The sequence below is a fragment of the Phascolarctos cinereus genome, unplaced genomic scaffold (assembly GCF_003287225.1).
Source record: "Phascolarctos cinereus isolate Bilbo 61053 unplaced genomic scaffold, phaCin_HiC Scaffold_5;HRSCAF=322, whole genome shotgun sequence".
Lineage (NCBI taxonomy): Eukaryota > Metazoa > Chordata > Mammalia > Diprotodontia > Phascolarctidae > Phascolarctos > Phascolarctos cinereus.
In genome coordinates this window covers 219923897-220068075 of record NW_027555958.1, presented here as the reverse complement: position 1 = coordinate 220068075, position 144179 = coordinate 219923897, and the positions used below count along the sequence as shown (strand labels likewise).

General features: G+C 37.9%; 1 protein-coding gene across 1 annotated transcript; it reads left to right on the top strand.

Annotated features, from left to right (window-relative positions):
* Positions 1 to 55869: 55869 nt before the first annotated feature.
* Positions 55870 to 137211, top strand: TFAP2D (transcription factor AP-2 delta). The gene is made up of 7 exons (XM_020993947.2): positions 55870 to 56418; positions 59817 to 59877; positions 72075 to 72240; positions 72434 to 72552; positions 97918 to 98059; positions 108162 to 108275; positions 136159 to 137211. The coding sequence occupies exons 1-7, from the start codon at positions 55870 to 55872 to the stop codon at positions 136376 to 136378; spliced, it is 1371 nt and encodes a 456-aa protein (XP_020849606.2). The 3' UTR covers positions 136379 to 137211.
* Positions 137212 to 144179: the final 6968 nt, after the last annotated feature.

Below are 144179 nucleotides of genomic sequence, written 5' to 3'. Positions count from 1 at the left end.
AAGAAGCTGCATAAATACAATCAGTCTGATCTCTTTTCTTAGGAGCTTCATCCCCTCCCTTGCAGATTCACTCTTTTTGACTGGCTGTAAGGAGAACTGGGGTGTATGGAATGTTCATGGAGGACCAGCACCTTTGATATGAGGGCTTGCTGAGCTCATCCACGTTTGGCGTCCTTCTTCACCCAACTCTCACCTGTAGCTCCCAGAAGCTATCGTGTGAACATTGGCCACACCTCAGTAAAACTGACTGAACAATTGGGCTAACCCAGGTTGAAGGAAACCCGCAGGCCTCAAACCCATAAGTGAGTTAGGGGAATGTTTACCCAAAGCATGTGAAGACTTCTACTTATGGAATGGGCAGATGAGAACAATTTGCCATGAAGGTGGCTGAAGCAGACACTGTGGAGGGCTTAGAACTTGGTCAGGCACTGAAGACACCAAGGTCATGCCCTGCATCCTGGGCCATCACCAGTGGTCCTGACTTTTGCCTTATCACTGGACTTTGGTGACTCTGAAAAAAAGAGTGAGGCTAACTGGGAAGGGAAAATCAAGACTTGGCTCTAAAACCAGTACCCTCTTAACTCAGGCCCAACACTGGGACAAAATGAGGCACTTGCGAGGCATCGAACATTTAACAAAAGAGATTTTACTTTTCCCAAATGCAGCAAGGATGTAACTGGCACTTTATTTCAGCTTTGGTAGGAAGAACTTGGAAGGCCCTTTGATAGTTTGATATAATGATTCAGTATTCTCCAGCACCTACCCTGTCTGAGAGGCTTTTATTGAACCTAGGCCAGGAAGCTGCATCCCAGAAGCTGGGGCCAATCAGGTTTTGTGGGAGGATGGGTGGTGCAGTGGATAGAGTACTGGGCTTGGTATCAGGAAGACTCAGTTTCCTCATCAGTAAAACTAAAGGAGGACATTGTAAACCACTCCAATATCTTCGCCAAGAAAACTTCAAATGGGGAGACAAAGGGTCAAATATGACTGAAATGGCTCAACAATAAAGGAAGCTGAACCAGAGAGGCTGTGACCATGGGGTGGTGGAAGGAGAGCAAACTATGTGGAAAGCCAGGCTATTCAGAGGAAGAAATCATTGGTCCTATCACCTACCCATTTACCCACATTTTCAAATACTGTTTGCTAGCTCCTGGTTGTTATCTAGGTCTCTAGCATCCTGTTTTATCATATCTTGATCCATGTTGAATCCTCTTCCATCTACTCAGATAGTTTTCCTCACATTCCTATTTCTATCACTGGTTTTCCCACATGCCCATGCCTCATTCCTCACATTCACTCAGTTGCCAAGATTTGTCAATTTTTTTTTTGGGCAATATCTCACATCCATTCACTTATTGACACATTGCCAACACCCAGCTTGTACCCTCATTATTTTTACCTGGAAGGTACAGCAGAAAAAAAAAGTCCTGAATTTAAAGACAGACTTTCTTAGGTTCAAATTCTGCCTTTGTTACTTATCATGTATGGCAAGTCACTTAAACTTCCTGGTCTTCAGTTCCCACATCTATAAAATGAGGGGTTTGGACTAGAGGGCCTTTGAGATCCCTTCCCCAAAGTTGGGATCCCATGACCATTTCAATAACCTTCTTCCTAATCTGTGTGCTCTTAGTTTCTCCCTACTCCAGTCAATACTTAAACACTCCTATAAGATTATTCTTTGTAAATCACAATTCTGATCCTGTAACTTCTCTATTCCATGCTGAATTAATCTCCTTAGTTTATCATTCAAGGCCATTCATAATCTTACCCTGCCTTTCCAGTCTTATATCTCCTATGCACACTTGTAATCCAACAAAACTGGACCATTCTCCATTGTCTAAACATAGCCATTCATTTGTGTACCTCTAGGCCTTTATTCATACTGTCTTCTTGCCTAGAATGCATCCCCTTCTTAACCCTTACCTGGATAAAACTCTGCTTTCAAGATCCAGCTTACTTATGATCTCTTCCTCCTTTGAGATTGAATAAAATTTGTATCTTTCCTAGGCCATGTTATGGTTTGCTTGTCAATGAAATTAAATTCAACAAACCTTGTATTAAATATTTAGTATATACAGGGCAGCGAGGTGACATAGTGGATAGAGCACCAGTCCTGGAGTCAGTTAAGACTCATCTTCCTGAGTTCAAATCTGGCCTCAGATACTTAAGAACTGTGTGACCCTGAGTAAGTCATTTAATCCTGTTTGTCTCACTTTCCTCATCTGTAAAATAAGCTAGAGAAGAAAATGTCAAACTGATCTAGTATCTTTGCCACAAAAACCTCAAAAAGAGTTGGGCACTACTAAAATGACTAAACAGTGTTTGCAGGATACTGTGCTATCACTGCAGAAAATACAAAGATAAATGGCCCCTAACATCTTTTCGGTCTAATAAGGCAAAACTTAACTATAAAACATGTAGCTATAAATCTATAATAAGTATATAAATAAATATAACTATAAAATATACCATAAAAATGCATCAACAAAATGCAGAGAGAACTTAGGCAGGAAAAAGCATTCTTAGGAGACGGATGAAGGAAGGCTTCATGAAGGAGGTGGTATTTCAACTAGGACTTAAAGGTTTGGAAGGATTTCTAAAGGTGATGGTATTGAAAGGGGAGAAAGAGACCATTCAAGGTATTTATAAAGCTGTGAGTAAAGGCATGAAGGCAGTAAAGCCCAGGGTTTGTATAGCAAGTGAAAGCTGAATAACCCAGTTTGGATGGAATAGAAAGTATATAGTGGTACATAGTGTGAGAAAAGACAAGAAACTTGGGGTGCCACTAGATAGTGGAAGGCCTTGATATATACTCCAAGGAACTTGAACCTGAACTTAGTTGTTGATAGGGAAGAGTAGAAGGATTTTGAGCTAGGGAGAGATATAATGAGATCTTTTCATAGAGAAGATTCTTCTGACAATGGTAATGCAAAATAGATTGAAAGTATGTAAAACCAGAGGTAGGAAGACCTATTAAAATCTATTACCAGGGCAGTGAGGTGGCCCAGTGGATGGAGCACTGGCCCAAAAGTCAGAGGACCTGAATTCAAATGTGACCTCAGACACATAACAATGACTAGCTGTGTGACTCAGGGCAAGTCACTTAACCCCAATTGCCTCACAGAAGGGGGGGAAGAAAAGCTATTACCGTAGTCCAATTAGGAGCCTGATGGAAAAGAAATGGGCAAGAGGCAGAATTTTGAAAGTAAAAGTGATGGGACCAACCAAACAGTTGTATGCAGGAGATAAGAAAAGGACAAGAATCATTTTCCCAAGTAGTTTATAAGATCCTTGAGAGAGGGGATCATATCTAATTTATCTTTGCATGCCTTTGACCACCCCCCCACATTACCTAAAAGAGTGCTGTGCATGTAATAGGTAATCAATAAAGATTTGCTGAATGGATTTTTGTTTCACATTTCTCCTCTTTCTCATCCATGTGATCAAACTATCAAAAAATAGCAATTATTTATTAAAAATGTTACTCAAATACCCTCCCCCTTCTAAGGCAAAAAAAAGTCTGTTCAAGTGTCATGCTTATCTCCTGGGCTCAGGAAGACCTGAGTTCAAATCTAGTCTCAAATACTTACTAACTGTGAAACCCTGAGCAAGCCACTTAACCTCTGTCTGCCTTAGTTTCCTAATCTGCAAAATGAGGTTAATAATAGCACATATATCACAGGGTTGTTGTGAGGATAAAATGAGGTATTTGTAAAGCTTGTTGCAAAACTTAAAGCACTATGTAAATGCTAATGTTATTCGTATTATTATTATTATTATTATTAGGATGAGATCTTTAGGGGGAAAAAAAAAGAACCAATCCTACTGTAAAGTCTATGAAATTCAATTGTTCATTCTTATGAGAGAGGTGAGGAGATCTGTAAATTTCCCAAAACCCAACTTTTCTTTGTGGAAAGCTGTCAAAGCAGAATCAGTGACTTTTAAGTGTCTTCAAGCTATTTCTGCCGTGTTTCTCCCTTTTCAGAAACATTCCATACAGACATAGTCATTTGGCTTCTGACAAGGAGCAGAAGAGACAATAGAAGGAAAGGTTTGTGATGTAATCAATTTTTTTTAAAAAAGAAGAATATGTTTTTAAGTAGTAGTCACAGAAATTCATCATGCTTGAGGGTGGGGGGTGGGGGTGGGAGGATAGTATGTGTCATCAGCTTAGTGGTTCCAAATAAGAAAACTCATGCATTAAACATTGCAAAAGAAAGTAATACAGCTTGAGTTCAATCTGTAATTTGTGAGCTATCACAGAGACTGTGGCTTGGCACTACTCAGAAATGTTCACTGGATGTCATTGTAAAAGGTCTGTGAGGACTCTCCAAGGACCAATTAAAGGAGTGGAGAACTCAGGAAGATTGTTCACCAGTAAGAAAAAGCAAGAAGAGTGTGAAAGATGAGTACTGCTTTCTAGTTTTCCTATTTGCCTCATGATCAGGAGACATCACTCCCTACCCCCTCAAAAAAAAAAAAAGAGAAAAAAGAAAAAGAAAAAATATCCCATTAGTGCAAATACTTTCAGTCATACCACTTACAAAAAAAATCCAGACTGTCCTGACTCAGAGACCATTCATTGCTCTCCTCTTCATTCCTACTCTTCCCTGGTTTGTTGCTCAGTCATTTTAGTTGTGTCTGACTCTTTGTGACTCCTTTTTGGGGTTTTCTTAGCAATGATACTGGGGTGGTTTGCCATTTCCTTCTCCAGCTTATTTTACAGATGAGGAAACTGAGGCAAAGAGGGTTAAGTGACTTGCCCAGGGGTACACAACTAGTAAGTGTCTGAAGCTGGATTTGAACTCAAGTCTTCCTAATTTCAGTCCTGGCACTTGGTCCACTGGGCCACCTAGTTGCCCACTGTTTCCTGATACTTTTTCATAAAGATATTGAGTATTTTTTAATGTTCCAAAAATACTCATACTTCTCTCCTTGCAGAGTTGTTGTAAGGAAAGTGCTTTGTAAAGCTTAAAGTCTGGTCCATACCATTCTTGAGCAGCATATGCCTCATTAATAATGAAATAAGGGTCAGAGGATAATAGATTTTGGATCAGGAAAGGACCTTAAATAACTGTTTAAGTTCCACAATTTGTCAGGTTTTATAGAAAAAATATTGAATGCTAACTTAACCAGACTGTTATTCGGTCATTTTAGTCATGTCCAACTCTTTGTGACCCCATTTGGGATTGGGTTTTTTTGCTTTGTTTGTTTTGGGTTTTGGGTTTTATTTTATTTGTTGTTGTTGTTTTGTTGGTGGTGGTTTTTTGGTGTCGTTTTTTGGGTTTTTTGCAAAGATACTGGAATTGTTTTCCATTTCCTTCTCCAGATCATTTTACAGATGAAGAAAGTGAGGCAAACAGGGTTAAGTGACTAACCTAGGCTCACACAACTAGTAAGTGTCTAAGGTCAGATTAGAACTCAGGAAGATGAGTCTTTCTGACTCCAGGCCTGGTACTCTATCTACAATGCCTCCTAGCTGCTCCAGCCCCATAGTGTACTGGTTTGTAATTTGTGTAGGATAAAGACTAGAGCTGAGATTTCATGGATATGCAAGGGTGGTGAACCTGCGGCCTCAAGGCCACATGTGGCCTTGGGTGCTGCCTTTCCACTGAGTCCAAATTTTACAGAACAAATCCTTTTATTAAGGGGATTTGGAAGTTTGGATTCAGTCAAAAGGCCACACTTGAGGACCTAGAGGGCCACATGTGGCTCCAAGGTTGCAGATTCCCCACTCCTGGAAGGAAATTCCAAGTGAGGAAACTTCATCTACTAATATAAGTTAGCATTGTATCTGCACTTTATAGTCAGATATTTGTCTAGAGAAGTTAAGTGATTTGCTCAGAGTCACATAGCTACAATGTGCCAGAAGGAGTTAAACCCACATCATCTTGGCTTTAAGGCTGGCTTTCCAGCCAGTATACCATGTTGCCTCACACAATTTGTGTATCCACACAAACATACATATGCACACATACAAAAGCATACATGTATACATACATATGTACACACACATACATATATATATGCTTTGATACTCTGATGTACCTATGATCTCATTGACATAAACGTTTACTCAATTAATGTTAATTATAGCCCATAGGTCAAAGCTCATGAGACAGAGATGGAAGGATTTCAGAAATCATCTCATTCAACTATCACACATTGCAGGTGAGGAAACTGAGTCTCAGAGAAGGAACTCAATTTTTCCAAGGTCACACAACATAGTTGTTGTTTTTTTATTTGCCTCAAAAATGGACACTTATTCAAAGTCATAAAAAAGGAAAAAATGACAAAGATCCCATCCTTTGTTCTCCTTTCACTTCAAGTTCCCCCTCTCCCCATCCTAGAGAATAGGGCCCTAAGAGCTAGGCTTAGAATTGGCCAGGTCCTCTCTCTCTAAATCCAGCACTTTCTTTTTTTTTTCTTTTTCTTGTTTCTTTCTTTCTTTCTTTCTTTCTTTCTTTCTTTCTTTCTTTCTTTCTTTCTCTTTCTTTCTTTCTTTTTTTTTTTTGGCTAGTCAATGGGGTTAAGTGATTTGCCCAGGGTCACACAGTTAGTGTTATGTGTCTGAGGTCGGATTTGAACTCAGGTCCTCCTGAATCCAGGGCCAGTGCTCTATTCAATGTGCCACCTAGCTACCCCCCCCCTTTTTTTTTAGGCAATTGGGGTTAAGTGACTTGCCCAGGGTCACACAGTTAGTAAGTGTCAAGTGTTTGGTCTGAGGCCAGATTTGAACTCAGGTCCTCCTGACTTCCTAGCACTTTCTTATACTGCCTCTCACACCTTCTCAACTTGTTTTCTCATTTTTATCCATATCTCTATATAAATCCTTCCTGGAAAATCTACCCCAGATTCTAGAGACTTTGTTCTGGTTCTATTTGGTGGATAACAGTGTAACATGCAAGGCAGCTGGCCATTATCCCTCATTCATACTCTACAACCAACCTACCTCCTTTTCTGGTTATCTATACCCTGGAAGTTTTTTATACCACATTTATTAACTCAAAAATAGCATGGTACCTGCCATACAGTAGGCGCTTAATGCTTGTTTACTTGACTTGGCATTATCATCCCCAAACATCTCTTCTAGTTCTCATCATGACATGGAGGTGAACCTAGGTCCTTGAAGGTTATTCCAAAGAAGCATAAGCTCTGATCAGCCCTATCAAACTGGAAGATGTTTATGGTCTTAATGAAAAACTGTGTATTATATCTATGACGCTGACTAGGTAAGTAGAAAGAGGCTCATCAATAGCAGATTAGACACCAAGTGATAAATGTTTTGTCCATGTTACTATGTTAATGCCTGAGAGGTAAACCGGTAGTATAGTGGGTAAGGGTGAATTTCAATTCAGGAAGACCTAGGTTCAAATCCTACCTCAAATAATTACTACCTGTGTGGTTCTCAGCAAATAATGTAACCTCTCTCAGCCTCAGTGCCGTCATTTGTAAAATGGGGATAATAATAGCACTTATCTCACAGAGCTATTGTCAGGATCAAATGAAAAATATACAGCCCTTTGCAAACCTTAAAGCACTACCTAAATGTTACAATGATGATGATGGGGGGGTGACCCATTTGGAGATGCCTGGAAGTCATTTATACCCTCCAGTCATTTACATTATTATGTACTCCATAACTATTTATGGGAACTTGTTAAGGCAAAATTCCTGTATAGAGAATATTATGATGTGTATATTAAATAAAAATATGTATATAAGTAAATATACAGCATTGTATAAATTCGCATTCTAAACAACAGCAAAGCAGTTCATAGGGACTCTGTAAATAATTCAACTCTGTCCATTTCTACTTATTGAAAAATTTTCTTGCTTTCAAGGGAGGCTCGCCTCCAGGAAGCCATCTTAATCCCCTCAGATGATATCAGTCTCTGCCTCTTGGTATTTCTTTTAGTACTTTGCCTCTGGTAAATATCTCCTTTGTCTTTATACCATTCTACCTGGGGGCCAGTGTGATATCATGGAAAGAGCATTACATCTGGAATCAGAAGACATGGATTTGATCCCCAGGTCTTCCACTCAGTAACAATGTGACAGTGGATAAGTCAGCTCAGCTAAACTCTTAGGGTGCAGATGGAAGGTTTCTTTTATTTCAACACTTAGCACACAAAATAAGTACTCAATATATGCTTGTTGATTGTAAAGTAGAAGTAATGATATTTATACTGCCCACATCACAGTTCTTTTAAGGAAAGAGTTTCTTATGCCTTAAAGAACTCTATGAGAGGCAGTATCATATATGGACAAGGAACCAACTTTAGGATCAAGAAGACTTCAATTCATGTCTTGCCTCTGACACATATTGGCCATGTGACCCTGAGCAAGTCACTTAACTTGACTGTGCCTTTGACAGCTCTCTAAGTTGCACAACCAAACACATAGATTTATTTTGGACAGCTAGGGCACAATGGATAGAGTGCTGGGCCTAGAGTCAGGAAGACAAATGTGACCTGAGACACTTACGAGCTGGGTGACCTTGGACAAGTCACTTAACCCTGTTTGGCTCAGTTTCCTTATCTGCAAAATGAACTGGGAAAAAAATGGCAAACCACTCCAGTATTTGCCAAGAAAACCCTAAAATGAGGTCACAAAGAATCAGACATGATTGCAAGCCCTTAATAACATAATTTTAGAGAGATGACTGAAGATCAAAGAGGTTAAGTGACATGTCTATGGTCACGCAGCTAGTAACTGTCAGAAGTGAGATGTGATTCAAGCTCCTTCTGACTCCAGTTCCAATATTCTATTCATTGTGCTTTCATGGGGCTTGGCAAGTGTTCAATAAATGCTTTTCATTCATTCACTATGGTCAACTTTCAATCAAAATGCATTCAATAAGTACCTGTTACATGCCAGCTACTGTGTTAGGCATTAGGGAAACAAAGAACGGGAAAAAAAATTTTCTTCTTAAGGAGATTGTGAATTCCAATGGGGGAGGCAATTACTCCCATAAGTATACACAAGTTAAATATAAAAAGAATAAATTCAAAGAAGTCAAACGCTAAGCTTGACTCCAAAGTAGAGATTTAGAAATAAGCCTCCCTCCTTTCTTTTCAGATGTGGGGAACTATAGCTGTGGAACACTTCATGTAACGTTCATCCTGATTGATATGTAGGTTGGTTTTGCTGAAGTCTTTTTTTTTTCTTTATTTTATATTTATTGTTACAGGGTATAGCTCTCTTGGGAAAGGTAAGTGATATATAAACAAAATATATCAGTAACATTTTTGAAACTAAATAATGAAATACCTAGATGACAAGGGTTGATAGCTTTCAGAGATATGGAAAAGGCATAAATTCCTAACAAGCAATCACTTACTGGAAATTATATAAATCCCAAAATAATCTGTGATTTTTTATTTAGTATTTTATTTTTCCCCAATTGTATGTAAAAACAATTTTTAACATTCGTTTTTAAAACTTTGAGTTCTAGATCCTCTCTCTTCCTCCTCCCCAACCCCCCTCATTGAGAAGGCAAGAAATTCAATACAGGTTATACGTGTGCGGTCATACAAAACATTTTCATAATTGTCTTGTTGTGAAAGAAAACATAGTCCCCCCAAAAAAAAACTTCAAGAAAAATAAAGCTTAAAAAAGTATACTTCAATCTACATTCAGATGCCATTCAGTTCTTTCTCTAGGGATGGGTAGCGTTTTTCATCATAAGTCCTTCAGAGTTGCTTTGGATCATTGTATTGCTGAGAATAGCTAGTCAATCACAGCTGATCATCTCATAAAAACAATATTGTTTTCACTTTGTATACAGTACATTTCTTTTTGCATCAGCTCATGTAATTCTTCCAGGTTTTTCTGAGATCATCCTGCTCAACATTTCCAAAGCACAATAGTATTCCATCACAATCACATACCACAATTTGTTCAGCCATTTACCAATTGAAGGGCATCCCCTCACTTTCTAATTTTTTGCCACCAGAAAAGAGCAGCTGTAAATATTTTTGTACATATAGGTCTTTTTCCCTTTTGCTTTGTATTTCTTTTATGATATGGACCTAGTAGTGGTATTGCAAGGGTATAGACCTTTGGGTATAGATCCAAATTGCTTTACAGAATGTTTGAATCAGTTCACAACTCCACCAACAGTGCATTAATGTCTCATTTTTCCCACATCTCCTCAACCATTTGTCATTTTCCTTTTCTGTCCTATTAGCCAATCTAATAGATATTAGCTAGCAGTTCAAAATTATTTTAATTTTCATTTCTCCAATCAATGGTGAGTTAGAGCATTTTTTTTCATATGGCTGTAGATAGCTTTGATTACTTCATTTGAAAATTGTTCATATCATCTGATCATTCATCAATTGGGGAATGGTTCTTATTTTTATAAATTTGACTCAGTTCTCTATGTGTTTGAGAAATAAGACCTTTATCAGAGAAACTTGCTTCAGTTACTATTACTAACTATATTTCCCTCCATCCTATCCCCCATCCCCTCTGTTCATTCTATTTTCTATCTCTCTCCTTTCACCCAGTCCCTCTTCAAAAGTGTTTTGCTTCTGACTACCCCTCCCCCAATCTGCCCTTCCTTCTATCACCCCCACCCTTCTCTTATCCCCTTCCCCTCCGATTTTCCTGTAGGGTAAGAAAGATATCTATACCCAAGTGAGTGTTTATGTTATTCCCTTTTTGAGCCAATTCTGATGAGAATAAGGCTCATTCATTCTTCCTCACCTTCCCCCTCTTCCCCTCCACTATAAAAGCTTTTTCTTGACTCTTTTATGTGAGATAATTTACCCCATTCTATATCTCCCTTTCCCTTTCTCTTAGTACACTCCTCTCTCACCCCTTAATTTCATTTTTTTTAGACATCACCCCTTCATAATCAACTCACATCTGTGCCCTCTGTCTATATATACTCCTATCACCTTAATAATGAGAAAGTTCTTATGAGTTAAAAGTATCATCTTCTCATGTAGGAATGTGAACAGTTTAACTTTATTAAATCCCCTAGGATTTCCCTTTCCTATTTACCTTTTTATGCTTCTCTTGAGTCTTTTTTTTCTATTCAAATTTTCTATTCAGTTCTGGTCTTTTCATCAAAAATGCTTGAAAGTCCTGTATTTCATTGAATGTCTATTTTTTTCCCTGAAGGATTATATTCAGTTTTACTGGGTAGGTGATTCTTGGTTGTAATCCTAGCACTTTTGCCCTCTAGAATATCATATTCCAAACCCTCCTGTCATTTAATGTCTAAGATGCTAAATCTTGTGTCATCCTTACCATGGCTCCACAATATTTTAATTGTTTCTTTCTGGCTGCTTGCAATATTTTCTCCTTGACCTAGGAGATCTGGAATTTGGCTTAATATTCATTTCATTTTGTGATCTCTTTCAGGAGATGATTGGTGGATTCTTTCAATTTCTATTTTACCTTCTGGTTCTAGAATATGAGGCAGTTTTCCTTAATAATTTCTTGAAAGATGATGTCTAGGCTCCTTTTTTATCATGGCTCTCAAGTAATCCAATAATTTTAAATCCTCTCTCCTGGATCTATTTTCCAGGTCAGTTGTTTCCCCAGTGAGATTTTTCACACTGTCTTCTATTTTTTTTCATTCTTTTGGTTTTGTTTTATTTGTTGTTTTCTCATAAAGTCATTTGCTTCAATTTACTCAATTATAATTTTTAAGGAATTATTTTCTTCAGTGACTTTTGGACCTCCTTTTCCATTTGGCCTATTCTACTTTTTCAGGATTTTTTTTTTCTTCAGTGAATTTTTGTGCCTCTTTTTCCATTTGGCCAATTCTGCTTGTATTTGGCCTAGTCTGCTTTCTAAGGAGGGCTAACAAATTGAGGGGGAAAAAAATTTTCATTAAGTGTTTATGGGGTAGGGGAGGAACTATTGTTCACAAGTTATAAGAAACTGAAACAAATATTTGAGAGTAAGAGATTATCTAAGAGGTCAAAACATATAAATTGGTCATTCTCAAAAGAAAAATAAAGTTCAGTGATCATGAAAAAATGTTCAAAAAACTCTAATTAGAGAAATGTGAATTTTTAAAACTGAAATTCCACTTGACATCTATCAAAAGAGACATGTGATTACACTGTTTGGGGAGTTAAGAATGGATCAAATTTTTTAGAGATGAAATATGAAAATCTACAGTGAGACTTAGAAAAATGTGCATACTCTTTGATCCACTTGCCCCATTCCTAGAACTATACCCCAACGAAGTTATTTATAGGAAAACAAAAACATATCTATACAAAAATATTTCTAGCAGCACTCTTTGTTATACATGCTCACATATACATGTGTGTATGTAAATATGTATATGTGTAGATATATACCCATGTGTATATATACATATATCTACATCTATATATGTCTATGGACTTATATGTATATAGATATAGATAGCTATATACTGAAACAAAGTTTCCTTTGCCCAGGTAATGGTTAGACAAATTATGATAGTTTAAGATACTAAAAGTATTAGCGGGCAATTAAAAACAATAAATCTTAATAATTCATAGAAACATGGAAAAACATTATGACCCAATAAGTGACTATTAAGTCAGCTTTAAGTTCCAGTAATAAGCTTGTAATGTTATGTATAAAAGAGCATGCTCCTCTATGGTATATTTTAAGGAAAAATTTAAAAAAAGGTGTTTATATGCACACATATGTGGATATCTATGTGATTTTTTTGTTTGTTGAATGTTGAATAACAGATATACTTCACAGATATACCCATATGTATATGAAAACATATAACACACCCACACATACACTTACCTGTTGTATCTCTGAACTTTGTGAGTCTTCATTCAGATAACAGCTACTTGTGAAGCTGCATAATATAGGCCCCATATGTTTTCAGTGTATAATAGCCTTGTATCCAATAAGCTATGGGAAGAACGAATCCTGCTTTTTCTCTTTTGACCAATTGTAATATCCACAGGCATACTTCTAGAAGAAAGACAAAAGATAGAATTTCATTTTCTCACCAATCAAAGCATGTCAAAAACAGAGACTCAGAAGTGAAGAAAAAAACATAATACCCCAATAAGTAGTTTCCCAAGGTATAAAAGCATGGAAATCATCTTGCATGTTATACTTCCTATAAGTATGTCGTACTTTGTGCAGTAGAAGATACAGAGCAGAAAATGTGCACTTGGGAGATTGGATGTAAACATGAATTGGGGAAAAGGGTCAGGAACAGCCACTTTTCAGAACTTGTGAGCATATGTTGCTGAAATAAAGTAAACAAAGAATACTTAAGTGTGTGACATTTTCATTTCCACACTGACAGAGAATACATTTTTCACTGAGCTAAGAATCTGTAGGAGAAAGATACTGATTGACTCCACTCACCTTGACCAAGGCAGAGCAGAAAGCATGCTCAAATGTGTTCTTACAGACTCTTGCCACTAATACACATGTGAAGTTATATCAAATGAAGAAAGAGGACCAAAAGTATGATGCACATACTGACCATCACTCTATAATTAAGGACACCAATAACAGCAATAAATTTATGCAATATACAAGGAAATGAACAAAGCAGATCATGAAAATATGAATATGTAGGTGATACTCGATTTAAGTTAATATATGAGTTGTCCAGTGGAGTTTTAAGCTTTAATAATGTCAGAAGTATAAATGCCACAAACATACAAAATTATTTTTAAAAAATAAACTGCTTATATATTTTTATTAAATTTAACATAACCGTCATCTTGTGGCACATAGTGCTTTACTCAATTTTCAAACTCTGTAAATCTTCCATCAGTTACTATTAAGTAACTGAAAGAATTGCTCTTATAATTCTAACCTTAAGCTCATCCAAAGGATTAGGTTTTGATACATACAAGACAGCTTTGACATAAGCCCAGAAGATCAAGTCTACTGAATATAGATCAGGTGATTGAAGTGGCCAAGTAAGAAGACCTCTTCTATATATCTAGTGGTCTGAGAAAGTATAATCCAGAAATTGTCACACACAAAATACATAATGACAGTGTGCCAACTCTTCTTAAAATTAAAATTAAGGTTCAAGACTTGGAAAAGATAAATAAGTATAAAAGAAATTTTAAAAATTAAAATTTCCAATGATGCTCTTTTTAAGTTTGTCACACTAATACTTTGAAGTTATTAAAGGTTAAAACTTAGCTAAGACTTTGAAGTTGGAATTAATAATCAGTAGACAATGGAAGTGAACTGCTTGCATAATCATTTTACCTTTTAGATGATGTTTTGTTGTTGCTTCATCCTGCACATTTATTTTTCTTATTCTCTTTTCTAATGCTTGTTTTATATGTATACTTATACATTTAAATGGAAGTCAAAATAAAATTTGTGTATGAAAAGAAAACAGCTTTTGCATCATATATAACAGTATCCATAACTTCAATTGTTATATATTGATGAATAGTAAGAACTTCTCTCTATGAATGTTAATATATAATCTTATGCTTGGGAGACACATTAGATTTCATCTAACTAAACTGCCTAGTCAGTGCATGAATCCCTTCTATAAGATCTCTAGTAGGTGGCCATTCAGTCTGCACCCGAATACTTCTAGTTTCGGGAAACTCACTACCTCATTAGGGAGCCCATGTCATTATAGGAGGTGTCTTCCTATTAAGAAGTTCTTCTGGGGAAGGTAGGTGGTGCAGTGGATAGAGCACCAGCCCTGGATTCAGGAGGACCTGAGTTCAAATCCAGCCTCAGACACATAACACTTACAAGCTGTGTGACCCTGGGCAAGTCACTTACCCCTATTACCTCACAAAAAGAAGAAGAAGAAGAAGAAGAAGAAGAAGAAGAAGAAGAAGAAGAAGAAGAAGAAGTTCTTCCTAGAGATGAATTTTAAATTCACAACCTAAAATGACTGTTCAAAGAACTGAAGATAATACCTACTTAAAGCAAAAGAATTATAAACTACTAACAAACATATGAAAGACAGCTCCAAATTACTAATAAAAGATCAATGCAAATCAAGAAAACTCTGAGACTTCAGCTTATGCATAGCAAAATGCCAGTATGATAAATGATGAGAGTAGTCAATGATGGAGGGGTCACAGATACACAGGCACAGAAATAAACTGTTGATGGAGCTCTGAATTTGTCCAACCATTCTGGAAAAAAAATTCGCATTATGCAAAAAATAATTACTAGCATGTCCATACTATTAGATCCAGATGTCTCACTGCTAGGAATATACCCCAAGGAGATCAAAAACAAAGAAAGATCTCATATACACAAAAATATTCATAAGAGGTTTTTTTAAGTAACAAGGAACTAGGAACAAATATAATCTCATCAACTGGAAGAATGGCAAAACAATTTGAGGTGCATAAATGCAATGAAATATTACTATGCAAATAAGAACCAATGAATTTTAATAACATAAAGAATCATGGGAAGACTTATCTGAACCAGAACCAGGAAAATAATAAGCAAAATTTCTACAACAATGTAAATGTGTAAAAAACCCCAACTCAATAAAGTGTTATTATAATGACCAAGAAGCTTGCCCCAAAAGAAGAGTGAACAAAATATATTCTCCTTCCTTCTTTTCAGAGATGGGGACTTACATAGCAAGGAAAATTACCTACACTGTGAAACTCCATGATGTGTTGATTGGTTTTGCTGAACTGTGTTTTTTTTTTCCTCTTTTCTTTCTAGGGGTGGCTTCAGAATGTAAGAGGTAAATATTCAGAAATGGAAGTGATATAAAAATAAAATATGAATAAAATGTGTAAAAGAAAAAGGAAAAAGTTTCATATTTAGGGTTTTTAGGTAATCATGTCACATCATAGATTCATTTTGGACTTACAGTCAATTAAAATCTTCATATGTTTTCCATATTAACTGCTATCTAACCAATTCTCACCAGCCATAGACACACATTTGATTTTTTGAGCTCCAAGGCAAGACTTAACACTGATAATTCTCTGGATTAGATTTAATCTATCTTTCCTTTTAACCCATCCAGATTTTTTGATCCATAATTCTTATATCCATTGTATTATCTGTCCTATCCAACTGCAGTCATCCACAAATTTGCTCAGTATGCAATATGGGCAGGCATATGGACCAAACCTTTAATTTTACTGGTACAGGGAATTACCACGTAAGGGGACTCCCTCTACTAAATGCACCTGCACCTGCTCTGCAATTTACAGCCTTAAAGAGTTGCCTAGAGCACTTAAAGGTTAAGCTATTTGCACAGGACCACACAGCCAGTATGTGTTGGAGGGGGACATAAATGAAGGTCTTCTTAGCTTTAAGACCAGCTCTCTATCCACTATACCATGCTTCCTCTCATACCATATGTCTCATATAAAAGTATTGAAAAGAATAAGCTTGAGAACCAAATCATGTGGAATGCTGCTAGAGACCTCTCTCCAGGTTACCCATAATGACCATTTTTTAGATCACTGGATCGCAAATTTAGGGAAAGGCCCTCTGAGGTCATCTAATTCAATCCTCTCATTTTACAGATGATGAAACTGAGGCCCAAAGAAATTAAATGGCTTACCCCAAGTTACACAGGTAGTAAGGGACAAAGCCATTATTCAAACCATATCTTCAAACTCCAAATCTAACACTCTCTCCAAAATGCCACACTGCCTTTCCAATAGTAAAATAATTATATCAGTTATGAATCCTTATAATTATATATCAAGAGACTTGTCCAGTCATAAATCTGGTCCTTATATTATAATATTAAAATTGCATAACAGCCAAGGAATTTAAAGGAAGAATGATTCCTTTATAATGTGTGTATGAAATATATTATTTCATTTGCTATCTTGAACTTCGAGTGAGGAAAATATTTCCATCAATTTAAAATGACAGCTTTTCTGCCTTCATAGTCTTAGGTTGTTGACTGATCATTGAGAAATTAAATGACTTACCTGAGATCTCAAAGCCAGAATATGCAGTGATAGGTCTTGAATCCAGCTCTTAACTCTGAGACCAATTTTCAATAGGGCCATGCTGTCTGTCAAAAATATTGTGACTTTAAGTATTTAATGCATTTTGTAATTATAATAATTATATTATAGTATGTTTCTTCAATAATTCAAAGGTCTATATTTTCATCCTTGTCAGTACTTGGTGATCATTCTCAGCATTCTCACTGAGGTCATGACTCTCTCTACTCCTGAGTAGATAATTAAATAAATTTCCTGGTTACCTAGCTTTATGAATAAACTTGGAGTACCTAACATACTGCTTGGTATACAATAGGTGCTTATCAAACATTTTTTGATTTTTTTTAATGAGTTACTAGATGGATATAATCAGGACAAGGACAAAAATTTACACAATAACAGCATTACAAGGACAAACAACTTTGAAAGACAAGAATTCTAATCAATGTAATGACCAACCAAGATTACAGAGGACTGATGATAAGGCATACTGCCTGTCACCCAAAAAAGAGGTGATAGACTCAGGGTGCAGAATGAAAGATATATTTTTTGTACATGGCCAATGAAAGACTTTATTATGCTTGGCTATGCATATTTGTTATAAAGATTTTCCTTTGTCTTTATTTTTTCCCATGAGGTTAGGGGAGAGGTTAGAGAAAAAAGAAAAAAGAGATTTTTGTTAATTAAGAAAAAATAATTTTTTAAAAATATAAGTAAAATGAGCTACTGGATGGGCTGAAGATGGGAAGTCCATCATTTGGTGGCTAACTTTCTTTTGATAAGCCTAATGGAACTTAGCTTGAATGGTTCTCAGAAATGTTTTTTTTTAATGAAATGATCCAACTCCTTTATTCTCCAATGCCTAGGTTGTAGTTAATAATGTGTAAATTGTTATAGGGAAGACAATTGAGATCAGGAATGTACTTGAAGCCTTCCTAGCTTATTAAGAACTGCTAGAGTTTGTATGTGACTGTCATAGACTCTGAAAACCCAGGATGACCTTCATCCACACCACAGAAGAATTTTAGCACAAATTAAATCTATGTATGACTATAACATAATTGCATTTTTCAACCGGGTACAAACTAACCTTTACTCACTCTTTACTGAGTGAAGGAGGACTTACCACACCAGGGCTGATTTCTTTCCTCATTTCCTGAGATTGCTGTTACACATATACATTATATGTATGTATTACATACATCCTGACATTATTATTACACACATATTACATACATTATACAAAGAGAATATACTGTTTTAATTGTACATTGAGAAGCCTGGAGATCACAGCCAAAGCAATGAGGAAAAAATAAATTCAAAATTTTAACTATACCCCAGATTTTAAAGCATGAGAGAAAGGAACCATCTCATTATTTAACATAAGTAAACTCAAAACTAAGGAAAATGCAATCATTATTTTTTCGAAGGGGGAAAAAAGTTTGGTCACCTTCTGATGATTTCTTAGCCTGAAGGGAAGCTTCTGAATATAAGCTTCTGGAGAGACAGCAGAGAATTGAAGTTCAGCAGAGCCAGGAGGGACTCTGCAATATAAAGAGAGTGAATATAAAAAGACCTGTGAAATTAGCTCATAATGCAGGGGGCCAAATGCTCATGTCTTCAGGTGAGATGTTACATTAGGGCTGCTAAAGCAAAAGACTCTGGTGCTCTGTTTATATTGTGAGGTGCTCATTGAGATTTTCCAAAAACGGGAACCTGTCTTGGTAACTACTCATTTGCTATTTGCATTATTCTAATCCTACTATTTACTGATGCCATGTTGATGTTTACTGTTAAGTAAATCTGGAAAGAAGACAGACTAGAGACACAGAGTTAAAGGGTCTGGATTTTAGTGTTGGTACTGCCATTGTCACTTTGGACAAATCATTTTGCATCTCCGGAGTCAGTCAATAGGCACTTATTAAGCTATGTACCAGGCACTGTGTACTGTTTCCTTGTGCCTGGTCAGACTGGCTTGTAAAAGTCAATTGTTAATTTTTCACTGTGAGCATTTATACCTTTTTTGTTGTTGTTCGGTCATTTCAGTCACGTGTGACTCTTCGTAACCCCATTTGGGGTTTTCTTGGCAGAGGTACCAGAGTGATTTTCCATTTCCATTTCCAACCCATTTTACAGATGAGGAAAGTGAAGCAAACAGGATTAAGTGACTTGCCCAGGGTCAAACAGCTAGTAAGTATCTGAGGCCAGATTTGAACCCAGGCCCTTCTGACTCCAGAGCCAGGGCTCTATTCACTGCATCACCTAGTTGCCCCTAGATTTTCCAATTATATGTCTAGTCTTTTCCCAACATGCCCCAGGGCCCCTTCTAAATATAAGAAAGTTGAACTTAATGATTTCTAAAAGACCCTCTCAACTCCAATAGTCTAAACACTATTTCTGTATTATTCCCTCAGCCCCATGATGTGATGAGAATAAAAGTTCTTCAGATCCATCTACCCTGACATCTAATTCAATCTTCTCATTTTATAAATGAGGATATAGAGGCCCAAGGTTAATTGAGGTGAGGTGAGGTGAATTACCTAAGGTCACATAGGTCATAAGCATCAAAGATATGGCACCTTTAATGAAAGGAGAACAAAATAGAGAAAGAGAGAGAAGAGAGAGAGAGAGAGAGGGAGAGAGAGAGAATATCTGCATTTTTCATTCCTTTCCTTCTTAGCATCATTCACTTACTTGTGTTTAAAGGGAAATTGTGGTGCAGTGAAGAGAGTATTGAACTTACAGTCAGGAAGACAAGAGTTTAAATCCTTCCTCAGACACTTGCCAGCTATGTGACCCTGGGAAAGTCACTTAAAACTCTCTATGTGTTTCCAAATCTGCAAAACAGAGATAATCATGGCACCTACCTCACAGTATTGCTGTGAGGATCAGATAAGATAACATATGTAAAGTGTTTTGAAAATCTTAAGGTATACATGGTAACTGTTATTATTATCTCCTCTGGTTACATGAATGTATACTAGAATTTCAATGTCAGCTCTATCCCCTTACTACTGCTGAAATGGAACCATGGTCTAGGAGAAGAGGCGATTCACAATGTCATTCTCCTCTTCAAAAAAATGTTCTTTATTGCCCACCAAATTATGCCCAAACTACTCAGCCTGGCACTCAAAACCTTTCCCAGTATGGCCACAAAACGACTTTCTTGTATGTGACTGGCATAGACTCTGAAAGAGCATTCTTCTATGTTATCTTGTCTCTGTGCTTTTATTAATGTTTTTTTTTCCCTTCTGCCTCAAATGACATCTTGCCACCTGAGAAAATCTTCCTCATTTTCAAGGCCCAAATCAAAGCCCGTGTCCTTCATGAGGCTTTCCCTGATCATCCCCAACTAGATGGGATTGTTCTCCTTCATAGCAATACACTATCACTACTCTTGTGACATCGTATCTTGTTTGTACTCTCAATAATTGTGTATCCCTTTAATACTAAATCTTAAGCTCAAGGACAATAGTCTGTGCCATTCACCTCTACATCTTTCCCACTCACTCACCTCCTTAAGACCCAGCATGTGATCCTGCTCTTATCACCTGCTTCAAAGATTTCTGATTTCAGCGATCAGGTAATTCCTTCCCAGACCCAGAGCTCAATCCCTGGACACTGAGTTTCTGGTGCTGGAAAATTCCATCTACAGACAACCTGATGATGAGTCTCTCTAAACTTATCTGAGTTAGCCCTTGACAACACTCATGCAGACTATCATATTTGAAACCCATCCAGCTTGGTAGAAAGTGCCAGGGTTTGCACTCTACTAGCAAAATCTTGTGGAACCAAGACTTATCACTACACCATAATGAGACATCAGAGGAAAATTTGGTACAAGATGTTGTTTTTGCAATAAATATTTGCTGAATTGAATTGTTTGTTGCAATATGTGTGGATCCCAAAAGTTTCTCTTTGAAACAAATATCCATATTCTTAATATCAATATTTGGGAGGGGATATTGTATGACTGTAAGTAAGGAATACTATCATCTCTGCAGAACTATAGGTTATTCAAAGAGAATGAAGAGACCCATGGTTAATAGCACTTTTACAGTAGAAGAAATCTGGAAAGGAAGAAGGTGTCCACTGATTATGGAATGAACAGTTTATGACATTAGCATGTAATAGGTTATTCTAGAACCATAAGAAATGACAAACAATTCAGAGAAACTTGAAAAGGTGTGTGTTAACTAATACAGAGAGAATTAGATAGAACTAACAGAACAATAGCCATGATTTTCATAAAGGAAAACACAGTAAATATCTGGTCTCAGATCAATGCAGTGACTAACATTGACTCCAGAGGACAGGGGATAAAATAAACCTGCCTCTGAGTTTAGACAGGTAGGAAATTTCAGCTATAGAGGAATAAAAGGTATGAGTAAGACCACGGGAGGTAGCACCCGTATTGATGAGATCACAGATCCATTGAAGAGCTGATATACTTTCAACTCTTTGTGTAACTATTACATGGCTATAACAATATAATTTACCTCTAAATTCTGTGCATGTACATGCATATGTATATGTATGTGTGTATGTGTATGTATACATATACAGAATACAAAATGTATGTATATGTATAGACAAACAATAACTTCCAGATAGTTTATATCCTCTTTCCACTTTCTGTTTCCATTATACCATGCTGTCTCTTCATAATATCTTTAAGAGGATTTGACTTGGGAAAAAAATAACCTTCTCAAATGTGACCCATGACAGCCAAAAAATTCATTACTGTATTTATTTATTTATAACAGAGGCCACACAAAAGAGTGGAAAGAGCATCAGATGTATAGTCAGATCTGAAAGACTACAGAGATGCCACCCTGAATGTGCCCAGTCTCATTTAATCTCAGAAGCTAAGCAAGACCAAACTTTTTAATATTTAGATAGGAGATTGTCTGGGAATACTGGGTGCTGTAACCTTTTTTGTGGGGAGAGAGGGTAGCTAAGTGCCATTTACTTAGAATGGTAGCCTTAGAGTCAGGAAGGATTGATTTTGAATTCTGCCTAAGACTCTGTGACTCTAGGAAAGTCTTTTAACTTCTCCATACCTCAGCTTCCGCATCTATAAAATGAGTGAGTTGAACTCTATGGTTTCTAAGGCCCCTTCCAATTCTGTGAGCTGTGATCTTGTGCAGACTTGGGTTTGAATCTTACTCCAGACATTTACTATCTCTATGACACTGAGCAATTCACTTGACCTCTCAAAACCTCAGTATCTCCATCTGTAAAATAGGGATAATAATAGCACACATTGTTGTGAGAAGAAAATAACTTGATGTACATAAGGTGCCTTGCAAGCCTTAAAGCTTAAATGCTTAAAAAAATTCTTACACAATATCTTCTCAATGAATTTTAGCCATCAGAGAACATAGAAGTCAGCAGAATACTAAAGGAAATATAATAAAGAAGGGTCTTCAGAAGTATCTTACTGAAGGGAGGAGAACAAGAAATGATATCCCAGATCATTTTCTACCTTAGTCTTTATGACAAAGGCCAGAACCCTCATGACAACATCAGCCTCTTCTGAAGGTGAATAGTGGGCACCATAATCTGCAGAAACCAAAGTAAGGATTGTCTCTTCTCCCTCCAATACATTTTGCTGAATCTTTATCCCTCCCTTTCCCCTCCCCCCTCAAAGAAAGTGTTGTCCTTTCCCTACAATGAATGGCACACAACAATCTGCTTGCTTCTATGGAATGGTAATTCTTTGACAAACTCTCACTGAAGTTAGGAATCATGGTGCTCAGTTAAGGCAAACAAGCACCACAGCACTCCTTGGTTGTCATATTGGCTTCGACAGTGTAAAAGAGTTTTCTAGACATGGTATAAACCTCAGCCATCTCCTCTCCTCCTCCTCCTCCTCCTCCTCCTCCTCCTCCTCCTCCTCCTCCTCCTCCTCCTCCTCCTCCTCCTCCTCCTCCTCCTCCTCCTCCTCCTTCTTCTTCTTCTTCTTCTTCTTCTTCTCTTCTTCTTCTTCTTCTTCTTCTTCTTCTTCTTCTTCTTCTTCTCCTTCTTCTTCTTCTTCTTCTTCATTTCTAATCTCAGAAACAATAACGTGTTCCTGCAAACAGTGAAGGAGATTAAAAGCTGTTGGGATCATATTTACAATATTAAAAGCACAATGAGTACCCCTGTCAATGACATGTAAATTACCAAGCCATAATTCAACTTCAGTCAGCTTTGCAGATGAATTGCAGGACCTTAATTCTGTTATCACTTAGAAATCTGATCATCCAGCAGCTTGTAAGAAATCAGCTTTAATCCTCTTTTAAATGTCATTCAACAGGTTCTCTGCTGCACAGGAGATGCAAATGAAGTTTCCTTACTACATCCTTTCTGATTCATTTTCCTTCCACCGGACATCCTTAGAAATAATTTAAGCTTGGACTCTGAAAAATTGTAGCAATTCTGAATAACACATGTTTAAAGCATATTGTTTCTGCAGTTAGCAAATCACTTCTGAGTCTCTATTCAAAAGCAGGGATCATTGTTAGACATAAGTAAAAATGAACCAAGAAATGATTCTGACAATATTATGCCTCCACATCAGCTCATGCATGGATATTTCATTATCAATTCAAGATGGGGAAAAAACTATAACCATGGCTTGCTTTATTCACACAGAGCCAGATTTTCTCATAATCATATGGTCATGACAGGAGATACACTATTTGGATGCCATATAGGTAGACCAATGTTCTTTCATTGGAGAGAAGAAAAAAAAACACTGATGCTCTGGTTACAAGACAGTTAAGAGATAGACAATTTGGAATATGCTAGTCCAAAAGGGTATAGGAAGCGTATCTATCAAATCTGTAGAAGATACTAAGCTAGGAAGCATAACTAACACGTTGCAGGCTAGAATCATAATCAAAGATAACTACCAAAGCTGGTGGGATAATGGCTCAAATCTAACAAGGTGAAATTTAACAGGGATAAATGAAAAATCCTATACTTAAGCTCAATGTGCTGCAGTGGAAAGAACCTTCGATTTAGAATCAGAGGTCTTGGGTTTGAATCCATCCTCTGCCACCTTGCCTATGAGACCTTAAATCATTTCACTTTTAAGGACTGCAGTTTCCACATGTATAACTTGGAGGTCGATGACTTCTAAGGTACCTTCTAAGTCTATGATCCAGTCTTCCTATGATCCTCAGCTGCATAAGGGGAGATAAGGGTTTTAATTAACTACAATATCAACATTGTTAGCGGTATATTGTAGCTATCCCAAAGGTTAAAGCAGTCTTCCAATTAATAGAAGGGCACTGTCCAGATCAAGGGGGAATAATTAATACTAATCATAACTAGTATTTACATAGCATTTTAAAGATCATAAAGTTCTTTTCACCTATTACCTCATTTGATCCTCACAATAACCCAGTGATGTAGATGCTATTATTATCTTTATTTTACAAATGGGGAAAGTAAGACAGAGAGTTAAGTAACTTGCCCAGGGTCACACAGCTAACAAGTTATCTGAGGAAAGATTCAAATCTAGAGCCACCTGGTTCCAAGTCCAACACTCAATTAAGTTATACTGTCTTCCTCTAAATCAGTCTATAGCATTTTATTTTGTTCTGGGGGATCAAGTAAAGGGTACTGAAGAAGATATCTAGGGATACATAAAAACATTGTGCCTTATAAATGAAAGGGACCATAAAAAGGAATATAATATGGTGGAGAAAGCATTGGATTTAAGATGCAGGAGTTCCTAATCATTTTGTTTGTTCTGGACCCCGTTCATCATCTGGTAAAGCCTATGAATCTTTTCTCAAAATAGTGTTTGCAAATATATAAAATAAAATTGATAAGGTTACACAGGATATAAATTATACTGGAATACAGTCATCAGTTATATTTAACAACAAATTCATAAACCACAGGTTAAGAACACATGTTTTACAGACAGAATACCTGGATTGAGGAGGGATAAGAGAGCTAAATTTCTTTCTTTTTTTAAAATTTTTTTAAATTTCTTTTGCTTTTTTTTTTTGCCTAGGCAGTGGGGTTAAGTGACTTGCCCAGGGTCACACAGCTAGTAAGTGTTGTGTATCTGAGGCTGTATTTGAACTCAGGTCCTCCTGAATCCAGGGCCAGTGCTTTATCCACTGCACCACCTAGCTGCCCCAAGAAAGCTAAATTTCTCACTAGAAATGTAATCTTGGTCAAGTCACTTCACATCTCTTAGTCTCAATTAATTGATTTAGAGGGAGAAGAAAATAAATTTATTTTTAAAGGTTCAATCCAATTGCTTCATTTTAAAGATAAGGAAACAAAGGCAGACAGAGATTCAGTGACATGCCCAATGTCACACTGTGAATTACTGACAGAACCTGTACCAAAACCCATGTTCCCTTGACTCCTGACCAAATTTCCTTTACACTATAACACATTGACCTCATAGGATAAGGGTAGTGTCAAAATATCATATGAGAATCAATTCAAGGAACTGGAGCTAGATGACCAGGCTGAAAAAAAAGGAGACTCAGTTGGGACATGATAGTTGCCTTTCCATATTCAGAAGACTGTCGTGGGCAAAAAGGATGATATTCCTTTTGTGTAATCCTAAGATTATGATCCTATAGTTGGTAATTGCAAGAGCATATTTTGACTCATCATAAATGAAAATTTTCCAATAATTGAAACCATCCAAAAGGAAATGAGCTATCTTGGGAAAATGAGATCCTCATCCCTAGAGTATTCAAGCAAAGTTGTCTGAGCATACTTGAGGGATGCTTAAGAGGACAGTTTTGCATGTGTTATTAGAGACTGGACTCAATAGACCATAAGGCACTTTCCAACCATTTTGATTCTAGGTGCCAATGTGCTATACTGCTTTTTTCTATGAAATAGAAAAAAAAACTTATATGAAACCAAGCAAAATCTATGTCTTTTAAATTATTAAGAAACACACATCTTGAAAAGAAGGCAAATGGAATCATATTTGAACTTATTCATATCATTAAACTTCACAAATTAGACACTTTCAAAGGAGAGAAAAATGCAACAAGTCATATTTTTGAAAGCCACTGTATAGTCTTTTGAGAAGGCAGTTAGGTGGCACAGAGGATAGAATGCTGGGACTGAAATCAGGAGACCCTGAATTCAAATCTGGCCCCAGACACTTACTAGCTATGCAACCCTGGGCAAGGCATTTAACCTTGTTTGACTCAGTTTACTCATCTGTAAAATGAGCTGGAGAAGGAACTAGAAAACCACTCCAGTATCTTCACCAAGAAAACCCCAAAAGGGGACAAGAACAGTCGGATGCAACTGAAAAAGACTAAACAACAACAACCACAAAGGTAAAATATTCACAGACCTATGGTATGTGTATGTGGCTGAAGTTAAAAATAAAGGAAGTATAAATGAAGCGTTACGTTAGTTCAATGAAGAAAATAGAACCTCATGAATGGAATAGCAGTTGATCTGTGCCTTGATAGATTGGACTACTGGGCTTAAGGACTAGGACAGATGAAATTAGGGAATTCTAGGTAGATGATATGAATGAAAACATGTATAGTATAGTGGGAGGGTCATGGGATTTTAGAGCTGTAAGGGACTTAAGTGGCCTATTAGTCTAGCCTCCCCATTTTACTGATGGGGAAACTGCCACCCTGAGAAGGGAAGTAACTCCCACCAGCTGAAAAGTGACAGGATTTGATTTTGAACTTAGTCATTTGATGAAAAATAATGCTGTTTCCAGGCCTCATCTTAGATACAGGAAACCCAGATTCAAGCTCCAGCTCTTAAACTCATTGTGAAGTTCTGGTCCTCCAAGTATTTTACCTCTCAGAACCTTGGTTTTGTCTTTTGTAAAACAGAGATGATAGTACTTTGAGTTTCTACATAATTGAATGTGTGTGTGTGTGTGTGTGTGTGTGTGTCAAAAGAGCCTTACATGATTATATCTTCTGATATTCAATATTACTCCACTGTATCCTTAATCTGTTCCCTCCCTTATGCCATTAATAGCACTTCCATCTGCTCCCATCCCTTGCTTGGTTGTCATGAATAAATAGATCAGGAAGTATTTTCTAGTACAGAAAAATGATCACTGAGAGCTAAATATTACAAATAACTCCTCTGAATCACTGGGCATCTTTATGGTTTGTATTACCCTGCCCAATCACCATCCCTTTCTCAGTATGACTTTAATAGCTTGTATCCTAATCTTGAGTGGGAAAAAAAGTGGGTAAGGAAATATTGATGATATTTATCTCTTACCTTCTACAAAGAAATTTTTGTGGGGGAAGGGTTATGTAAACAATTATATGACTCTTTAATCATGGATGAATCAGTAAACCATTTAGTATTCTGAACAATTCTCTAAAGTTGCAAGGTACAGAGAAGTTGCATTTGGTAGAGGGAGTTTCCTTTACCTGGGAATTCCCCATATCAATGAAAACACAGATTCACTCATCATCATCATCATCATCACCATCTCATGAAAGAAAAAAAGAGCACTTTTGGGCAATGTAGTAGAATGATTGAAGTAAAGGGGAGAAATATTTTTAGGGATTTCTTCCAAAATAGTACTTAGATGGGGCAGCTAGGTGGCATAGTAGATAGAGTGCTGGCCCTGAAGTCAGGAGGACCTGGGTTCAAATCCGGCCTCAGACCAAACACTTGACACTTACTAGCTGTGTGACTCTGGGCAAGTCACTTAACCCCAATTGCCTTAAAAAAAAAGGCACTAACCAAAATAGTATTTAGTCCAAATGATATGCTACTAATTGAACTATTTAATACAACAAGCACTTCCTAGTCACTTGCTATGTAAAAAAAATATTATAAAGATTAAATACTGTGGTCAGGCTGTATACATACCAGGAATCCATATGTGGTTTAAAATTAGGAAAATTGTAAACTTTATTAACCATTTTAATAACAAAACCAACAAAAATACTACAATTATATCAATGGATTCTGAAAACACTTTTGACAAAATACAATACCTATTTCTATTTAAGAAAAAAACTACAAAAAGGAATAAATGCACTTTTCTTTATAATGTTAAATAGTATATATCTAAAACCAAGAGCTATATAATATGTAATGGAGGTAAACTAGAACCCTTTTGGGGGTGAAAAAAGATGTCCATCCATAGTCATAGTCTGTTGACTATACAATAGTACTAGAAACTCAGGTTTTAGCAATAAAACAAGAAAAAATAAATCAGGAAATAAGCATAGGTGAAGAAGAAGCAAAATTATCAGTTTTTGCAGATAATGTGATAGTATACTAAAAGAGTCTTAAAGAGTCAACTAAAAATTAATGGAAACTAACTTTTGGGGATATAAAATAAATTCACACAAATCATCAGCATTCCCATAAATATGAATAAAACAACAGGAAGAAGTAGAAATACCTATGAGATCTATGGATAGAAGAAAGGTTCATGACCCAACAAGGACTAAGTAAAATCATAAAAGATAAAATGGATAATTTTGGTTACACAAAATTAACTTGTTGCACAAATTCAATAATTCTAAGATTAAAGGGATAATAATTAACTGAGAAAATTTTTGCAGTAAGTTTCTCTGATAATGATCTCATTTCCAAGGAGTTGACTCAACTATATAAGAATAAGAACTATTTCCCAATTAATAAATCATCTAAAGATAAAAGGCAGCTGTCAAGTGAAGAAATCAAAGTTATTTATAGCCATGTGAACAAATGCTTCAAATCATTACTAATCAGAAAAAATATAAATTAACAGAGTTCTGAGATTCTACCTCAAACTCATCAATTTGGGGGAAATGACAAAAAATAAATAAAATGATACACGATAGAGGGACTGTGGGAAAACAGGCACATTGATGACCTTTTAGGGGACCCGTGAGTGAGTATAACCATCCTGGAAAGACTTTTGGAATTATACCTCCAAAAAAGTCACTAAGCAGTGCATACCCTTTGACTCAGCTATGCCACCACTAGGCATGAGATCAAAAAAGGAAATGTCATTTATGTACAAAATTATTTGTAGCAGCTCTTTTTGTGGCTACAAAAAAAAATAGAAACTAAAAGGATGTCTCTATCAACTGAGAAGTGTAAGAAATGAGGAAACAGATTATTTCAAAGGGACATAGTCTAGGAACTGTTACAGAGCAAAGGGAGCAGAACCAGAAGAACAATTTATACTTTACAATATAATACAATACATTACAATACAGTTTATTAAGCACTTATTATATGTCAGGTACTCTGCTAAGCACTTGGTACAGAAATAAGAGAAAGGCAGAGGAAGATCCCTCAAGGAGCTTACAGTACAATGGGGGAAGACAGCATAGAAAAAGAATATGGGAAGAGGAGAGAGTGAGGGCTGCCAGGCATTACCTGGCACAGAGGGACATCTTGTTATGTATAGTTGAAATCAAGTAGAGCTGCAGATGGGAAGAGGAGTGAGCTGCAAAGTCCAGGTTCTGCCCTTATAAAGTAAAGCTTTGGATGGAGTTGAATATTTTACCTTCCAGCCCTCCAATCAGAGGGGAGAGGTGGTGTTGGAAGTAAGACAGTGTTGAATATTCAAGATTGAGTTAGCAGCGTGTGATGAGATATGAAGTAGCCAGCTTATCCTAGGACATGAATCTTGTTCTGTGGAGTTGAAATAAAGCAGAGCTGCATATGGAAAGTAAGAGAGTGACATCATAAACACAGTTTTGAAGATTTTAATAAGCTGATGAGAATGAAATTAGCAGAAACAGAACAGTTTATACAATAACAGCAACACCATAAAGACAAATAACTTTGAATAAGTAAGAGCTATGATCAATACAATAAATACTCGTGATTCCAGAAAACTGTTGAAGAAACATACTGTCAACTTTTGACAGTTCTGATAAATTTAGGGTACAGAATGAGGCATATACATACACACGTATATGCACATATAAGGGTTACCATATACATAATAAAGCCAATGAGGGAATTTGTCTTGCTTAACTATGAATATTTGTATAGATTTTGTTTTTCTTTTATTTTTATCAATGTGATGTGGGTTGGGAGGGAGATAAAATAGATTTCTGTTTATTAAAAAAATAAATAATAGAGAGGTGGAGTGCTACATACATGAAATGTTGCATGCATTTTGAGATGAGGTCATCGCATTATTACTTTTACTTAATTGCTTTACTTTGTTACAGGAGACTTCTCACAGAGAGTAATCTGGAAATATTTCACTCTGAAAAGAAAACATGTCAATAAAACATTTTTTTGATCACCTACTATGCAGCAATATTGTAATAATATGAAATTTATAGCAAAAATGACATTTTAAAGGTTTTATGGTTTTCTGGCAAAAGCAAATTAATTTGTATAGTTTTGGCTTAGAAGAGTCTTTAAAAATTCTCAATGCCAATTAGCTCAGTTAAAACATAGGGCTAATGAGACCTAAGTCGCAAGCTTGATGTCCTTAAGAACCAGTTTATTTCTCACTTAGAAAGTATTTTACAAACCATATAGTGCCCCATTTGAGTTATCCATTTCATAAAAGCTGGATTTGATCACAAAGGGAACTGTGCAAAAGAAAGCAAATAATTCAGGGCAAAACCATCATTGATACTAGAAAAACAAATACCAAGTTCATATCCTACTGCTGGAGGTCAGAAGTACCAATGGAAAAGAGCACTGGAAAGGATGAAGAAGAGTAGAGTTAAAATCCAAGTTGAGTTGGGCCACTTACAACTTATGTAACCTTGTGAATGGCACTTAACCTATCTAAGACTGTTTCCTCTTCTGTAAAAACGAGGAGTTTGATTAGATAACTTCTAATGTTCCTCCTAGCTCTAAGACTATATGTATATGTGACATGTTTATTAATCACAGAATGTTACAGCTGGAAAGAACCTTAGAGATAGAGTCTAAACCCCTCAAATATAGTAAACTGCTAAAAATAAATTTACAGTAAGTTTTTTTTTTCTGATAAAGGCTTTGTTTTTCCAATATATAGGAAATTGAGCCAAATTTATAAAAATAAGAGCCATTTCCCAATCAACATATGGTCAAAAGATATGAATAGGCAATTTTCAGAAGAAGAAATTACAGCTATCAATACAGAAAAAATACCCTAAATCATTATTGATTCAAGAAATGCAAATTAAAACAACTTTGAGGTACCACCTCATATCTATGAGATTGACTAATACTGATTGACAGAGAAGGAAAATGACAAATACTGGAGGGGATGTGGAAAAATACACTTTTGGTGGAGTTGTGAACTGGTCCAATCATTTTGGAGAGCTATTTGGAATTATACCCAAAGGGTATATTCTAAATTTTCTTGCTGTGTTTTGTTGGTAATATGTAGAAATGCTGATTATTTATGTAGGTCTACTTTATACCCTACAATTTTGCTAAAATTATTAACTGTTTCAACTATTTTTAGTCAATTCCTTAGAGTTTTTCTAAGTAAACCATTATATGGTCTGCAAAGAATGATAGTTTTGTTTCCTCATTGCTTATTTTTATGCCTTTGATTTATTTTTCTTGTCCTATTGCTATAGCTAGAATTTCTACTATAATAGTGAATAATAATGGTGACAATGGACATTCTTGCTTCACCCTGATCTTATTGAGAAAGCTTCTGGTTTATTTGCAATTATAGAAAATGCTTGCTCTTGGTTTTAGATAGATATGACTTATCATTTTAAGAAAGACTCAATTTTTCTTATCCTTTCTACTGTATTCTTTTAAAGATGAATTGTCAAAGTTTTTTCTGCTTTTATTCATGGAACCATATAATTTTTGTGTTTTTTTTTTATTGATGTAGATAATTTTATGCATACTTCTCCAAATATTAAACCATGCTGCCTTCCTAGTATAAATCCCACCTGGTTATAGTGTATGATCTTTGTGTTAAATTGCTGCAACCTTCTTGCTAGTATTCTATTTAAAATTTTTGCATTGATATTTATTAAGGAAATTGACCTCTAATTTTCTTTTTCTGTTTTTGCTCTCCTTGGTTTAAGTATCAAAACCATATTTGTGTTGTAAAAGGAATTTTATAGAACTACTTTACATGTTTTTCCCAAATAGTTTATATAGTATTAGGATTAATTGTTCCTTAAATATTTAGTATTATAAATCCATCTGCCTGATTTTTTTTTCCTTAGGGAGCCCATTTCTGGCTTGTTCAATTTCTTTGTCTAAGATAAGGTATTTAAGTATTCTATTTGTTCTTTTGTTAATCTGGGAACTCACTTTAATTACAAAAGAATCCTAACAGTCACAATCATACAACTACTTTAGCCATCATCTCATTATATATTAACTAATTAAGATATTTTTATCATCTTTAAGATGAATCATTTTTCATGAAGATAATTCAGCCTCTCCATGGGGAAGTAATTTTCTGCATTCTCTCTGTCTCTATCTTTATCTGTCCCTCTATGCACACAAATATGTGTATTATATATTTTATGATATTTTTGAGCAAGAGCAACATTAAATGTAAGTAATTTTGTCTAGCAGCTAAAGTTAATCTTAATATGTTATGCCAATAGTGCACCACCTCTTTTCAGAACCAGTTCTATGTGTAAACATTGATTTTTAGGGGCATCAAAAGGCCACTATTGTCCAGAAATATCTCTTATAAAGGCCTGTCATTATTCTTGAAATTCCTATATTAGACACTTCTTTGGACTTTCAATAAAGCCTATATTAAATACCTAATATATGCCAGGGACTTTGTTGGGCAATGGGGACATAAAAAGAAAATCAAAAGTTTATGTCCATAAGAAACTTACATTCTAATAATAGTATATTGTAAAAATTCTATAAAGCAGATACAAGGTAAATGTGGTGGGGGCGGGGGGCATTAACAGCTCTAAGGGCCAAGAAAGTGTGTTAAGGCTCATTTAAAAAAATATTTTATCTGGCCTGGTAATTGACTATATATGTTTGTTATTCAAGGATAGGCCTAGCCAAATTGAGAGAAATTTATTACCAGGTTAACTTCAGAGATCTGGTAGTTTTTTAAGCAAAGTAACTGCCAAAATAAAAAAAAACCTAAGTAATTAGAAGGGATGCAGTCTATATAGGTGGAGGGTATACCCATATTCTCAAAAGTGCAGATCCAGGAAGCATATCAAAGTATGTTATGCTCTAATGGTCCTCCAACAATGTAAATTGCAACCCATCCATGCCTGCCCATCTGTGTGACCATTTTTCATTTCCTCTCTTAGCCATAGAGAGTCCATCTAATGCATGGGAAGCCTTCCTTACTTTTAACATCACAAGAATACCAGTGTAACACTTTGGCTGTCCAAAAGTCATCCCTCATTTTTGCCACATCTTCTCTTCCAATTATAAAATTCCTTGATGGTGTGTTTTAATTGTTTTCTTCACTTCCTCATCAGTCGTATGTTGTAGCCTACAATCAGGCTACAACACAAACCATATGCAACTCTATTGTCCCCTATGTAACAGTCATTTTTAATTTTTTGGAGACAGTTGTGTCACATAACTTATTACCATATAACAGTGAAAGTAGAATGTTGGTTTAAAAAAATAGACCTTTGCTTTTCTGGGAAACTTCAGTGTCAGTAAAGGAGTGTTTAAATTTCCCAAAGGAAATCTAGACCTCTCTCTTCCTCCTGTTCAATTTTGGGTGCAATTCATTGTTCATTTGTAGTTTCTGATCCATAGACAACTAGGTAGCTCAGTGGATAGAATGCCAGGCTGGGGATGAGGAAGACCTGAGTTCAGGTCTGGCCTCAGACACTTATTAGCTGTGTGACCCTGGGCAAGCCACTGTTTACCTCAGTTCCCTTGTCTATAAAATGAGCTGGAGAAGAAAATGGCAAACCACTCTAGTATCTTTGCCAAGAAAACCCCAAATTGGGTTACAAAGAGTCAGACATGATTGAAATGACTGAACAACAAAAAGTCTCCGTTCCAGATATACAAACTAATGCTCAAACTCTATCTGTTCTCCATCCAATGAATATCAAAATTTTGGCAATACATATTATCATCCTTTTGACCCTCCAAACGTTGGTAAATACCAAAGAGACCAAATGCTTTTGACTGATTTCAGATATCTTTTCATTGGTTCTACAATCTTCTGGGGCTTGATACAGTCAGCCCATCATCATCTACAAACAAGAACATATGGAGAATCTCACTATCCACTAAAAATCTCACTTTGACATGGATTCTACACTGGATCTTCTTCATTAAACTTAATCAAACAGTTTTGGTGAGCCATACCACTGTTTTGGGCCTCTTGTATCAGGCAGTCATTGAACAATGTGATTTCTGTTATTGCATATTTTAAAGGATTTTGAATGATTTTCATGTACAGATGGAAGTTACCTTGTTGTTAAAAAAAATGCTTATAAGATGACATTTTACTCTACCAAATCAAAGATTTTCATGATCAACAAACAATAAGCACAATAAGACCTTATATTCTCTACATCTTCCAGTTGATTTTTAAATCACAAAGTGTGATTCATTGTTGGATATGAATTGTTAAAACCTACTTCTCCCCTACAAACAAGGTTATGTTGGTAAATATTTAACAACTAGTTCTCCTCTCCCCTTAAAAAATGTATGTAAAACATACTTTCAAGTTGAATTGCATCATTACCATCTTCTCCATCACTTTCTTATCTCTAGAAAGTCAACAAAACAATAAATCAAGTCCTGATTTGTAGTGTTTGCCAATTACCAAGGTAAAAATGCTCACATTGAAAATTTAATGATCAGCTCTTAAGAGTCATTATGAGCTAGTGCTAGCACAACCCTGCCTTCAAAGTATCTTCATCAAGCATGTCCTCAATTAGTGAAGACATGACTCATAAAAAATTTGTATAGTGGAAAGAGAAGACATATAAGTCAATAGTTACATTCTTTCAATCACCTTTTTTGATATTGTTAAGTGTAACCAGGGAATCAAAGCCCACTTGCATGAGATTCTCCTCATTAGTTAATTACTTGAATTTGCATGAGGAACAAAGTTGGAGAGAATTTGGAAAAAAAAATATCCTGATCTTCTGGCTTCTAGCTTCAAGAAATCAGACGTATGATTCCTGATTCTGTTCAAGGCAAGGTCTCTGAAGGGACAGAGAATTTTAGGAAGAAATTAGTAGGTAGAGGGGCCAGCCTCCAATCACATCCCTTTCCCATATTCTCATAATCTTCTGTCATTCATCTTAATAGCTTTTATAAATGAGTTTACATTCAAATTCAATGTTGCTTTTCACAATCATATCTCCCCATTTGGTAAAGGTAAGACTTTTTTCCAACTGAAGAACTATCTGAGAACTTTTGGTCTCCTGTGGGCAATTACTTTATATTAGCTAAATTTCTAGAGTTATTTCTAAATCAGCTGTCTGTATACAGAAGAAGGAAAAGAAGAAGAGGAAGAAGAAGAAAGAAGAAGAAAAGAAAAAGAAGACAATGAAGACAAGGAGGAGAAAAGGAGGGGTAGAGAGAAGGATAACAAGAAAATGATTAGACAAGTTAATTGACATGGAATTAAAACAACTTTAAAAGGAAAAAAAAGAGAAGTGGGCAAAAGAAGTGACACTGACAATCACTATAATAATTTTGTCTGGAAGTACAACAATTATAATATCTAACATGTATATAGAGTTTCAAGGTTTGCAAAGTGTTTTATATATAGGTAGATACTAAAAAAGTATACTAGGCATGTGCATAGGAAAACTATGATTGTAAAATAAATAAATTATACTTGAATATCTTATAATTCTACATATTTTATCTTATGAAATCAGAACATAATTCTGAGAAGGGTTACATAAGTTTTACCAGACTATCAAACAGATCCATGACACAAAAAGTTTAAATGTTCTGTTCTAGAAATAATTATGTGAGAGTACAATAATGAGAAACCTTAGGGCATTTGGGGGCAACATAAAGCTATGAGGCACCTGAGGGAGATTGTTGAAGAAAAAAAAAACAACCGGAGAATAAAATATGTCGAGGAGAGCTTGAGAAGCAACAAGTAACTCTCACTATTTCAAAATTGTATCTACAAATATCCAGTTTTCTTTTATTTAATGCTTTCTCCAACTGTTATATGATTAAGAATAGTATTGTCCTGGACCGAGAAGAATACCTGGCCAATTCCTTTGATTTTAAAATCAATGAGACCCTGAAAGCAGAATAGTCCTTGGGGCTTGGTGTCTGTTATAGCTAAATAGCAATGTATGTTTTACTCAGACTCTAAGACTTTATCTATGTCTCTTCTTTGTTAGTGGTTCTGAGTACCTTGCATGCTGATGAAAAGCTGAAAAAATCATCCGGGATACTATATGGCACATGCTATATATCTGTTTTATACAGTAATGGCATTCTTTGCCCTAAATTCTGTTTTCAGAGTTTGCAAATATGTTTCAAATGTAACAGACAGAATATATTAGCAAAAAGTATTTAGCATATCAGGAACTTTCTCAAAATAATTGTTAAAAATACAAATGAGATGTAAATGTAGTATATTTTTATATACAGCAGATGATATTAAACAGCCTTGTAGATAACTTCCCCCAAAATGTCTCTGGCCACATTTGCCAACGTTTTAGGAGTAACACACCTGAGGCAAGAAACAGCCTTAGCCTAAAACTCCAATTGAATATGTGTTATAGGTTATATTTTTATCTTTTCCCCCTTTATTGGTCGCCCAAAGATTAATTTATTTTAGCAAAGTCTATTTTTTCTAATTTCTGAGACTATAGACATCTATGATCATCCCTTTATAAGGATTATAAAAGATGGTAACTACAAGGTGAAATGAAAATCTTCCTTATTTAGGAGGTTCCTAAATTGTCAGGGTAACTTGAAAATGATCGGGTACAAACAATATTCACCAAACTTGACTTTGGCCTTGTGCTTGTGGTTTGATATACTATGACCTGAATTTCTGCCCTAATGTAACTCTCTTATCTAGTTATCGTCCAAGCAGTCCCAGGGGCAGTTCAGTTTTTGCTTCGAATGTGAGAACCATTTCCTTCTTTAGAACAAAAAAAAAAAGCACAAGATTTCCTGGAAAGAAAAAGGCTCTGTGTAAAGGGCAAGGTGATAACCATGTGTTCTCATACAAAAATAAAAGAAGAAAGGCAGGAAACAATCATTTAATAAGCACTTACTATGTGTCAGGCACTGTGAAAAGCACTTAACAAATACTATCTCTTCCAAAACTGACAACAACCCTTAAATGTAGGTGCTCTTATTGTCCCCATTTTATAGTTGATGAAACTGAGACAAAGTTAAGTAGCTTGTCCAGGTCAGGAAGCTACTAAGTTCCTGAGGCCAGATTTCAACTCAAGTCTTTTATGCCTCTGGTCTCAGTGCTCTATCCAATACACCACCAAGTTGCCTAAAATATAAGCGCGATTAAATAAATATGTAAAAGGAAAGATGGATCAATGGAGAATTGATTGCACATTATTTTCTTTAGCACTGATCAAAGGTTATCCTGCTTCAAAGCCTAGCAAAAGTCCCACCCCTATCATTGAATTCAACTCAACAAACTTATTAAGTACCTATTATTATGTGCAAAGCACCAGGGACAGAAAGAAGAATAAGACAGGATCTATGCTCTTGAAGTGGTTGTAGTCTAGTAGGAGATAAAAGACACATATATAAATGACAACAAGACAATATAAAACATGCTAAGTGTATAGAAGAAGCCCAAAGAAAACCATGTAAGCCCTGAAGAGAGAGGCCATATTAAATTAAGAGGAACAGGAAAAGCTTCATGAAGGAGGTGACAATAAGCCTGGGCTGTGAATTATGAGCAAAAGAAAGAGCAAGAAGAGGGAAATGAATGCATGAATGTTGCCCCAACTCTTTCCATTGACTTACCAGGAGAGCTCTTTATTTTGACTTACCAATAGGGCTTTTTGTTTTCACCATGAGTTTTAGCATTTGATTCACAAATTATTTTCTGTGGGTCATTCTTGACTACCTGACTAGATTGCAAGTTACTCAGAGACCAAGAAACACATCTTAAACAACTTTCCCACATTTCACATTACTTAGTACAGTGTTGGACACAAAATAGGGACTCCAAAATTGAAGAAAACTCAAATGAATTCATAAGACTGAAAAGACTAAACCTTAGTATAAATGGGGCCTAATACTAGAACATGAAATAGTAGGACCTATCATTTTGTTTTTTAGTAATTAATCTCTTCAATCTTTCAGATATCTACTAAGAACTCAATTTAGTGGTATAAGCCAGATACAGTGGTATTTAATGCTGCTGCGTAGTCCAATACACAATCCATGTGTGGGTTAGGGAAATTGTATTTTACTGAACAAGTCTAGCTACTGCTTCAAAAATTTAAGTGTCTGTGATTTCCCCCTCATAATTCCCTTATGACTTAGTTGATGGTCTTCAGGAGTCACTATTGCTGAAAAGTGAATTATATCATTGTGGTGGGAAATTGTTTGGCACATCTGTGACTTCATCTTGTCAATATTTTTGGTGGCCATGTGCAGGTGTGCATTTCATATCTGTGGTGCTGGGACCCTCCTGTCAGCCCTATTGGAATTTTTTCCTCCTCCCTCTGGCCTACTTGTTCTCCTCTCAACAATAATCCCCTCCCCTCAATTTTACATATCAGAATGGACTTGTGAAATGAGGAGGAACTGACTCAGGGCTGGTCCTTTAAAGGAAGCTATTTGAATGTTTCGAGATATAAAATATCCAGATGAGTGAAAAGAAGAGTTAGAAATTTCACCCCAATTCTTGCATCCCTTGGGAGAATGCTGAGCTGGTTTAAGAGGAGGAGGAGGGAGAGGAAGAAGCAGGAAGGAAGAAGAAAAAGAAGTGGAGGAGGAGTGGACTAGTGTTTTATTGTCACTTTGTACCCTTTTAAATTGATTGTGTTAATCTCTTATTAAGTAAAGTTGGTTTTGATTGAATTTTATAATCAATGAATGCCTACTTATATTTTAACCCTCAAGCCTGAAATTGCTAGATTAACCTAGAATTTTTTTTACCAACCTGGCGATGAGTTTCTCTGAACTTAGCCAGGTTAATCAGTTTCCCTAAATTCACATATCTAAGTATCTAAGGCAGAATTTGAAATACATCTTCCTGACTTCAAGTCTAGTGCTCTATCCACTATGCTACCTAGTTGTCTGTAATACAGTGATATGGTTCAGTTCCTCCAGTATTATGTCTACTCATTGGTCACTGGATAACAATATCACAATTAAAATTCTAACAACTTAATTATAAACTAAGTTAATAATTGACATTTAAACTGTGTGATTCTTAGCACTTCTGGCCTCCTTTTCCACCACTCTGCCACCATCACTGCAGAAATGGAAAGGAATCATACAGAACCAGAGATCATTTTGTATTTTTCTTGGGTTTCATGGATTGTGATGGCCAAATAAAACAAAACCAAGTGTCCACCCTACAGGGTGATGAACATCTCTATACCTAAAAGAAGACCCAGTCTATTGCTATGACCAGACTTGAAATTTCTCCACCATTATAAAACCTTCAATAGCTTGAGTTCTACTGCCCTAACTTTCAAGAACCACACAATAGTAGGACTTTATGAAATCCTGCTTTTGAAATTGACAGTCTTAGATAGCAACTTCTTGGCTTCACGATAAAATATTCCTCATAGATTCCCTTAGTCAATTCCATTGAAAGGACTGACAAAAATAAAAAGCAAAACATCACTTTCAAATTCCCACACACATTTTTAAAACAAATACATTGAATTCCATCTTGTTCATGAGTATCACAAATTATGGTAAGAATTGTCCCAATTGAAGAAATTTTATTTGTTTGTTTGTCTCTCAAATGTTTATTGGATTCATCAAACTAACCCCCTCAGAAAGAAACTTCTTGCAATGTTCAGTATGTCTTGAGTTTTTATTATGCACAAAGCAATATTCTAGAAATGATGGAGGATACAGTCAAGATCCCTGCCCTCCAGAAGTTTGCTATCTAGTTAGGTGTGATTCTGAAGATCACCTGACAGGATAAGATAGCAGACACTGAGGTTTCTTGAACTAAACTGCCAAACATTCAAACTCTACTGCAGAGAGTGCAGCTCTGATGGATCGGTGTTGTTGGTCAAATGCCAAACATGTGCTTGCCTCAAAGACTGTTTTATGGAGAACATACATGGAGCAAGTGCTCACATGGTGGTCAGTAAAAGTGATACAAAGATACTCTCAAGGTCTCTCTTAAGAACTTTGAAATTGTTGCATGATGTGGGAGACATTGGCACAGGACCATCCAGCATGGCATGCCCTCAGCAGAGAAGATGCTGTGCTCTATGAGCAAAGCAGAATTGAAGAAGATCAAAGAAACTTGAGATACACAAATTTAGAGAATCCACCTCAAATGTTCATATGGACTATTTGTGCCCGACCTGTGGCAGAGCATTCTGAGCTCATATTGGTCCAATCAGCCACAGTCAGACACACTGTAACTTGACTCTAACATAGTGATGTCATTTTGGTCCTCTTCAAGAATGAAGGACAACCATACATACATATCTAGTTAGGTGTGGATTAAATTATCTCTAAAAAGCTCTTCCAATTTTAGCTCTTTATGACATGTGCATAAACAATTACAGTACAGAATAAAAGATGATAAATACCATAGGAATATGTCAGACAATAAGTGTTCAGAAGAGGGAGTAATGCTCAAGGGTCATGTAACTAGATGCTGGTGCTACAAAAGAAGAGTATCAAAAGGAAATAAGAATGATACTGCAATTAAATCCTTTGAAAAAATGCATCATAGGCCTTCATATAGACTGTCTTTGACTGAACTATTTGGAAGAGCATATCCTAGTGAAGTAGAAAACAAAACAAAACCAACCCTTTATTTAAAAAAAAGCACTTTCTTTAATACTCAAGGATCAAAAAACCCAAAAATAATAAAAATGCAGGCAGAAGTAGGGAAATCTAGATTTCCATTCATTCTTTCTTTATTTTTACCCTAAAAAATTCTTTGATATTTTTATACCTGCAGCCATCATCCAGTGTGTGTGTGTGTGTGTGTTAACCTCCCTCTGGACACTTGGGATATTAATATTACTCCCTGTAACAATCAGCAGAAGAAATAAGGCATTTACATAAATACTACAAATTAGATTAAACTGCAGTTCTGATGTAACCCTGTGACATACAGTTTCAAGTGAATTAAATGAAATGTACAAGTATTTAATGACTAATCCTTTTAGGTATTTTAATGCCCAAATGAAGATTTATTGAGGAGAAGAGAAAAGCATATGCAGTTTTTCGTTAGAGCCTGCCTGCAGGCAGAGGATTGAGCAGATTGGCTTTTTTTAATTAATATTTCAGTTCTTTGTGTTTTGGCGGGCCAGTTACACGTGGCTACTTGGTACTGAATGGACAGCTCCTTTTAGCTCAGACTGTTCGCTAGGTGAGAGCAGGCTGCAGAGGGCAAAATCAGACCAAGAAGGAAGGGGACAAGGGTGAGGGGTAAGAAAGGAAAAATGAGGCACGAGTGTCCACTCCCTAGATCCCACACAGCCATTAGCTTTCCTCCTTCAGAAATTAACCTACTGATCTTTATTGAGGGAATCAGTCAAACTAGCAGTCTGCTCAATTCAGTCACAGAAGAGGAGGAAAAGGCTTGTCAGATTCTCCCTCTCTCCCTTGGGCTTTCTACAAAAAACTTTCCTAATGCTGGGGGGGAGACCTTTGAAGATGAGAAAGGCATGTAAGCCTACATTTTAGGAATCCCTCCTGCAGATCAGTGGGTCCTAAACTAATGAAACCTTAAGGACCACTCTGTTTTTAATGTTATGAATCTTTTTCATTCTATGGTTACACAAACACTATAGATATGTGTATATGTATGTATGAATACACATGCAAGGATGTGTACACATGCATGTGCATGCACACACATATTTTGCTTGATCACACAGCCAAAAGTATCAGTGGACTTCTAAAAAGCTTCATTTCTACTTAATGCAACTACATAGGGCCTTCCAGCATTTGTAACTTAGTTGCAAAGTTAGTTTTGATCTAAGAAGTAGGCATAAGGGATAACTGGACACCTGGCCCTAAAATATTCTATTTAGAGTGGTTGCAAATGCTAAGTAGTTATTTTAGGGATCTGAAAATGTCAATTTCACTGGGGCATTTTCTACACTGCTCTTGAGTCCTAAATACTGACTGCTTCAGTATATTTTTCAGGGGAAAGTTCTAGGCATATATTAAATGATATACATGTGTATTCCCCCCCCCCCAGTATTTGAATTTAGATATTGTCCCCTCAGTGAAGAAAAACTCAAGCTACAGATGGTCTGAACTGCCATTTATTGTCCTTACTCACGACATTGCAGAAGGTCTGAAACTGATAATAGTTAAATGACTAGTTTCTCACCCTGGACAAGGAAAAAAATTAGCAAGTCAGAAATCTTGATAATGGTGATAAAAAACAGGTGTTCCTTTTCTCCCTCATCTCTTCACTGCAACTTGAATCAATGATTTCCTAGCACAACTCCACTTGTGTAAGGATTGGAAGTTTTAGATGTTTCATCAACGATCATAAAGATTATGGCATCAGAGGACATGGTTGAAACCCTGCAGTGAGTCATTCTATTTATATATTAACTTCTCCTCTTCTCTCTCTCTCTCTCTCTCTCTCTCTCTCTCTCTCTCTCTCTCACCTAATCTACTAAACATTTCTCTTTAGGCCCTGGTCCTGAGAAATGTCTAACCTACCTATAGAGAGTTAGACTTTGTGATTCCATCAGAAATCCAATTATTTAAAAGTACTCCAATTATTGCTCCACCTAGCCCTCTCCCAGATCATTGAAATAGTTTGAAACAAAATTAACATCTTTGTATCCTAAAAATGAAACATGATATTCAACCTATTTTAGTGTGAGAGACTCTATATGCCATGATTTTAATGAATTCTTCCTTTTGAACCTTACTAGATAATAGTTTTATTTCTTTGTAAGGGTTATATAAGAGATTTGATTCCACATCGTCTAAGAATTGGCAATGAACTTCATTCTGTCAGTCAGAAGAAAGAAGGAAGAGAAAATATGACCCCACCAAGTATATAGAAATCGCAAGTCATTTTTAGAACCTTGGGTGATTGAGCATCTCATACTCATGGACAGTCATGAAGCAAGTATTTCCCCAAAGCTGTAGGATTTAGAGCTGAAGGGATCTTTAGAATTCACCTATTCTAGCCTCCTCATTTTACAGAAAACTGAATTACAAAGGGGAAAGACATCTTACCCATACAAGTAATAAGTAACACATATTTTTTCAAAATTGTCAGATCTGCTGACTCCCAATCTAGTGTTCTTCCAATTATACCATGCTGCCTCTCTTGCATTTCATTCCTGCCTTTCTATTTGCTACTTATATATGTTCCTTTACCGGAGGTGCTACTGGCCTTGTCAATGCAAAGAATTTTTAAAACAATAACTTCCCCTATTCCACCCATCAGGTCCCCAGATAAATCAAGTAAAGGTTATCCTTCACCCTCTCCGCCCTTGACCAGCAACAAAAATTGGGGGAAAAAACTTGAATGTATTGGGCAGGATACCTCCATCTGAGTTGTGTTCAGGGCTCCATGTCTTTCTAAATTGTAAATCAATTCTTTTCAGTAAGAGATCCAATCTTAATGCTGTTTCAAGGTGGGCCTCCTATATTTAACTAGAGAAAGAATCTGCTCATTCTAACTACTGATGCATAAATATATGAAAAGTAGATTGTGTTCAATCATGCTGTATTATTTATTGGAATGTCTGCATTTATTAAAGATAATTCTAATATAAGGTACATCTTTAATACATCACAGCCTACAGATGTTTCCAGTTTTCTGTGCCAGAGAGGCCCCAGCACTAGACACTGTCTCAAATCCAAAGGAGACAGGGAAAGTCTTTTTTTTCATATCTAAGAAATATCTGGGAGGGAGATACACTGCCACACCTCTCTTCTTAAAACAATGACCCTGTATGGTCCATTCTCTGACCTCCATATGTTTCTAAGATACAACCAATTTGAAAACAGTCTAAAAGGCAAGTGGAAGTTCTTTTGAGGGTGCCTGCTTTATTTCTCCAGCTCCATCTCTCAGCTGAAGTGCTTCTTTAGGAGTAGATAGAGATTTGTTCCATGGAGTTGGAAAGCAGAGAAGAAATTCATAGAAGTAATAATCATAACAAAACCAACTAGTATTTAAGATTTGCAAAGCACTTTACAAACATTATTTCATTTAATCCAAGCAACCACCCTGGGAGGTAAGTGTTATTATTATCCTCATTAGGTAGATAGAGATTAAGTGGCTTTCAAAGGGTCGTATAGGCAGCAGGTTTGAGGAAGACTTTGAACTCAGGTCTTTCTCTGATTCTAGGTCCAGCTGTATTAACTGAGCCACCTAGCTGACTCTGAAGGGTAATGGACTGTGGAATGGTGGGAAGGCATTGGGTGATGGAGCTGTTTCTGGAATTCTATCCCCTTTGGCATACTCTGGAGAGGAAAAAAATGGGGGGGGGGATGTCAGACACTCACCAAGTCTGAGTGACACCAAAATGAAATAGTGGACACATAAAATGAGAGAAAGAACCAGCCTAAGTTAAAGAGGAAAGCAGTGGGTTTGAAGGTCCTTGACATGGGGATCTGCAAAAATACATGTGGCAAAGGAAAGAAAGAGAGAGCAAGCTAGCAATAGAAAGCTGCCATAAGGTGATACTTGTGCTGTGGAGCACTTTTCTTAATGGTTCTTAAGACTGATGATGATTAAATTCCCATTGTCTATTCAATCTCTTAGACATTCCAATCTCTGGGAATTCTCACCCAGACCCTTTTCCCAGACCATTTTCCCAGACCTATCCCTGGTCACCCAAAGTATATAAGATCTACCTTGGCCCTCATTCAGGGCTAAGAATCTCAGGCCCACAAGGCTGAGAACCTCTCATGCCCGCTCATCTTTATGGGCGTCACCCAGCTGAGAATCTCAGGCCCAACAGGCTGAGATCTTCTCATGCCCACATCACCTGGCTTGTGTGTTTTATCACTGATAAACTTTTCCTCTGGCTGAAGAAAAAAAAAGACTGATGATGATTAGAGGGAGCCTACTAGCTCTGGAATAAACCTCGTAATAACAATGATGATGACAACAACAATAATAACAACAAAAATAAATAGTGATATTCATCTGGAGATGAGCTTGTTGTCCCCAGTGGCTACAACTGGAACCAAATTGTTGGCCTGCTGAAAGGGCCTTCACTATCAGATGATATGTAAACGAGGGACAAAGTAGAACAGGCAACTACACTGTGACTCCGGATAACTAGTTTCTGGTCCTGAATCTGCCACTAATTGACTCCATGATCCTGATCAAGTCATTTCACTTGAGTCTTAGTTTTTTTTCATAAGCCAAACAAGATTGGATTAGATGACGTCTAAGACCTCTTCCATTTCTAGCATTGTATAATTCTATGGGGGGGAGGGGCAAGTAGGGAATATTTTGGCAGAGGAGAAGGGGAAATAAATGAGGTGTGAGATATGATGGGGTATTAGGTAAACCAGAAAAAAAAAGGAATGGTTCAAAAAGATCTAGTGTATTCAGAGGCATTCTAGACAGAGTAGGTGAGACCTGAAAAAAAAGGTTAAAATGGATGGGCCAAAAAATTTCAAAACACAGTTATTCAAGGGTAAGAAAGACAGATGTAAGGTCTAAATGGCATTCACAGAGAGTGAAGATTGGACAAGATTACATAATGAAGTCAAGAGAGTGTAAAAGAAAATACCAGCACATCCAAGTTGAAGAATGAAAGGGTGATTGCACCAGAGATTAAGATAAATAAAATAATAGGATATCATACCAATACACAAGGAAGAAGAGGTCAATGAAAAAAATAAAGGGAGCCTCTGAGAGGCTACTGAGATAATTGACTGGAGAGTCAAGAAAATAAATTTAAATATCTATATCTATTTATATAGATATGTATTTGAAACATTGGTTGACCCCTCCCCCAGGTCTCCGAAGAAAGAACAAAAGAGATTTAGAGACAGGACAAGTCTTGAAGACTACATCAAGACCCTAATCATAGTGGCAAGCTGTTCTAGGAGTGAACTAAAGAGAAAAGTTTCTAAAGACTGACAAAATTCACACATGCACCCTCCATGGTCACCTGAGAAGCTTCCAGGTGTCCTGGAGAAGAAAAAAAAAGATGAAGGGAATATGGGAGGAAATAATTTGGTCCATATGATCTAAAGCTCAGTTCAAGATAAGGAAGGAACTCCATTACCAGAGGGCAAGGACAGTCACAAAGGAAACCAGCTATATACCTGGGGCAGGCTGAGGAACACAGGATGGAGTAAGGGAAGGGGGGAAGGGGGTGTGTGTATGTGAATGTGTGTGTGTGTGTGTGTGTGTGTGTGTGTGTGTGTGTGTGTGTGTAAAGTATGGGATGGGGGCTTGGAAACATCAGTCTAAAGTAGTTAAATACACTCAAAATAATAAAACAGATCTCTATTAACTAAAGCGGGGGGGGGGGGAGGGGAGAATGCTTATCAACCTTATCACTTTCCAAAAAGAAGGCAATTACAACCCCAGACATGTGAAGCAAGTGGCTTTCAATAGTTCTGTCAAATTAACCATGTGCTTCAAACACCAAGATCACAAGTTTGATCCCTAGAAGGACCAGTGAGTTTCTTTCTGGACCTTCAGCTACAGACTTTACCCTTAACTCCACCAACTTTCATATACACACACATGTATGTATATACACAGTCTTAATTCAATCCATTGCCTTGGCTGGGGTGAATTCAAAGCTCACCTCTTGGTGAAGGGGACCTTAGATTAGAAATCAACTACATCCAACCTTTCCCTTTTACAGATAACGAAACAGAAGAGTAGAGGAGTATGTGAGGCAGCATAAACACTGTATTTCCAGTCAGGGCTGAAGTTGAAATCCTGTCTCAGGCATCTACTAGCTGTTTGACCTTGGGCAAGTGAAGTTCCTTCACTTGCAAATGGGAGAGGGAGGAGAAAAGAATGGACTAGATGGACTCTGAGATCCTTTCCAGTTCTAAGTCTACATATGATCCTAAGATCTATGACCCTATGATGAATGACTTTCTCAAAAATCCTAAGGAGAAAAGCTAGAATTCGATCCCAAGGTCTGCACCACCACCACCACCACCACCCCTTAGTATTCCAAAGAATTCCACATTCTGGTTTTCTCTAATATAAAAGCAGGGGTGGGGGATGTTGTCTTAGTCACCTATGTGTCCCTCAGTGTCTACCATTGTGCTTTGCACATAGTAGGTTTTTAATAAATCTCTATCCTGTTTAATCCCCTTCCCAACCCCCCACTGAACATCCAGGAGGTGCAAAAAAAAGATTTCTTTAGAACTAGGGCAATTAAAACCCAACTGACTAAAGCCTGCATCAAATACAAGTTTCACCATTAAAGAAAGAGGGTCATAGGGATAAGGCTCTGAAGCTACTCACTTTCCTCTTTATAGTCATGCTCTGGAAGCAAGAAGGGAGATGAGGCCTGGACCCAGGAGGCTGGATTTGTATAAATATTAAGGGAAAGGACCATGAGAGTCCAGATGGCTCTTAGAGCAAGGCTTGGGAGAAAGAGACTGGTCCTGAGGTGTAAATCACCAAAAAGAGAAGGAGGCCTTTTAAATTTTTTTTTTTGGGGTGAGGGGAGAAAGAGAGAGAGAAGAAGAGAGAGAGGGAGAGAGAGAAAAAGAGAGAGAGGGAGAGGGAGGAGAGAGAGAGAGGTCAGCTAGAGGGCAAAAAGAGGCGGAGAAAGAACTCGTTTGTTCAGAGTTTTCTAGAGACCAGAGAATGAACTAGCTGACCTCCCTATGCCCAAGGATCTTCCAGGAGGGCATATTACTTAAAGAAGGCATAGGGGAAGAAGGAGGAGAAAGAGAATCATGAGGGCAAAGTGTTTATTTGCAGACAGATACTGACATAATTGTCCCATGGAGAAACAACACCCAAGAACCAGGATAGCCCAATGGGTTTGGATTTCTGGAAACTGGTTACAGGGCCTCACAGTCTGCATCTTTCTTTTAGCCCACATCTTCCCATCTCCCCGGGTAAGCCAAGCATAAGGAGTGCACATGCTAGCTGGAAGGGGAAGGAGGTTGGCCACCATCCCTCTGGGTCTTCGAACACACACACAGGCCTGCCACAGAGCCAGGCCCTCTTCTGAGGTAGGCCTGCGGGCCCCTTTAGTTCCAACCAATTTTGCTCTGGCACTGAAAGCTTAGAATGGACCTGGGCGCCTAAAATTTCTACAGTTATCAAAGAAATTATTTCAGACACGAGTCTGCCGCCCCCATTTAATTTTCTACTAATATATTCGTAGCTCTTTTTAATTGGTTGCAAATGCATTTTCTTTGGACCATTACCGAACCCGTGTTGCCTCCCGGCTGCAGCGCTAACGCGGAATACAGATCTAAGTTAGGCTTCTGACAGCCAGGCTGAAAGCAGCATTGGACAGAGCAGGCATGCTTTTTGGAGGGGGAGGCGGTGGAAAAAGAAAGAAGAGAGGAATTTTTAAAAAATCAATGACAACTCTTAAACAGAAATGACTGGAAAGTCTGTCATAAATGTTAATTAGCGCTAAATACCCTAAAGCTCTTATTAAAAAAAAAAAGCCGTCTACGTTCTTCCATTAGCAATAGGTGATGCTCTGTTACCTCGCAAACTTCCTCGTCTGCTGCAGAAGAATTAGGATGGGGACGACGGGGAGAGTCATTACCAATGGGAGATGGATCGTTAACATCCCTTCCACCAGGTGAGCATCTTCGAAAGGGACGTCATCAGCCTTTGCTCAAAGTTCCCAGTCTGTTAGAAGAGCTCCGCGTCGTTCCCTAGGCCAGGCCGTACACACTGAGCATATAAACGTCCACACTTCCTCCTACTCCAAAAGCCCTGGCCCAGGTAACCCCGTTAACTTGTAGATCTCTCTCTAGCCCAAGTTTACAGACAGATTTCTCCAGCCTACAGCAAAATTCCAGTTTTAGGTAAGATTCAGGTATTAGTGTATTCGATTCTGGAAACTATCCTGAATTGAATAGGAGGTTTATCTGCAAGCAAAAGGGTTCGGCCTGAGATTGGGGTGGGGGTGAGTAGGGGTTGGAGGAAAAGATGCTGCATGCCTACCTAGTTTCCTTAAGGTTGATTTAGAAAAGTGGGGACAATGGGTTCCCACTCTTGGAAGGATGCCGAGAGCTGTTTGGGGACTTTGGGGAACTCACATTAAGCCTAGTTGAGGGAGTGGAGGAAGACAGCGCTCCCTTGGAATCATCAAAGGTAGAGTTTCATGATTCTTGGATATTATGGTAACCATAAAAGTGGGAGTGAAAACACTTCTCTCATTGTGGCCCCAGAAATAAACTGCTTCTTCACTATCATTTCTTCCTAAGTATTTAACAACTGGTGGTTATTTCTCTACCCTAATCTCCTGTTTTGTTTGCATATCGCCTGCTGGACTCTGGACTTTCAGCCTGACTTTGTATTTATCTGGGCAATTGATTTAACTCTCTTGACTAACCATAAACTCCTTGAGGACAAGGAGTGTGGATTACTCGCCTCAGGAGCTGCTTCAGCACCTACCACAGTGTCCTAGCACATATTAGATGCTCGATAAATTTTGGAATTAGCATAGCCTTTTCTGTATAACTGCTTTAGTATAAATAGTTCCTTCAGTGTTTTGTTAGTTTTGTATACCTGTATTTACTTTACAATACCTGAATGGATTGTGAGACTCGTTGCAGGGTATACACATGTAGATGATATTAGAGATCTACTGAAATACATACTTATTTACATAATGTGAAGAGAAGAAAAAAGGTGCTGGAGAAATGTGTTTAGGATCCTATTTGATATTCCTGTTCTTCATTTGATCATGTGAATATGAAACATCTATGGCTAATATCCTGAAGCTTATATTTTTAAGGTCTCACTGGTCTCCTAAAGATGTTTTTTTTTCTCTCTCTCTTATTGCTTAAACTCATGTGTTTAAGACTGCCTAGGTGACCACACATTAACCCAAATACATTAAATTTTCACAAATGACATAGACTCCTGTAAAGTGAAGGCACACATGAAAATCATCCAAGAGTTTCAAAAGGAATTCTGAGAAATATTTTATTCTTTTCTTAGAAATTTCAGAGGAGGGTGTAAAGATTGGTATGGAGAAGTGGGGGGTTGTTTATTTTTCCTGTACTGTCCAAATAATTACCTCAATTCTCTACTTCATCTTACATTCTGGATGAAACATGTGGGTTTAAACCAAGATGGAAAATATTTGGAGAAGGAAAAGTGTCTCCAGTAACTAGGAAGGGAAAAATAAAAAAGCTTGCCTAATGGAAGTGACTTGAAAGAAGCAAAATGTATCAGTTTGGACAGTACAACTACCCCTGAATAGGGGTGGCAGACATTTTTCTAATAAGAAAGATATGAGTATCTTTAAGACAGCATTATGTCCATCTAAAATGGTTTAGCTATGATCCTTCCCGGAAGGAAGTGTGCAAATGGGCAAAGCCTTCCAGCTTTCTCCAAGGTACCTTCTAGCATCAAATCCTATGATTCCTCAAGTGATCAAAATCAGTCGCCTACCAGCTCCATTGACTATGAGATCTGAAAGTTCTTCCAATAACCTAAGCAACCTCAGCTCTTAGGGGAGCTATGCACCCTAGGGAGGTGCTGGTAACAGATCATCTCAGGCTAGGAGGATCTCCAGCCCAGCTCTTACCGGCCCTTCAAAAAGCCACCAGCCACAGCACAGGAGCCATTGCTTCTGAATTAGCCAGAGGTTAGCCAAGAAGAGGAGAATGTCTGGAGGGATTATTATCCTTGGGGCAGGAAGGCTATCAAATGATTTACCTAGTGAATTCAATTACTCCACGTGTTCCCTCCCATCTGTGTGGCCAATCTCTCACTGGGAGTGGGGAAGAGAAATAGGAATTAACTGCTGAAAAGACAGGCCTTTGGATTAATTAATAAGTGCAACCCAGATTGACTCAGGCTATTAAGTGGAGAGGGGGGCGCTGAAAGACATACACACAACTGTCTAGATGCTTTTCGGGGGGGGGGAGAGACCTAAACAAATATAATGACAGATGGAAAGGAGAACTGACCAGTATGTGCATATGGCATGGCTGATTTCCTCAACTTTGCTTCAGACAGAAACAGCTTTTTTTTTTTTTGGTCTGTGTGGAATGGGGAGGGAGGAGTTGTTGGTGATTAGATCCTGTTTCCTCTCAGTTTCGACGTCCTTTCTATCCTTCTGGAGCTGGCCAGGAAGACGGGGGCAGGTGAGGGAAGTGATGTGTAACAGTGCAAATGAATTGTGGGTGACCTAGCAAAAAGAAGTCCTTATATAACTATGTCCCCGATTTTTGTTTTAGCTTCAAGATCTCCGGGTCCTTCAAGCCTTCCTCCCTGCTTCCCCTTCCCAAAGAATGAATCCAAGTCATTGTTTGTATTCATTTACCTTTAGGTACTCCCAGGACCCCAGGTTATTCTCCACCTCTTTTGTAAACCAAAGGGCTCCTGGCTCAGAGCCAAAAGAGAAAGAAGGTCTTAAGGAAAAAGTCAAAAGCTAGTGAAGACTGTTTGCCTGCTTATCTGAGCACTCATTCTAAAAGGTCCCCCCCCAAAAAAAATTATGCCAATGGAGGAAATTCAACTTTATTTTTGTTTCCCATGACTCAGACAAAAATCTTGAAGATGAGAACTTAATACCAAGGGAATCAATAAAAGGTCTGGCTCCTTAACAGAATCCAAGGATTCTATGTGAGGATACAAACATGTAGTAGGTGCTTAGTTCTTGAAATAAATTAAATTTGATTGAAGCAAATAAATTGAATCTAGTCAAAAAAGCTCCATCCTTCTCAGTTTCTTTGTTATAATCTCTGGAAGTCTTTCAATACCGAAGGATTATATTGTAGTGTAAATAATACTAGACTGAGACACAGCAAACTTGGGTTCTAGTACTGATTCTTTCATGAAGGGTGTGGTCATTGCTAAATCACTTCATTTCCTCTTTTGCAAAATGAGGAGTGTTGGACTAAAGATTTCTTAAGGAGTTTCCCAATTTAAAGCATTATATGCTAGGGGTAAGATAGTTTGCTGAGACCTTCAGGGGCAGAAAGTCTGAGGGGCAGCCTAATGTAGTGTCTTGGGTCTGGTATCAAGAAGCCCTGGATTTGAATCACCTCATCAGACAGGTACTAGCTATGTGACCCTAGAGTCAACCGGTCTGAGTAGTTTCATCATCTGTTAAATGGAAACATTTATAACACTTATCACTGAGTATTTGTCAAGAAAACTGAAAAAGGTAATGAGTATAAAAATCTTTATACATTCGAGGTATAATTGTGTTTCAACTATAAAAAATGAAGGTGAGTCTAGGAAAAAGGTATACTTTGGCTTGATCTGATGGCTCCCAGAAAGCTCCCTGAGGGAAAGGATTATATTGTGTTTCTCTTTGAATTTTCAGCACTGACCACACATTAGACTTTTATTAAGTGTTTGTTGAATATAATGACATTAACTATCTAGAGATTTATCTTAGCATACCCTAGACAAGACTAAAAGCCAAGATGCCAAGTCACTTATCTAGTTATAGTTCTTTCTACCTTTGGAGAGGAGAATAAGTTGACCAGAACATCTCCTTTAGATGGTTTCAATGTGCTCAGAATTCTTCTGGATGTTAACAGACAAGAATCTTCACAGAATCTGTTGTTATTTATTCCTTTGCCTGATGACTTTAAGTAAGGTATTCATATGACAACCAAATGTAATCAACAGAAGAGCTCGGAACCACTCCTGGAGAACAGTCAGGCCCTGGCAAACAAAGGCTTCTTTGCGGATATTTCAGAAATCATCTGATCACTGTCTAGCCCATAATCCTTACTACCACCATTTAGGTATTCAGTCCCCCCACCTTTCCCTTTTAAAAAATGTTCTTCAATCTTCATTCCTTTTTAAAAAGATAACACACACACACACACGCACACACTTCTCTATTTTTATTAGGCCAAAATGAAGTGGAGTGGGGATCAGGAGAGGGAAGGGAAGGAGAAATTCTGCCATGATAAGAGGTAGCAAGTGTTTGCTGCTGACCCCTGTGCATGGCTGGATAATCGCAGTTTTCCATTACAGACAATGCATTTCAATTCTTGCCGTGTGCCTTTGTCCATCTGTATAAAGAAAGGAGTGCTGAGTGACAGCTCCGGTTAGCCTGCATGAACAGATACCAATAAACCCTCCCAACCTGGACCTTTAAAAAAAAAAAAAGCCACATGCCTGGTAGCCCGCGGCTTATTATTAAGACACCTTCACAGCTTAAACACTTAAAAGCAAACCAAATTAAATGGCAATTAAGAGAGTGCTAAACCCTTTCACATCTACCAGATTAGAATTTGGAGATAAACAGCTTTTATCAGTTAAACTGGGGCTGGAGAGGCACATGGAACTAGTTCTCAGCATATAATATGGATATATTTCCCCTATGACCGTCCCTTTTCCCAGCCCCCACTCCTCAGGGTTGCTAGATAACTCAGTGGAAGAGAAGTTGGGGGGAAGAGAAGCAGAGTTTTGAATGAAGTGGAGCTCCAGTGTTGTTTGAAAATAGATAAATCCATCTAGAAGATGGATGTGGACATGTATTCTCTCCTCCTTGCTCCCTCTTTGAAAAATGTAACTTCCAGCAGCTTAAAGGTTATTTTGGTTAATGGTGTTCACACACCGCGTGTCAGCGCTAAACGGTCTCCACGAACCCCCCAATTCAGCGATATTTCAAAAAAGGCAAAAAAAGGAGAACACAAAAGAAAGGGAGAAAATGGGTTGGGTGGGGAGTGGAAGACAACGTTTTACCTAAATTCAGGCTCTTGTCATATGTCTCTATTCTGCTTTTATTAAATACATATATATAGAAAGATAGATTCTCATCGGTTACACTATTTATGATGAGAACTTGGGACTGTCCATCAAGGCTATTTACTTTAAAAGCTTCCTCAAAGTGTAAGCCACTGTACCACGTTGCCTTTCAAAAGGGGGGAAACCACCCAAATTCGATGTAAATAAGGAAATGCCAACATTGTCTCCACTTAGGCAGAGCCAGCCACCCCAAAGTGTGTTACATTGGTTTGGGTGCAGTTCGGAAAAGGGAGCTTTCCAGCTCCCAAGGAGTATAACCAATCGGAACCAACACTTACCTATGTAAAAGGACACTTTAATTAATATATATATATGTATATATATATATATATATATATATATATACATATATATATATACTTCTATCTCTAATATTCACGTCTCTGGGCTAGATCTGTATCTTCACAATAAAATGTGTGCAAATTCTCTTCGCAGAGATGAGTCCCCACCATAGACTGTATAGAAAAGCATGATAAAGGTTGGAAAAAATGGATAAAAATGTTGAAAGAACCTACAGTTCCTTATTAGGCGAAGATACAATATTTATTCCTTGTCTCCTGGGATAAATCTCTTCTGCCTATTGTCCTCCCAGTACTCAGTGCTGATGCTTAATTTTCAAAACTTCTATATTACCAAGGGACCTACGACATCAGCCAAAGAAATACTCAGCAAGTACAAAATCTGTTCCAGGGAGCTGCTTTTGTGCAGAGGGAAAATTTTGTTCCTACAGGTTTTTAAGTGGGTACAAGGCAAGGAGATATCTGATCCGAGCAAAGCCATTACAATTTAGATCTCTATCTATAGATCATTTTTTTTCCTTTAAAAAATTGGAAAATACAAGAAGTTTGGATTTTTTTCCTCATTCTTTTTTGGAGGGGAAAATTGCATCGTAAGCTTTCGGAGAAACCCAACATGTCAACTACCTTTCCGGGACTAGTCCACGATGCCGAGGTATTATTACTTTTTTTTCCCCCTCCTTTTGCGCGCGTGTGTGTGGCGGCTGCGGCGGGCGGTGGCAGCGGTGGCGGCAGCTTCCCCTGTCTCTAATCTATATTGGACCGTTAAGCTTAATTATAATCTGGCTTTGGGGGGACTTAAAGAAGGAAAGGGGAGAAAGTTCGTTATGACATCTGTCGCCAGGAAGGGCAACTCACGGACACGTTAAGAAACAGTTGCCAAAATGAGAAGGAAGGGGGAAAAAATAATCCTAATAATAAAAGAACGGGGAGGAGGGGTGGAGGAGAACAAGATAGAGAAAGATAACGGATAGCCAGGAAGTCAAAGTAAAAGGACTGGTAAGGGGGGGAGGGGGCGGTAGGTGGACAAGGGGTGGGAAGAAGGATCCCCTTTGGAATGGGTTTTTCAAGTAGGGGGAGACAGAAACAGAGGAACCGATTTTCTCCCCCCCCCCGAAAAAAAGGCATAGAAAGTTAAGCGTTTTGCATAGATTTTTTTAAAGGTATACACATAAACGGTGATTTTTGAGTACCACTAGCCAAATGGCCTTGGGGGGCTCTGGGAGGGCTTTTGTCTTTGAATCTGGTCCGGGAAGGTGAGCTGCTGGATAGATCAGGTCTGTTGCGGCGGGCCAACCTTTCTTGCTGAGGCCATAGAACTCAGGAAGAATGGACTTGTTCCAGACTCCCGACTTTGCTGCGCTCGAGGCGGAGTGCGTTTAGAAGGGTCTGCGCGTGTGTCACCCGCACCTATATAGGGTGGGGTGTGTGTATGTGTGTGTGTGTGTGTATGTATATGTGTCTGTGTGGAGTGTGTGTGTGTGTGTGTGTGTGTGTGTGTGTGTGTGTGTTCCCTCTCTACTGAGGACGTGGCAGCCCACCCCCAGTTCTCCAGCTTTCGTGAGTTCGATGGCACAATCGCCTTGCCCTGGCTCTCCCCCTAATCGTTGGCTAGGTGGCTATATAGATATCTCTCTAGCTCCATAATTACATCTAGATTTAGATGGATGGAGAGCGGGGCTAAGGGAGAGTTGCGCTTTGGTTGAAAATGACAAACCTCAAGTTTTTTTGCTCTCCTTTTTCCCCCTCTTCCTTCCAGATACGTCACGACGGATCAAACAGCTACCGTTTGATGCAGCTCGGGTGTCTGGAGTCCGTAGCCAATTCCACTGTCGCCTATTCCTCCTCCTCTCCTCTAACTTACTCCACCACTGGCACTGAGTTCGCTTCCCCGTACTTCTCCACTAACCACCAGTACACCCCGCTCCACCACCAATCCTTTCACTACGAGTTCCAGCACAGTCACCCGGCTGTGAACCCCGACGCCTACTCTCTGAATTCGCTCCACCACTCGCAACAGTACTATCAGCAGATCCACCACGGGGAGCCCACCGATTTTATTAATCTGCACAATGCTCGGGCTCTCAAGTCCTCTTGCTTGGACGAGCAGAGGAGAGAGCTGGGCTGCCTCGATGCTTACCGCCGCCACGACCTGTCTCTTATGAGCCATGGATCCCAGTATGGGATGCATCCAGATCAAAGACTCCTGCCAGGACCCAGCCTGGGGCTGGCCGCCTCGGGAGCAGACGATTTGCAGGTAAATACGCATGCAGCGGATTTTTCTTTCCCCTCCCCCCCTCACTCCCACCCTCTCCCTACTCCCCCACCCCCCACCGCCCATTGATGCCTCTTCAGTAACATTAGGATCTCTCTCTCTCTCTCTCTCTCTCTCTCTCTCTCTCTCTCTCTCTCTCTCTGTGTCTGTGTGTGTGTGTGTCTGTGTGTGTCTCTCCCTACACACCCGCGCGCGCCGCGCGCACACACACACACACACACACACACACTTATTGAAACTTTTATCCAAACAATTCTAAAAGAAGTGAGCCCTTCCAGTCATCCTCATTGGACCAAGACATTTCACCTGAATTTGTGTCCAATTAACCCTGGCCTCCCCTTCAGTATGAATAGGACGCATTTGTGAACCTACATTTACTCAGAAGCAGGGGCAGAGTGGATCAAAAGGTCTCACTTACCTTCCTCCAATAATACACAAAGCAAAACTAGATTAATCGACAGCCATCCAAGCCCCAATACCTTTCTCTATGTGTGTATCTGTGTCTGTGTCTGTGTGTGTCTGTGTCTTGCAGTGGTCTCTGAAAGCCTTGAGATTTATTTGGAGACTTTAGCACTTTCTGAAAAATATAGGCCAGAAAACAATATATGTGTTCTACTGTGACCCTCAGCTCTGTTGAAACTTTGGTCAAACTATAAACTGCTCTGAAAACTCAAATTTCACAAACGATACTATAAGACACGGGACTTCAAAAAAAAAAGTATCACACTAGAACCCTCCACAAGTTTGTTTAGCTATAACCATTCTCTCTATCCAGACAGGAAGAAAGGACTGCTTGCCTAGACTAGATACATAATTATTGGGTTTTTTTTCTACATAGATATCAGTTTCAATTCAGATATAATGATATTTCTAATTTAAAAAAAATTTTTAAATGTGTATCTTATCACTCTACTTGACCATTCTTCCCCTTTTTCTTTTATTCACACTTACATAGTACATGATATACTGTATATCCATTTGAACACATCACCTATCTATCTATCTATCTATCTATCTGTCTATCTATCTATCAATCAAATACACGAACACATTAAACCACTCAACAAAAAGAAAACTACAGTTTCAACATCCTTTAGTGGATGGAACTGCTCTCTCTTTTTAAAACAACTGATTTGTTTCTTTCATCCTCACAAAGCTCTCCGAGGTTTCCATATCCACTCTATGGGCTGAAAGTGTAAGAACAGAATTTTGGAGACGTAGGAGATCCCTTGTTACGCACAGAAAAGCTTTTCCCCTCATTTACCTCTGAGCAAGGAGTATTTTAAAATTAAAGAAAAAGCCCTTTCTGTCATAACAAAAGAATGTTAGACCTAGGATCAGCACAGAGGAGAAAAAATTTGGCTTCATAAACCTTGACTTTCTACATTTAAATTCACTAAATAATTTTATACGCTCAGGGCATTTTTTTTTACATTTTCCACAAGGATCCCCTTATGTCACAGGGAGAAAAAAAAATCTGCCATTCAATGCTTAGCCCAACTAAAACCTATTTACTTCTTTTTATAACCACGTCTGCTGCTGATTTTTTTGTATCTGTACAAATTTTTTTTCTGTGAGAGGCACAAAGCCTGGCATTTTTCAAAAGAGGGGATTAGAACATTTGCAAGCACCAGACAAAGAGCGAATCCTGTGCAAAAGGACACCGTAGTTTATCCAATTTTCGACTTAGTGCCATTCAACTGGTCATTTATGCAATGTCATCCGACCAAACAACATGTTTTATTGGGAGGGGGGGAGTTTGTAAAGCAGAGGGATCCAGATTCGTTTCTTCTAAGAAAATAAACATCTTAAAAGATTCTGCTGGAGAGATTCTATACCTTATTACCTTGTACATTTCGTACCCTTGGGCTTGTCCTCTCCCCCACCCCATCCCCTTTTTTTAATATCCTTAATCTCCCTTCACTCAGTTCTACTCCAACTGGAGCAAACGCAGAGATACTAAAAGAAGCATAACCTGTATTTCCCTGTTCCCATGGAAGCACGTTTGTGCAATCTGTCTCCTTCCTTCCACCCTCTTGGACTTTGTTGACAGAATGGAAAGAGAGGGAGAAAAAGAGTCATAGCTACTTTTAAAAAGAGAAAGGAGGGGGGGAGACCCAGTCTCTCTCTCTCTCTCTTTTTAATTCTTCCTTTTTAAAACGTTCATCAGCATATGCCTCATTTCAAATGCAACAAATGTAAATATACTTTTCCCTGAACAGAATTTTAAGTGAAAGTCCAATAGTTTGCAGGGCGGTTTAAGTCTGCCTAACAGATGCAAACAGTCTTGGGGCTTCAGTTCCATCTTTGAGTCCCCTAAAAAGATTTGCTATGGCCAACAAAGGAAACTGTCACACCTTTTCCCATCACTGCTTTAATTTATGCTCGGTCTCCAAGTTTTTTTTTTTCATATTGATTTGATAATCACTTTAAGGCAGAACATTTAAAATAAGAAAGAGCCCAGCAGTGGGTTGAAAAGGGGGTCTTACAGGCTTGCTTCAATATGGTGAAAATGGGAAGGCAAAGAGGGAGCCAGGACTGTAAAGGTTGTTTTGTAAAGTGGGTTTTTATTATGCACCGACTCTCTCCGCATTTACTTAACTCTTCACGGGCTGTTGGGTAGGTTAACACCCTTCAAGGCCTCTTTCATGTCCAATACCTCGTTTGTTTGTAAAGGAAAATGAGCTTTTAACACATTTCCATTGAGCAAAAGTTTTTATTTTATTCTGAACCTAAAATGAGGGGGGGGACCCCTTTCCTCATTCCCAACGCAAAAGGTTTCTCAATCGGAAGGGATCCCAGACAAATGGGCAGCTCTGGAGCATGTGTCTGTGCCTTCTTCCAGAGACACACTTCTGTTGCCTCTCAGGGTTTTCCTGCCTCTGGGGCAACAGAACCAATATGTTCTGAATGACCTGCATGTGATATTTTCCTTTGAGCCCCCCAATATGGGTATGTATTATTAGGATTTGGCATTGCCCGTGTCATTTGCTGAATACAGTAGGTGCTTAATATGCACGTTAGTAGGTGTCTGTGTACATGATGTATGCATAGGTAGGGCATTCAAATAAAAGAGTACTCAGTGTTGAGATAAAGGGAGGCATTGTTCTTACAAGGCTTAGCTTAGATAGAATCATAAGATGCATTCCTTGAGATTTAAAGAATTGTCAGGTCATTTCCCCCCTTTTAAAACATGTTTGCTGACACTCATGATTTTGCTACTCTTTTGCTGCTACTGTTAAATGTTGCTGTTAAATGTTCTCCCCTCCTCTAGGAGGGGGGAGAACGCTGATTGGTGGGGGCTGACAAACCAGTTGTGATATCTATTTGTGTCTGTATTTGATTTCTTTCTTTGTTTCTTTATTTCTTTCTTTTTCAAGGGATCAGTGGATGCCCAGTGCGGGCTCGTTCTCAATGGCCAAGGTGGGGTGATAAGAAGAGGTAAGAATAAGTCACTCCTTCATGATCTCCAGTTAATTATTTTTAAGTGGCTCTTTTAATCGGATTAAATTATTTATTTTTAAGAAAAGAATCCCACTCTGTTTCTGATTGTTTCTGAGACCAGAAGCCCCCACTCACCCAGAGGAACTAACGTTTAAAAAGTCTCCAATGTATTTCTTTTAAATTTTTTATTTTATTCAATCAATAAAAATTCTTCTTCTCTCCCTTCCACCCCAATATTCCTTCCTAACTTGAGAAAACAAAACAAAACGAAACAAAACAAAACTCCTGTTACTAACGTGTATAATTAAGCAGGACAAATTTCCACATTGGCCATATCCAAAAAAAAAAAAGTATGCCTCATTCTGCCCTTAATCCTTCACTTCCCTATCAGGAGGTGAGTACACTCCCATAGCTTTCAGCTGCTCCCCCTCTCTGCAACAAACAGACAAAATGCAATCTGCAGGAAAAACATGAGGACTAAGACTGGAAAGGGGGGTGGTGGTAGTAGAGAAACCAGACATGATGTCCTAACGGTCTGCCAAAAACGCATGTCACAATGACAAAAATCGAAGTTCAAAGCGAAAAAACTTTTCACACCCTCCGCCCCTCTGGAATACCACCTCCCCAAGCAGAATTTCGGGTTTCATTTAGTCCCAAATGTGCCAGCCACCGCCTGTAAGATTTTAAGCAATGGTGTTAAGTTGAAGCTTTGAGGGTTTGTATAAAAGGTGTCCAGGAAAGCTGCAGGGGAGGGTAATAAAACGCCAATATTGTAGCTGCCCCTATTTTCCTAAATGTTCTGAACATTTCTTTCCTTAAGGGAGGGAGAAAGGAAGGAGGGGGTGTTGTTAACTGTACCAGATAAAGCTTTCTTGTTCCCATCTGTTAACAAAAACATCTGAATCCAGAGTTACTTAGCTCAGAAAGGAATGGGGTGATGGAGGGAGAGAGAAAAAGGTGTAGGATTGAATGCGCCCTTTATACATTGTTATGGGTTCATATCTCTCCATCACAACAAAAGGGAACTATATAAACCTAGATTCCTCTAAAACTCTTAGGATTTGATAGTCAAAGATCATAGCTGACTGTACTTGTGGTCTGAGCTTATTCTCCCAATGATATGAATAACCCAAGCCACAAACCAGGCAAGGGGGACCAGCTGTTATCCCAACTTCATAAGAATTAATAAGACGTAGTCTATTCACCAAGGCTAATTCTGCTTCGTGTTGCAGATCTCTTTAGTAAACCGAATTGCTAATATGTGCTGACTATGGCAAAAACTAAGTCATTTCTCCAACTGCCATTAAATGTACTTAAGTCACTTACTTACCCTTTAATGCTCGTTGAAAGACTGGGTACTTTTTTTGAAAGGGAAATGAATTGGTAGAAATAAGTAGGGCCTTCAGTGTTTGAACTACAGGCAGCATAGCCCGAGTAGGCTAACACCAAGTAAGAAGTTTGGAAATTCAGATAGGTCTACACATCGTTACTAAGGATAATTTCTTTTTAAAACATGTAGTGGTCACTAAGCAGAAGGTGTGAGGATGAGAAGAGGAAGGAGCAGGATGTCAGCACACAAACACTAATTTGTTAGCTAGGCAAATTCTCCTACCTACGTAGTAGTGCATAAACCTGAAACAGGCCTGAGTATAATGACAATTTGAAGATATGTGTACACATCCGTAGGACCTAAGGAAAAGCATTAGGAATTAGTGACAGGTAAAGTGTTACGAATGAAACCAGTTGGGACTGCATCATTAAAGGTAAGACAGGCAGTTCAGAGAGGCAACCGGCTTGTGGAGGGTGCAGATGGTGCTGAAGGACAGCGCCACTAATTAGACTCCTGTACTCTTTTCCTTGGAGGACTTTTTGTCTTTGCTAGTACAGTGTTTAAGTTTCCTTCTCTATATTTTTTTCTAAAATTCATTTTAAAATGCTTTAAATGGAGTCATTATGAGAGAGATCAACTCCTGTAATAACTAGTAAAAGTTACGGGGGAAAAAAAGTGAGGAAAAGAATTAGGAAAGATACTGGAAAGTATGAGGGGAAATAATGTGAGAAAGTTGTATTAGTTTGGATTCTGTAAGTTTAGATTTAGGAGGTCATCTTCGTACTAGAGAATTTGGTGTTTGGAGCAGAGAAACTGAGTGCCGGCTCCTAAAGCTGTATGTAGAGAAAATGGTTTTCATAGGTGTGTAATTGTTTCTCTCTGATTAGAATATGGTACTGTTAATTAAACCTGGTAAAGGATGTCAAGTCTGAGATTACCAACTCCAGTTTGACACTCGAGGAAACACTTCAGTAGTTAGCAAAGAGGGGGGAGGGAAAGACGTTGGGGTTCCTATACTGCCTAAGATTCATCTCCCAGTTGAGAAGATTCCGAGCTTTCGGTTTTCTCGTAGACAATTTCTTCCATCTCTGAAGCCCTGGTTAAGGCGTTCTGATTACTGCTATAACCGATTGTAGCCAGGGTTTGTGCGTGCGAGCATATGTTTTCCTTAAGAGCGATCAAGGTTTTCGAGGATTTAAAAATTGGTCACAAAAGAAATCAGCTCCAAAAGAAAAAAAAGGAGCTTTTCCTGCCTCATTCAGCTACAACCACTAGTTTCACGGCAAACCTAGTGCATCTCTTAAAGCCATAGCTTTAAGTCTAAAATGCGGAAAGATATGATGCAAACATTTTTCCTGTTTTCTGAAAGAAAGAAAAAAAGTAGCCCTTTCCTCCTGTCACTAAGGCGCTGCAGGAGTGCCCCATGTTAAGCATTAAGTTAACTTTTTTTGTTTCTTCTCGTCGATCAGGTGACAGATGCTAACTACAAAGTGGGGGAGACACTCCAGGATTTGGGGACAATTTATATTTAAATTGCTCTTAACTCTTTTCATCACATACTTTCGTGTTACTTTTCACGTGTAATCCAAGGGTGACATAAATTCGGGCTGCGTAAAAATGCGAAACTTTTTCCTGATTTGTCCTTGTTGCCTATTAAGTCCCCCCAGATCATCTGACATTCTTCTTTTCTAAGTGGAAGGAATAATAATTTTAAAAAAAACCCTAGATTTCTTTTCAGTAGACACGAAATATAATTTGACTCTCGGAGTTCTAACCATGGACCTATCGTTCCTGTAAAAGCTCCAGATGTCACTTCTCTGCTCACCTGGTTCAGCAATTGTACTTAGTTTTCCTTTCCATGTCTGTGTTTTCTTGTGTGTGTGTGTGTATGTGTGTGTGTGTGTGTTATCTCTGTGTCACTCTCTAAATGTCTTTTTCTACCTCTTTCTATGTCCGTCTCTGCCTTTATCTCTCTGTATCTATCTCTGTGTCTCTGTTATCTGTCTCTGCCTATATCTTTTTCTGTCTTTTTGTCTGTCTGTGTCTGTCTGTTTCTCTTTCTCTCTCTTTCTCCCTGTCTCTGACTGTCTCTGTGTCTCTGCGTGCGCCTCTCTGTCTCTGTCTCTCTGTCTCTCTGTCTCTCTCTCTCTCTCTGTCTCTGTCTCTCTCTCTCTCTCTCTTTCTCTCTCTCTCTCTCCTTTATTCTCCGAGAAAAAGAATGACATTTCAGGGTCTAGCTGATACACGGGGCAATTAGTTTGTGTTTGCCTTTAATGAGGGTCGGAAAGTAAAAGAATGTACAAGGAGACAGAGACAGTAGCTAGGTAATTACTATCTAGATAAAATATTTGCCACCGAATCTGATGCAGCTATCCCTGTGCTATCACTTTCAGTTAATGGTGTGCAAGATTTCGCCCGGAGCTCCGCCATTCTAACCATCACAACCAATAATCTTTACTTTACCCGGGCGCTCTCGTATCGATAGCTTCTCTAGCCTCGGGCACCTGCTTTGATATGTTAATATTTCTGAGTACCAAACTCTGCAGAGATCATATTAATGTTGTACATAGAGAGCGGGGCTTTGCCTTAGTTGAATATTCAGATTCCCAGTTTCAAAAGACAGCTCTTGAAGAAATGAAGCTCCTATTTACAGAAGTCGTCCGTGTTTTTAATCATTAAAAAAAAAATTCAATCTTTTTTTTTCCTCCAAGAATCTTCTCGGTTTCTCCCTTTCTTTTCTTTGTTAGAAAGTCGCACCTTTCATCCCCCAGCAGACGCATTTAATAATAAAGGAACTATAATAATCTTAGCACTAACTGTAGTGATCTTGATGGGTTCTTTCGTTTGAATGGTAGGGTAAAGGATTGGCCTTAGTTGGGGAGTTCTGGACTGAAATGGAGGTAGTGAGGGGTGGGGGGTGAATGTAGTCTTACCTATAAATACTTGAATTTTTAAAGGCAACATGATGACATTTGGCCCGTGTGTCTCTTTATAAAACTCAGCTGGCAAAATCCAAAAAAAAAAAAAGAGAGGTGGGGGTGGGGAAAGAGCTCTTGTTTCACTTTGTGATCCTTCTGCCTTCCTGCCCCAGGCTAATTTCAGAAGCTTAAATACCGCTATAGCCTCTGGGCCACGAAGAGAGAGGGCCCAGTCTACCGGCAATAGCTCTTTCTCGATTGCCCTTGGCAACATAAAATACAAACTACTTTGAATCAAAACATTTTTGGGGAATTAATATGATCTGAACTCTGCACGTTTTAAGAGCTCTTGAGTTTGTCAAATCGCTTAGAGGTGACTGACATGCCAAGGCTGAGGCGTTAATGCTCCGGTACAAACATTGTCAGATCTTATTTAATTAAAAAAAATCCTTTCTTAAAAGCAGTTCAACATCAGTCGCCAAAAGTCTGCCAGTAACGTCGTGTGGCCCAGGTTGCTAGCCTCCTCTGCTCTTTTAGGGTGCTCACTAGTGAAGCTAGGGAGGATGGGGGTTGGGTGCGGTGCATAGGTTCCCAACCCCTGTAATTCTGCTCTTAGAAAGCTCTAATCTATGCAACTCCAGGCTGGGCGGAGGGGATAGGTGAAGCTTTTACATACCCTGCGACGTGGGTGGGGAGGAAAGTGCAAAAAGAAGGGAAAGAAACCTTTCCTTTCTTTTTCATTTGCAATATGTATCCCCAGAAATCAGTTAGACTTCGAGAAAAGCATCTCTGCAGTAAGTTCCCAGCACTGAGTTAAATAACTACCTTCCACCTAACAAAATAAAGGACAAGATGGAACGGTAGACAATTGTATCTAGGTTAGAAATCCATAGGGATGACTGCTCTTTTCTAAGGCACCTAATATACGTGACCCAATGGTTTCAATATGCTCTGTTTACTGTCTCTTCACTACACGAATAAACTCTTTGTATGTGACCTTGGGCCATTCACTTCTTTCCCTGGGCCTATTTTCACACTTGCCAAGTAAGTAAGTTGGATTAGATGGTCCCTAAATTTCTTTCCTGTTCTGAAATCCTATGACTAATTCTAGCCAGGCTCTTCCTGCTCAACTTCCCTGTGCAACAAAAAGCTTCACACCCCTGGGTATGCATAGAGCATGGGCTTGGTGGGCTAAGGTGTGCTGGCCCTCCCAAACTCTTTGCACGCCTCGGCTGTCACCAATGACAGTATAGACCACATGCTCTCCATTCTGGGGTGGCTTCCAAAGGGTGGGGAGATTTCAACAACATCAATTACGCACCCCGCCCGGTGGGGTTGGAGACAACCTTCCATTTCTGTTTCCCTTCTTTTGTTCTTCCTTTACTCTTCCTCTCTAACGAAGAGGAGCCGGCGTGCGGGCAAACACACAGAGCTCTCCTAATCCAGTAATACCTACATTTGCGCACCCGTCACAACGTAGCGCAATTAAAACCGCTGTCGCCTTATAAAGGGCCCCTTGGAATCCAATTAAATCCCCCAATTGCTCTTCAATTACAATTAATAACTGCTGTGGTTTCGGGGGGGGGTGTGGCTGTGTGTGTGAGTGTGTGTGTGTGTGTGTGTACGTGCGCGCGCGCGCGCGTGCGTAGGAACAGAGGGTTAGTGGGAGAGGGGGAGAGAGTTCGGGGCTGGAGGGGAAGAGAAACTGGGAAGAAGCTCGGTTGGAGACCCAGCTCATACAGCTGAACCTCCTGCAAATCCAACTGTATAACAAACAGGGACAGGAAACTCCAGTAATCGCTTACACATTTTTAATGTGTCAGAGAAAACGAGCGATCACTTGAGATGAAGGGGGGTGGAGGGAGGCGAAAATCCCTGCCGTTTGTATTTCTTTCATTTGAATTGTAAACATCTGTTTGGCTGTAAGGCGAACAGAACATTTATTTTGCTCTCAAGATTTTCTCTAATTATGTCAACACCGACGCCACCGCGGCACAGACTGTTGGGAGCGGGGCGCTTTCTCTTTGCAAATGCTGCACGGAGACCCAAGCTTTCTGGAGCTTCGAAGGAAATATTGATCTTGTCTTGGAAAGGGCGAGGGATGGGGCTATTTGTTGCGGAGTTTTCCTTAGAGGTAGAGAGAACTGAGATGCGCGTAGCTCAGGGGCAGCTTCAGGAGAACTGGGATGCCACTCCTGGAAGGGAAGGCAAGCCTACAGTTTCCTGAACCCTAATTGTTGTGGGGAGGGGAGATTTACAGAACAGGATCAACGGGATCAACTCTGGGGCCAAAGATCCAGAAGGTGAGCCTGAGGCCGAGGTAGAGACTGAGGAAGGCAGGGCACCACAGCTAGAATGTAGTCCAGAACGTACCTGGCAATACATTCAGCCCAGTCCTAGCCCCAATTTGTATTCCCCACATTCCTCTAAAGGGACTTCATCCATAAACCTTATCTATACCCGTCCACAGATTCCTAGCTTATAGCCCTAGATGTCTAGCTTTTCGATTTCAAAGGCTCAGTCACAGCGCTTGTAGACGCCAGACCCCATCTCCCCTAAAGCTCCCCTAAAGCCTCTTCCAGCGTCCAGGGTATTAAGTGGGCCCATAAGGATCTGAATTCTGGCTGTAGTGTCGCATCTTCGCAACTTATTCCCTTAGTTGAAGTCTTCCCTTATCTATTGGAAAGATTGCAGTGTGTGTATTTCAACCCAGCAAGCAGGGTCAAGGAGAATAGACTTGAACTAGTTCAAGGCGAGGAGAAAGTGAGACGTGTGTAACAGGTGTGACTCACTGCAAGATTTGAATACTTTGCTCGTCTTTAAAGCTATACTTGAGAGTCTGTAATGTAGTTGTAATTATCCAGGGACTATCTGGTGAACAATCGAGTTGATCCTTACTTACAAAGTACACAGTGAAAAGAATACTGGACTTGGAGTCAGGAAATTTGGGTCAGAATCTTAACTTTGACGCCATTTGTGTGATACATGTAGCTAGTAGCTAGTTCATAATCTCTGTGCCAGAATTTTCTCGTCTGAAAAATAAGAGTTGGAAGAGATTATTTTTTATGATTCTTTTCAGTATGAAATCAGCTCCTCTTGGCCTCTTTCCAGTCTTGTAAATGGAAATAATCCACTATCTCATAGGATTGCAAGTAAAGCACTTTACAAATATTAAAGCACTGAATAAATGTGAGTAGTTATTATAAAGGTATGATGACTCACATTTGCATATCACTTTACAGTTGACAATGCTTTCCTTGAAACAAATCTGGGACTGTGTGGTAGGTAATGCAATCCTATTATTTTGGCTTTACATATGAGGAAACTGAGTCTCTGGAAGTTTAAATAACATGCTTGGCTAGAAATCAGCAGGGACAGAATGAAAAGCACTTCTAATTACAAGTCCAAGTGATCTTTCCTGTGACCTGTACCACTTTGCCTCTTCTATGTAGTGGGACAGTTGAAATACAAAGTCTCTAAGTTCCCTTCCATCTATGAATCTATGATTTCCTGTTCCTGTCTATGTTTAATTTACTATATATCAAGTTTATCACTGTTGTGTATTAGAAAGTGCAATGTGATCCATTGTATGTCTATGTGTGGTCTTTTTAGAAGAAGCAGTGTGGAGAAGCATGCATGGAGAGCTGGACTCAAAGCCAGAAAATCATTGGTTCAGATGCTACTTCTAAAATATTGGCTTGTCACCCTGGGCAATTCACTTAACCCCTCAGCACTCTAAGAATTTAAACTGCAGACACCAATGTCAACCTGAAGTGATAGAGGGAATTTCCTGACCTCGGAGTTGCCTATAATAATGAATTCACAGGTCCAGTCCCTATCAATTATGTTTTAAGGAAGAATTATTGTATATACCCAGAGTATAATTATTTCCATCAAGAAACTCAGCTATGTATACTGCTGATAAGGCAGGATTTGTGAATTGTGTTGGGTATGTAAGCACTAGTCTGCAAATCATTGCTTTAGACTCCCTTTTAGGAAGGACTCCTCCCACCCCAGGTGTTCCGGATATTAACAAGCCTTAAGATAAGGTGTTTTTTTTTTAAGGAAACCAACAAGCTATTTTCTTCTAGCACCCTAAAAACCGCTGGAAGGGGAGATTTCAGATTCTCTATGTTGCTGCAAACTTGTTGCCAAATCTTCAGTGGGGGTAGGAGAGATCCCCAAAGACTGCAAGAGTGCCAAGTATCAAAGCAACAGGAATTCCCTTTAAAGATGCTGAGACATTAAAAAAAATAAAATAAAAGAAGCTCAAGTTGATGCTAATCCTGAATACAAAGTAAATCCTCAGGCAATATATGTGTGTGTAAAAGTATAATCTTAATACAAATATATGGCCCATATCGCCAGCCCAATAAGTACTAGCTTACAATGAAGTAGAATGCAAGCTCCTACAGGGCTGGAACTGTTTTTGTCTTTCATCTTCAGGACCTAACACAGTGGCTGGCACATGACAGATACTTAATAAATATTTGCTGAGCTATATTGGATTGAATTAATAGTAGGCAAACTCAAGTTGTCACTGCATCCTTGTTAGGGAATAGGTAAACACATATTATAGAGATATGTGAAATGTTAGCTTTTACAAGCCTAGTAACACACGTATCAGGTATTTGGATTTTATTTAATAGAGTTCAGGCTACCTAATAAGACAAATTTTCAGTAGAAATATGTACATACACACATGTATTTTCCTTCATTTGCAAAGATAGGCAAGAGAACTATTTGACTCCCAAAATCATGATAATAACCCACAGAAATTTGGGGGAAATGCTTGAAACAAATTTCCTTTTCTTAAATGGTAGCTGGGCAAGTTTCATAGAAATTTACCTTCCCCAACCCCCATTAAACTTAAAAGAAACAGTCTTGTTATTAGTTGTGTTCATGTCTCTGTACAAACATGCAAGCTTGAAAGAAAATGAAGAAGAATGTGGGCCTATAACTTTTCTGTATATGCACTTAGACTGTGTTTCTGTTGATGTGCATAATTGTATGATGCATGTAAATCGATTTACAAATTTTAAAGCATTATGTAATTATCAGGTATTGCTATTATTATGATATGGAGGAGAAGAGAGAAGAGGAGAGGAAAAAGAAAAAAGAAAGTAAGAAGGAAAGGGAAGAAGGAAGAGAGGAGAAAGGACAGAGAAGAAAGGAAAGACAGGAGAGGGAAGTTGAGAGGAGGGAAATGGAAGAGATAAGAGTGAGACAGAAAAGAGGAGGAAAAGGTAGGCAAGGAGAGGCAAGGGAGAAAGACAGACAGAGGCAGATTATATTTGTGTTTTTAAGATGATTAGATTTTTAAAACTGGAAGACTGCTCCATTTTAATAATTAAATACTCATATCCAAGGATGATTATAAAGAAGGTGCCACAAAATGAATTTAATCTCCTGTCTTTTCATTTTGATTCTTCCTGGTGTCACTTAAAATTAACCCCATAAAATGCATTTATTACTGTTTTATAGAGGCAGGATTGGGTGGGAGTGTGGAGTAAAGACTCAAAGAACAAGTTTCTCTCCCAGGAATTTTGGAACAATTTCCCTCCTTTTCCCGAAACAATATATTGTAGGGAAAGGACTGAAGACTTTTTCAAGGCAAAGTAGCAGATAAAAAAATCACTATATTATTCCTAATCTTTGATTCTAAATTAGTCTTCAAATCAATATATGATTCCGAAACAGGATTTGTAGGTCCATTTCTTTTAAGTGGAAAGTTTTTTGGCCTGAAGAGGATATTGTGGTGGGTCTCAATGGTGTGTGTTCAGACCCTTTGCTCTTCCACTGTATTCAGTTGGCCCTCTCTACAATCATTCTCCCAGTCCTGGTCCCTAAGGATTTCTTAAGCTCCATCCTTTACTAGGAAACTTCTTGCTGTGAGCACCTGAGAGGAAGAACAGGGCCCAGGATACTCGTGTATGAATCTTTAAAATACAGTTGAGCTCTGGGATTTGATCTGTCCCTGTCAATATGATTTTTCTGCCCTAGGTTGGGGTGATTCACTTGTCTAGAAGCCTCTTCTCAGGTTCTTTTCCCATGTGCTCAACCACCTACAAATCTAATCCTTACATCCTCATTTACTTACTCATGTGTATTATTGGGAAGGGTTGGGAAGAGAGAGACTCAGGGTAGTGGAAAGAACCCAGTATTTGGAGTTAGAGGACTCTGTTTCAAATGCCAGCCCCGCCACTTATTATCTCTGACTTTAGATAAGTCATGTAAACTCTCTGGGCTTCACTTTCTTCTTTTGTAAATTGAGGGAGTTGAACTGACTGACATCTAAGGGCTATTTCAGCCATAAATATGTTATCTTTGCTATCCCTCGCAATGCGTCTCTCCTTCCTATCTGGTCCCCCTACTCCCTTCCTCCTGTCCATCTGAGAAAAATGGTTGTAGTGTGTTAAGAACCTCATTGACCCCTGAAATCAGACACTTCATCAGGATCTTACATGCAGAATTTGAATCTGAGAAGGAATCCCTCAACTCTTATCTCAGGTGATAATGTTTTGTTTTGGAAATTTGTGATTAGAATAACCAAGGATCCCAGCAAGGGTCCGAACACTCTGAATTCTTTTTTTTCTTTGCCAGTTCCACCTTCACCTTAACCTTTCAATGACAGGTGGGCGATGAGGGCAGAGTTGTAATGCTAAGAGCACACGGCTTTGCCCCTCACACAGTCTGCTGGACGTTTGTCAGGGGCTGGGGATTGCAGTCCGCGGCCAGCGGAAAAACTAAGCTAAAGAGCATGTTTTGTAAATCTTAAACGGAAACTGGGTTCGAATCCAAGGATATTCCTTGGACAGAGTTTAGAATTAGTTACTACAGTCTCTCTCTTATCCTTGCTACCCTAAGTGTATATGTGTGTGTGTGTGTGTGTGTGTGTGTGTTGTGTGTGTGTGTGTGTGCGCGCGCGCGCGCGCGCACTCGCCAGCTTGCAAATAGATTTGCAGAGTTTTGATGAGCGTTGTGCTTAAAAATGGGCAATTGCTTCCTCAAAAGAACTATAACCTCAAAGAAGAGGGTGGGAGGTGGATCAGTGACCCAGCTAGCATTTAATAAGCTCCTACTATGTGGGAGGTACATACTAAGTGCTGGGAATACAAAGAAAAGCAAAAACAAAACAAAAAACCTCTGATTTCAAGAAAGAGAGGAACAAACATTTATGTAAAGCCTACTATGTGTCAGGCTCTTTTATGGATATTATTTCATTTGAGGCTCACAACAACCCTCTCAGGTATATGGTATTATTATCTCCATTTTATAGCTGAAGAAACTAAAGTTAAGTGACTTGCCCTGGGTCACACAACTAGTAAGCTTCTGAGATGATTTGAACTCATCTTTCTTGTTACCAAGAGAATCCACTGATCGATCAGTTACCTCAAGGAAGCATAATGCCTAATAGGAGAGACAACATGAAAAGAACGATTTAGAATCAAAATATTTACAGGATATATGGGGGGGAGGGCCTAGTCTCAGATGGAAGGCATTAAGATTGAAGATGACTGAGAAAGGTTTCTTAACTAAGGTAGGACTTTAGCTGACACTTGAAAGAAGTCAAAGAAGCCAGGAGGCAATGAGGTGAAAATGCTCAGAACTGGGAGACCATGTGTCCTATTAGAGGAACAACAAAGTGCAGTAAAGTGTGCACTTACTCATTATCTCATCATGAATAAAGAGCTAAGATTAACTGGTGTAGTGCTGGGGTTTTCATTTTAAAAAATAGAAGTTTTTGCAAGTATAGGATGAGAGAAATGAGTTCTTTCTGATCTGTTGGGTTCTCCTTGGGATGTTTATGTTGTTAAAAATGAACAATGTAACTTGCAGCTATGACCTCCACTGTGCCTAACAAAAAGTCTGCATGTCATTCGTGTGCTCTTCACTTTGTCACTAATACGTGGATATCTTTTTTTTTCTCTTTCTTTCTTTCCAAGGTGGTACTTGTGTGGTTAACCCCACCGACTTATTTTGCTCTGTCCCTGGTCGCTTATCACTACTGAGTTCCACTTCCAAATACAAAGTGACCATAGCAGAGGTGAAGAGGCGCCTCTCACCTCCTGAATGCCTCAATGCTTCCCTCCTGGGAGGTATTTTGAGAAGGTAAGACAAAGTTATTCAGTGGCTTTTTTGTGGTATTCAGGGTCTTCAGTCCTATCTGTTTACTCTACACCTCCACTTTAGGGACACCTGCTGGGTGAGATTCCTTCCTAGGTGAAATTATTTGTGATCAGTTCTTTCTGTGGATTAACTCAGGTGAGTTTCCAAATACTAGTTTTGTTTTGTTTCCTGACAGAGCAAAATCCAAGAATGGGGGACGATGCTTGAGAGAAAAGCTGGACAGGCTGGGCTTGAATCTGCCAGCAGGAAGAAGGAAAGCGGCCAATGTCACTCTCCTAACTTCCTTAGTAGAAGGTAGGATTTTTGGTCCTAAACGTCAGTGGGTTTCTCTTGAGGGATGGTGGTTGACATCTTTTTGGTAACCTGGTATTATACATTTGTGTGTCTTTTTGTTTGTTTTACTGTCAGTTAAGTGCCATTTAATTCTATGTCCCATTGCCTTTTAACTGTGTTTGAGGTAGATTTCCCATTTGGGACTAATGTTTCCTTTTAGTCAGTAAGGGGCAGGGAGTGAGGGGGAGGAGAGAAGACATTAAAAGGCCAGTATATAGTGAGCTCCTTACATAATTCATTTGGTTGTAGATTTATCATTGTTAATTTGATAGCTCAGATAAAACTGATTTTAATTAATTTTCATTACAAGTAAGCAATTCATTTGATAAAAGTAATGTCTTCTAAAGGATTATTAGACGCATTGCAGAAAGATTTTTCTTAAATTTTGGTAGTCATCTCTTGCTGCACAGTTGAATTTTACGACATTATGGAAGTTTAAAGGGAAATAAACAAGTGTTAAATTAATAGAATTCAGTAACAGAATCATAGAATCTCATCTGCCAAATTGTTCAGTACACTGAGATACAATTTGTTGAGGCCTAGTGACTTGAACTCATTGAAGGCACTTAGGAACTTTCTTACTATCACTTTACTTGGGTTTAATTGCCGGATATTTTTATTCTATCTTTTCCAATCCTAATAATAATAAGAATAATAACAATTGAGTAATTTCTCCCTCATTCCATTACCCAATAACTATCCTAGACCTTCTGGGAAGCAATCTTTTATCTTCTATCATCTTCATCTTCCTATGGAGGCAGAAAGAAAACTTATTTTCCACTTATTACCTTGCTCTATTCCCTTCTCATAAAAATCATTGAGACCATTAGAAACAAACAGAAAAAGAATTTTACTTTTGGTGCTGCTTTGGAGTGTTAAAGAACAAAGTTACCACAATATATAATACTCTTGGTCTATGTTGCATTGTAGAAAAATAACCAAAAATGTATAAGATATAATAGTGGCACAAGTCTTTTCCCCAAACCTAATGTGACTTAATTATTTTTTCTGTCTTTATATGTTAAGTAGCTATTGAGTCTTCCTATTGGAATCAGTAAATGGTGAAAACACCCAAATCAATTGTTTGCATTTTTTTTTTTACTGTTAGTACACAAAATTCTCTTTTTAATGGCACCTAAGCTTCTTTGGAATGACAATGAGCAATACTGATCATACTATATAAAAAGAAACTGTTGGGGGACAACCATGATTCACATTTCTTTGGTGATTTTGCCATTAGGATATTTTGCTATGAGGAACATACCCACTGGTATGTTCAGGGATGATGTTTTGTGTATGTGTGTATATACTGACACTGAAATGGTAAAGGTTACTCCTATGCAAGATGAATTAGAGGTAAAAATTAAGGGAAAAGCACAGAAGCAGGCCCTCTTCTTGTTGCTGTCCATGACACACTGCCTAGCCACTCTTAGATATGAAAGAATATTCCACAAAAATATGTGTATATGTATATATAGGTACTCTCTGTATGTATATATGTGCAATATGCAAATACATGTACATATATATCGCATAGATATGGCACCAAAATATTCTTTAATACTGTGTTTATGAAGTATTGGCCCGCATCATCCCAACCCAAATTAACATTCAGACTTTTGCCTTTGTCACCCTCCCATCTTCCATTTCAAGATACTCCATGTTTCATACTTAGGTTCCTCTTTTGGGTCCTGGCTCAAGATTTGTTATTTATTTAGTTATTTACCAAGTAAGTCTTAGGTGTTAAACCTGAGGGTAGTACTTTTCATGGGGTATCATTCAAATGAAGAATATATCATGGTACGTTGTCAGGTACCATGTATACCAGGATTGTGGAGGAGATATCTGATGACAAGGGGATCTTTTTTTATTCTTCCTATCACACTCCACAAGCAGCCACCTATTTTTAAAGCCAGCACTTTATGCTTTCTATGGACCATTTTAGGAAAATGGGAATGGTCTAACATTTGAAGAGCAAGGAGATGACAAGTAAAAATGGGCTAAAATTTGATAATAGATTAGGGGAGAAATCCTCCTTCACTGTTGTTGACTATACTCTTGTGGAATCTTTTTTTAATCCCTGGGGTGGGGTTCAGTTGATAGTGAAGCTGCCCCTCCTTCTACCTTATGTTTCTTGCTGTTTTTCAGTCACTTTCAGTTATGCCCCACTCTTCATGGCCCCATTTGGAGTTTTCTTGGCAAAGTTCTTTTTACAGATGAGGAAACTGAGCCAAACAGGTTTAAGTGACTTGCCCAGAGTCACACAGCTAGTAAGTGTCTGAAACTGGATTTGAGCTCAGATCTTCATGATTCCAGGCCCAGCAGTCAATCCACTGCACCACAGAGCTGTCCAATTTTATGCTTATAGTATTTAAATTCCTATATATGATTTTGGATATATAAAATAGTAGTTGAATGGATATAATTTATTGATCTTCTAAAAAGTTGAAATTGCCATCCTCCTCCTGTTATGTGACTGAGACCTACGTCCTTTCTGAGGTGACAACAGGCCAAAATCAGGTATCTTTAAATTGTGTTCATTTGATTTCTATCCATTTAAAACTTTCATGCTTATTACCTATTTTCAGATGCACCTTTTGAGTGCTAAAGATATCCAAAGACTTAATATCTAGAGGCATAGCTGTTGCAATTATCTTGACTTGCTTATGATTATATCTTCTTATAGACACCATAATGTCTAAAAAATTCAAGGGAATGGTGAGATCAGTAATGAGACTGGCACTGCTTGGATATTTCTCTGATAATGACCAGGATCTACACCTGTGCAAATTTAGAAAGGTGCCAAAATTCAAGATGTGAGAATATTATTTTTTTAAGGCCTGGATGGTTCCCTTATAATTTATAGATAACAGCTATTAAGCACTTGTTTTGGGCTTGACTTATGATACGATTTTACTATTCAAGATACCAACTTTCTCTTAACTTCTAAAAACCCAATTTTAACAGCATTGGGGGCAATACTTTTTTTCTTTTTGCAAGGATGTTATTAAGTGATCGATGAGCATAGAGTCTCAAAAACGTTCATTATCCTTTTTAAAAACACTTTGTCTTAGAGAAAACAACACTCTTATTATAAAAATGGAGTGGTCCACACATATCCTTCCTTCCTGGCTTTTGCCCAGTTTGGGGCAGGGGGGAAGCACTACCTGGAAGTCAATAGATAGTAAATAACCCAAGTTTTTGATACTATTTAAAAGAAATGAGAGCTATTATGTATGTTGTGAATATTTAGTTTCATATTTCCTGTCACCATTTGCTAACTTGAGCTTTTTGGTTTCAGTTCTGAACAAAAATGTTCCCTGGCCCCATCCTATGCTTTTTGTCCCTCTATATATAGCGAGCTCCCTCCACCTTCCATAGGTAAAATTTTGCTACATTTTTATTATCCTTGCTGTTGTGGAAGGACTGTATTATAATATTTGTGCATGGATAATAAGAACAGACTTTATATGGTAAAGTAAGAGAGCTCGTCTATGCGCATGAGACAGTATTTGATCTAATTAAACTAAATCCATAGAATAGCAAAATACTTTATAAAGCAAATTCATTAATAACAAAATTTTTATCACTTTACTCACCATTTATGAAACTGGGTACCATAGTGGAGAGAGTAAGGAAGCCGAGTTCAAGCCCCACCCCTGGCACACAATGACTGTTTGACACTGGGCAAGTCACTTACCTTCTTAATGCCCAGACAACTCTTTAAGAATAAAAATTGCAAAAAAGATGTCAATCTGCATTGGTGAAGGGAATTCTCATAGTGAAGGACACTCTACAAATGAAATCACACATTTAGTCCAAATCCTTCTCTCCTGCAACCCAAAACCTGATTCATAAGAACTTGGTCTTAATCCATTAGAGCAGTGCAGATCCACTTAAGAAACCTACTATTGGAAGAGCAATTTCCTGATATATAGAAGACTGCTGAGTGTGTGGAAGCATCAACTAATTGTGAACTGGTACCCAAGCATGATAGATCCCCACTTCCATATGATGCCAAATGTTCCTAAAATCTTTCTAGTTGCTGAGATAATAATGAGCTATACTTTAATGTTTTTCAGCTTTCACATTTGCTATAAATTTTCTGTCGGATAAGTAAATATGTTTTAATGTGTCTATTAAGTGGGATTCTTTATCACTAAGTTCTACTATATTGGTATTCCTATCAAGTAGTAATATATTTTCCCAGTGGTGATTGTTTCCTAATGTACTTTTAAGTACTCAGAAAGTTCTTTTAAATCATTTTTGGAATACATTAAAATAATTCATACTATATAAAAAACGGTGTCCCAAAAATCCTAGTGCCATTTTAAGTTTTGGTAGATTAAACTGCACTAAGATTTTTGGGACACCCTGTATAGTATTGCTGCGCTTCCTAAGCCATAATAAACACTGCAAGTCCAAAGGCTGTGTTTTTATATCTACCTTATACTTAGTACAGTGATCAACAAATGTTTTTATCTGATTCAGTTCAACATCTTCATTTGTCAAATTCAATTGAATTTGGGTTCTAATTAATTCCTCACTTAGCTTAAATCTGTACATATACCCTAACACATATACATATATAATTAATAATAATGATGGCATATGTGTTTGTTTAAGATTTGCAAAGTACTTTACATACATTTCATTTGATCCTTGCCACAGCCTTGTTAGGTAGCTATTATTTTCCCCGTTTTACAGAAGAGAAACCTGAGGCTGATAGAAGTTGTAACTTACTCAGGGTCACACCACTAGTATGCACCTGAAGCAGTATTTGAACTCAGTACTTTCTGATTTGCACTATCCACTGTTCCACCTAGCTGCCCAAACATGTGGCTTAAAAGGGGGAAAAAATCTGTAAAAACCACTTAGTAGATTTTGGTAATTTTTGTCTATGTAATGCAAAATAGCTAGTTTAATTTATTTAATGAAATTGTCAAGTTATTTGATGCAATTGATGAAATAAACTAGATTTCATTGTAGCTTTGTAGATAACATCAATGAATCAAGGCAGAGAGAATAATCAATTAGTAAATTAAAAGGCACTTATTAAGCAGCTATTGTCTGACACTGTGCTAAACTCTGGGTCCTAATACCAATAGTCATCTGAATCCTCTTCTAATACTATGCCGTATAGCATTTCCCCCTACCCCCCTTTGTTGATAAACTGATTCTATCTTGCAAATCATGTTTAAATACTTTTAACTACTGGAACAGGACAATTATAGCTCTTTTGGGGGGGGGGATGAGGCAATGGGGGTTAAGTGACTTGCCCAGGGTCACACAGCAAGTAAGTGTCAAGTGTCTGACACCGGATTTGAGCTCAGGTCCTCCTGACTCCAAGGCCAGGGCTCTATCTACTTCACCATCTAGCTGCCCCTGCAGAGAGCACTTTTACTGATTGTCCTCCTGTAAACCTGAAGCTTCTATCATTTGGCCTGTTTCCTCCTCCATCACATTCTACTGACTCATCCTTTTCAAGCTGGAGACTGAAACATCAGGAATTGTAGTGCCAGACTCAGAAGTAAGGCCAGAGAACAAATCGCAAAGATAGTTAACATAGATAGGGCTAAGATGTTGGCAGAGCTCAAAATTCAAACTTTGGGAAAGTGTTTAAATTATTTTTTTAAGGGAATAGGGAAGAGATTGGAGAAGTACTTGATGCTCTCACTTGAGCAGAACTTATCAGGGTCTTTAGCCTGAATCCCTCAAGAAACTTGACTATCTGTGGGGATCAGGCCTTACTTAGCAATCCCTCCCAACCCAAATAACTTGTGTCTCCTCTCCATTCCTGTCAAGATTCCAAGCATCTAGATGACATCTGGGCTCTGGTAGTAGTATAGTAGTGTCCATGTAGTATAGTTCTGCTCTGTCAGTGTCTGTAATTGCCACCTTTGACTTGATGTAGTAGAAAAAGCACCCAAATTTAGATTCAGGAGACCTGTATTCAATTTCCTGTTCTTCCTTTACTGGCTGTGTGACCTTTTAAGCAACTCACTTAACAACTTTGGGTTTCAGTTGCCTCATCTGTTAAAAAAAAAATTAGACTAGACGACTTCTGAGATCCCTTTCAGCTTTAAATTTGTTATCCTATGACCTGTGGTTTCTGATACGATGTCTTTTTTTGAGTTGGTGGTTTTTAGAAATATGAGTAATTCATGACCAGGCATTCTACTCTGCAGCTTTCCCCTTCCCAAACACCTTTGTTTACCAGAATATACATACATAGACACTGAGACAGATTAAGTGAACTCCACAAAAGTGTTTGAAAGAATCCTCTTCCTGAGTCCCAGCCTCCTGGGAAGTATCCAGAATTATGCTAGTCCCAACTAGCTGTAGTTGTTAAATTTTAAGTGTGAGGATGTATACCTGGGAAATTAACAAATGCTACAGATTAAGGCATGATTTGTTGTTTTGTTGATTGTCTCAACTTAAATAAATGATAGAGAAAATTTTAATAATACAGATAAATTTTTAAAAATGATACACATACCTTTTCCCCTGAGAATCTATTGTTAAACATTTATCAGCACAGCCCTGGAAGTATATGTCTGTATTTATAATGACTTTTTTTTTAATCAAAGGTCAGACACATTGGTCAACTCAGTGATTCCTTAGACTAAGGACCAAATCCCCCATCCCTAGGATCTGAAAGTGTACCCTTTAATGGATTGTCACCCCCACTCCTCCCAATTTTTGAAGCATAAAATTCTACTGACTATAATCTTTCTTTCAGAGGAATGCTACACTTTTTGTTCACTCAGCTTTCAGTTGAGTCTGAATCTTCATGACTCCGATTGAGTTTTTCTTGGCAAAGATACTGGAGTGGTTTGTTGTTTCCTTCTCCAGCTCATTTTACAGATGAGGAAACTGAGGCAAACAAGGTGAAGAAACTTGCCCAGGGTCACACAGCTAGGAAGTGTCTGAAGCCAGGTTTGAACTCAGATCCTCCTGACTCCAGGCTTGGCACTCTATCCACTGCACCACTCAACTGCCTCACTTCTGGATTACTTCAATGCAATATAACAAGCCATTATGAAGTGCCTGTTATGTACAAAGAATTATGCTAAGTGCTAGAGATGAAAAATATTAAAATTTAGTGGCTACTTGCCCTTTGGGAAATAAAAGTTAAAGGAGAAAACAGACATGTGTTCAAATAAGTATTACTTAAGGTAGAAAGGGATGAAAGAGATGCCCAAAGTTCTATAAGAAAATTTGAGAGCCAACCAACATGAATTTATTAAGTACCTATTCGGAGTCAGGCACTGAGCTAAGTGTCACATATACAATGACAAATATGAAATAGTTCATGCCTTCAAGGAGATTATATTTTATTAGGGAAGAGAACACGTATTCATATAAAAATATATGGAAAATATATACAAAATGAATGAATGGTAACTTTGGTGCCCAAGCACGGTAGGGGTTGGGGAAAGGTTTAAGAAAGGTTTCATATTGGGAACTGGCACATGAAATGAGCTTGAGAAAGAAAAGATTATTTTTCATCTAGGGTAAGGGTGGAATGGTGGTCAGGGAAAGCTTCTTGGAGGAAGTAGCAACTGACAGGCATTACCAGTATTTACTTTAAAATAGCATTTCTAGACGACAGCATATTAGCATTTCTGGGTTGCAGAATTTGATCAAGGGAAAAACTAGAGGGAGAGGAAGAGGCTAGTGCTTGAGATATAATCTCTGCCTTTATTCTGGATCACATTTTATCATCAGAAAACCCAGGAGAGCTTTAGATAGCTTTTTGCTCCTGCCAGCAAAAGGCTGTCTAGGTAAGCAGGCTGCTTTGTTCAGTGGGCCTCTCCAGGTCTGCATTCAGCCAGTCAATCCCAGCCACTGTCCCTTTCAATCAAGCAAAGTGTCTCAGTCAGTTCTCAGACATCCAGGGGAGAGAGAGCAGTCACTCATCTGTGTTTGCTCTGCTTTAGAAGCCTTACCCATTCAGCTGAGTTTTAGGTTATACAAGGAGAAAAGGAAATGACTTCAAATCTTTTCTCCCTCCTCCAGATCAGAAGTTAAATAGATTCTGAATTAAACCAGGCGGGACACTTATGTTTATGCAGATTAATAGCTATAGGTGTCACTATTCTGAACATTTTAATAATAATAGCTGATGTCTCATATAGCACTTTAAGGTTTGAAAATGCTTATTATTATAAAATTATCTTAAAATTATTTTTAAAATGCTTATTATTTTAAAAACTATCTCATTTGAGCCTCACAATAACTCTATGACAGAAGTATTACAGATAATCACTATTCCCATTTTACAGGTAAAGAAATTAAGGCTCAGAAAGGTTAAATGATTCAGCCAAAAAAAGCATCAAACTTTAAACCCAGGTCTTCCTTCATCCAGCTTCAGCATTTTATCTACTCCCCCCAGGCTACCCCTCTAAATGTCATTCATTGATTGAATGTGGCCTTTAGTACTTCCATAAAATCTCCTTTAAAAAAGATAACTAGTAACAGATTTAAAAGAAAATTGTTTGACATAAAATTGGGTTTATTTTCTAATTGTCCTTTCTTCCTCCCAGATTTCTAGAGGTTAAAAAAATTGACATTACTGTAAGTTTTATGTTGAAAATAGCATAGCTATCAATAACAAGAGAAAAATATATAATATTAATAGCCTACAAACTCAAGTAGAAATGAGGACCGCTAAACAATGCATGAGAATTCTTCAGGCCAAATAATGATATAGAAGACCTCATGTTAACATGATCTATGTTCCATTTTATTTATTTTTTTTATTTTGTTAAATAGTTCCCAATTACATTTTATTCTAGTTTGGGCTCAAGTGCTAGCCACCATGCTGAAGCCCACAGGCCAGGTATTTGACACCTCTGTTATATGTGACTGCTATTCCTCATGCTGATGTTTTTCTCCTTTGCACTGATGAGTTCATAAGCAATGCATCCTCTGGGGTGCCACAATCAATAATCAGTCAACAAGTATTAATTGGCCACTACACGACCCACACCCTGGTAGGTGATACAGGTAGGAGATCAGCAGTAAAACAGAGCCTTTCCTCAATTGGCTTATTAGGAGCTTATTGGGGATAATCACAGATGTTTAAAGTAATGAATACAAGGCAGATTTTGCAGGGAAGGCACTAGCATTTGAGGGAATCAGGAAAAGCTTTCCATAGCAAGTGATGTGTGAGCTGACTAATAAGGCAACTAAGGATTTTAATAGGTGGAGATAATAGGAACAGCCAATGCAAAGGAACAGAGATGAAAGATGCAGCATGGTGGGTAGGGAACAGGAAGTAGGCCAGTGTGACTGGACAGTAGAGTTACTGATGTTGAGAACAGTACACAAAGACTAGAAAGGTAGAAAGTGGCCAGATTATAAAGGACTTTAAATACTCCAGGCTTGTGTTTAGGATGACTTGGCAGCTAATGAGGCATCTAAGTGGTGTAGACTAGGACAGAGAGCTCTGTGTCTACCTTTGGGAAGATCTGAATTCAAATCCAGCCTCAGGTACTTCCTAGTTATATGACCCTGGGCAATCAGCTGCTTCTATCAGCTTCTCATTTGTAAAATGGGGATAATACCTACCACCGAAGGTGGTTGTAAGGATAAAATGAGATAATATTTGTAAAGCAATGCCCTCCATGAATGTTAGCTACTAAGATTAATGAGATTTTAGGCGTGCTACAAATCCTACTGTCCAAAAATCTCAACTCCCCGCACTCCTATTTTCCAGTTTCTGAAGCTATCTTAATTAAGTTAGCATATTGAAATGAAAGCTTTGTGTATGTAGGGGGGAAGTAAAACAGAGGACCATTGTCACTATTAACACCTTCAGTGTAGGGTTATCCCATATATATATATATATATATATATGTGTGTGTGTGTGTGTGTGTGTATCTCAAGTCAGCATAAGAAATCAAATGGGAATTTGGGGGGAGTTTTGTGGAAACTACAGGCAATACATGAAGGCCAGTAGATGACACAGAACAAGTTTAGAAACTCAGAAATGCATAAAATATATGTATAGCATTGTGTTACATCAACATATTTTGTCTTTTAATACCATAATTCAGACTTTTATGGTATAAAGGGAGGGCCAACAATTTATACCCAGATTTTCCAGTTTGACCCAGCTGTGCCCCTAAGCCCATCACTTTAGCAGGTTTTATTCTAGGCAGGTTTTTTAGCTGAGAGAATGGAATGACTTGATAATTATTTACTGGGGGCAAGAGAGCATTCTGCCCAGGATGAAAGATTTAAATGATGCACCTGGCATTATGGGTGGGGGCTCTCTGAGAAGCACTAAGGGTCTTAGAAAGGGGAGGATGATGAACTTTATTTAAATTGCCTGGAGCCAGCTTTGCCTGGGGGGAAAGAGCTATCCTTCTAATTCTCCCACTAGGAATCTTTTTGCCCAGGGACTACTTTTTTTTTATTTGTTTCCTAGGAGACAGCTATATCTGTGCTAGCCTAAGAGTAGGCCTAGGTGCTGACTTCCTCTGGAGTGCCCAGCAACCTGCCACAATCATTGTTTAAACAATCCCATTCTCTTCTGCAAGGCTACTTAAGATCATAGCACTAACACTGAAAAGGACCTTGATAGCCATCTAGAGGACCTTATTTTATGAAAGAGGGAACTGAAGGGGAGGTGGGGTGAAGAAACCTGTCCAAGTTCACATAGGTCATAAGCATCAGATGTGAGATTTGAACACAAGTCTTCCCCGCACCCCCACCACATCTGGTAGAGACTGTTAAATATTTCCCAGCACATTCCTCTATTGCTCTATAAATTTCACTTGAACTCAGCAAGTATAGAATAGAAGGATCAGGGAGAGAAGTCAGAGCCAGACTGGAGGCCTGGTTGATTAGACAACTGGAACTTGCATTTACATAGCTATTTAAGGTTTGTAAAATGCTTTGTAAAATTGAATTTGTAAAATTCTCTCATTTGAGCCTTACAGTACCTCTGTATATAGTGCAACGTGGGGTGGGTACATGCCTTCAGGGCTTCAGGGAGCATCCCTCTTCTCTTTGTTTCAAGGCAAAGCCATGTTAAGATGTGTTTCTCTGTCCAGGCAGAGTGAAAAGTGTAACATCACAAGAATAGCACTGACTCTGCAGTTAGAGAGGACCTCTGTTCAGCTCCAGACCAAAAAAGGAAATTGTTTTTATTATCAATAATAATCCTGTTAATATTGACTGAGATAAAGCAATTTACCATTTACAAAATGATATCTTCAATTCTGAAGTAGGTCGTGGAAACATGCAGCTACGTGGCATAATGGATAGAGTACTGGGCCTGGAGTCAGGAAGACTCATCTTCCTGAGTTCAAATCCAGGCAAGTCACTTAACCCTGTTTGCTTCAGTTTCCTCATCTGCAAAATGAGCTGGAGAAGGAAATGGGAAATCACTCCAATATCTTTGTCAAGTAAACCTCAAAATGGGGTCACGAAGAGTCAAAAATCTCAAACAACAGCAAAAGTGAAAATCTTGAACTTTTTTTATTGCATAATAAGAAAACAACTTAGAGGTGTTAAAAGATTTCCCCAAGCTCATACACCTTGCTTGTGCAAGAATCAAGGCTAAAATCTAGGTCATCTGACTCTTATCTACCCTTGTTTCACTGGAGTATAATGGCCTTTTGACCAGGGTGAAAATTGAGTGAATCTGACTCAATGATCTTATCATGATGTTTTGCCTGCATAAAATGCTTTACTAATATTATCATAAAATACATTTTTTAGTAAAATGCTTTACTAATATTATCATAACATACATTTTCACAATGCCCTCAAGAGATTTTGTCCCTTTTATTATGGGCATAAATAGATGCTACTTTGTAGCATCCTGTAGTTACCCTCTTTATTTGTTTTCTCTCTTCTCTGCTTCCCACCACTGCTCCAAATACCATCTTTCTTTATTGTTTTGTTCTTTTTATGGGTTAAGGGATTGAAAGGGCTGTGAATATATATAACAGCGAGAAAGGCCTCAAAAATCAGATCCTAACCTCAATTTTCAGTCTTGTACTTTGCAGTCAGGCTGGACTACAGTTGCAGACAGCAGCTCTCCTACATCTTCTTATCTAGAATGACTCTTGCCAGTAACCTTCCACAAATTCTTCATAGGGAACTCCCACAAAATTGGGAGTCTTCCTGTAGGTCTTTTGACATTTGGTGAGTAAAAGGACAGTATTTGGTTTGTTCATCAATGTATTTCTGCCTGCATTTTCCGTTCAGTGTTTTAGCTCATTATAAATTCATGAGTTTATCATGATCTGACTTCTTACCTCCATGAATTACTTTACTCTTTTTTTGTGGGGGGGGGAGGAAGGGGGATTCATTTCTACAGTTTCACTGATATAGGATGTTTCCTTTGAAAAAACTCTCTATTATTCATCATCTACTGAGTTAAGACCTATAGTCTTAGCAAGTTGTCTGGGGCATTGAGAGATTAAGTGACCTACCTATGATCACATAGTTGGTATTTATTATAGCAAATTTTATAAGCTAATATTTACAAAGTCCTTTAATGTTCACAAATTGTTTTACCTGTATTATCTCATTTTATCTTTACAACAAATTTATGAGGAGTTTGTTACTATTATCCCATTTTTCAGATGATAAGACTCAAGTTCAATCACTCATTCAGGGTCAATCAACAAGTATTAATATTAAGTGTTTACTCTATGACAGGATCATATAGGTAGCAAATGTCTGATGAAGGATTTGAACTCAGTTTTTAATGACTCCATGCCTTGCTATATCACCTAGCTGTCTGAGGTGGAATTTGGAGGTGATCCTGACTCCAAAGCCTTTCTCCATCTGTCCTACCAAGTTACATCTTTATACTTGAGCATTATTTACATTACTCTTCATAATGCTTTCATCTCTGTCAATACCACCTTTTTCTCTTAAAACCTACCTCATCCATGACTCTGGTCAGGTTTAGTCTTTCTGACCTTCAAACTCCCATGGTATGTGCCTGTATAGTATTTAACTACATTCTATGTTATAGTATAGTTTTTTACCATACAAATATAGAAGTTCCTCAGGACAGCTAGGTGCTGTGAATAGAGGTCAAGAAGACATATCTCAAATCCAATCTCAGACATTTGCTGTATGACCCTGAGAAAGTCACTTAACCCTGTTTTCCTCAGTTCCCTCATCTGTAAAATGAGCTGGAGAAGGAAATGGAAAGTCATTCCAGTATCTTTGCCAAGAAAAGCCTAAATGGGGCATCAAAGAGTCAGATATGGCTGAAACAACTGAACAGACAGAAAAAAAGTTCCTCAGGGGCAGAAATCAGATTTTATATATCTTTGTTTCTCCAGCAGCACTTTGCAGATAATAGTTGTTCAATAAATGAGCAGTTTATTAAATCCTTTCCTGTTAATCTATAAGAAAAAAACTTGCTTAATATATTTCAGTTTGTGTGCCTAGGAATGCCATCCCTCTTAGATCAGAAGTGGGCAAAGCATAATTGCATTCCAGTTTTATTTTTCACTGAAAACTCATTTTATCACATAATACTTTGCTTGGCTGATTTGTTTCTTCTGGGGGAAGAAAGAGGGATAAAAACTTTGTAGCATTTTAGTGATGCTAATAATGAGTAGGGCACAGGTTGACAACAGTGGATAATCCTTAATTTCTGTCAAATAAATCAGTGTTCATAGAGTCATAGATCTAGAGGCAGAAGGAATCTGGCAAGCTCTCTAGTCTGACTTCCTCATGTTATAGTTGAAGAAACTATTGAAGAAAGGTTAAATCACTTGTCCGTGACCATGTGGATAGTGTCAAAGATGCTATTTGAACCCTTGTCCTCTGACCCCAGTGTCAGTGTTCTTTCCATAGTGCCACACTGAGGGAGTAGAGAAGTGAATGAATGAATCTTTTTTTGAGGTAATTGTGGTTAAGTGACTTGCCCAGGGTCACACAGCTAGTAAGTATCTAAGGCCAGATTTGAACTCGAGTCTTCCTGACTTTAGGGTCAATGCTGTATTCACTTTGCCTTCGAGCTGCCCTGAATGAATACCTTTAAAACCCTGCTTCTAAACAGCAGAGTACCTGAGGTACAAAGATAAATGTATATAAGATTATTTAACACATGAGTAATAGACCAAGAGCTAATGCATTTAACACTATTGTTCCTAGAATATTTCCCACCATTGAAAGCTATTGAGTTACTTACTATAAAATACTCTACAAAACATATATTTTCTTTACTTTCCTGAGGACAAAGACAATTATATTTTCCTTACTTTATTCAATCGCAATTATGCTTCAACAAATCTATTTCCTAAACAAATTTGTTGTTGTTGTTCAGTCATTTTCAGACATGTCTTACTCTTTGTGATCTCATTTGGGGCTTTCTTGGCAAAGATACTGGAGTGGTTTGCCATTTCTTTCTCCAGTTCATTTTACAGATAAAGAAACTGAGGCAAACAAGGCTAATTGACTTGCCTAGGGTCACACGGCTAATAAATGTCTGAGGCCAGATCTGCACTCAGGAAGACAGTCTTCCTGACTCTAGGCCCAGCCCTTTATCCAATGCACCACCTACTTGCTTAAACAGATTTAGGTATTACTTTTCTCAATTTTTGAAATGTTTAGATTTACCAGAGAAATAATAGACAAAAGTATGTTAATTCCTCATGTCTACTAGTTAGGTAGCACAGTGGCTGGAGTTCTAGGCCTAGAGTCAAAAGACCTTAGTTCAAATCTTACCTCAGGCACTTGCTTAGAGTGTGTGACCCTGGGCAAATCATTCAACCTGTCTCAGCCTCCTTTTTCTCTTTTGTAACAATGAGGATAATATGATTATGACTATCCTCATGAATATGAAATAATATAATGAAAATAAATATAAGTATAATATTTATTTTAATAGTATAAAAATAAAAATAATACTTTATTTTTATGGCATAAAAATAAATATTATATAGCACCTGTCTCCCAGGGTTGTAAGGACATAATTAGATGATATTTGAGAAGCACTTCACAAAATATTAAAGTATGATATAAACACCAGTTGCTGTTATACTATTTATTATTATTATCATCTCGAACCAAACAGCAATATAAATCAGTCAATTCCACATTCTTATGCTTATATCAAAGGCTTAAGATAATAATCAAATCTCTGAACCAAATGGGAGGAAAGTATGCTTATATTGCTTATTACTAACATTTCTTTTCACATTCCATGTCTGTCAGTTCCTTTCTAAATTTTTACCCTGATTTTGGGCCTCAGAAACATAGTATATTAAACGAAGGCCAATAGAGCAGCTGGTTTCTAGATCTAAAACTCGATTTCCTTAACTTTGTGTTAATCAAAGACAGGGGTCATGAGAGTCATCTAAAACTGCTGAGAATTAAATGAAGAAAAAATTTAAGAACCCTATTTTTCACTTAGGAGGAACTGAGACATTAATGAGATTGAAGTGATCTTGAAGATTAATAACTATTGCAATGGTAAATGCAAGAAGATTGGAGAACCCTCTTCACTAAATACATTTAATAAAGTAGGATCCATTCTTATGTTCCTGGGGTGGATTTTATATAATTTTATCAGAAGGCAAAGGATCAGATAATCTCAGAGTCTCCCAGGAAGCTGTCCTTGGCCCTGTGCTATTTACCATTTTTGTTGATGATTTGGACAGAGGTATAGATGATGTTCCTATCAAATTAGCTGATATTACAAAGTTGAAAAGGGTAGTTAATACAGTGGATATCATAGCAAGGTCAAAAAAGATCTCAAAAGGCTCAAATGTTAGGCCAAATGAAATGAGCTTAAATTCAAAAGGGATAAATGTAAATCTTCAGTCAAGTCTACTTCTTTGTAACCCCAGTTGGGGTTTTCTTGGCAAAGATGCTGTAGTACTTTGCCATTTCCTTCTCCAGCTTATTTAACAGATAAGGAAACTGAGGCAAACAGTGTTAAGTGACTTGCCCAGGGTCATACAGTCAGTAAGTGTCTGAGACCAGACTTGAACTCAGGAAGATGAGTCTTCCTGACTCTACACCCACTGCTCCACTGAAGAATGTAAATCTTACACTCGTGTTAAAAATCAACTTCACAAGGGGCAGCTAGGTGGCACAGTGGATAGAGCACTGGCCCTGGATTCAGGAGGACCTGAGTTCAAATCCAGCCTCAGACACGTAACCCTTGCTAGCTGTGTGACCCTGGGCAAGTCACTTAACCTCATAGCCTAGACAAAATTAAAATTAAAAAAAACAAAAATAAAAATAAATTTTACCAATATGAAATGGAAGAATCAGATGCCTAAATAGGAGTTAGTCTGAAAACAGTCTAGAAGTCTTAGTGGACTACGAGCTCAATATAAATCACAAACATGATCCTCATCCAATGGATATAGTATCATATTCATGGAGGTAAACCCTCCATCATTGCAGGTAGCAACTCTCCTTCACCTTCTGATCCAGCATGACTCTTGTTCATATCCTTCTATGAATTTCCATAGGGAGTTCACAAAAGGGCCTTCCTCTAGGTGTTTTGGTATTAGATGATACCAACATAATATTTGATTTGTCTATTGATATATATGATAAGTCCCCCTCTTTTTTTGGTCATGCATCTCTTTGATGATGTCTTTTATGCCACTTTTTGAGCATAAATTGCCATTAGTAACTTGCTGCAGCATATTTACAACCACAATGCATTTTTATCCACTGTCCTTTAGGTGATTCACAATTTTGAATCTGTAAAAGATATTTACAGTCATAGAGCATCCCAGAAGAAGATTAGTGTTAATAAAATGAGGTTCGGTTTCAAGGGGAAACTGGAGATTATTGAAGTCACTGCCTAATTTCCTAAAAGAGGGCTACGCTCTTTCTTTCTATTTAATTCTGAGCTCAAGTTAGCATCTATTTGCAATGCCTATCTATGTACTGAAGAGCCAACTCAATGGACTGTCCATCCAACTGCATGTCATAGTCTGTATTCTGGGGTCGTTATGAATCTCTTTTAGAAGTCTCTGTGGCCTCCTACAGCTTGATGCAATCCACACAAAGTCATTTGCACCCAGGAGTATTTGAAGGTCCTTACCATCTATAGAAAACCAATTTGGACTCCGTGGTGAACATCTGCTATGACATTGACATATTGTGGAATAGCAAACAAAGAAAGTAATGCAATCTTAGTCTGAGTTAGGAAGGGAGGAGTATCCAGAATGAGGGAGATAATGGTCTCACTAGACTTAGCTTTGGTCAAAATACATATGGAGTTTTGTGTTTGGTTCAGAGAACTGCAGCTCAGGAAAGACACTGACAAGTTGGAGAAGTAGGTGACCAAGATTTTGAAGGGCCTTGATAGAATGTCGTATGAGAAACAAAGGAAGAAGCTAGGGAGTTTTAGACTGGAGGAGAGAAGACATAGCTGATTTCAAGTATTTGAAGGACTTACATGACAACAGAGTTAGGCTTGTTGGATTCATTCCCAGAGGACAGAACCAGGAGTAGTAGGCAGCTGTTGTAGAGAGTTAGACTCAGGCTCACTATAAGAGAAAACTTGCTAACAGAGCTATATTAAAGTGGAATGGGTCAGTCCTCATTAGGAATCTTTAAGGAAAAGCTGAATGACTACTTGAAGATGGCACACAGATGGCTTTTGGTAGGATACGAGTTGAAATAAATGGTCTTAGAGGTTCCTTCTACTTCTTAGACTAGGTTCCTTTTTTTTTTTTTTAGGCAATTGGGGTTAAGTGGCTTGCCCAGGGTCACACAGCTTAGACTAGGTTTCTGTGAACAAGACTATTCAATTTAACTACTAAAATATTTCTTAAATGCTTGGAAGTATGAATAGCAATTGCTTCAATAAATAATATACTAATCTAGCTTAGATAAATATGGTACTGTAAAGCACTTTACTGTAATAGATTTGATTACATTAATTCTCCTATAAAGTGTTATAATCTTGTATAAAAGCTTTCTGGCTTAGAGACATATTGTTCTTATGCCCACAACATCAACGTTAAAGTGAAGTTTTTCCGCATTCTACATATTGTCATTTGTATGTAATTCATTCAAGATGATAGCCTATCAAGGGTAAGAATTTATATAGAATTCTGGTTTCTGACTGCACACCTCAGGTGCAATTGGTTACATAAATACAAATTGTTATTTCCCACCTAGGTCCTTGAAAAATCAAGGTCATGAACATGTGATTTTTAGAACAAACTTTTAAATGAACTCGAGAATTTTAAGCATTTTAATTTGAACTAATTCTCTTTGGTAGCACTGGAAAATTGCTAAAATTGTCTATATGAAGTAACATCATTACTATAACAATTGTTAATTATCCTGTACTTGTTGCTATAGAGACACTCTCATAGGGTCATAGAATCACAGAATTGGAAGTGACCTGAGGGTCATCTAGTCAAACTTCCTCTTTTTTCAGATGAAGAAACTGAGGACTGATTTGGTTAAGTGATTTGTTTAAGGTCATACAGATGGCAGTTAATGGGGCCTTCCAATGTATAAAAGTTTGGTTAGGAAGCACTCAACCAAGTCTTTTTTTTCCAGTACTTAGTATGAAGTATAAAAACAATACCCCCTCTTAAAAAAAAACCTAAATGACTAAAATTTTTACAAACAGATAAAAGTGCTATAATTTAGTCTGTGAAAGAATGTAAAGCTCTGTGATCTCAGGACAATTATTTATCATTAGTTTCATTTTCTTGCCTCTATTTCCTTCCATTCAATCTAATTATAGTATCTTATATATCTTACTACTATCTTGCTTACCTTACTAGGATATCTTGATTTCAAATTAAAATGAGAAATCTTAATTATTACATGCAATCATTTATCCAGATTCTTCACACTAGATTCTAGGTTATACAATAAGAAGGCCTGTAGCTCCAGAAAGGGGATAAAACTTTCTGTTTTATGCCTTTCCACATAGTTTACATTGATTGGGATTCTGCCCATCCTGTACACAGAATCCAGTAAAATAATGTAAATAATGCTCTTTGAAAATCTACATAAATGTCAGCTGTTACTGAAAGACAGTGGAGTATAGCGTCTAGAGTCCCAGAACAGGCAGTCAGGTGGTGTAGTGGATACAGTGCTAGCCTAGAGTCAGGAAGATTCTTCTTCCTGAGTACAAATCTGGCCTCAGCCACTTATTAGCTGTGTGACCCTGGGCAAGTCACTTAACCCTGTTTGCCTTGGTTTCCTCATCTGGAGAAGGAAATGGCAAACCACTCCAGTATCTTTGACAAGAAAATCCCAAATAAAGTCATGAAGAGTCAGACATAATTGTATCCAAGAGACATGAGTTGGAATCTCCATCTCAGTCACTTACCAGCCCTAAAACCAAGGCACTTAACCTTAGAGGCTGAGTCCTCATCCCTAAAATGAGGATAAATTAGACTTCCACTACCTACCTTGCTGGTTTTGAGGAAAATGCTCTGCAAAACTTGTTCAGTTGTTTCAATCATGTCTGATTCTTCATGACCCCATTTGGGTTTTTATTGGCAAAAATACTGGAGTCGTTTGCCATTTCCTTCTCCAGCTCATTTTACAGATAAAGAAATTGAGGCAAACAGGGTTAAATGATTCTCCCAGGATCACACAGCTAGTGTCTGAGGCTATATTTGAACTCAGGAAAAGAGTCTTCTTGCCTCCAGGCCCAGCCTTCTATCCACTGCATCACCTACCTATTCCTTATGCAAAGCTTAGAGTGCTTACAAAATATTAATCACTCACCTGAAATCACTGACATCTGTAGCTGCTAAAATTTTTTTTTCCCTAAGCTACCTCCACTGTAATTTAGGGAAGACTTGAACTTGTAGTTATTTATGGTCAAAAAAATAAGTAGCTTTGCACATCCATTCATTCTACCTCCCAAATGCCAGTATTTGAAATGAGTAAAAAGGAAATAAGTTGAGTTGTATATTGTATCAATGGGAGATATTAGAAAGTGAGATGACTTATCAGGCAGTGCTTTTTTTCAGCAACATATGCTAATAGTCTTTCTTAATATGTGGGAGTGACACTCCACCTCATCCCTTCCCAACTAGTCTATGCATCCAAACTTATTTTCTTGAACATATATAAAGGAAAGCATTCTCTTCTCTCCATGCAAATAAGCAGATTTTCCCTCTTAGGAAGAAAAGATGGCACAGTGGATAGAGTGCTGGGCCTGGAATCAGGAATACCGAAGTTCATATTCAGCTTCAAACAGTAGCTGTGCAACCCTGAGCAAGTCACTTAACCTGCCTGCCTCAGTTTTCTAAACTATAAAATGAGAATAATAATAGCACCTAAATCTCAGGGTTGTTTTGAGGATTCAATGAGATATGCTTGGCACATTGTAGGCACTTAATAAATACTTGCTTCACTCATTCCTCCTTTATTACTATTTCTTCTTTACCCAGAAGGCAATGAACTCAGATAATTTTGTCCCATGATATAAGATTAAGGAATAACTAAGATACAAGTTCTCCACATTATCATATGAGTCACCTCTTCTAGCACCTTTTTCATTTTGCTTCTCACCTTAGAAGGACTGTTTTCTAAATCTGTGGGTCAGTCTTTTAAAAATTGACAGCAATGGTTTAGTCATATCTTTATCTTAAATGTCATGGATGATTTTCATTCATTCGTTCATTCATTCATCCATCTATCTCTCCTTCCCTCTTTTTTCCCCTCCCTCCCTCCATTCATTCCTGGGTTCTTATACCCAAAGCTTATGTGGCTTGATATACACATTCTAACTACGTATCAGTGTGTCTTCACTTGCCATTCCGTTTGATGCAGCATTGCTGAACATCCTATAACAATGTTATCTCACAAGCACAGAAAGCAGTAAACAGAATTGGGGGAGGGAAGGATCTGGCTGTCAGTGTAAATGTAAATAGCAGCTGTTCTGTTCAAACTGTTTTAAGAGCCACCTCACGGTGAGATTGTTGCATAAAATAGACCAGATCTCCAAGAAGCAGATTTTAGCATGAAATTTAATAAAAATGCTGCTATCCTACTGTTTGTACCATTTTTCTTCTCTCACTGTTAAACAAATCAGGATAGGGACAAACAGTAGAGAAAAATCTAATAGTCCTACTGCACCCCCCCCCCAAACACCTTTAAGTATTTGTATTAGGCATGTGACTAATACAATATGTAGCTATGTATATGGCAATAGTTGAACTCACTATTGAAATATTAATACAATAATACAATGCTAATGGAGCTGACCCAAAAGACCAATGTGAGACTTTTAGTTCACATAAGGGCAATTTGCCTTCTAGGTTAAATAAGATCAGCATTTTAGAGTTGGTTGGGACCTCAGACATTATGTAATCAAAACCCCTCATTTTATAGATAAGGAAAAGGAGCCTGGAAGTGTTAAGTCACATAAGTACTAAATGGCAGAATCTGAATTTGAATCCAGAGTCTCTCACTCCAAATTCAGCACCCTTTCCACTGTTTGGCATGCCCAGTCAGTCAACAGTAAGCACCCACCTAGGTTAGGGAAGCTAGGTGGCACAGTGGATAGAGTGTTGGGCCTGGAGTTAGGAAAACCTGAGTTCAAATCTAGCCTCAGAGACTTACTAGCTGGGTGACCTTGGGCAGGTCACTTAATCCTGTTTGCCTGTTTTCTCATCTGCAAAATGAGCTGGAGAAGGAAATGCCAAACTACTCTAGTATCTTTGCCAAGAAAACTCCAAATGGGGTCACAAATAGTCAGAGCAGAAACGACTGAACAACAATAACACTGTGTTTCAGGTGCTGTGCTAAATGCTGAGCATACAAAGAAAGGAAAAAAAAAACCTCTGCACTTAAGCAGCTTATTGTCTAATGGGGGAGGCAGCATACTAAGAACTCCATATAAACAAGCTATTGGAAATAAACTCAGAGGGAAGGCATTAGCATTAAGGGAGATGGAGAAAGTTTCTTGTAGAAGGAGGGATTTTAACTGGGGTTTAAAAGAAGCCGGGAGGCAGAAGTGAGGAGAGAGTACAGAAAACACTGGGGACAACTACTGAAAATGCCTGGAGTCAGGAGATGGAATGACTTGCTTGAAGAAGCAAGAAGGACAATGTAACTGGATCGAAGAGTTTGTGGAGGGCAGTAAAGTATAAGAAGATTAGAAAGGTAGGAAGGGCCAAGGTTATGAAGAGGTTTAAAAGCCAAGCAGAGGATTTTCTATTTGATCCTGGAAGTAATAGGGAGCCACAGGGGTTTGTTGAATAGGGGGAAAGGATGACATGTTCAGACCTGCGCTTTTGGAAGATCAGTTTGACAGCTGAGTGGAGAATACTCGGAAAAGGATTGAATGCCTTAGAACTATGGAGAGCCTAAGAAAAATTTTTAGTCAGTGATTGTGGCTTTTGATGACCTTGTCATGTATGTCTCTTCCTCTCGTCCTCTTTTCCAAGCTGCCAATCATCTTGGATGACATTAAGTTAGCCCCTTTCCAATGGCCCCACACAAGAGTAATTTTACTTTATGTCACTGCCCAGCAAGCAATGGCTACCCACACACAGATTCAAATCGTGCTCCGTGGTGACCTTGTATTATTTCTTCTATCAGGTATACTCTAATACATTTTAATTCCAAAACAATGTTACAAGATTCTAGGGAAAGTATTTTTATATCAATATATAAAAATGGAAGCTTTATCACAATGCTTAAGCATCACAGATTGATTTATTGTAGGTAATTCCACTTTGCCATATCACCCTTTTAGGTAAAATTGTGGAAGGAGGAGTATTTCACATAATATGTATGTTTTTATTACCTCTAAAGACCTGCTGACAATTCCCAGTATGAAAGAACAATTACCAAAGCCACATATTAGGGCCCATTTACTATCCTGATTTCCATTTATTTGCTTATATTCAATTTTTTTTTTGCCACATTGAAGTCACTGTGTGTCAGTAAATGATAACTTGTATGAATTTGTATAAATAGGCTTAAGTTTTATCCTCAAGTTTTGCCTCAGGGAGTTAAGTTCAGTTGGCAATTTCACATATTTAGACATCAAATCTCAATTAAAAACAGAACAAAATATTAAGCTAGAATATAATAAAGAAAATGGAAATTCACAAATTTTCTTTTTTTTCTGTAGGCATTAGCCATACAAGGTACAAATATGATGTAGCAATAATAATAATTTACAAAATTTTTTCTCACAAGAGGGTTGTGAGATATTATTTCCATTTTACATATGGGTAAACCAAGACTTAGGAAGGTGAAGTGATGACAGTTTCACATGCTAGTTTCAGAGACAAGTCTTGAATCCACATCCTCTGACTAAATCCAGTTCAAGTTCCACATGAATTAATAAAGGACTTAAGTGCTGATATTTCTTGCAGTTATTTTGAATGCACAGCAGGAAAAAAAATTAAATTGAGCTAAAATCACATGGAAATTATTTTTAAAATGTTAGGACTTGAGCTGTAGAAAAGGAAATGAGATAATCAAGGACATTTAAAGGGGAAAATCTACTTCCAAATTATCTTTTCTTGGATCCTAAGTTGTTTTCTCATTTGGTGTTTTCTGTAACTAACTTCATCATTCTGCATAGAAATTTATCAAATGCTACTCATCTCAGCCTGAAACTGTGAGATTTGGGTTTGGTTGTTCACTTGTTTGTGAAGTTTGTTCCAAAATTTGTTTTAAAACATTCACTCTTCTGTAATATCTCTCACCTGTCCTATCCTATACCTCCTTTGCTTTCTATTTGTATTATTAGGTGTTCTCTATTTCCTCCCCGAAAACCATTCTTTGTTTCAATCCGCCTTTACGACAAGAAGTAGCAATTTTTTAAAAAATCCGTTGTGTGAGATGGTCACCTGACAATTGACTTGTTTACCTGTGGTTGATTAGATTTGGTTGTTAGTCATGTTACAGCTATTTGCTTTTCTTAATAATCAAATCTGGTAAATTATGCGATTATGCTGAAGATCTCAAAAGCCCACCGATAACATCTTCTTTCCTAACTCTTCAACCCAAACTCTCTGTACTATTTTTTTCTTATTGTATGGTTGGTTGTCTTTTCATGTGATTGTCAATCACCAACAAGCATTTGCAGACACTAAGCTTTTTGTGGTCAAGGATGGTGATACTTGTATCACCCATAGTGCCAAGTACTGTATCTTATACATAGCAGCCACTGGGTGATGATTATTCACCTTACATTACCAGAATAATCATATCTTAGAAACATGATCTCTGTCTTCCAGTAGTGTTCCCTTATAATCATATTGTATCTTTTTAACATTTCATTCTTAACTTATTTTTAAAAAGAAAAACTTTATGGGGCAGCTAGGTGGTGCAGTGGATAAGCACTGGCCCTGAAGTCAGGAGTACCTGAGTTCAAATCCAGCCTCAGACCAAACACTTGACATTTACTAGCTGTGTGACCCTGGGCAAGTCACTTAACCCCAATTGCCTAAAAAAAGAAAAATTTTATATTCTTATTACTTTAGGTTTGTAATGAACTCAATAAAAACTTCCATAGTTCATTGAAGCTTTTTTGAAAGCAAAACAACTACATATATATACACATATTATAATTGTCATGCTCTTTCTTTAATGATGTAATATCATCATATTGAGAATAATTTCAATTATTATACTTTCCAAAATGCATCAAATTCTTCCAAATGTCCTTTGGTACATTTATCAACCTAAGTGCTGCTATCACTTGGAAATATTAACTGTTTGGGAGTCTTAGGAGGAAGGTGAGGTTCAAGATAGACTTAAATGGAATGCAAGTAAAGTAACAAATCTGTAAGCCCTCTTCCCAGAATATTTACATGTTGAACTTCTGATGAGTATATCAGAAAAGTAATCTGGTCCAGTGGTTAGAACCTTTGATGAGAAATTGAGAATTCTAGCTTCTGTTCCTGGCTCTTTTACCAGTTTGCTGAGTAATTAGGCAAATAAGACAACTAGACAGTGTGGTGGATAGAACTCTGGGCCTGGAATCAGAAAGATCTGAGTTCAACTCCAGCCTCAGACACTTGTAGCTATGTGACCCTGGGCAAGTCACTTAACCTCAGTTTCCTCATTTGTAAATTGAGGATAACACCTATTTTACAAGATTGCTGTGAGGATCAATTAGATAAGAATTGTAAAGTGCTTAGCACATAGCAAGTGTTGTGTAAATGTTAGCTATTATCATTATTATTATTATTATTAAATTAGAATATAATATCTCCCCCTTCTCCCATAAAGGATTTATGGAAACGAATGGGAGAATGCCCACCTCAGCATACCTCAAGATGCATAATATTTTTAAAAATACATATAAGATACTTCTGCTGAGAATTTATACGAGGATTGATTTTTTTTTTCTGTTAACAGGAGAAGCTTTACATTTGGCTCGGGATTTTGGCTACACTTGTGAAACAGAGTTTCCAGCCAAGGCAGTAGGAGAACATCTTGCCAGACAGCATATGGAACAGAAAGAACAGACAGCAAGGAAAAAGATGATTCTAGCTACAAAGTAAGTCAAATGGGGGGAGACACCTGGCATTTTCATAGTCAGTATTTTAGTGTATTTGAATGAGGGAAAACACGCAAGGGATACATCAACTATTTTGAAAGAGATCTTTGTGGGATCAAGTGGAGGCTGAAAAGCAGCATTCAAGCATGAAAGACAGGGAAGATAAAAGGAGAAATGTCCCCTTGACAACATAGACAATATAGCAGCCTTATTAACTGACTTCAGTGAGCTGTGGAACTACCATTACCATTGATAAGAGTTTCAGGAAAGATGGTTCCTAAGCATGCAGGAAGTGTTGAAGAAAGGGATTTTAAGAGAGCTGGATTCTGATAATTATGCCACTGCTTCAGAATCATTCTTTAATAAATGCTGATGTGATTCTCAAAGATTTTTGAAGGTGATCAGGACCCAGAAGCATTGTGGTAAAATGGAAAAAAATACCACACTAGAAGTCAACAAGCATTTATTAAGCACCTACAATGTGCTGGACACAGTGGTAAATACTGGAGATATAAAGGCAAAAAAAAATAGCCTGTTTTCAAGCAGCTCACAGTTTAATGGGGGAGATAATATACAAACAACTACGCAGCTAGGTGGCCCATTAGATAGAGCACTAGACCTGAATTCAGGAAAATCTTGGTTTGAATCCTGCTTCAGGTACTTACTTACTGTTTGACCCTGGCCAAGTCACTTAACCTCTCTCTGCCTTAGTTTTTTCATGGACAGAATGGAGATCATCATAGCATCAACTTCCCAGGGTTGTTTTAAGGATAAAATGAGATGACATTTGTATAGCTCTTTGCAAACCTTAAAATATTATACACTAGCAAGATGCAGTTCAGGTAAATAGGAGGTAATCAACAAAGGGAGCAGAATTAGTGGTTTTACTGAAGAGGTCTAGGGGTTTTGGGGTGCTGGGACCCCAAGATCGCGGTACCGGGCCCTGCCTGAATGAATTCAACCCAAATCTTCTTCAGCCAGAGGAAAAGTTTATTGGTGGTAAAACATATAGGCCTGGTGACGCCCGTAAAGACGAGCGGGCATGAGAGGTTCTCAGCCTTGTGGGCCTGAGATTCTCAGCATCTAAATGAGGGCCAAGGTGGATCTTAAATACCAAAGTAACTTTGGGTGGCCAGAGAAGGGGGTTGGGTAAAGGGTGTAGGTAACAATTCTAATTGGGGAGGTCGGTGAGATTGAATAGACAATGGGAATAGATAATGGAGGAACAGGAAGGCAAAAGTTTGAAAGGCATCTGCACAAAATCAAGGTGGGGCTAGGACTTTCAAAAGGAGACAAAGGAAGGCCTTTCTGGGGCTTATAGACAAGAGGGAACCTAAGGCTTTTAGGGCCTTTAATCTGAATAAGATTAAAAGGTAAAGCTAAGGCTTTCAAAGGGAGATGAGGGTCTAGGGCCTGTAAATCAGATTCCCTTTGAGGCAAAGGGTGAAGATCTTGGCTTGGGCCCCGCCCTCATCATTACCATTAATTAGTTACATGAACTGGGACAAAATGCATAATTGCTATAGATCTCTAGTTCTTCACCTGCAAAATAGAGCTGATAGCAACTATTCTATCAGCCTCAAGAAAGGGTTAATAGAAGGCAGCTATAATAGAAGTGGTGCAGTGGATAAAGCACTGGCCCTGGAGTCAGGAAGACCTGAGTTCAAATCCAGATTCAGACACGTAACACTCACTAGCTGTGTCACTCTGGGAAAGTCACTTACCCCCAATTGCCTCAAAAAAAAAAGATGAAAAAAAAAAAAGAAAGTTAATAGATGTGAAGACACTTGGAGGAAAATGCATTCTACAAAGGTAAGATATTGTAATGCTGTAATTCTACCCTTTCCAAGGTAGAATGAAAAATATTTTGAAAGAAAATGTTCTAATCAATGGAGGACAATTCGTTGAGTGACATACTAGGAGAGCCACGAGCATTATTGACAATTAGAGAATAAGAAGATATAAACATAGGCCTTTCAGGTTCAGGCCCTCCTCTTGCCATTTTGAAATATGATGGTGCCATCTATAGGTATTCAATAACATTCAAACAAATGTCCTACTTTACATTTGCTTCACCATGACTAAACTAGGATTTACAAATGAATTTCTCTAGTTTAAAATGAAAGAGAGAAAATATAAGAATGAATATGGGTTGCTTAATAACTTCTAATGTGTACACACATTTGGTCTAGATTTATATTAAGCTTAATAATATGCTTTTGAATACAGATATTGTCACTCATTTAAAATAGTTTGGATCATCTACATCGATGAAAATGTTGACCCTCAAATAGAATTGTAATTCTTCCTCCAATAATGTTTTAAATAGCTGTAAGGACAATTATAAGAGTGATCCTGAAGGTTTAACTGTTATAATAAAAGAAAAACTGAAAGTCACTTTAAAGGAGACAATTTTTAAAGATCACCTGGTTTTACCAATGAGAAAAGAGAGGCCCGAAGAGTTTAAATAGCTTGTTTAAATTCACACAGTTAGTAAACAGCAGAGTCAGCATCTGAGCCAAGGTCTCTTGCATTCAAACTGCGTGCTTTTTCTTCTTCCCTTGACTAGCATATGTGATGTTTAAAAGCATGGTGCTGTTTGGATGGAGGATCTATTGATTGTACCGTACAGGTCAGGTTGACGGAAGAAAATTTTCTTCTAAACAAACTGCCATCTCATCTCAGAGAGAAGTAAAGAGAAAACAGGGGCCAAAATATAGAAAATGAGGAATGAGAGTGAGACAAATGATTATTAATAACCAATAATTGGGAGAGATCCACAGTTCCCCCTTTTTCTAATGTCCTCATTTCAAGGCTCAGCCTCTGAAGGATAGGACTGATGATAGCAGGTAGGATTAACATTCTCCTCAATCTAGGTATTGCTAACCCACCCAACCTTATAAGGAATTTAATCTAAGGTGAAACCCCAGCCCATTGTCTTCTGTTCAGGCTTGGGTAGAGGATATAGATCTTTTGTCTAGGTTTCCCCTAGCTAGGGGTGATTTGGAAGTAAATGGCATGATCAAAATTACATCTCCCTGACCCTCATTAGAATAGATCCAGCTCTCATTGTAATAACAATGATACAATCAGAGTCAGGAACACACACCCTTCAAAGGACATATAAGCTTTGAATGCATTCTATAAGAGGTCTTTGGCATTCAAGAGTGTTACTGACCCATTTTATTGGTGATATGCTAGCATTATTCATAAAATGATAAGTTACGAGAAATTATGGCTCAAATTTTTTAAATGTCACACGAGCAAAGGGAAATAGGAACAGGTTGATAGATATTGGGAAAAAAAAAGAAGAGACAAGAAAAGACAGAAAAGAAGAAGGAAGATAAAATATCTGGATTTATATTGTTGGGACAAAATTATTGTTGTTGAAGCTTCTGAAAACATGCCATAGGAAAGTACTTAAACTAACTCCTTAGCAAAGATCCATTAAATGGTTTGAACATTGAATAACTCCACCACCTCTTGTGTTAATTCTGCTTCATTCCTTTTCTCATAAAAAAAAAATCTAGCTCTTCTTATCTTCCCCAGACTGGAAATACAGAAGCCATTCAAGGGCTGATCTACTGATCAATCTGGCAGCTTTGACTTGCTCCATTTCTTACCTGAGCTGGTTCACTCTTCTGTAGGCAACCTGGTACTACCCTCAACCTGTTCCCAAGGGCTTCCCATATTAATGCAAAACTTAGTATGGAAATGCAGTTAGCCTACTCTGTGAAAACTTAGGACTCCCAAACTCAAGAAATACACCATTCTCAGCCTCTCCAATAGCTAGGTTTACAGGTGTGTGCCACCACATAGTCCACCACCATGCCTGGTTTTCTCTCATTTTTAAACAATCCTTCTGGTCTTCTACTTAGAGGGATCATTAGAGACTACATCTCAGCTTCCTCCAGGAACTAACAATGTATGCAAGTGATTTGAATACTCATAATATCACCAGAAAAAAAATAGCAGACACTGTTATCCTACATTCAAGAGAAAGGGGCGCAATGTATGTAAGTGGTTTACTAAAGATCCTAAAAGGAAATCACTGATCAAGCTAGATAGAAAATCTAGATCCACCACCACTTTCATGTAAAATCCACTGTACTAACTTCCCTCCCAATAGAGTTTTAAAAAATAATCTGGAGCAGAATCCAAGTCACCCAGGAGTACCTGGGTGTACCTGCTAATGCCTGGTTGCATCCTAACTCTCATTCTATGGGTACCATCAGGAGGTATTCTCTGGACTAAGGCTACTTATCAACCCACAGGACCCCTATGGAAGGATAAGGGGTGACTTTATAACTGTCTTTCTCCTACAAGATGTTCCAATTCTAAAAAAAAATTGGTGGGGAAGAGGTGTTATGAGTACTCTGCTAATCCATTTGACTTCTTTCCTTCTTAATGTGACTCTCTGCATCACCTTAGAGTTGATCAAAACTTCTAAGAGGAATTAAAAGTGATTTATTACCTAGAATTGATCAAAATCTCAAGGTAAACCAGATAAAATAATGAAAACAATATGATGATCCCAAGTTGAAAGACATTACCCCTTATTTTACATTTAGTGCCATCCTAGGATAGTCCCAGAACCCAAGAACTATATACTCCAAAGTGTTCACAGGTACAGGCCTGCAATACAATAGCCTAGTTACAGTTGCTCTGTTTCCAAATGGCCTGTAGGTACTTGGAGTGCAGTCAATTGGCTGGATGCCAGGTTTCATCATTACATTGGTGGGCATTAGATATCCCATTCCAACAGCTGAATTAAACTGAAAACAAAACTTTAAGCATCTGAGTTTTGCTATTATAAAGCCCCTCCACGGATTCTCCTAGTCCTAGGAATTCTGTGAGTTCTTTCATAAGTCATTGGTCTTTTTCAGATTTTAACTGCTAAGTGAACTTTCATGATCATTGAATATTGTATTTTTAGCATCATGACCTGTCACATCATTACAAAAATTTACATGAAATTATGCAAGTAATTATTTGGTGATATTAGGATACAAGGAAATTTATTTGTACTAGGAGCCATAAGGAGGGGAGAGGTGGTAATATTGAATTATTAGGCACTTGTGTATGGCCTATTTAAAGTAAAATCCAGATAGGATCCTGTGTCTTTGTGTGTATACATATGCACACATATACATAGATATAAATATGTATGTATGTATGTATGTAGCAAGAAGTTATTTGATTTATATTTTATAGTTGATTACTTCATGTTATATATGAAGATAGAGATAATTAGCCTAGGAAACAGTTCCATAGCCAATGAATTTTTCTTTGTGATGATTATTTAACACTTCTTTAGGGCCAATAAAGCATTGAGAACTTGATGTTTACATAGCCCTGCCCAAAATTTAGAATGACCTAGACATTTTAAAGATGGAAAGGGAACATAGTTTAGAACTTGAAGGAAGGTCAGAGGTCATGTAGCCCATCTCTATTTTACAGATTAAGAAATTGATGCCCAGTGAGGTAAAATGATTTACTCAAAGTCACACAGGTAGTAGTGGCAGAGATGTGATTTGAACTCTGGTCCTGGGACTATAATCCATGACTCTTTGATACTACTGTACATGGCCCTTTTAATCCCAACACACAGAATCAAAGAATCTGAGCAACTGGGCTAAAAACAAACAAACAAAAAACAAAACAAAAAAACCAACAGCAATTAAACAGCTAGCCTCCTCTTGTACAAACAGCCTCCAGATACTTAGTTCCCTGGACTTGTGCTAAAGGAAAGGAGGATGGGCCACCAGTCATAATCCTCTCAAAATGTGTGACTCAAAACAGAGCAAAGAGCTAAACAGGAGGGGAAGGCCTAATTCCACTTGGGTAGAACATCTGAAATGAGTGTAGCATATTAGTGACCCACAGCTTCACAGGGTACTTCTTCTGTATTTGGCTCAATCTCTACTGAAGAACCATGCAAACAGCCATTTTATTCCAAGTACTTTAATCAGTGTAGGAAAGATGAATCACTTTGTATATGTATAGATTTCTTTATGTACATAGGAGGAAAAGGGAGTCTTGACAACTTGGTGATAAAGAGTCATTGAGTCCATTCAGGTTGATAAGAAAGTCATTATAGGACTGGTAGATGTGGAAGAAGATAAGGGAAGTTGTTCTTAAGAAACTGGCAAAGAAGTTCAGGGTGAGCTTACTCAAGCTAGAGATACTTAACAGTAGGAAAATATATAGATACAGATAGATATAGAGATAGACATAAATATAGGTATAATTTTAGTTGTTCTTGGACTCTAGTAAATGACCTTCAGTTTCCAAATATAGTGTAATAAGCTCTGGTTTAATTAAATATGTAAGAGTACATAATTTTATGGTCTTCAATCCCAACCTAGATCTGATTTTTTTCTCAAGAGGAAATTTTAATTTGGACATCATAACTTAGAATTTGAAGAAGGCTTTGCAAAGTTCCTTTCTTATCCATTTAGAAAGGTACACACAAATTCCTGTAGACCACAATGATAAAAAAAAAAAGGTATGAAGGTCCACACATAAGATCTGAGCCTATATTTTAGGATAAAATTGACACTGCCAAAGTTTCTGAATACTGCTGGAGGAAAGGACCTAAATTATTCCTCAGTAAAGATCCATTGAATGGTTTATCTCTTGTGTCCCCCAACCTTATCCAGGTTCCTTCCTTCTCTCATTTTTAAATAACCTCAGGTCTCTTATTTACAGGAACTATTACAAACCAAGTCTCAGTTTCTCCCAGGAATTAAGCATGTGCTTAATGCTCATATTCTAGACTAGAAGGGAAATAGTCATAGGTCATCCACTCAATGTATACAATCAACATAAATTACATAGTACAAATAACATAAATATATAATAAATTTATGAATTTGTAAAGGTAACATGCAGTTTTTGCGATATATGAATGCATAATATTCATAGACCCAGCATGTGTTCTCTGAAACACTCTGTTATGAGTAGTTTTCAAAGTCCCTCAAAGGTAGAAACTGGATATTTTGCCAATTCACATACTCAAAGTTGAACTCACAGGTTTCTGAAATCCAGTAGTTATCTCTCACCTGTGTTTGTAAGACTGGGGCATTTGAATCTAAAGGACCATCTCCCAAGTTCATTGGCTTGCGGATTTAACTACTGATTTGCATTGGTAGCAGATTGAATCGCATATTTATTTTTCACCTCAGTGAATAGCAGATTCAGTTTTATACAGTTATATTGCCAAGTATATGATTGTATTTAAGGCCCATCGATTTGTGCAGTTAGTCTTGTATTTCCATTTTGTTTCCAGTGTGTTGTTGATGAAATAAATATTTTGGTGTAATTAAAACACATTTTAGGAGGGAAATAGAAGCTGAGTTTTGTGGGGTTTTTTTTAATTCTAAAAATGCTCCTAAGAAAGCATTTGTATACCAAGTTGCATGGGAACTCAATTTAGATTAAGTCTCTGCATGAAGATGTAACTGTGTGTGAGGGGCAGGAATGGCCTCTTCTCCATTTAGGGTACTGTGAGTTTGCTCTTATAGCAAAGTAAAGTGGAGAAATTAAATTGTACTCATGATCCTTCATTAAATGAACAGAATAAATTTTCAATTCAAACATCAAGTAGGAACCAACTCAAAGATGTGTACATTACATAATCTTAAGACTTATGCCTGGAATGTTTTTGTCCGTAAAGACGGAGTTACAAACAGTAACATTTAAATTTGTAATTCCTCAAAGATCATCTTTATCCACAATATTTCACAATGGAATGTTTCATCTAGCAAAAAAAGAGGAATTTCACAAAAATAAATCTGACAGCATTACAAATTTTCTTAATTAGCAGTGATTCTTTAAATACCATAGTGAGGTCAAGTTAACTTCCTAAGGTAATTGTTGCGAAATCAAGGAAAGAAAAAGACCTACTTCAGTGGATTGAGCATGTAAATAAAGCATCGAAAGTGGCATTCAAGGTGGTGTAGTAGATAGAGTGCTGGGGCTACAGGCAGGAAGACATGAATTCAAATGTGACCCCAGACACTTACCACACCCACCAAAACACCTTTAAGTATTGGTTCTCATCTAGCTGATATGATATGTAGCTATGCATATGGGAGTAATTGAATTTACTATTGAAATAGTAATACATTAATACAATACTAATGGAGCCACCATGTGACACAAAAAATGAATATGATACTTGAAGTCCACATGAGTTAGAAGAGCTATTTGCCTTTAGGTTAAATAAGAGCAGCATTTTAGAGTTGGTTGGGACCTCAGATATTATGTAATCAAAACCCTTCATTTTATAGATAAGGAAAAGAGGTCTGTATGCCCAGTCAGTCAACAGTAAGTACTTACTAGGTTAGGGCAACTAGGTGGCACAGTGGATAGAGTGCTGGGCCTGGAGTTAGGAAGGCCTGAGTTCAAATTTAGCCTCAGAGACTTACTAGCTATATGACCCTGGGCAAATCACTTGACCCTGTTTGCCTCAGTTTCCTCATCTTGTAAAATGAGCTGAAGAAGGAAATGGAAAACCGCTCCAGTATCTTTGCCAAGAAAACCCCAAATGGAGCCACAAAGAGTGGGACGTGACTGAAAATGACTGAACACAAGCTAGCACATTTCAGCTTCTTGTGTATCATGGGTAAATTTCTTAGAGTTATCGGTTGAGGAAATCTCTTTATAAGGTTTTCCAAAATATTGCCTTCGTAAAAGACCTTGAGATCTGAAGGCAATAAAATCAGAACTTAAAAGAAAGCTTGAAGATTAAAATAAAGGAATTTGACTGAAGGTTTGTATCACTAGGCTATAAAATGTCCACTTGCCTTTCTGGCACTGGTGGGTATCAGGAATGGGACATTGTTGCTTTCTGGAAGTTTGCATTAGTAGCCTGAAAGATGGTAGTATAAGTTTTGAGGGACAGATTTTTCATTTTCACAGTAGTTCTCTGTTGCTCTGAGGCTAATTTCTTTTTGGCCACGGGTTTGAGACATGCAATAATTGTTTAACTGGATGAATCACACGTACAAAACAATTGGAAAAAAATTTAAATCTTTATAATATTCCAAGAAGTTAAAATTCTACCTTGTCAGTAAAAACAAAGTAGGGACTTAATTTAAAATTGGGATCTACCAAGCAAAATAGCTATCTCCATTTCTAGGAAATGTGAATTTAGAAATGAAAACGTAGCATGCTAACCAGACATTTGGCAAGGGAAACATTTTTTAAAGGACAGATCTCACTTCCTTTACAGCAGATAAGAACTAATTTTTCCATTTCTCCTCTCCATGTTTTCCACCATCACAACTGCCCCCCAAGGGAAATGGAGTGAAGATTCTGTGAGCTTGTCCCAAATCTGAATGCTGTTACTGACTATAGTATGTAAAGGTGTTGATTATACCAACGTCCTTTATCTGTAAAGTATGTCACAAAAGTTCTTCAAGGGAATGTCAGCTTAAAAGAATGCAGTAAGGGACTTGGTCTATTTTTTTTAACCTCACAAGAAAATATTTGCATTTAATGATGCTCAGTGACTGGTTAGCCCCTTGATACATGAATAAAAATATTGTTTCACTTTAAAATGGTGAGTTTAATTTACAACAATATCCAGGTCTACACAGCAGCACTTGCTTATGATGATTTGTCCTGTTCTTCAATTACATTATATGCTGTACAGTATTGGCCAAAACCGTCAATACTGTTAATTGCATCACAGTTCACAAATCCATATATTTTGGCATTCTGCAATTGCATTGGCGATAGAGTCTAGTAGTATTCTAGACCTAATTATTACCATAAGCATAAGTCACATCAGCCATGAGACTAGAGAATAAGTTTTAGTTCATAGACACAGCTTAGATTTGTTGTAGATTGAATGTCCATATAGCAATGATATTTTTTTAGAAAAAAATGGAATTCATTCTTTGTATACTACAGAGGCCAAACTTTATACTTAATATTCCATTGAGCAAGATGTGCTAGCACAGGTACGAAAAGCAAAGAATTCATAGAATTAATGTGATGTTTATGTGAGCATCTAAATCACTTGGGCTCAGACAGGTAAATTAAAGCCCTTTCACTGGGGTCTAATTTCCAACTCTTGCTCTTTTTGTTTTAGACAAATTTGTAAAGAATTCCAAGACCTTTTGAGCCAAGATAGATCACCACTTGGATCATCCAGACCTACTCCAATACTAGACCTCGATATCCAGAGACATTTAACACACTTCAGGTATGATCTTATTTTCTTTTCATGGGAGTGACAATGTTGATACAATTAGATATTCTACAGGTGTCTTTTTAAATTGTTAATTGCTTCTTACTAACCCATCAAATTGTCTTTTGCTATTGATGATAAAATCAGGTAATCCCATTTTACTACACACATTGTCTTTGGGTATACCACTTGTTTATTGACACGATGGCTACATTAAAAATTGGGAGTGTAACTAATAAGATAATACATTTTAGATGGAAAAGTGAAAATCACTCCATTCTAGACTTTAGCATAGTTGATGATGATAATGTTTATGAAAGTTAATGTAAAAATTTCAAAGAGCATTTAGCACTTTTCTATTCATGTTCTCAGATCATTTAACAAACTCTCTCCATTTTGCTGTTGTTGTTGATGAATGACGAACAGAGGAGCCCTCTGATTTCAGTTAAGTCATAGTCTTACAGGATATTTAAGACCCCAAGACTCTAAGATTAATTTCATTATTGTCACTCTATGGTATGGTCACAAAAAAGCCATGATTCATTCATGTTTTATGCATCAGAGGCAATGGATGTATCAGAGGGTATTAGATTAGACGCCAAAAAGAATTTCCTGGCAATTAGATTCTATGGACCCTAATATGGTTTATTGGAAAATTTTTAATTTCCTCGTGTTAAGATTCATATCGAAAAGTAAAATAGAATTCTCTTTTTTTCCCCTATTTATCAATTTGGGTGAGTTCTAGTCTTGTAGATAGTGGATGCTTTTGAATTCTCAAGGCAATTTCCAAGGTTAACAAACTTTATATTATAATGGTTCTTACCAACTGACAGAAGAGCTGCTCCAACAAGACATTACTTTTACAATTGTCTTCTGATAAAATTAGTGGTGAAGATTTGTAACATATTTTGTCAAGAGAGCATCCTGCATAGTAACCTGTGAAGGAGGTGAGCAATATATCCCATTTTGTAAAATGAGAAAGATTCTAGAATTTAATTTCCCCATACCAGACAGCGTTATGCAGAGATGGAGCAATAAGTTAGAATCTACCGCAAGAGGTAATGTGATTTAATGGAAAGAGCACCAGGCTTAGTTTCAGGAGACCTGAGTTCAAGCTCAGTTCTACCATTTGCTAGCTCTGTGACCTACTATGATGCACTTACCTTCTCTGAGTTTCGCTTTCCTCATTTATAAAGTGGAGGTGATGGTGCTTTCACTACCTACCAGAGTTCTGAATGAAAATACTTTGTTTGCTTTAAAGTACTATATAAACAAATCAGAGCTATTGTTATTATTATTAGTATTTGCCAACGTGTCACATAGTTGATAATGCTTCTTGTGATATTTGTTATACTGCGAAATTTAGCCTTGGGGACCGAAATGCTAGTTTTAAATTCCTCAAGAAATCAAGAGAAGATAGAAATACAATATTGGTTCTGATAACTAATAAGATAAACACCAGTAATGAATATTCATAAGATTATAGATTAAGAGTTTGAAGGAAGCCTAGAGATCAGATAGTCTAATTTCCTCATTCTACAAATAAGAAAATTGAGGCCCAAAAAGGTTAAATATCTGGTGTAGGTAACACTCTTCTGATCAGAGGCAAAGTCAGGATTTGAACCCATGGTCTCTGACTATAAACCTACTTCTGTCTCTGTTGGCCAATTCACTGTGGTGGTTTTAAGACAACTGATGGAACCACAAATAGCCATTGACTAATATCCATTACCAGACTATATTTAGGTTAGTTGAAATTCAAGCCGGATATGCATTTTGCTTTCGTATTCATGACAGACATTTTACACAAATTATAATTGACAAATTCCGGTTCAAAAGTGTGCTGGAGGAATTTCGAAATTAAGCTGTGGAGTCATGCATCCTATGTGACTGTGCTGAGCATTGCAGAATTTGGAAGTCGTGTGTCACATGTTTGTCCCCGCTGCTGCCAGACTCAAGACTGGGTTCCTTCAATCATATGCGCTATAATGCTATCATTAGACAATGAGCAACATTTTGTCAGACTGAATTAGGGAGCTCTTGGAAAGAATAACTGATTTGTTAAACACAATAGCATCTTGTTCAGTATAAGCTTGTTCAGAACTGTTATGAGAAGTGGACATTTCATTCTTGTCCTTATATATTATTAGATGTCTCCTGAAAAAATACTCTAATAAAGAGGCATGTGGTGTAGAGAATAGAGAACTGGTCAAGTCCTGTCTTTCACACATTCTGGCTGTGTGAACTTGAGTAATTCACCTAACCTCAGCACCCCCAGACAACTCTGTAAGACTCCATGTAGCAGCACAGGTGCTAGGCTTCTTCTCTTTAATTTTTTTTTTTTTAATGATTTGCTCTCCCTTTCTCACTCAGGCTGGAAGTGCAGAGGTTACTCATGAGCACAGACCCCTCTGATCAGTAGAGAAGCTTTGACTTGCTCCATTTCTGACCTGGGCCAATTCACTCCTTCTTAGGCTACGTGTTCTCTCCTACCCTACCCTCCCCCCTTACCCCTGGCCCTCCCAGGGGCTCATTATATTAACGCCAAACTTAGTGTCAAACATTCAATTGACATAGTGCACTGCAGCTCAGAACTCTTGGCCTCAAGATAGTCTCCCTGGCAGCAGAAATTACAGATTTGGGCCTCAGCTTTTCGGGAGTCACCTCATCTGGGAGTCTCCCTACCAATGAAATCACAAGTCAGTTTCCGTTCCTCCCCTCCCCCCCCATCCTCCCACCCCCGCCCTCAGTAGCTATGAAATTTCCAGACTAACAAATATCATTGTTTTAAAGGACAATTTTATGCTTTAAAAAACTTTAGCACTGAAATTCTTTCTATTTTGGACAGTAGTGTAAAAAGGAAATGTTCTGAGGCTCACATGTTGCAGATAATTTAAGTAAAGAGGGCAACTAGGTGACACAGTGAATAGAATGCCAGGCCTGGAGTTAAGAAGACTCAACTTCCTGAGTTCAAATCTGGCCTCAGACACTCACTAGCTGTGTGACCCTGGGCAAGTCACGTAATCCTGTTTGTCTCAGTTTCCTCATCTGTAAAATGAGCTGGTGAAAGAAATGGCAAACCACTCCAGTGTCTTTGTCAAGAAAACCCCAAATGGGTCATAGAGATTCAGACATGACCAAACAATAACATCACAGTTAGGTGATGCTGACCATTAACTTTTTTTTTTTAATAAAATAAGCTCATGAGGATTAAGAGAATCAAGGAATTAATGGAATAAGCAGTTTTTATCATTGTGTCCTAGCTCAATAATATCAATAATATCAATAATCAATAATAATAATAATAATAATAACCTCATTTTTCAGAGTCTATTTTTCTGTGGATTTTCTTAGGAAAGAGGTCTAAAACAACGTGAATCCAAGTTTGCCCTTCATTCAAGCAGTAGCTCCTCAGATCAACTTTCCAGTAACTGCTTCTTCATTGTGATTGCTAAGACCCTAGAAGTAGGTGATAGGATTACAGATTTAGAGCTGGTAGGGTCCTTAGTGACCAAATCAAACAGTCCTGCCTTATAGATAAGTGAACTGAGGCTCATAGAGGACGTGACCTGCCCAAGGTCACATAGACAGTGACAGAGCCGGGATCTGAACCCAAAAGAGGTCACTTTCTACCACACCACACTGTCTTCATTTGGATTGGTTTAGTTGTTCAGTTGTTTTTCATTCGTGTCTGACTCTTTGTGACCTCATTTAGGGTTTCCTTGCAAAGAGACTGGAGTGATCTGTCACTTCCTTCTCCAGCTCATTGTACAGATGAGGAAACTGAGGCAAACAAGGTCAAGAGATGTGTCCAAGGTCATATAGCTAGTGTCTGAGGCCAGGTTTGAACTCAGGTCTTCTTACTTCAGGCCCAGTGTGCTAGCTGACCTAGATTTGTTTACCCAGGACATTTTTCAAGTCAGAGAGGCTAGTATTTTGAGTGGTTCTAAAGAAGAAAGAGTTTAGTAGTAGTAATGATATTGCAATGGGAATAGGGAAAGAGGATAGGGAATGAATGGACCAGTGATTTTAGTGGTGTAATGAGCTTACAGACAAGGAAACTTGTTCCAACTATAAGCTTTGGAGCAGTAATTAATGTGCATTGATAAGTAACCCTAGAATCATAGATCTAGAGCGTAAAGGGACCTGAGCGGACATGGGGTCCGAATCCAACCCTCTCATTGTACACATAAGGAAAATGAGACTGAGAGAAGTTTTAAGTGACTTACCAGGGGTCATAGGCAGGACTTGAGCCCAGGATTTCCTGACACCATTCACGGTGGCATTCTATCTCTCCCATTCTTCTCTTCTCTCTCTCTGTCTCCCTCTGTATCTTTCTTTCTCTGTCTCTCTCTCTCCGTCTCTCTCTCTCTCTCTCTCTCTCTCTCTCTCTCTCTCTCTCTCTCTTTCTGTGTCTCTCTGTACCTTTCTCTGTCTCTGTCTCTCTCTTGCTCACACACACACAGAAATTGTCCCAAAAGGCTTAGTGCAGTTTAAAGCTTTATTAATAAAGCATTTATTAAACACATGCTATCCATGTCCCAGGAGCTATACTACACCCCCTCCCCAGAAATACATTAACATAGTAAGAGATGATATTTATATAATATGATATTATGGAAGATAGGGACTAGACCTTTGAATTCATTAGTCCCAGAAGAGGAAAGTCCCTCTACTCAAGCAGACTGACAGCTATTCTGCAACTTATAATCTTAGAGAGTTGGGTCACTGAGAAGCAACTTGGCCAGGGTCTTACAGACAATAGGTGTCAGAAACAGAACCTAGCTTTGAAACTAACTCTACCTAATTGTTCCATGCTGTTTCAATGTAATAGTACATAGTAGTTGAAATCTTCGTGATTTTAATATGATAATAGATGACATTTAGAGAGGATTTAACAGCATTTATGTAGAGCTGTATGTAATGTTTGTAAATCACTTTACACGAATTATCTCATTTGATCATCACAACCATCCCAGGAAGCAGTCTCATGACATCACAGACTTAGAGGTAGAAGGAATCTGAGGAGTCATTTAGTCAACTCCCACCTTTCATATCTAAGGAAACTGAGGCCCAGAGAGTTAAAGTGACTTGCCCAGAGTCATACAGGTATGAAGAAGCAAATCTAGGGTTTGAATCCAGTTTCTCTGCCTCCAGATCTTAGGGTCTTTTCCACTGTGCCAGGAATAAATATCATTATTCCAATTTTACAAATGAGGAAACTGAGATTTTATTTACCCAAAGCCATGCAACTAGATGGTACAAGGGATAGAGTGTTAGATCTGGAGTTAGGAAGGCCTGAGTTTAAATAGCTGTGTGGTGCTAGATAAGTTACTTAACCTCTGTCTGTCTCAGTTTCCTCAACCAGAAAATAAGGATAATAATAGTACCTCCATCACAGGGCTTTTGTGAGGATCAGATGCAATAGTGTTTGTTTGTTTGTTTGTTTAGCACAGTGCCTGGTACATAACAGGTGTTTAATAAATGCTCGTTTCCTTCTGTAGCTCTTTCCACAAAGCCAGTTAAATAGCACCACCAAAATAACAACCCAGATATTCTAATTCCAAATCCAGGGCTTAGATTACTACATGCTGTGGCTTCATAGCTTAAGAAAGATTGGGTCTGATAAGCCACCAATATTACTTCCAGTTGGGCATGCCAGTTGCCATCACAGGGTGCTAACGGAAATAATATGTATTGCAATGAACCCCTGATGATCCATAGAGAACACAAAAAGCTGTTATCTCAATCAAAATAACAAGAAACAGACATTCATTATTGATAATTTGCTGAGCATGGTCAAAAAAAATACATATTGCTCTCCAAAATGCAGCAGATCACATCTACCCAGAAAGGAAACTGACTAGATTGAAATATGCAGAAAATGTCATAGGCGCTGAAATCTCAGAAACAATAGAACACACTAGATGGAGAGAATACTGGAACACCAGAAACAGAACAGACACAAAGAGGGAACACATGGCCTTTATTTTCTGGCAATAGCTTTTGAAAATTCCATAAAATCATTACAATTATTCCCCCACCACCCCCTTAATTTTTTTCTCAGTCTCCTGCAAAGGAGTTGACTGAGAAACTACATGATGAAGAGGACATTGTGTTGGACTGGGATCTTGGAAAATGTGGTTTTGAATGATGCCTTAGACCCTGGCTAGCTGGGTGACCTGGGCAGATTACTTGATCTTCCTAAGCCTCAGTTTCCTCATCTGAAAAACGAGGATAATAATAGCATTCAACCTCATAGGATAGTTCTGAAGATTAAATAAGGTGATATGGGTAAAGTGCTTTGCCAGCTTTTGAGTTCTATATACATGTGAATTATTATTGTTACGGCTCATATTATTAAAACTGAAGTTTATACAGTGTCCCAAAAAGTCTGAGTATGGTGTTAAGCCACTAGAGATCAAAACTATTTTTAGTAGATAACTACTAAACTTTTACTGAAACAACTATTAAAACTACTTGTAGGAGAGCAAAATTACTTTTAAAACTAGTTTTAAGCTACTAAAGATTAAAATTACACTAAAACTTTTGGGACATCTTTTATAGCACTTTAAGGCAGCATGTTGGGCAACCAGGTGGTGCAGTGGATGGAGCACTGGGCTTGGAGTCAAGAAGACTTATTTTCATGAGTTCATGAAAATAGACACTTACTAGCTGTGTGACCCTGGGCAAGTCACTTAACCCTGTTTGCCTTAATTCTTTATCTATAAAACAACCTGGAGAAAAATATGTCAAACTGCTCCAGTATCTTTGCCAAGAGAATTCCCAAATGGGATCACAAAGAGTCAGACAGGACTGAAACAACTGAACAAGAACAACAAAAACTTTTGTGAAGCATTCGACATAACATTAAACCATCTATTTGCTACAAACAATCCTAGAAGTTCCAGGCTATAGGCAATATTATTCCTATTCTACAGGTGAGAAATGGAGGTTCAGTGTTGGTAAACAGCTTACCCAAGTACACTCAGCCAGTGTCAGAGGTGGAAATTGTATCCAAGTGCTCAATTCCTCTTTTTAAATAAAGGAAGTTAACGGCTCTATATTTTCATCACCTCAAAGGGAAAAAGACTTTCCTTTAACTAAGTCATCTTTCAGGACTAGGGAATACTCACTCTCCCAAACAACTTGACTGGCTGCCAAACAAGAAGATGTATCTACCATCCTCATGTAAAAGTGAGGGTAGTTGTACCTTTCTAAGAAACTTACTGTGGGCTCTAAGTGAACCCCCTCCTTTCTTAGAGTACTTTGTATCTTCCTTACACATTTCTCACCCTCTCATTTATATTTTAAGTATTTGTATACAAGTATTATCTCCCTTATTAGCTTGGAGATCTTTCAGACAGTGTCTTCATTTTATCTGAATCTCTAGGCAGTTTGGCTCGTGGGTAGATAGCTTGACTCAAAGTCAGGAAGTCCTGGGTCCTGCCTCTGATTCATGCTGGCTATAACCCTGGCCAACTCATTTAACTTCTCAGAGCTCCAGGCAGCTCTTTCAAACTGTTGCAGAAAAGCTGATAACCTATGTTGATAGAGGTTGTTACCTGACCTGGGAATTCCTTAAACCATTGAAATCATAGCTCCAGTCCCAATCCTTCCCTCTAACGCCCATGGGTTATATTGAATACAGGACTGGATTTAAAGTAGGAAGACAGTGGCTCACATCTTATCTCTGACATGTACTAGCTGTGAGACTACAGATAAGACACATCAATCAGTCATTCAACAAGTCTTTATTAAGCACCTACTATGTGCTGGGCACTCTGCAGACAAGTACAAAAAAAATAATACTTGTTCACAATGAGCTTATGTTGAAATGGGAGAGATAGCCCATATGTATGTATAAAAATTAGCAAATACAAGGTAGCTTGGGTTGAAGAGCACTAGGATTTGGAGAGATCAGGAAATGCTTCATGCTCCCAGGAAATTCTCTAAGCCTCTAAGTTAAAGACCAGTTATTTATTAGTTTCAATGAAGAGGATTTCTACACTTGGAAGGTCTCTTTGTGGATGAAATCACAGATCCAGATCAACACCTCTCCTTCCCCCCCACAAAAAACCAAAAACCTCCAGTGCTTACCCTAGTGCCCTGCACAAGGCGGAGGCTTGGTAAATATTTATGGAATGATTGAGTGATGGAAGCTTCTTGAAAACATTGACTGATTCTGTCTTTGTATCCCTAGTGTCCAACATTTTGCCTAGTACACAGTAGGTACTTAAATCCCTGTTGATTGATTGTTTCATTGATTGATTGAACAGAGGGGAAAAAATCACTATCACCATTCCTGGTAGGCCCTTTTAGGGTGATATAATCAGAAGAATATAGTGGCAGAAGGAATGGCATCTTTACGATGGCCCAATGCCCCTTCAAAACAGAAATGGGCTAATGGCTAAGCACCTTTATTAAGCGCTTTCTAGGTTCTAACTCAGGTCTTAACCATACTGAATGATAAAACTGTGTTAGTGTTGCATTGGGCTCTATATTGAGCATCTCCAGATTCCAGCCCAGCCTGAGGAACATATTCTGAGAAGGGATATAGAGGCTTCACCAGACTACCAAGGGGATCCATGAAGTAAAAAAGGTCAAGAATCCCTCACTTTAACACGATAGGTTAGAGATAAGTTGATGAGTTATACTGGTAGGGGGAGTTTCCACATCAGGGGTGTCCTATGAAAGCTTGGACCCCCAAAATAAAATAGACTTGGACTTTAAGAAAGAAAAACAATTAAAAGTTATGAGAATCTCTCTAACTTAGGCCCCATGAGAAAATTTTTTTTCTTGTTTAAAAAAATAAATAAAAGGCCTGAAAGTGATTGTTCTATCCAAATACAAAAATAAGATCATTCCACCCCCCCAAAAAAATAAAGTAAAATATGACTGTTGTTAATCAGGCTTATAGCCAATGGCCATCTGACAGAGGAATATTTTGTCAATAAGAATAAGGAAAACTTTTCACTTTTGAATGACATCTTAAGATAAAGAATATGATGCGAATGAAATGCATGGCAGTAAGTCAAGAATACTGGGTGATTACTACATTCATGAGATGCAGCAGGGGCTGGGGAAAATGCAACAGAAATAAGGTATCCCCTCAATGTAACCCCCCTTTATTGGTTTTGATTTGTGAGGTCAGCCCTCAAGAGGCTCTTTCAACTCAAAAGACCTAAACCTGATGGCAGCTTTGACCAACTCCAGGCTGCAAACCTAAACCTGTAAAATGTTGCCATACTTCACACCTTGTTATAACAGACATATGAAATTTTTATTTTATGAAATGTATAAAGTAGGCCCAGAGTTAGCTAATAATTCTTTTACATAATTTTCATGTTTCCTCCACCTCCACAAGTAAAGGTACTTAGACAGGCAGTTTAGTACAGAGAGGCAAATACTTCCTGGAAGTCTGGAAAGCCAGGCCTAATCACTCTACAAGCAATTATTAAGTGCCTGTTATGGACCAGGCTCTGTGCTAAATTCTAGGCATACAACAAAAATTAATTATCCCAGCCATCGGGGAGCCTATATTCTATCAGGGGAAAACATTGTGAATTAGGGGAAATAGCACTGGCTCTTGAGTCAAAAGACTGAGTTCTTATCCCAGTTCTGCCTTTTCATCTCTCTGAACCTCAGTTTTTCCCTCTGTAAAATGAGTAGGTTGAGTAGACAATCTCTAGAAGTGATTAAAACTCTTTTTATTTCTTCATTTACTAAGGTATTTTGAAGGTGTCTCTTCTCTGTCTTTCTTACCTTTGTGACCACCAATATTTTCATTTTAAAAAGACAAAACCTTCTAGAAATGATCGTCAGAAACAGAACATCTGAGCACAGATGCTTGGGCCTGAGGAACCTATGGCCTTGAGGCCACATGTGGCCTTCCATGTCCTCAAGTGTGACCCTTTGACTGAATCTAAACTTCACAGAACAAATCCCCTTAACAAAAGGATTTGTTTTGCAAAACTTGGACTCAATCAAAAGGTCACACCAGAAGATCTAGAAGGCCACATGTGACCTTGAGGGCACAGGTTTCCCCACCCCATCAGCTAGATTTTCATACTGAAAACATAGAGCTCTTTTTTAAAAAAAAAATGGCATTTGGGCATTCTGCATGTGTGAACAAGGATAGCAATTTTCCCGCACCATCCTGCTGCTGAAGGAAGTAATCAACATCATCAGTGTCATTATCATCATGGCCATCAGCATCAGCATAATCTAGCAATTACACAGTGATCTAAGGTTTACAATTTATATAAATTATCTGATAAATTGCTCACCACTCCCCTCAAAATAAGGGGGGACTTCTTTCCATACATACATAAAATAAACATTAAAATTAAATCTATAAAATAAAAAAAAAGAAAAGATGCAATCCTTGAATTGAAATGGACATTTATTAGACATAGAGATAGTAACCAGCCTATGATTTCATTGACATAGGGAACTACCACGAGGAAACTCTCTTTACCAATGCAATTTGGCACCTTTTCTGAATTTTTAGTCTTAGAATGTTGCCTTTTCAATCAATTTATTTGTATTTTTGTATTTATGAGAATACAGAGATAAAAAATGACATAGCTCTCAGGTAGTTTTAAATCTACTGGGGTAATAAGATGTATTTAAAAATAAGAATAATACAAGGCAGAATGTGAAAATGGTAAAGGGGAAAGAGGTCTAGACAAAGTTTGATACAGAATTATGAGAATGACAAAATTACCTTCAGCTGAAAGGAACATGGAAGGTTTCAAGGAGGTACTAGACCTTTGAGAACAGAATAATTTCAAGAGGTGATAATATGGGTTGAATCTGTCCTAGTCAAATGCACAGAGGTGGTAGAGGACAGAATGGGATCAGAGAAGTAGTCTATTTTCACTGGAACAGAGAGAACATGAAGCGAAACAAAGTGAAATAGAAGTCTGAAGGTAGATGGAGACAGATTTTGGAAATCCTTGAAGGCCAGGCTAAGAAATTTGCATTTGATACTGTAGGCAATGGACAGCTGATGAACATTTTTGAGCAGGTTGGCAATCCAATGACACTTAGGGATTAGGAAGATTGCTTTATTAGCTCTATCATAAATGGATTAGAAAGGTGAAAGTCTAGAAACAGGAAGGTCAATGAGGAAACTATTGTTATAGTCCAGGCAAAGGGTGATGAGGACCTGAACAAGTGTGTTAGTGGTGTAAGTAGACAGCAGGAGATAACTACAAGCTATAAAGATACCCCTTCCACATCACAGGGTAGGAGCACAGTGCCCCCACTATATGGAAAATCTGTATAAAATTTTTGGGTCCTCCCTTGATACCAGAGGAATCCGAATTTTTTTCTTTTTCTTTTGTGGGGTGTTTACCTTATTGTAAAATTTTGGTTAAGCATTTTGTGACAGGCTCTGTGCTGGCCTTCATGGGTTGTCTGTGGCTTCTGCAAAACTCTCCAAATATTCCCATTTAATTTCTTATTCCAACCTGCAATATATCGAAACTGCAATGGGCAAAGTCTCAATGTGGAATGGGTAACTGTATGTTGGAGAAAGAATAGATAATACTTGAGAGCTGGTTTGATGAAGGGGTCAGAGGAAGAGAGAAGAATCAGAGATGACACCAAATATTTGGGACTAGGTGACTGACATCAAAAAAATAAGGAATTTGAGAGGAAGAAGAAGGCTTTGGTAGAAAAATGGTGAGCTCCTTTTTAAACGTATTGAGCTCGAGATCATAGAGGGATATCCGAGTAAAGTCCAACAAACAGGCAGAAGAGAGCAAAGGAGCTCTGGATAGTGATTGGGGTGGAACTATAGATTATTTTTTTGAAAAATTTATTCTATTTTCAATTCACAGAATTAAACAAGCATTTCCATAACATGGTACAATAAATAAGATGATTGTACATAAACTGCAAATCTACCATGTACAACTTGCTATTCCTTCCAAATACACAACAAAGTTATCATGTAAATTTTATATACATATATATATATATGTACACATACATATATATATATGTACACATACATATATATATGTATCTATATGTAAAATTATTCTGTACATACTTCCATCAGTTCTTTCTCTGGACCCAGAAAGTGCCTTTCTTCATGTGTCCTCTATTTTTAATTTGTGTATTTATAATAGTCAAAATGACTAAATTGTGAGTCAAGCACATAGAGATAATAACTGAAGCTGAGGAAGTAGATGAGATCACCAAAAGAGGGTATATATAGTTACGGAGTAGGCCAAGGACAATGCTTCAGTGAATAACTTCACTCAGTAGGCAAGAGGGGGAAGATTTAACTAATGAAAAGAGTCATAGAGGAGAAGCAGTCACTCAGATAGGAGAACAGGTAGAAAATCATACCACTATGGAAGCTGAGGGGGTAGGGATTATCATGAAGGTAAGGGTGGTCAACAGTAGGTGACTTTCTTCAGAAAGTCGAAGAGGACAAGAAGTAAAAAGAGGCCATTAGATATGGCAAGTAAAAGATCACGGGAGTGTCTGGTACAGAAAGGCTCCTAACAGAATCAGATGGGGTCAGATAATGTGTTCAATGTATAGGACCTAAATTTGGGGACTATTAATTCTTAAGGTCCCATTGCTTTATTGTAAAATCGGAACTCACAAGTCAGGGACAGCAGGCCACTAACTGGAAAAGTTAACCTTCTTTATCTTCCCTGGTTTAATAAAATAATTGTATTACTCACCTAATTAAATAAGAAAGGACCTCATAGGATCTTAGATCCTGGGTTCTTTGGTGGGAGAGAGGGTGCAGGGAGAGAGTGCCATAGAGGGAAAAGTACTAGCAAGGAGGCAGAATGATCTGGGAAACCTGGTTTAAATTGGCATTGATGAAAACAGATTTATTAGCTGTCATTTGGACTCTGATCACTAAAATCCTATACCTAAATGATATAAACATGTATAGAGTGGATAGAGTCCTGGCTTTGAAGTCGATGTATTTGGTTCAAATCTCACTGCTGATACTCACTATTTCCTTAGTCAAGTAAATTAATGTTCCTGGCTCTCAGCTTCCTATCTGTACAATGAGAAGTTAGACTCGGTAGATGAAGCAAAAAATCTGGGATTTGAACCCAGGTCCTTTAACTTCCAATCCAACATGTTTTCTGCTAGCTACACCATGCTGACTCCTTGCATTGCCTATGGGAATGTCTAATCATGTTGTGTATGTAGATGCGACTGCTACTTCAGGAATGGAAAGGAAAAAACCACCCTTATGGGAGAGGGGAACTAATTACGCAGCTTTAAGTGTGCATAGAGTATACTCACTCTGAGATGAGCATTGCCACTGGCCTTGCTAGGTCTTGAAGGAAGAGTTTCCAAGTCTGTAAAACTAAGGTCTTGGATTTCACTAGATGGCCTCTGAGGTCCTCTCTAGCTCTAAATCTTTGGTTCTATCAATTTCATTAGACACTGCTTTTTATAATAAGCCAATGTTGCAACTTTGGAATTGTGAAATCTGTTGTTGTTCAGTCGCTTTTCATTCAGGTCTGACTTTGCATGGCCCCATTTGGGGTTTTCTTGACAGATACTGGAGTGGTTTGCCATTTCCTTCTCCAGCTCATTTTACAGATGAGGAAACTGAGAGTTTAAGTGACCTACCCAGGGTCACACAGCTAGTAAGTGTCTGAGGCTGAATTTGAACTCATGAAGAAGAGTCTTACTGACTCCAGGCCTGGCACTCTAACCACTGTGCCACTTAGCTGTCCTCATAGAAATCTATAAGCATTATTTAACCCATTTTCTTTTTGCCCTGCTTTTCTCCCTTCACCTACCCAATCTACCAGCATAGGCTATAATAAGGCTGGGGGAGTAGCAAGGAAGGATCAGATCTTTTCACTCTTTTCCGCAGGATAGAGAACATATCTTGCTAACTTCTCTTTAAGTGCTGTGCATTTTCTCAGAAATGAGGGGCCTAAACAAATCCCTATGTTATTGGTTCTAAAATAGTTTTGGTCTTGTAGGAACTGCTACGTGCACCTCCCTCTCCACCCAGGCATTCTCTGGGCACCTGCCACAGCTTCCTTTCTTTACACCACTGCATTGTTTGTTCAGTTTTTCTTCTTCTTCTTCCCCCTTATATTTTGTGGCAACCATTTTGCTGATAGTCACTTAAAGATGTGTGACTTGAGCCTTCAGCCACAGCTGGACATATGATTGGCTGATCCATTAGGGAAATAGAAGATGGCTCTTCTGGTACTGCATTATTGCATAGTACTTGAAAGTAAAAGATGGACAGTGACAAAAACTCGTCAGACTGTTGCAAAAATAGCCAGAATACCATATCAGGATGTTATTGGTGTATGTTAGTTTCATTTTTTAAAAAGGGGGGAGTTTTTTTTTAATCAACTACCAATAGTAAGTAGACACTTTGCAAGATAAATTGCTATAAATGTAAAAAAAAATGAACCACATGCTCTTAATTTTTCTCTATTTTGTAGATGCTTTTTCTCAGCCCATTAACACCACCACTTCCAAAAAAGGTCTAAAAAATCAAAGAAATTTGGCAAATATAGCTGTGTGACACTATGTCCAATGGAAAGCCCTGATAGAACTTCTATTTCCTTTTTAACTGATATTAAACTATTATTGTAATCATTAGTACGTGGCAAAGGGGCAAGGTACCACTAGCAGATCAGTATGAACAAAATTCAGGTGTGCTGAGGAACCACAGAAATTTGCTGGCTGACATGTTGCAGAAAGTTAATTTAATAGTTTTAATGATTTAATTTAAAGAGCTAATAGACAATTCATGTGGGTGGATAATAAAACTTACCCAACAAGGAAAATCAGCAGTATGCCTGAAACAGCTTTATAGCAGCATGCCATGATCCTTTAACAAAGCTCATTAAATGTGGGGGGGGGGAAGTATAGAGTAGAGAAAAGACATGTTAATTTTGGCCTCTTCTGCCAAAAGGAAGACCCTTTCATTATATATGGTGAATTATGTGCTGAATAGCAGGTTTGGCATTTATAAACACAAGTAAGTTCAGGATTACAGACTCTCGAGTCTTTGGGATGATTAAGAAAGTAAGAGCTCCCAGAAACTCTAAACTGAAAATGACTGTGTCTAAAATTGTAAGTTGTTTTTAAGTGGAAGTTTGATAATGTGACAGGATAAGTATAATGTATGCTATAAAGGCATACATACTTTGTTCATAACCTAGTGTCTGAATTTAAGGAATAGAATTACAGAACTCTTAGTCACAAGAACTTACAGGTAAGAGAGGAAAGGGACTCACATTCATGGATGTATATGGAGAGAGGATCAAATATGCCAGCATTCTCTGGAGGCAAGCATTACATTTGCCCTTCTTCTTTGATGGAAAGTTTTGCCATATCAAGGATTCCTAATCTTAGGGCCATGTAACCCCAAGGGGTCCATGGATAGATTTCAGGGGGTCCATAAACTTGGGTAGAAAAAGACATCTTCATTTTCAATAACCTCTAATTGAAATTTGGTATTTCCTTCAATTGTGAATGCAAGCAACAATCTAAGAAGGGGACCATAGACTTCATGTCATCCAAAAAGTTTAAGATGTCTTGTTCTATATAGAGCATTTTAACTCACTGTTCTGAAGTTGTCCTATTGCCTTATGATAAAAGCACTACCTAATTAGGGTTCACAGGATTATAGATTTAGGGCTGGAAGGGCCCTCAAAGGTCATCTAGCTAACCTCTTCATTTTATGAATAAGAAAACCATTCCTTCAAAGCCCAGCACATCCATCTTCCTTTCAAGGGAACAGCAATGTCTCCCCAGGATTTGTTGATAAAGCAAAGTACAGCCTCTTCACACTCTGGCACACTTGTATGTCATTATTAGTTTTCTTCCTCTGCAAGTGTAGATTTCCTCTTTCCATTCTGTTCTAATTCCACTGAGAATCTCAGGTGGCAGTTGCATCTGCATAAGCAATATGGTTAAAAGTATTTTTAAGAACAGGCTTATTTTTCTTGAATGCAAAGTAAAAGTCAAAAGTACCTTATCAGATGGCTAATACATGAATCATTCAAATTGAGTATAAATTCAACGCAGCACACATACGTATAATGCTTTAATAATTTTCAAAGTACTGTGTCCATGAAGATAGTGTACTAAGTGTGAAAATCGCTCTCCTAACCCCAGCTCCGGTTTGAGGAGGCAACATGGTATAATTTGCAGAAAGCATGTTAAATCTATAGTAGAAGGACCTAGGTTCAAATCCCAGCTGTCACTTGCCTCCTGTATAACTCGAAACCTGTATAAGCAAAAAGTTCTTCCTCCCTCTAGACCTCTGTTTGCTTTTCCACAAAATAAGGAAATTAAACTAGCTGACTTGTGTCCCTACCAGCTTTAGAACTGTGATTCAATGAATTCATTTTGGTCATTCCATCTAAACAGATAACAAGGTTCGTCACCCAGGTGATTTGTTCTTAAAGATGAGAATCAGCCACCAAAGTGACCAAGTTGCTTGTTTCAATGGGCTTACCAACGTAACATCCACATATAGACCATGTATAGAATAAAGACAGCTGTTCTCAGTCTCTACTGCAACTCCGCAAATTAGCATACAAGGGATATCTTTTTTAAAAGTTCTTTTTCAAATATTTTAAAAATAGACTTGCTTTTCTTAGATCCAAAGTGAAAGTGAAAGTACTATTGTCTGATGGATAGTACCCCAATCATTCAAATTGGGTATTACCCAATGTAGTACTTATACAGTTTCAAGGTACTTTATACATGAAAACAATTTACAAAGTGGCTGGATCTCCTAAATGCAAAGCCAAAGGCTTTTTTACTATAGAAAGCACAGTCACAGATTCTCTTAGTAACTTAAATTTCTGTGTGCCTATTTACCTACACATAATACTTTCTGCTGAAAGGCATTCTGAAACTGAATATACTTTACGTACTTTGTACCATTATGAAAAAAGTCCAATGTCTTATGACCATTACTTTAATCAATTTAACTGATCCAAAAGGGGTTAGAAATCCATTTCACACATAAAAAAGTGAAATGCCTCAAGGGTTTAAAAAAAAAAGGCAAGAGTGCATAGTTTCATAGTGATTTACATAAAAGCTCCTGGTTTAGTCACTTCCCTCTGACATCCTTCTCACCTACAACTTAGGAAAAGGTTCACTCCGTCCTCCTGCAACAACACAGAAATTAGGAGGTACCCCCTTGATTCTAGAATAGATTCTAACTATCCCTGAACAGGCCAATGAAGCACAGGATAAAGAGTGTTTAGGGAATCAAAATTAAATGGATAAGTGCCATAATAGTTATAAAAGTAATGACTAAAGAAAAAAAAGACTCATGTTAAATGTAAATCATAATTTCTGTAAAATCATCAGATATCATAAAGTATGGTTCCTCTGGAGTTTCTCAGCGGGTGATTTTATTGCTTTCCATAATTTGTCATAGCTTTCCTACTCCTTGGTGTGACATTAATAATAAGAAAATGAAATCAATGAGCTGGAATTCAGATGCACAGAGAGAGAACAGAAGGGAAAATCAGGGGCAATGCTTTTGGGTATTAAAAGCAAAAAGCAAATTTTCCTTCTAGACTTGACTAACCTTAAACATTGTTTAGTTTAACCAAATCCCACAAATTTGTGCATGTGAAATTATGGATTTTTCTGTCTGTATGCCTTTGTCTGGTGCTGTTGTTTGGTTGTGTCCAACTCTTCATGACCTCATTTGGAGTTTTCTTGGCAAAGATAATGGAATAGTTTACCATTTCCTTCTCTAGCTCATCTTACAGATGAGGAAACTGAGGCAAACATTAAGTGACTTGGCCAGGGACACACAGCTAGTAAGTGTTTGAGGCTAGATTTGAACTCAGGAAGATGAGTCTTCCTGACTAATGGCCCACTCTACCTACTGTGCCGCCTAGCTGCCCATATGCCTTGTTCTACAACTGTTTTTATCAGTCTCATCATTCACCAGAACTACAAACAAAATAGTGTCTTCTTTGTGCTACTCATCTGTCTTTGGGTTAGTCTACTCCCTTCTCTGGACCTCAGCTTTTAACCTGGGTTGAAAAGGACAGTAATCTATTTAGTTCTACCTGTATATTTTGTGGATTTCTATGTCAAACTCTACATCCCATGTTGGCCCCCAAGCCTTTCCACCCCAACACAGTCAAGGTATAAAACTGCTTTTATTATTAGTCCATAAAATTAAAGGGCAGTGGCTAGTTTCTGAGGTCCCTTCTAGCTCTGAATCTATGATTCTAGAAAGGCAAACCAACTATATTAAAATTATTTGGGAATTTTCTGCTGTTTAATAGGATCATTTATGATATGTATGCATACTTACCTATGTACATTTGAATATGCATAGATATATTTATAAATACATAATACATAGTAAATACACATGTACATATACTGACAGTTCTAACTGTATGTAAATTTGCATTATGAAAATTTGAGTTTATATAAAGAATTGTGAAAAATATCTGAATTTAAAAAAATGTTTACTGTACAGTACTATGTGCGCTCTCTCTCTCTCTCTCTCTCTCTCTCTCTCTCTCTCTCTCTCTCTCTCTCTCTCTGCTTCTGCCCCTCAGTTAGGTGCTCTGCAACTTCCCATCCCACCTCACAAAAAAAAAAATTAAAAACTCCCTACAAGTGAAAGCAGAACACCAATCTAAGGAAAAGATTGTCTCCCCCAGGGCTGAGGGCTCTGAGAGAAGAAATCTTTGCCCCACTATGCCCACTCGGCTACCTGTCAGGCCCCCGTGGGTCTGTCTTCCCTCCAGCTGAGCTTGGGTGTCTGTTCCCCCAGCCCTCATGTGCTCCTCTTCCTGCTTTTCCTCTCTGTACATGGTCCTCACATATCCTTGAACCATGTGCCAGCCTTCTTCCCCCCTCCCTCCTTCTCTTCCCCCCATGTCTGAGGGCAAATTTGCATTTGGTGAAAATGCTTGAAGTAGAGGTCCATAGAACAGCCCGTTTACATGAAGTGAGAATTGTTGGGAGAGAGACGGACAGACAGACAGAGACACAGAGTCAGAGATAGACAAAGAGATAGAGAGGCAGAGATACCAAGAAAAGAGAGAGATGGAGAGAGGAGAGACAGAGAGAATGTGAGACACAGAGACATAGACATAGACATAGACAGAGAAAGATCTGGAAGGGAACTAAGAAGCCATCTTATTTAACTCCCTCATTTTTACAAATGAGAAAAATAAGTTCCAGAGATACAGATGTTTAAGTAACTTGCTCGAGGTCATTGAAGGTAATAAATATCAGAGTTGGACATGAGATTATCTGTGCTAATATTCACCTCAATCCATGTGAATATTTGAGAGCTGGTTTTATTGTGGGAGTTAGAAGATACCTATACAAGTTATCCTCTGTCTAAGACTATAATTCTCTTCCCTTCTTTCAGTATATTTAGTTTTGTTTAATTTTAGACAGAGATGACACAGAAGATCTTACACATCCAACATGCTCATATGTGGTTTCTTCCCCTACAAAATGAGGAGAGCTTATGATTTCTAAGGTCCTTTCCAGCTGGTGATCTGTGATCTTGACTCCAGGCATGGTGCTCTATCTACCACACTGTATCTTTCCACCACTGCATGTCATCATCCCACTAAGCCTTGCTGAGCAATGTAACCACATAATTCACTTCCCCTTGAAACCTTTCTGATGATGATGATTTCCAGATGGTTTTGGAAATGTGATAATTTCCTAAATTATCAAGGCAAATCACCTAATATAAACAGAAACCTTCACTGGACCTGGACCTGGACCTGGGCTTGAAGCTTAAGTCCTGCCAGAGCTAGGACTCTGCTAACATAGCCTTGCAGAAACCAGAATCACCTTTAGGCCCAACGAGGCATCAGAGCAGATGACATTAGTAGCTAAGAAGACAAAATTAGCTGAATTCATATAACATTGTATTTCAAAATCAACTGCCTTGTAAGAAAGAGGCAGTGTGGCATAAAGGATAAAGAGCTGGCCTCAGAGCCAGGATGACTTGACTTCAATCTCTGCCCATGGAACATCCTTCCTGTGTGACCTGGGCAAATTATATAACTTCTCAGTACACCAGGGAGCTCTCTAAGATTGGTAGAGGGAGCTTAGATTCGTATAGTCTAGCCACTGCTCAGATTCTTAAAATCTAGCCAATAGCTTACTAATGTTCAGACTCCTTAAGAGTCTGCCCAATATGATGGATGTTCTAATAAACCTTGTCTTTGGCTGGAAAAAAAAAGATTGGTAGAGGGAATTTTATCATGAGAATCTCCTATATCAGTAAAATCACAGGCCCAGTCCCTGTCCCTTCAGTCTCAAAGATAACACTATTAAGTGTGAATCCTGTGCAGGATATTCCACAGTCAGCCAAATTTTCTTTGGTATAGATATGATTTCTTTAATGTAAACAACCCCCAGCAAGGAAGTTCCCCCTATCAATAAAGATCAACAAATTTTTTGCAACTTAAGTTCTTAGGAATTTAATTCTTTAATTTAATTAAATTCTTAAGGCATTACAGAACTAAGAGGTTTGCCCACAATGACATGTCTGGTATGTGTTGAGTCAGAATTTGAGGTCTTCCTCACTCCAAGGCCAGATCAACTTCTCTGTACGTAATCTCATGCTACATCTTAGTTGTTTAGTAAGTCCAAGATAAAGTCTCTGTATAGATATATACTGTGTTTGAAAATCCATATAATCTTTGTTTTCATGCCCCATGTCTATGATGTTTCTAAAAACGTCTCTACAAGCCATTTATATTTCATAGAATTTTAGTGATGGGGCCTTTATAGCTAATCTGGTTTAACTAATACCTTGCTTCTGTCTTCTTCCTCTATCAGTCAATAAATAAATGATTTATTTAGCACCCATTATGAGCTAAACATTGTGCTAAGTGCCAGAAATACAAAGGCATGCAAAAGACAGTTCCTTTGTCAATGCTAATGACTACCAGACTAAAAAGGGTTGAACAAACATGATTAAGACGGAATGGAAATCTATAGTAAGTGAGGAAAAAGGAAGAGAGCATTTAGCAACTAAAGACGAGTTTGTCACCTGACTTTGATGGATTATGCTCTACTGTATTAAAAAACACAGTGATATGATTTATGAAACTGTTGATATTCTTTGAGAATCAATAGAAGTGCTAGAAGACTGAAGACAGGCAAATGTACTGATTAATATGGGGTTCATAAGCTTGATATACATTGTGTGCACTGAAAGGAAAAAAAAAAGTGGTGATCACTCCAGGACACAACATTGGTTGACTAAAAACATCATGTCAAGCTAATTTAAATTCCTTTTTTGATAATACTACTAGATTAGTAGACCAGAGAAATGTTATAGACATCATGTGTCTGAGTTTCTCCAAGGCTCACAGTAATTTTGTGGAGATATATGCATATACATATGCACGTATGTGTGTATGCATACATGTGTGCATATGTATGTGTATGTATATGTGTGTTACGTGTATGTGTATTCTGTGTCTGTGTCTGTGTCTATGTCTATGTCTATGTCTGTGTCTGTGTCTGTGTCTGTGTCTATGTCTATGTCTATGTCTGTGTCTGTGTCTATGTTTATGTCTATATATATGTATATGCAGTGTGGTGCCTTCCCGGGCCTGGAGTCAGGAAGACTTGAGCTCAAATCCAGCCTCAGCCACCAGCTGTGTGACCCTGGGCAAGTCACTTAATCCTTTTGCCTCAGTTCCTTATCTGAAAAAATGAGCTGGAGAAAGAAATGGCAAGCCAATCCAGCATTTTTGCCAAGAAAATCTCAGTTGGGTCACAAAGAGTTGGACACAACAGAAACGACTCAACAACAATAATATAAATATATAGCTGCATACATAAATACATACATAGATACACACACATGCACATATATATGCACACATACATAGAAATTTGCTGCTGATCAAATGATGAGACAAACACAAAAATTAATAGATTGATATTAACTTGCAAAAAAGTCTTTATTAAAATAGATATTTTAATATTTTAACATTGAAAGGGAGCTCAGAGACTATTTAAATCCATCCCTTGATTGTTCACATAAGGAAGCTGGGGCTACCAAGGAAGCTGTCACTACCCAGTGTCACACACAGCCAGCTAGACAGAGCCTGGATTCAAACCAGTCTTTGGCACTGAATCTATTGTTTGCTTTTTCTTCTGCATAACCATGCTACCTTCCCTGGTTAGAGCTCTGTCTTTTGGCCTAACTGTTCAACTTTTTTAAAAAAAATCAGAAACTTTAGCAGGCTTACCCAATCTGTGGACAAGAGAAAATTGGGAATGAGACATTGGACAACAGAATGACAATCCTAAGATATCCGAACCAAAATTATGGAATAGGTCTAGCAAGATAAAATCCAAAGCAGTTGAATGTAAAGATCTATGCTCAGGTTTATTAAAAAAAAAAACAAACAACTCTCACCTAAAGAAGTACAAGATCAGAAAGTCATAGCTAGGCAACAGTTCATCTGAAAGAGCCACATGGCTCTTCCTTTATTTTAATTGGCTATAAGGTCAATATAAGTATAACAGTGTGCTGTAGCAATCAAAAGAAGCAAAAGCAAACTTTTGCTTTCATTTTTGTTTTTTTGTGAGCTTTTTAAAAATAAAAAGCATTTTTTTTATTCCTGTCCCCATCTTTACCATTGAGATGCAGAAAAAGAAAAACAAAGCACTTGTAAACAAATGTACATAATATCCAAGTAATGCGAATTCTCTCATTGTGCCTGTCTAAAAATGTATGTCTCATTTTACATCTTGAGGCCATCACCTCTCTTCCAGGAGGAGAGTAGCTTCCTTATTGGTCTTCTGCAATCATAGGTAGTTACTGCATTGATCAGAGTTCTTTGAAAGTGGATTGTCTTTAAATGTTGTTACTGTATAAATCATTCTCTTGACTCTGCTCACTTTTTGCTGCATCTTTGAGCTCTATGAACAGAAGCAGAATGTCTAAAACAAAAGAAAAAAAATCCCACTCTTCTTAGACTTCTCAGAATTCTCTTAGAGTGCTATGATCAATTCTGGGTGCCACATCTTAGTGGGGACATTGATGAACTGAAACGTGTTAAGAGAATGGAGACTACGAATACTGAGGAGATTCAAAGCCGTATTATGTGAGTAGCAGCTGAAGCAAAAAAACTGGTTATCTTTAGCTTGGAAAAGAGAAGATTTATTCTTATAGAAGAGCTTACAATCATAACACAAGCCCACATTTCTAAGTACTCAAGACCCATAAAAAACTCTCCTCCTAACAGCCCTGTGAGATTCATAGTGCAATGTTGTCCCCACTTTACAAGTAAGGAAACTGAGGGCCAGAGAGATCTACTGATTTACCCAGTCACATGGATAGGAAGTATCAGAGCAGGGACACAAGACTACTCTCTTCAAATATCTGGAAAGCTATTAAGAGCAATGAGATTTTCCACCCATGACTCCAGAGAAGAAAGCTTGAACCACATGAAAGTTACAGAGAAATAGGTTTCAGTTCAATATAAGGAATTGCTAATAATTTTAGTTATATAACAATGGAATGATTTGCTGTTGTAGGTAGTGAAGTTTCCAGTCATTGAGAGTTTGTAAGTAGAGGCTGGCTGACCCTTCAACAAGAATGTTATTTATGTGTCAGAAGTGGACTTGAACACAGGATGTCCTTACTCTGAGGACATCTCTCTATCCAATATTACACATTGTTTCTAATAAAATCACAGAGTATAGTTAATAAAGACAGTGCTGAGTAAAAAATACCTAACTTTAGAGAAAATAGGGATCTAAATCTAAATAAGATGCAAGTCCTTGAAATTTAGTACTCCATCAGTAGAATGGGAAAGGACCACCTTGATGGTGATAATGATGATGATAGTTGACATTTATATGGCACTTATTCTGTACAGGTACTGTACTCAAAGCTTTAGAACTTTTATCATATTTGATTCTTACAACAACCCTGCGAGGAAGTTGCTATTATTATCCTCAGTTTTTACATGTGAAGAAACAAGAGGCAAACAGAGGTTAAGTGACTTGCCTAGGGTCACACAGCTAGTAAGGCTTTGAGACTGGATTTGAACTCAGGGCTTCCTGACTTCAGTCCTTGTGCTATATGCACTGTTTCACCTAGGGGAAATAAAAGTCACCACAATAGCAAAAGAGGCAGCTTGATGATGCACTGCCAGGAGTGCTGAATTTCGAGATAGGAATACCTGATTTCAAAGCCTGCTTCAGACACTCAATTAGTTGCACAGCCCTGGCCAAGTCATTTAAATCCCTCTGCCTCACTTGTAAAATGAAGATATTAATAGCACCTACCTCAGAACGTTGTTGTGAGGATCAAATGAGACAACATATGTAAAAGGGCTTTGCCAAGCTTAAAGTGCTATATGCCACCATCACCCAACATCTTCTCTTGAATGAATGCATAAATGAATGAAAAACATTTATTAAACACTATGTGCCAGGCCCTTTGCTAGTGCACTGGGCTTACAAACAGAAAATCAAAAGTCTCTGTCTTCAAGGAGCTTATGTTCTAGTAATCAGGAGTTCTTAAATTGGGGTCCATGGACTTTGAAGGAATCTGTGGATAGAATTCAGAGGGCACTGTGAGCTTAGATGAGAAAATAATCATATTTACTTATCTTTTACTTAAATATAGCATTGCCTTTAATTATTTAGAAAATGCTATTCAAGAAGGGATCTATTTCTTCATCAGACCACCAACATAAAAAGGCTAAAAACCTCTATAATCAAGCAAGACAACACACATAGAGGAGTGATGGTCAGGGAAGGGTGTTTTGGTTTGGGAAGTCACAGAGGTGGTGAATGGAGCCATAGAACAATCAATTCACTTGTACTTCCAAGTAGTGGTGGTATTGATTGATTACTGTTCCAGAAGGGGGATGTGGAGGAGGGGGAGGAAGAAGGGAAATAAAAATTACTACAGCAGCACTTCTTAAACTGGGGGTGGGGTTGTGAAAAATTTGGCAATAGTAAAAGGTTTCTGAATGTGCAACGACCAAAAATTAATTAAAAATCAAATGTGCAATGAATCTGAGGTGTTTCTGGCAACAGTTGCTTGTGTTGCATCTTGCAACTTCACTGAAGCCTTGGTTCAGAACACAAAGCATTCACACTTTGCACGGTGCATACCCTCAGGCCATGCAACAACGCTGATGCGGCAGAAACAAATTTAAGAAGATCTGGTCTAGAGCGTAGCATGTTGATTCTGGGTTGAATTCCATGTTGAGAACCAGATCTAAGTCTGAGGGTGGAACCAGACAGCATATCATGAAGTTTTTTCCTTTGAAGCTCAGGACAGCTGACTCATCTATTGGTATCTAGGGTCACCACTTACTGTATTAAGGATTCTTCACTCACTTTCTCGAACTGGAAATGTGGTTGTGACCAGTTCCCTCACATTCTGAAGGGCATGCCTGTTCGGCTCTGAATGACTCCAGGTGGCAAAGCTATGGATGTGTTCCAACCAGTTAGTATTTCACTAACATTGGCTCTGTGCAACCCCAAATATCTAACCATCTTGTTTTCTGAAAAAAATGAAAATAGCACAGCTATGGCATCCTTGCTTTCTGATAAAGGGAGGTTATACGGATACGCATGTGTGGAATAAGCATGTTCTACAGTAGATTCAGAGAAGGCCTGAAGCAAAGACTGCCACCTATGTGTTTGTGTGTGGGTCTTGGAGATGGGAGGAATTCCAAAAGGTATCCTGACCAAAAATATCTTATCTACTACACTTAAAATTCCTAACTTAAGGGCTTCTCCTTAAAGAATCATTTTAAAATTATTTAAGGGGAAAGTAGTAACAGGCTAACATATGGCCTCAAGGCTGCAGGTTCTCCACCCCTGGACTAGACTATCTCATTAAAACCACTACGATTCACTGTGACTTAGCAGATAAATCATGCCCTAGAGCACAAGGCAGGTAAGGAGGTTATACCTATATCAATCAACAATCAATCAGGAGAAAGGGAGAACAAGAATTTATTTTGTTGTCCTTCAGTCCTGTCCAGCTCTTTGTGACTCCATTTGAGGTGTTCTTGTTAAAGATCCTGGAGTGGTTTGCCATTTCCTTCTCCAGCTCATTTTTACAGATGAAGAAACTGAGGCAAACAGAGTTAAGTGACTTGCCCAGGCTCACACAGCTAGTAAGTGTCTGAAGCCAGATTTGAATTCAGGAAAAAAGAGTCTTCAAGATTCTAAGCCTGACAGTCTATGCACTGTGCCACCTAGCTGTCCAAGAATTTATTAAGCATCTACTGAATACTAGGTAATGGGCTAAGAGCTTTATGGAATATTATCTTATTTAATCCTCACAACAACTCTGGCAGGTAAGTGATATTATCTTTATTTAAGTTGAAGGAAATTGAGGCAGGCAGACTGACTTGCCCAGGGTCACAAAGCAAGCATGTGAGGCCTAACTGAACTTAGGTCTTCCTGCCTCCAGGCCCATTTCTCTCGCATACCAACTAGCTTCCTCTGTGCTCAACAACTTAAGTATTAAGCACTTAGTCTGTGGCAGGCACTGTGCTAAGCATCCGGATACAAAGAAAAGCAGAAGCAGGGCCTCTGTTCTCATGGAGCTTACATTTTAATGGAGAGCTGGTAAGATATTACAACAGAAAGCCTGAAACAGCCAAACAGAGAGGAGTAGGAGCTGAAACAGAAAAATGACCAGAAAAAAGTAGGCAAGTGAATGAAGAAAGAATGAGCATCAAAGAGAGAAGTTACCAATTTTACAATTTGGCCTAGAGTCCAAATAACCAAACTGGGAATCAGTTATGGAAGTAGTGGACTGGCCCTTTAGCTGTACCATGTACTATGTGAAAATGGATCAGAATATGCAATCTCTCTGTGTTTCAGGCTCCTAAATTGAAAAAAGTATCCAACATAAATGAGGAATAGGCTCCCCACCATGCACACACGTACATATGCACACATGTATACATATTGTTATTGTTGAATAGTTTTTCAGTCATGTCTGACTCTTCATGACCTCATTTGGGGTTTTCTTGGCAAAGATACTGGAATGGTTTGCCATTTCCTTCTCCAGATCATTTTGCAGATAAGGAACTGAGACAAACAGTGTTAAATGACTTGCCCAGGGTCACACAGTTAGTGAGTGTCTGAGGCTGGATTTGAACTCATGAAGAAGAGTCTTCCTAATTCCTGGCCCAGTGCTCTATCCACTACTTCACCTAGCTGCCCCATATATACATATACATAGGTTTAAATATCTATATCTGTATAAAATACATCTATATTTATATATGTATGTTTGTACATACACACAACCATATCTGCATCGATATACTTCAGTGAATCTGTGCTCTTCTCAGTGTGGGTATTCCCTTTACCGTGGCAGGTCGCAATGTATCCATACATTAACCAGTATGATTTTTGTCTTATGATTCCATAAATCCCCTATAACGTATCCACTAATGGTTTTAATTTGCAACTATTATGTATTATATATATATATTATATATGTTCTATATTATATATTGTATAGAAGAGCTCAAGGTACTGTCCAAATTTAAGAGAGAGTTTTCACTTTTTCCATGTGTAAGAAGATTTTTTTGTTAGTTTCTTCTCAAATGAAAAAGAGATAAATATGTAATGCTGGATAAATACCACATTTTTGTGTCAAATACAGCTGCCCTCCTATTTTCTAATTAGATCATAAGCTTCTCAAGAACAGGGTGTGTATCTTAGACCTTTTCTATTTTCTACAGTCACTAACAGAAAAAAAAACAAGTAAAATGATCAATAAATACTTACTGATTTGGATGTGTTAAATTGAAAAGAAGGAACTACTGTCCACTATACTTATCCAAAATCCTTACATCCTTACCTCCTCTTCCCTTTTTTTCGTTTCTAGTTTGATCACTCATGGCTTTGGGACTCCAGCAATATGTGCAGCCCTAAGCACTTTCCAAACTGTCCTTAGTGAAATGCTGAACTACTTGGAAAAACATACGGCACACAAAAACGGTGGAGCAGCGGATTCTGGCCAAGGACATGCCAACTCGGAGAAAGCCCCCCTGCGGAAAACTTCAGAGGCTGCCGTGAAAGAGGGCAAAACAGAAAAGACAGACTAGTTACATCAAACAGAATCTATTTCCAGAGAATCTCGCTGCTGATATTTTTTTCTAATATATATATCATTGAGGGTGACTAATCTTCAGTGGACCAAATCTCTTCCCTCCCTTACCCCTCTAGAAAAAAAAAGGAAATGAAACAAAAAAAAGGACAAAACAAAACAAAACAAAAAAAACTCAACAAAAAAAGGAAAACAGCAGTGTAATCGTGTGATGAAATTGTCACCTTTTTTTTTTAAATTTTATGTTGCGATAAACTCCTTTTGTGCACGTATTTTATTGTTCCAAATTATCCTCATCACAGTTTTAAGCACTTCTGGACTTTGGAGAGGCAACACATGCTTTTTCAGAAGCTAACTGATGCACTTTCTCAACCAAACGTGTAGTTAGGGATCAGGAAGCATGTCCAAAATGGGAACAACCACCACCAGCTTTTACGGCTCCAGCAGTTCTCTTGACTTTAACCTTGTAACAAAAGAGTGCCTCTTTCCACTAAACAAACCAAGCCAGCAATCAATCCATCAATAAATGTTTTGGAAACCTGAAAAAGGAAAGTCATGATGTTTTCTGTCCTGTGTAATAATAGCACATCATCTGAAAGTGTGGTCACCTCCAGCAATCAGTGCCTTGGTGGTATTTTTAAAATTCCAGAGATGTAGGCCCCTTTTACCTCTTGCCCCAAAGTCAGGTTGAGTTTCCAATAGCTTAAGATGAGAATCACACAACATAACACTGAAGTGAGAAGGAGCCTCTGTCTGCCACTACTCACACCTAACAAGTCAAGAAAATGCCCCACAATTCGTAGGTTTGGGGTAAAGGATAAGGATAAGGTAAACTCTCTATACCCATCAGTTAATACACAATGAAGTGAAAAGTTGTAGCAACCCCTTCTCTGGAGGTATTCAGAAATGTGATAGGCAGTAAAGAAACATGCAGAAACAACTGCTAAAAGATAGAGTAATGCAGGTGAAAGAAGTGGCCTCTGAACATCCCTTGGAGCCCAGTAACTTAAGATCATACAGTGAAGATGAGAGCTCATCTCTTTCTAACCTTTGCCCTTCTGTGTCCATCCTTATATTTGAGTTCCAACATTGCAGCAAAGCCTTCATAGGAACAAAAATATTCAGGTCTATGTTCAGAAAAGTGAGAAACACAATGATTGAGAGGCCTTCGGCTTTTAAGATGCTTCCTTTTGTTCCCCCCCCCCACAGCTTGTTCCTAAATCTTCATTGTACTTTAATTAAAACAAACAAAAAAAGAAAACTCAGAATGGTTCCTTAATCAACTCTACACCAAAAGGCACCGGCAGGATCTGTCAGCCAACAGAAAGAAAGTCTGGCCTAGATAAGACTAGGGTTTTTTTTTTTGAAACATCTGATTGATAATATATTAGCCCTTCTACTGTGAACATTTTGTAGACTTCCAGTATAATAAGCATGGAGGACTTCTTTATGTCAACTAATATGTGTATCTATTTCGGTGTATCCAGAATATACATTTAAAAAAAAGTTTAGCCTGAATGCTCACTTCCCTTAAGGACATCTTTTAAGTGGTATAATAATAACTTATATTTAAACACACTTTAAGGTTACAAAGCAACTTGATATATCTCACTTGATTTTCTCAACAATCTTGTCAGGTAGGTAATAAAAGTATTTTAGCCATTTTAAAGATGAAGAAATAGAGTCAGAGAGGTTAAGTGACTTACCTCAGCTATTTAATTAAGGTAAGCCTACAAAGGGAACATTTGATCTTAGCCAAAAATAAGGAATAGACACAGATACCGGAAGACAAGTGTATATTTAATAGAAAAGAAAAGACTTAGAAACATAAATTCATTGACTGTTAGACTCAGAGGGAGCCATTTTACCAAGGGTGGATAGTTAGTGACACAGACAAGGCTCAACTTTGGGAGAGGGGAACATGCATTCCATTAAGCATTTCATAAGTGCCAAGCACCATGCTAATTGATTCACAAATATCAGGGCTTATGATTTCAAGGTCAGAGCCCTTTTCATTCTACTATGCCCAAAGCCCATGTTCCCTCCAAAAGTTCATGCTCTGTTACTACACCCATGGTTCTTGCTATAATCTAGGAAGAAACTGATCAGCATTTTTAACATCAGGGACACACACTAATATTTCTTAAAGCCATTTAGCCTTTTACAATTCAAGTCTTGCATTGAAAATAGACCGTACAACCAAATGACACTTTACATTTCCCAGTTGTCCAAAGGGCCACACGAAGGAGAAGTTTGAAATATAGAAATGCTGAAACAAATTTTGTGTGACTCTGCTGTGTGTCATTCTATCTTGTTCTTTTCCCCATCCTCACTCCCACCTTTTTCTTTAATTTTGTGGCTTGCAAAAACAGTTATGGCTTTAAAAAGAATTATTTTTCCAATTAAATGAAAAAAAGCAAATACGCTCTACTGAAGCCCCAAATTTCCATCCAAGGGTAAAAAAAGACTGTCATTTTTTCCCATGCAGAAAAGGCATTCCTAGAATTTACAATTCCCACATGAAGCAAAAATGATAAATGATTCAGTGTAATAAATGACTATAAAAATACATGTATAATATAGATTACTAAGTATTGCTATATACTTTAATTTCCCCTTCTTGCTAACTCTGTTAAAATTTTATATTATGACATTTAATACACATTTGATATGATAAATACAAAGCAAATGTCTAATAGGTATATCTTGTGTCAAAAATCCACCAATTATATATTAACAAACAACAGATTAATAGATTATACCTGTGTTGGCATATTCTGTCTAATGTTTGCTTTAGTGAACTTTTAGATTGCTGCTCCTATCATATCTCAGCATATCAAAGCACTAAAAAAGTATTAGACTTAGGTACAAAAGAGTAAATATAAATACAGGTCTACCTGCCAGATATTTTCACTGAAAATCTCTAAATAAGGACAGGAGTTGTCAATTACCTCCACAAACCAGCAGGACATGTTATTTGATGAATTTGGGCCATGATGTTTTCAGTCATTCACTTTTTTTTATTATCACATTTTAATAATAATTTTTATTATATTCTCACACTACTATAACCAAAGGATGCTTTAACTCTATAAGTTTTTAGATATTTGATATATCTGACCTGCTTATTCCATTATGCATTTTTAAATTTTATTCGTTAAGGAAATATTATAGCACATTGATTGCTAGTAGACAGGTAGATCTACAAAAAGAAATACACAAATATACACATAGCAGCAGAGGTAAAGGAACAGACTCTGGCACTAGGCTACAAATGTACATTTCATAGAAAAAGAAGGTGATTTAGAAACAAATTAAGATTCTACTTGTAGCCACATTGGACAGTTTTTTAAACGTTTTGGTAAGTAATATAAATACTAAAAAATATTCCCAATGTCAATTATCATTTGCCCATCAAAAAGATATCTAATCATAGTTACATGAACTTAATATAGAAAAATGAATATCACTTCATTTAAATTCCTTATTTCCAAGGTCAGGAAATATTCGTTTGTTACATGCCTATATGTAGCAATATCTATGGTGGTGGCTTATTCTAAGAATACTTCAGAATTCATTGTAGAAATCACTGTCCCAGCTACCCTACATTGACATATTTTGACATGTTTGGTGAAGGAAAAGCAAACCCAGACTTTTAAATTACAAAATACTCATTTGTTCTTGGTTGGGAAAGACCAAGGATCTAGAAAGAGGACCAGTCTATACACCTCCCTTCCTTTCAAATGCCTTTAAAAAAAAATGAAGACAATTTCTCCTGGCATCCTGATTCCTTCTCCTCTTTGCTTCTCCTTTAGGAATAGGTTTTCTTCACCAGCCTGGACTGGGGCTTTTGTCTCATAAGCAGCAGTAAGATTTCTGCTCAAGGTTTGAAACTGACTGTTTGTCACCTGGATATTTGAAGGTCAAATAGTCATGTACATTTGTATTAATAATAATCATTATTATGAATAATTAAATTAATAAAATAATGTTTCCCCAAATTCTTTCCTCCCATTTATTGACTCTTAAAAATCTTTTGAGATAAAAAAAATTCCTGAAATATATTCAACAGATTCAACATTTGCCCATTTGTCTTTCCTTTGTATTTGCTTAAATTTTTTATTGATAAAATTAATTCCTAGAACCCTCAAGGTACTATATTTACTATCAAGTTCACCTACAGATAATAAAACTGCTTATCTCTTCCACAGAGAAAAAAAGCTATATACATATACACATAGATCTGTGTGTGTATAAACACACACATATATATATATATATACATGTGTATATATACATATGTGTGTATATATATCATATTTATATTATATACCTATATCTATCTCCATATTCATGTAGATATGTAGTATAAACACACATATATATGTGTGTGTGTACATATATCATATTTATATTATATACCTATATCTATCTCTATATTCATGTAGGTATGTTTAAGACTAGGTCTCCTTAGATCACCCAAGATGAAGTGCAGGGGTTACTCATAGGGCTAATCCTATTGCTGATTGGAGTAGAAGCTTTGACCTGCTCCATTTCTGACCGAGGCCCATTTAGCACTCCTTAGGCAACCTGGTGGCACCCCTCCTTCACCCCACTCCTGTCCCCAAAGTCTTGCGGTATTGATGCCAAACTTAGTATGGCTACCCAGTGAGTTTAGCTCAGTGCTTCTTAGGAGTACGAAGCTCAATTTTTCTCCAGCCTCAGTCTCAGGCATGACTAGTATGACTATTTTTAAAATAGGTTCTATCAGATATGATTGATGCTTAATAATTTGATCTAGCCACGCATAGAGAATTTCAGGGCTTACTTAGAACTTAGGCAAACCAGTTTTATCTAGAAATCACTTCTTGGCTTTTCCCATAATTTTGCTTCTCTGGAACAGAAAATATTTTGATTGTATCTCAACTCCTTACCACTGATTAGAAAGTGAAGTTCACAAGACCAAGATATTAATGAAAATGAGGAAGCAATAAACCAAAAAAGAAAAAATTAGAGAATATTGAAACAAAATCTGTACTGCCAGACAATGATTATTTCAAACTGGAGTCAGGTTATTTCATGTTTCAGACCTGTTAGCATTATGATCATGACTTTCCTGGGACTATCTCTTGCACATTAAGAGTCCTATGCTTTATTAGAAATTCTACGAGTGTTTTTTAAGGCTTATTGTGAGAAAGTAAGAAATAGCAGAATGAATTTTCCTATATTGACATAGAAAATCTTTAGAAGTTTAATTCCCAGTGTGTAAGTCCTTTGAATAAATTACCGAACAATGGCTATACATACACATACACACACACACATATATAATGTTGTTCATCTTTTGTTTTCAAAGAGGATCAATGACATCATGGAGTAGTCTTGACTTGAGTGTTAAGTGAGGCAGAGTTGCACAAGATCATCAGCCTCACTCTCTTCAGAGTTATTGAAGTCCAGTGGCAAGACAAGAGTCAGGATGACTGGAGATTCCCTGGGATGCAGTGGATGACCTTGGCTCTTTGATGTCTAACCAAACTCTAAGCACTCCATAGCACCTTCTTCAGCTGCCTTCATGGCTATTGATGAGAACAAATTGTTCTCATCCTCCCATTATGCTGGGAAAAGTTTTCACATGTTTCACATGCACATGCCCCTAACTCACTGATGAGTTTGAGATCTATCAGTTACCCTCAACCTGGTTTAGCCCATCTGCTAAGACAGTTGTACTGGAGGGTGGCCTCTGTGCAAGCTTATTGGACCTTCAGGTAAGAGTTAAGTATCTGCCAAAGGTGGATAAGCAGCCCTGAAAAGGATTTGGCAAGCTCTCACACCAAAGTCTTCCCTTAACTCACACACACACACACACACACACACACACACACACACACACACACACAATTGGAGAACAAAAAAGATTATGGAGCTCCTACTCTATAGACTAGAAATCATCTTTCTTTAAAGATTCTGTCAAATGAGATTTTTCTCCATTCAAGCTGGTGACTTCAGCACAGGGAGCTCCAAGTGTCTCCACTCACTTGACAGTTGCAGATTATTAATTCTCTGTAACTTAGTTGCCTTTAGACCAAGGTACTGACAGGAGAGGCTTGAATGACTTGCATCTAGTCACAAATAAGACCATCAAATGACAGGGGCAGGATGTGAAAACAGTTCTCCCTAACTGTAAGACAAAACAGATACCCACTATACTCCTACTTATTCAATAAGATATCTGCAAATGTGCTAACTAGAATACTGAAATGAGTGTAAATGTGCTTACTGTTCATATTTCTTCCTTTGAATTCTATTCATAAACACTCAAAAGTCAGCACTTTTCTAAGCATAATGCCAAAAACTAGTAGCAATTCTTTCTCTTCTTTCCTCCTTTCCCTCTCTCTCTCCCTCCTCTCCCCCTTCTTTCTCTCTCACAGTGATTCATTGATAGAGAGTATTCCTTCTAAGGTAATTAATTGCTTCCACTAATTCAGATCAGGGTTGTTCTGCAATTCATAGTCTTTAAAGAATTGCTTAGAGCACTGAGGGGTACAAATATTTTCAGCAACCTCTAAATTTCTGCACTCTGGAATAAACCTTGGTCACCCCAGTCTTGTTATACTTCTACCTAGTAGCAGTAAGACTTCAAATTTTAAATGGCCCTTGGAAAATTTATTTGCAGGATCTCTCAGAAAAGAAGGTCCTTGCTTGAATACCTTGACCCTGCTTTCCCTTTTCTCCTCTTGTCTTTTCTCCCCCACCTCCTGAATTCCTTAGAAAGGGTCTCCAATTCAACCTCTTAAATATAATTTTCAACTCCTTCAGTATGACTTTCATGCCTGCCATTCTACCAAAACTTTCTAAAGTCACTAATAGCTTTTGACACTACTGGTCACTCCTTATTTCTTGACAATTTTGATCCTTTGGATGAAACTTCCCTCTCGGGGTTTTCCTCTTCCCTCTCTTTTGTTCCTTTTCCATCTTCTTCCTTAGCTCCAATTTCTCCCATTAACTGGAAAATGAATCTTTGTCTTTCCCCACCCCTAATCCCACCCAGTCTTTGCCTTTGGCTATTTTTTCTTCTGGTTTTTACATTCTCTCACTTTGGTGTCTTATTCATTTTCAAAGATTCCATTATCAGCTTTTGAAGATAATGATGTAATCTAAGTCTCCAGCCCACATCGCAGTCCTGAGTTCCAGTACCACATTTCCAAATACCAGCTGATCATCTCTACTGAGATGACTTGTTAGTGCATCAAGGTCAACATATTCCAAACTGAATTCATTGCCTTCTTCCCAACCTCCCTTCCTTCCCTAATCCCCCATTTCTGGGTCTACATCAATGCAATCAAATTCAACCAACATTTATTACTACCATTCTCTCAGTTACCCAGGTTCAAAACATTAGTGATCTTTGACTCTTCTTTCTTCCTTAGGTACTCTTCCCCCAATTACATTGAATGAGATGCTACATAGTGGGTCAATTGTTTATGAAGATACATTGAAACCCTAATAATTACCTAAATGTTAATTGCCCTGAGGGGATATATAGAATTATTTGGAAGTCTTACCAGTTCTACTCCTGTTAATGGGGCATTAATGATGGATCCTAAAATTCCCTGGACTTTCCCAGGTCCCTGGAGTTCACCTGGGGCACCCAGCCCTTCTCAGCTCCTTGCATTGTGGCTTTGACCCTGCCCCAATCTCCAATTCTCTGTTACCTCTAACCTAGCCCAGCCCTTCACTGTCTGTTACCTCCAGGATAGCCCTGGCCACTCCCTAATCCTTAATTCCATCTAGACTCCTGT

Bases quoted from the DNA above. Each gene is read 5' to 3' on its own strand.
- TFAP2D (XM_020993947.2), top strand. From the start codon at position 55,870: ATGACAAACCTCAAGTTTTTTTGCTCTCCTTTTTCCCCCTCTTCCTTC. The intron at 56,419-59,816 runs GTAAATACGCAT...TTCTTTTTCAAG, and splicing joins CGGGAGCAGACGATTTGCAG to GGATCAGTGGATGCCCAGTG. The intron at 59,878-72,074 runs GTAAGAATAAGT...TTTCTTTCCAAG, and splicing joins AGGTGGGGTGATAAGAAGAG to GTGGTACTTGTGTGGTTAAC.